The sequence below is a fragment of the Acipenser ruthenus genome, chromosome 12 (assembly GCF_902713425.1).
Source record: "Acipenser ruthenus chromosome 12, fAciRut3.2 maternal haplotype, whole genome shotgun sequence".
Lineage (NCBI taxonomy): Eukaryota > Metazoa > Chordata > Actinopteri > Acipenseriformes > Acipenseridae > Acipenser > Acipenser ruthenus.
In genome coordinates this window covers 8,538,089-8,642,447 of record NC_081200.1, presented here as the reverse complement: position 1 = coordinate 8,642,447, position 104,359 = coordinate 8,538,089, and the positions used below count along the sequence as shown (strand labels likewise).

At 36.9% G+C, this 104,359-nt stretch overlaps 4 protein-coding genes across 10 annotated transcripts in view; 3 read left to right on the top strand and 1 right to left on the bottom strand.

The window, feature by feature from the left end:
* Positions 1–8,065: 8,065 nt before the first annotated feature.
* LOC117417100 (zinc finger and BTB domain-containing protein 38-like) lies at positions 8,066–29,199 on the top strand. Of its 4 annotated transcripts, XM_034028871.3 has the most exons (3): positions 8,066–8,161; positions 11,127–11,219; positions 24,301–29,199. In XM_034028871.3, the coding sequence occupies exon 3, from the start codon at positions 24,301–24,303 to the stop codon at positions 28,336–28,338; it is 4,038 nt and encodes a 1,345-aa protein (XP_033884762.2). In that variant the 5' UTR covers positions 8,066–8,161; positions 11,127–11,219; the 3' UTR covers positions 28,339–29,199. The 4 variants fall into 4 exon arrangements, with proteins under 4 accessions (XP_033884762.2, XP_033884763.2, XP_033884764.2 ...); XM_034028872.3 differs by lacking the exons at positions 8,066–8,161; positions 11,127–11,219 and adding an exon at positions 16,050–16,329; XM_034028873.3 differs by lacking the exons at positions 8,066–8,161; positions 11,127–11,219 and adding an exon at positions 16,707–16,846.
* A 3,072-nt stretch (positions 29,200–32,271) lies between these two features.
* Positions 32,272–83,850, top strand: LOC117417435 (ras GTPase-activating protein 2-like). 3 transcript variants are annotated; one of them, XM_034029586.3, is made up of 24 exons: positions 32,272–32,403; positions 37,488–37,605; positions 41,109–41,212; positions 41,351–41,445; positions 42,100–42,176; positions 47,205–47,288; positions 47,849–47,921; positions 48,843–48,919; positions 50,619–50,720; positions 52,434–52,590; positions 53,239–53,387; positions 55,547–55,661; positions 56,105–56,179; positions 58,037–58,160; positions 59,585–59,691; positions 61,322–61,408; positions 61,696–61,773; positions 64,605–64,678; positions 66,045–66,151; positions 78,396–78,478; positions 79,570–79,778; positions 79,961–80,064; positions 80,426–80,615; positions 81,011–83,849. In XM_034029586.3, the coding sequence occupies exons 1-24, from the start codon at positions 32,346–32,348 to the stop codon at positions 81,048–81,050; spliced, it is 2,487 nt and encodes an 828-aa protein (XP_033885477.1). In that variant the 5' UTR covers positions 32,272–32,345; the 3' UTR covers positions 81,051–83,849. The 3 variants fall into 3 exon arrangements, with proteins under 3 accessions (XP_033885477.1, XP_058890456.1, XP_033885478.1); XM_059034473.1 differs by lacking the exon at positions 32,272–32,403 and adding an exon at positions 32,556–32,666; XM_034029587.3 differs by lacking the exons at positions 32,272–32,403; positions 37,488–37,605; positions 41,109–41,212; ... (5 more) ...; positions 50,619–50,720; positions 52,434–52,590 and adding an exon at positions 52,938–53,072 and having other exon boundaries at positions 81,011–83,850.
* Positions 83,851–94,388: 10,538 nt separating this feature from the next.
* LOC117416427 (vitamin K-dependent protein S-like) lies at positions 94,389–100,979 on the top strand. Its single transcript, XM_034027481.3, has 8 exons — positions 94,389–94,625; positions 95,764–95,879; positions 96,168–96,357; positions 96,520–96,678; positions 97,082–97,247; positions 97,654–97,808; positions 98,323–98,545; positions 99,292–100,979. Exons 1-8 carry the CDS (start codon positions 94,518–94,520, stop codon positions 99,444–99,446), a joined length of 1,272 nt encoding a protein of 423 aa, XP_033883372.3. The 5' UTR covers positions 94,389–94,517; the 3' UTR covers positions 99,447–100,979.
* LOC117416433 (transmembrane protein 255B-like) overlaps positions 99,644–104,359 on the bottom strand; it is a 20,415-nt gene continuing 15,699 nt past the window's right edge. Inside the window, exons 8-9 of one of the 2 annotated variants that reach the window (XM_034027488.3) lie at positions 104,190–104,339; positions 99,644–103,557 (exon numbers count right to left, since the gene is read on the bottom strand). In XM_034027488.3, the coding sequence (XP_033883379.1) occupies positions 103,420–103,557; positions 104,190–104,339 (288 nt within the window). In that variant the 3' untranslated portion in view covers positions 99,644–103,419. Of the gene's footprint in view, positions 103,558–104,189; positions 104,343–104,359 lie in introns of both variants that reach the window. The other variant, XM_034027487.3, reaches the window with a different exon arrangement.

Below are 104,359 nucleotides of genomic sequence, written 5' to 3'. Positions count from 1 at the left end.
TGACCTACTGTTCATAGAGCTTTGGGTTCTTGTCAAAGGAAGAAGTGAGTAATCCTCACTGGTGTCTGAGATAAAATGGATCCTTCTTGCTTTGAAACACCATATAGCTGCCTGTTGTCGATTCATCTTTTATTACTGGGTGTGCTGGTAATTTGGGTAGTTTCAAAATTTAAAATAATTGCCTAAAGCACCTGGTCTTTTCTTTTGCTGTTTACTTGTTTTGAAGTTGCTGTGAATCTGTAGGTTTTGTCATAAATTAGAGATGTCAAGCAATATGTGAAGAGCCTGGAATCATGCCCTCTATGATTAGCAATACCTAGTTACTGTTCTTCCAAGACCAGCTAATACAGCAATTTATAGAATGTAACACACAACCTGTGAATAACACCCCTGGTTATAATACTTATATAATGGGCATTTATTGTATAATACACACCTCTTGTATATTACCCAATCAAAGACTGGGTGTCACTTATCCACGTACACAAGAGAAAAGTCATAATTACTACATGGATATTAGCCATTCTAAACCCAGCTTGGTCAACCATTCAAGAATGCTCTGAAACTTCCATAGGATATTTAACTCAAAGGGATTCAAAGGGATTCCCACTGCACTGAATGGGATAGCCGCCAGGACTGCAGGCTTGGTGTTCATTTGTATTCTTGTGCTGCTAATGTCAAAGGTAGAAGAACCATCCTTATACATGGTCTGCAAATAGGCTTACAGGTTGTACCTACATTTATTATCATTGCTGTTACAGTGAATTTAATATTTTTTTGTAATTTTTCTGTTGCTCAGTCCTTTAGCGCAATAATGTACGGTTTGAGAAGCAAAGAGCTTCGAAACAAAGAAGTGAAGTTTCAAATCGGTGCCTTCATAAAAAAAATTAACTTTTAGAGCTAGATTTGGGCTTTGGCCAGCGTGAACCTTAAATGATATTCAGTTTAGCACTGTAAAGCAGTGATGATATGAAATTATTTGGAATGATGATAGCCTCCATAAATGTAGAGTGAGGAAACTGTGTCTCTCTTAACAGTCTACTGTATATGGACTTTTCTTTTCATGAACATCAATCGATCAGATATCTACCAACTTTTCAAAACTCACAGTGAAATACAAACTACTACTGCTTTCCAAATTCAGGATACACATTCTTTCATTTTGATGTAAGGTTGAAAAAATGTTACTTTCTACTGAGAAGCACCCCAAAGGCACACAACAAAGGGTTTTCAAAATTGGACTTAAGTGATTTTTGATTTGCAGTACTACCCATATGTTAATGCTAACATGTAACCATTTTTTTTTTAAACTTTGATTTTAGTGGTATAAATATTCAATCTAAAACAAGGCAAAGTAATGAATGTCCTATAATGTGTCCACATTAACTTATTTTGAAAGACCATGACATGTACTATAAACTCTGGAATGTTGCTCTTTTCTTGTTGTGCAACAATGTTGGGTTGTTTTAAATAACAAACAAATATTAAAAGCATGTTTGAAATCAGACAATTAATTTGTTGTAGTACTATTACAAAACAGATGGTGGCACTAGCACACTACAAAAACCTACCTAGAGCACTGTAAGCAAGTGCAGCTATAATTCACCAACATCTAAACGTTTTGCTGCTGTTTTGCAAAACCAGACAACCTGCAGGATGTTTAACTTATTTGGTTAAAGTGTTTCTAATTCTGAAGTATGTTATTTACTATGCAATAAATGGTGACATTTATTTTATTTCATTAGTGGAGTTTCGTGAGAGCATGGTCTGATACCCGGCTTAGGTGAACAGAAAGCACTTCATTCAAGATGAACCTACCTGGCTCTATGTACCACTATCTGGATATAGTGCTTAGGGTTTAACTTGCACAGTGCAACAACACAGGAATTTAGCATCAATAGGCTGACTGAATTACTGGTGTAATGTCAGTATATGCAGGCTGTCAGATTTTGATACGGGTATCAAAACTTGGTTTTGATTGTTACACTGTGATGGGCATTTGTAACCATATCCAAAACATTCATATTGTATTCCTTTTGGTGCTTGAATCAAATTCTGGCAAGTAAATTGTAATATCAGAATATGGCAACATCATATTAACTGCATGTAAACTGGACTTTCCTAGTGCAGCAATGTACCAAATTCTGATGAGTACCAGAAAATGACATGACACTGTTACATATACAAATTAACAAATGTGACAGACTTGAATTGTGTTGTACTGATTTGTCTGTGATTAGAGGTGTTTATGTTTTTAACATTTGTAGTCATTTCTGAAGTTTCAGCTGGACCATGAAAGGAGGATGCTTTTTCACAACATTGTCAAGCACAGGAACATTTTACCCAACTGAAAACAAAACCCTGCGAGTCTATTTTGAAGAGGCCAATTAGAGTCCCAGCACAGAAAATGCATTTTTATTACCACACAACCTGCATATATAATGCCTAGTTTGTGAGCAGTTAAAGTTATTTAGTACAGATACAACCTAAATTTAAACTTTATCGGTGAGTGTCCTTCTTATCAAACACACTTCTTTTTTATTCCTCCACTTTACTTAGAAGTTCCTGAATATATCGTTCTGGGTCACCTAACCCCCCAATGGCAATACAGTTACAGTATATATTTTTAAATATGTATTTGAATGTATTTGTATGTTGTCATACATGATGAAGTCAAGAACAGCTTTCGAAACTTAAGGCACCTTACGCCTGCCACTGATGGATCCACTCTTTGGAGGTGAGGAGCAGTTCAGTCTTCATATCTCGATTCCAGGCCTCTATTTAACTTCTCAAATTGTCCCCTGTGCCAATTGCAGGGTTGTGTCATGTTTTTAGGTGACTTTCGTTTCACTGAGGGCCAAGTGAGACCAACAACTCCGGTAAAACTCCCCCTTTTTTATGTATTTATTTTATTTTTAATATTACAAGTTTATTGTCAACATATTGAACAGCGCGTACTGCACCGTGAGAGGAAGTGGGGCATATTGTGGTTTGTGGGCCAGTTTAACCCCTGATCCTGATACAGTAGATGAGGAGGTTTCTGCAGAGTATTACACCAGGTACCATATCCATTACATATGATGATCATGTGCCAACTTCACTGGAATTAAGATAGAGCTGTCTGTACAGTAAGTGGCCTGCAGTTATCTGCATAGCACAACACTGCATATTGGTTTTTATTACTTGGCAAAATCAGTTCTTTTCAGTTGTTAAAAATAAAGACCACTCAGAGCACATCCATTTTAAGTTTCTTGTAATACACTGAATGTACTTTTCACTAATAGGCCTACATGCCCATTACTGCCCGCATATCTACCACACTACAAACGGCCCTTATGTAAATATCCTGTGGTATTACTACAGGAAAAATACAACAGATTACCATGTTCAGTTTCCTGTGGTATTCTGGGACATTTTACCACAGGCATTACCACAGGCCATTCCTGTGGTACTATTCAGTTCTGTTTTAAGCCATTCCTGTTGTACCATTCCTGTGGTACTATTCCTGTCTTACCATGCTATTTCTGTAGGTGTTGTCCTGTGGTACTTTTCATGTGTTTAATCTCTTATGCTACTGAACCTGTGGTACATATTGCTGTATTCATGAGGTACTTATTCTGATGTACCTTTGTGGTACATCAATCCTATCATATTTGTATGTGGTTATATAACCTGGTCCTGTAATTGCTGCCCTGCAGCATTACATTGAACCATTTCTATTGTCAGAACAGGTACAAAACACAAGTTATGCCTCAATCATATAACATGTATCAATTATTATTGCCACAAATACAAGTTTAACATCTGTATGTTTAATAATAAGTACATAAATCATTAAATCATATTTGTAGAGTAAATCTCAAAAAAGTGTAAAAGCAATCTCAAAAACAAACACTAAAATATGTAAAAAAAAAAAAAAAACAGAACAAATATTTTTTTTGTATTAATTAGATTTATTAAAAACACCAAAAAACAGAACAAAAAAAATATTTTTGGTATTAATGAGATTATTAAAACAACCAAACTTTTTTTCTTCCTCAATTATGACCATTGTTTTTCCTGTGCCCAGTTCTGCAGCTTCCTCTCATTACACATTTTATTTTTTGCTGCTTCCTTTAATTGCTTCATTTCTACACCCGGAAATGCAGCTTGAACCCTGGCTGTAAAACAAAAACAAAAATTACATTAAGAAATGTCCAATGTCCGATTTAATGCAGTTTAATGGGGAGTTTGAATGGTGTGAATGGTATTTACATCCTGGGGAAATGGTAGAAAAGGGGCCAGGAAGGGTCCGTGTATACCCATACAATGAACCAGAATCAGAACTCAGATTCAGTGGGAAGATGACTCCCTTGCAGCCAATCAAGGAGACCCAGTCAATGGTGTAAAAGGCCTCTGTCAAATCTTATTTCTCCCACTTTAATACAGTAAAAGGATTTGTACCCGACTACATGTATTGTGTACTATTGGGCGTTGTAAGGCAATTCGTCACACTCTGGCTTGATTCTTGCTACTATCAAAGTGAGTGGTACCTAGGTACAAACATTGCAGCCCTGGACAATCGGTTACTTAACATTACGCCTCCAAGAGATAAGTCGTGCCCCTCATTCTCTTGCTGAACGCAGATTTTGGAAGGCTACAGAATGGAAGTCTTTTCTTCGTTATTATTCCCCATTCATTTTGTCTGGTTTGCTGCCCAACCAACACAATCAACATTGGTGTCTTCTTATTTTTGCTTTGCATATGCTGTTGCAACCTCAGGTTACTAGGGGTATGATATATAAATCTGTGATCAAAACTGAAACACTGTACGGTAAAGCACACGTCTCCTTCAATGTTCACCAGCTTACACATTTGGCTCAAAATGTGTCTGACTGGTGGCCTCTTTGGGCAGCATCAGTATTTTCATTTGAGGCAAACAACAGAAAGCTAATTAATTTTTTTCATGGACCGCAACATGTACCAATTCAAATATCAAAAGCATTTCTTCTGTGGAGGTGTATATCAAAACTTGCCAAAAACCTTAATGAAGCACCTTCATCTGTGCAAAATTATATACTACATTTGTGGCATTGTAGCAGTGTCCTGCCAAAAAAGGCTTCAAAAATTGGACTCTTCACCTTTTTTGGATGTGGTAAGGACAGAGATATACCAATTTGACATAGAATAGCTTTGAATCAACTTTTGGGTCACACTCTTCAGTCTGTACAGACTCACTATTATGACCGTGTTTTGATAGGCCAGTCTGTGTACTGCTGTGAGTCTTACACACATTCCAAACGTAGGCTTAACTGTGCTGTGCAATTCACAAACAGAACATTTGGAATAATTACCAATGTAATTGTTTTACATAATGACTGTGCATGTGTGGTAGAAACTGTTTGTCACTGTTCAAGATCCTTAGCCATTTTGTACACAAGCCTAAAGGAGGAAACTAAACACCTTTTTAAAAGACCGACAGCTAGGTATAAATTCTGCTGGTCTGGTACATGGTGAGTTTGGAATTTGGGACCAAGACAATATATGCAAATAATCTGAAACAAAAATGTGGATTAGTTCCTCAAGGAAGAAAAACATATAGTCCCACTAGTAAATACTGTGGAATCTGACTAACTTTCTCATTAATCCATTATTGTTTGCATTGTTTTCTCTCGGTTTCTTTATTTTTACTTAAGTTTATTTCATTTAAATTTAATTTAACAATATGTTTTTTCATTCTTTTTTGTACACTTTTGATGTATGAAATATGCTGTACAGTATGTTATTACTATTTTTTAAATCAGATTTAAATAAAATAAATGTTTCTCTGTGCCTCATCGGTTGCCTGTTTTACTCAATCTTTTACTAATTTTAGTTTCAATTTACTAAACACTTATAAAGCTTATAAAATGGTACTCATCATAGCCAATTCTAGCGAGTGAGCTGTGAAACGCAGTGCATTATTAAAAATGTGGTGCAATAAATATACAGCATTGAGTAGCAACAGTAAATAAAAGACAAAATAGTAACTGCTGCTTTTTTATGTAATTCCTGTTATCTGTTGTAAAAATCCTGTGGTAATTCCTGTTGCATTTAAGATTACTACAGGAGTATCACAGGAATACCACAGATTTACCACAGCACATTTTCATAGGGGAGTTCCTTTTTTTTTTTCTTCTGCCCACCCACAGCACAAAGGAAAAGCCACAAGAAATTTAATGGTTAGCTTTAGGGTTAGATATTGGGTTAGGGTTAGGTTTTAGGGCTGGGGTTGCTTAAAGTTAGGGTTGGGTTGATTTCGTAGAGTTGCCGAGCTCTGGAAGTATAAGGTGGGAGTGCTTGGCAAATGCCCAGAATCATCTGATGCCCTCAGGACACTTTCTAGCAGATATTCCTTTAACCTGCTGCCCACCCCATCGTATGACTATAGCTTAATTTACTGCAGTAATTCATCACAGCATAAAATAAGTTATTTACATTTTTTCAATTAAACAACAATTAAACATTCATCATGGTGTTCTGATTAAGATTTGATATTTATGTATCAATAATAATAATAATAATAATAATAATAATAATAATAATAATAATAATAATAATTAGGCAGTTGTTGTACACAAGAAATGCATTAATATGCATTAGTATAAGCATAACTGGACAGCAGTTTTATATTTATAGTAACTTTTCGGTTCATCACTGAATAAAACCGTAATACCAAAAAATGAACTGGCGATGCCATGTTGCTGGTTTGTTTGGGTGGGTTTGTGGTCTCTAAGCCCGTTGCTAAGCAAATAACACATGTGCTGCACAAAATTGATGATTGGTCGTCATCTGAAAGCCGTTTTCTTTATGTAGGAAGAGTAGTGCATGACTGACATTATTTAAAATATGTTACCATACCCACGTTTATCAGTTTAAAAAAATAAAAAGCAAATCTTCTAAATAGGTCTTCGGTGGTGTTTTTTTTTCGGTTATTATCGGTTTAAAACCGAAAACTTTACAGAATTTATTTTCAACATACTGCACATTAATAAGCTTTGTTCTTTATTTGATCGCTTATGTTTTTCCAAATGGTAGCTTGTGGTCACCTTGAGTTTTTTTCTTAATATTAGAACAGACTAATTGCTCTTTAACGACCACAACAGGAGTCATTTTTCAGGCGTGGTACCTTATTAATGGATGTGCTGGTTTTATGTAATATAACAGGGCAGCAGTGTGGAGTAGTGGTTAGGGCTCTGGACTCTTGACCGGAGGGTTGTGGGTTCAATCCCCAGTGGGGGACACTGCTGTTGTACCCTTGAGCAAGGTACTTTACCTAGATTGCTCCAGTAAAAACCCAACTGTAAAAATGGGTAATTGTATGTGAAATAATGTATAATGTGATATCTTGTAACAATTGTAAGTCGCCCTGGATAAGGGCGTCTGCTAAGAAATAACTAATAATAATAAAAAAAAAAATAATAATAATAACATGTGTTATTGTGTTTTGAAACTTTCCTCTGAATGTAATTATTGTAATATTGATAGATACTATAAATCACCTTAGTATAGCAAAGAACTGCAGTATAATACATTCTACTACCATTCCTGAATTTTGCAGCAAAGTACTACAGAATATTGCAGTAAATGCAAAAAGGTTAGGGTTCACAAAACATGTATCACCTTCTCTGAATACAGGCATTTGAACTACTTACCATGCAACATATTGCTGTGGATTAAAACACTAAAAAAAACACTTAACCAGTTATACAGTACCATAAATAGCAAAATAATATGTAATTGTGTGAACTAATTACAGTAGTCCTTGAAAACAGACCCGTTCCTTTTAAATTTCAATGAACATTGGTAACATTGTACAATGTATTCTCCCAGTCTTCATGACTATACAAAGCAAATATATTTCACCATACTCCCACATCCACTCCAGCATGTTGGGAATGGATATCGAAGTGAAGAGGTTTTTTTTTTCTGTTTGTTTGTTCCTGCTCTGTGTCACAGCTTCTGCAGGTCACTTGATGTTGTTGGCAGATACCATGCTCAGTGTTCCAGGCAAATCCTGTGACGCAACGATAACAGCAGACATTGTGTGGGTTCCAGGCCCTGTCAGACTGGCTAAGGAACAAGGAAGAGAAAGAGAGCCTCACACACTGCAGAAGAGGCCAAACCACAGGAACCGAAGAAGGTAAATCACTTAATCAAGGTTAATGTACGAATGCTGTGTACAAGTGTAGGCTATATCAATTAAAATACAGTATGCAGGAATGTTTACATATTATTATGTAGCGATATATAAACTCTACTGTGTCACGTTTTGTTTGCCATTTATTTTATTTCACCTCCCCTTGACTCAAAGCTTTAACTTAAAAAGGTACAGTTTTTAACAGGTGGCAACCTAAAGACGGACTAACATTAAGAAACAATTCTGTTGCATCCGAATTCAAACCTTTCTGCATATTGTTATTAATAGTGCAGTCCTTTTAGAGCTGGATGTCATTCCTCTGGAATCCTTAAGGAGGCAGTCCACTTTTAAAATGGCAGCTTTCCAGAAGCTTTTTACCTCATGCAGTCGCAGCCAGCAATAAACCTCTTTTGACATATGTTTTTAGTAGTGCCTAAGCTACAATATGGTACAAAATTATAAAGCCACCTGCAGCAGTCTAATAAACAGCCACTTGCAAAAATGGACGCTCAGCTGCACAAGAGTAAAAGCAGCAGAGGCAGAACTAGAAATGGAACCACCAATCCAAAAAAAGGGTTTGGGTGTTTCCAGCGGAGCAGTCCGGAGCCATTGATTTGATTGTTGTTGTATTAACTTGAAACTTAGAAGATGTACAGAAATAACCACCATTGAGGAATTTGTTTAATGACCATGACTTTGACCTATCCAATTTCACTACCTGGAAATCCATTTTTTCTCAATTCAAAGACCTTTCTAAAAACAGCTAATTGAATTTCTTTTCAAATGTATTTGAACGATGTGCCAATTAGATTTTGGGACTAACTGGGCTATTCATTTGGGAGGTGGGTTTATCACATTGCAGTCCTCAGTGTGATGCATCATGAACACAGCTAAGTAGCTGTATGTGGGTGCTGTGGTTTAGTTATGCAGACCGTTGCAGTAATACGCATGCATGAGATCATTGTAAAAAGGCAGCAGCAGAAGTGAGGACTCTACTATCATGGTTTCTGTGTTAAAATAAAAAAGGTTATATTTTATATTAGATTTATTTGTGACTGTATATACTTCTAGGATCTGGCCTCTTAAATGGTCTGTCCACACAGTCTTGAAATAAAATGGAAGTTAAGGTTTCAAGAAGGGCCCAAAATCATTTAATATCTTTGGTTTTGTTATTGTATTCATGACAATAAACTGTGTCCATGTCATTGCAAGCTTGGGGTAATACCAATTTTCTAAAAAAAATATTTTAAAATTAAAGTATTAGCTTGAAACAACACCTGCTTAGAAAAGCAATATAGCTTCTGCCACTTCACACATAGCTTCAACAGTTCTGAACCCCTAATCTACCACCATGTGAAAACAAAGTGACAGCTACTGGTAAACAAGCCATTTAAAAATAGATATTTGCCCCTTTCTTCCGTGAAGAGAACTGCATTTAAGTGCCAAGACCATTAGACATATTTGATGTGCACAAACTGCAAAATCTGTGACATGATTGAGTGTTGGGCAGTGTGTGATGAGATGGTCTAAAATAAAAATCTGGCATTTAGAAATCTTGTGCTCTTGGATTTACAGGATTCAGCCTGTTCTATCTAAAGTCCTCATCATATAATATACAATACAGCATTAAAAGCAAATCTCAGTGTACCATTTTAATTACAAATTATATTTCTTGGGTCTATTTGCACTGCCATGTCAAAATATCAACCAATGAGCTACAAGCATTCTGAACCCCCTTACCAGGGGTCTCCAATCCTGGTCCTGGAGGGCCGGTGGCCCTCATGGTTTTTGTTCCAACTGTACCCTATTAATGCTTATTAGAAGCTTAATTGGTCCAATTCATTAATGTAGAGTACAGTTGGAACAAAAACCAGGAGGGACACCAGCCCTCCAGGACCAGGATTGGAGGCCCTTGCCCTTAACCGTCCCAGCTACGACAGAATTTCTTTTTTTTTTTTAAATATCAGAACCCTGTCTGAAACAATCACTGTCATTATTAATAAACAACAGCAATAGTATAAATACTTTTAAAAAAGATAATAAAAAAAAATGTAGTTCACAATTTCAAGTACCTTTTTTCTTTTTCTTTTTTTTTTTTTTACCTTGGGATGGATTACAATATTTGTATTTCCCTATAGAAAATGTATGGTGTTATGAAGGTATTGCATTGTAATAACCAATATAAAGACTCACACCAGTTTAGCAGCATTTGGAAAAGGAAATCACAGGTACCACATGTATGAGCACCAGTCATTCTGCTGAGCCGCTTAGGGATTAAAACCTAGACTAATACAGCAGTTTGCAATATAATACTAATCACAAAAGTGAGTACAAATAAAATATATTGTAAGTAGCTAAAATTAAAAATAAAATAAATATGGGATGTGGAGCTTTATGCCTACAGTGTAGTATGTCAATTGACACTGGCCTAGTTACTGATCTTACTTTTTAAAAAAATAAAAGGCTTCCAGCTGTCCAGTCTGGACATACACACAAATTCTATGAAACCTGATCCCTTTGAGGTACAAGCAGCTGTAAGGACAAGGTGTCTATCCAGCCTATAGATCTTACTGACGCATTGTGTAGGAGTAAAACCAGTAGGGTCAGTCAGTTTAGAGGTAAGGATTAATAAAAAAGAAAGCTAAGAACAAAATTAGCAACTCCTCCGGATTTGTAGAAACATGTACAGTAATAGCTACCAGCATCAGAAAGGAATTAAGATGCGGTGTGTTTTTCTGTCTGCAAATGCCCTCAACGTTCATGAGGACATCCTGGTAAACTGCATATGCTTTCACCCGAGGAGAATATTGGGGACTACATTTAGAAAAATGTTTTTTTAAAACCAATAACCTTTTATTAATGAGTTTGATCTATTTGTAGTGATCTGTTTGGGAGTGGCCTCCACTTCAAGTTCAGGATGCCAAAACCACTGCTTGCCTTTACCGTGTCGGTGCTTTCCTCTCCACAGCTAGACAGCGCATAGCGTGGCTGAAGAACAGCTCTTGGTTGATGGACAGCACAGACGTCTGGCCTCACATTCTCAACGCAGGGCAGGACAACCGTAAGCAACATCTCTCAAGTTGTTAGGGACAGTATATGCTACTATATAATACATGTTACTATATACAGCATTATGAAACAAATTAGTTTCAAAATCCTTCCAGATGTTTACAGAATATCCATTTTTGGATATATAAACATTGATTCATGTAGCTACAGTGCATTATATTTAAGAATATTTAGATGACTGAACTATATCTTTATATGGGACACTTGGAGAGCAGGTGTATCAAGTGGGATTATTTAGTTGGCACAGCTTCAGTCTGATTTTGCGTGCAAGGCATTGAAATTGGCATAAACGGTGGTGCCACTGGGATATACAAACCGTGATGTAACAAGCTCAGCTATAAACAGGTTAGTTGCATCCCTGCTCCTTAATCCAGATTAAAGGGATTCGGATGACCTCATCATACATCCGTACATCCTCAAGATATTATATATTTCAAAATGCTTGAGTGTAGCAGCATTTGCTGCTGTCCCCAGAAGGCTAGGCATAGAAAGAGTAAGGCCGCTGATTTACTTGGGCTCCAATTTAAAACGCGCACATTTTTTTCTAAAAGAAAAAAACAAAATACTATTAATGTTTTAAAATGAGGACAAAACAATTTCCAAATCTGTCACCAGCTCTGCTAAATTAGCATCACTTCATTTCTTAAAAAGAAAGGTGCATATACTGTGGGGACTAGTAAAGCACTAGTATTGCATGGCTACAATAATTTTAGAAGTTGAGTAAATCTCTAAAACCCAAGGTAAATTGTATTAACATGGTTAGCTGACTGACTGTTTTGTCACTGCTATGCACACTTAAGATGTAGTTTAGTCTTGTCGTTCAAGAAACATGTTTTCATTTTAAGTTGTCATGTTTTGAAATTATGTTGAACATTTGTCTAGTCATAACTTGACTACAAAGTTCTATTTGGTCTGTTTATAAATAAAATTAAATAAAAATAAATGTCTTGTGAACAGATGGGCTCAGATGTGATCCTGTCTGCAACACAAGCATGAAGTGTATTAGCTAACATTGTTTTCCTTTTTTCTAATTTAGTGAAGCTTGGGCTGTATGAATGAAATGCCAAACTTTTGCTAATAAGCTTGGTTAGTCTCCTACTTCTTTCACTGGTTCATAAAAGACACACCTACTCATTTGGTTTCTAATTCTTTTTCAAGTTAAATATTCAGTTAATGCACACATTTAGGGTAAGAATATAAATATATATATTATATATATATATATATATATATATATATATATATATATATATTAGCTCAAAGAGCCAGCTGCCCAACGTTTCGATATGTTGTACATATCTTTCTCAAGGGAGCCTGTGTTTGAATCAAAACATTGGAGGTATTTATAGGTTTTTGACGGCATGACAACTACCTGTTATTGTTTACATTCAAATCCATGATTTATTCTTACATGATGTAATGGTGTTCTATATATTGTGACATCATTTTTACTTCTATCTTTGAATCTGTATTAATTCTAATTAACACTACTTTACATAAACTTATATTTTTATTATATCATGCAATGCTGGCTCTGAGGATCAGTCTAGATTTGGCCTCCTCAGCGCATCAGTATGCACAACTTTTGTCACATATATATATATATATATGAAGATGCTTATTGATAGCTATATATATTGTGGTAACGTGTTGAAATAGCAACCAAACACAGAAACTGTAGTTTAGCGCTTTCTGCGCACTTTTAATAAACACACAACATAGGAACAAAATAACAGTTTGAACAAAAATACTCCTAAACACACACAGCACAAGTACAACACCCACCCAAGCACTGCTATCCCAGTGATCTACACTTACAGCACACTCCTTCCTGTCCTACACAACCCTCACCAAACATTCATTCCTTTTTCCTTTTATAGGGTGTGACCAGCGGGAATTGACAACCACACCTCAATCACTCAGATAAACAATTAAACACAATTTCCATCACCACACATCCAAACACACATGCACCCATGGCTCTGCACACATCCTCCCCTAATTTGTCACATATATATCGATGTTATGAGCATCAAGAATTTACTCAAAGTCTCCACTAGTGTTTTCCACTATTCTAACAACTTTGACTGTTATTAATACAGCTTAGTTTGGGTTAGAAGAAACCAAGCTTGTCATTTAGCAATCTTTAATTCACATTGATCAGAACCTTCAAAAACTTGTGATCACAACAACTCTAAGTAAACTATACATGAGCAGTTAATATGAAGTGTTGTAGTAGTGAATCCATCACATTTACCCAGTGATTCTCAACAGGGGGGGCGCGAAGCAATCCAAGAGGGGGCACGAAAAGAGACCAAATAAATAAATAAATAAATAAATAAATAAATAAAAACTTTTTTTTATATATATTATTTAAAATGTATACGTGACATGATAGTCTGTAGATGGCGCGGGTTGATTCTATGGTAGTATTAAAGCAGGATGATTATATGGTAATATAACCCTCCCCAAAATGTGCAAAATGTCTAAGACTTTTGCACAGCAGTGTATGTATATATATATATATATATATATATATATATATATATTATACACAGTACACACTCATTTAGAAAGCCAGGTTTTACAGTGTGAACTGCAGGCAAGGCTGATCAGATAAAAAGTGATTACCCCTATACATCACTCTGCACTCTGAATTTGAATGCACTGTAAACGGCATACTAAATATAACAGTCACAAGACCACAATAAAAGAGGGGCTCTATTTTACAAAGTGTGCAGAGTTTTTTTTTTTTTTTGCATTGTGTAATTCCCTGCATGGTTGCATTTTACTAGTTTAACCTAAAGTGCTGAGTGGTTTAAATGAGTATTAGTACTAAGGGCAAATGTATAAGTAATGACTCAGCATAAGCCCAAACGCTCCGGGGTACAGATAATCATGCCTACTTTAAAAGCTGGAATGCAAGCTGAAGGTTAGAACACGATCGCTGGTATCACAGTTTAGCGCTAATCTTGAAACACCTAATGTTACCTTACGTACGATAGTTCAAGATTAGTACTAATTGAGGCCTGTGAAATATAGGTTGCACATAATGTTTTTGATTAGCAAAAGATTAGTAAAATGCTGTATCCACAAGACAATATTTTAATAGTTTTTGCAATGTAGTTATCCCCAAATTCAGGGAGACATTTATGAATTGATGTATCTTATGCCTATTATGCTGCTGGTGTTGTACACAGTTGTATATGGTAGATTACAATTGTTGATAATGATAGCATTATGTATTTTCAATACTGGAATGTCTACCTCGATATATCAGCTACGTCTTTCAATAGCTGCTTATATGGTGTTGTGTCTTGTTATTGTTGTGAAAATTACTTGGTATTAATATTAATTGTACCTATTTTTGCTGGGCTCACAATTCAGATATAGTCTAGACTTACAACATTACAATATGTACATATTCACCATTAGCTGTGTGAAACTGGGGTGTTTGAATTGAATTTTAGTTTGCTTAAGGATATAAATGTTTCAGTAATTACCCAACCATTAATCTCCCTATATAAAATATACAGCAGAATGTATCTACTTAGAATCCAAACATACAGTATACAGACTAATATGTATCATTTACTTCTTTATAATTTTAACATAAATAAAAGCCCAAGTTGAGGATGAAATATCCAGATAGAAAATCACCTTCCTTAAACTGCTTAGGTTTTTCTCAAGCCACCATGTAGTAAATTGGTTTCATTTCCACAGATTAATACAAATCCTAAAATCCTTTGTAGGGTGCATACTATATATAACAAGAAACCGGCATCCCTCAAAATAAATTAATTAATAAATAAACGTCTGTTCAATCACTGATGAACAGGCAGAGCGTCTTAATTTGAAGTAATTTACTGTACATTAAAATGTGGCCTTTATAACCAGTATTTGTAGTTTCACTTCCAGAAAGTCCATATTTACCCTCGGTTATCAGCCTAATCCTAAATTACATTTTTTTTTTATTTTTTCTATTGTCATTTTTTTTTTTTTTTTTTGTCATTTGCTGACATACAAGAAAAAAATACAACAAGAATATAAGAAAACATTTACAAATATATAGCAATAATACAAAATTATAATACACAACAGTAAATTCAAGGATTGAAAGGACAATTTATTAGAAAAGAAAACGATGGTTCAGAGCTGTTACTGTTAGTTTCTATTAAGCGTTAGAAGCTACATAGCCTACTCTAACATAGTCTTGCATGAACAGTGAACATTCAATCAGCATAGCAAATTTATATTTGCTGTTTCTATTCAGTGCAAGAAATAGCCTTAAACATTTTCCCTAATATTGATCATCTCTGCGGATACCAGGAAGCAGCCAACCTACAAATGAACCTACGATTCAGAGAATGGATTCTGCTGGTATCTTGATGTTGTAATATCAGTCTAGACTGTTCTTTTTTGAGGAAGATACGTCTACTGTATTCACAGTATTTTTTCTAGAAACATAAAAGGGGTTACTGCAAAATACAATACAGCAAATAAAATAAAAAAATGTGACTGTTGGGGTATCTTAATTAATCATTATCTTGGTTTAAAATGATCAATGTCTGATATTATTTTATGCTAAAAAGGGGTCCAGTATATGATGTTACGCAAGACACTGCATCAGACACAAACTGAACAAAAAGAGCCAGTTCCCTGACAATCAGTACATGTTTTCATCAAGAGATTAAAATAGACAGATGTTACATAACAACACAGCACAACCTAGTCCGCTGAAGCCAGAGAATACGAGCTGGCTGCATGTTAGCTGCAAAAATGTGTGTATGCGTTTTAAGATGGCTGTAGGCTGGCAGTTCTGTCTGTGGCTGTAAAAGCAGAAAAAAAAAGCTGGACCTGATGATGTCAGAGAGACAAGGCATGTACCGCTAGGAAAATGGCAATACAGTATGAAGCTAACCTGCGTTACAACTTGTCTTTGTTACAGCGAGCAGCATTGCGGGAGTTTTATTTTTTTATTATATTCTACTAATACAACACCTCTTGGCTCAGCTTTGGTGTTCTTTCGCTTACAAATGTTAGTTTCCTGGCTGCGGTCCTGAGCATGACATTTGAAATCTGCTGCTTGCTTCCTTATTTAGGTCAGTATAATTTCAAAATGTTTTGTTTTTTTATATACTTTTTATTTTATTGTTTTGCATCCACTGTCTGGCACCTGTATATGAAAGTGAGCATTGGCAAATGGGGCCTTGTTTACTTTCTATTGCTTTAATAGAATCTGGGATACGCTGAGGTAACTAGAGGCTTATTAAAATGCAATGAATTGCCATCCTCCAGAAATAGTTTTAGTAGCTGCGTTTGTGGTTAATGGGTTTCAGCTCAAGCACAAACAGGCGCTCATGTGACGAGGCTGTCTGTGTGCAGAGTGTTTGCTTGAGCTAAAAGATACTTTAGGTGATGCAGAATGGAAAATAACAGATGCTTGCTGCTACTTTGTGCAGGTCAGCATTCACATTTTCATGACTAAGAATGCCGCTGCTTACCTACTAATGCAGCTGTCAAGGGTATGAAGATCTGCGACGCAAAAAAAAATAAAAAAGGTTGTTTATACTGCAAATAGGATTCCTTGTCGGCGTGCAAATACAAGTGTGTGCCACGGTAAGTTAGTGCTGTTCAGCAAGCGTTTGCAAGGGATGTGCCAGCTACTCTATCTCAGAGTTGAATTTGGGTTAGTTCTCCTCCTTTCAGCCACTGGGCTCATTTTGCATCACTAGTTGATAATGACCGTGTTCCCTGTTGTCTTCTACCCCGTTCATCAAGTGCTCAGTAGCCATTAATGAAATGCCACTGTTTACATTAATCAGCAACTGCACTTAAGGTGAGCTGTCCCTTACCTTCTCCCTCGGCAGCGCTCTCTGCTGCAGTGTGGTTCTTTCTGAGCTGTACTCCCGCAAGCTTAAAATGGCAGGCAGGCAGGATTTACACTGCTTCTCGTCTCTGCATGCTCTGTATTGATTTTACTTTGCCACTTCTGGTGTTGTGGATGTGAGTATGTAAATGCTGTGAGCATGCCAGGTCTTGCTGTACAGTAGCTCCTCGACTGGCTAATGCTTTGCTGTACTGGAAGATATGCAAGGAGCTGAAATATAGTATTTGATGGGCTTTGTAGTCAGATTTCTGCTATCTATTCATCCAAGGCATGACGTGAAGCCCAATTTTACATACATTTTAAGCCAGGTCCTGAGGTGCTCAGAAATGCATTTATATGTTACTTAGTCTGCACATGCTAAATAAAGTTGATGTTTCCTCTACGGCTTTAAACTGCTTTAGGTTTGTAAAGCAGGTTGCATTAATGCGGTGCTTGCTCTGCAGCAGGCTTTGGAACTTGGGACTAATATTTTTGGCACTGATATCAATAGGTTGATTTTCAACAAGTGTGACAAGTGCCCTTTGCAGTGGTCAGCTTTAGGCTTTTAAGCCAGTGAAGAAAAGAAAAAAAGCTTTGCAAAGGAGACGTCTGCAAGCTTTGGAGATGGGAAATGTTGACTGTGCCTCCGTGCTTCTGATGTGCTGAATTCTCTGGAACGCAGTATCTTATATTAAAAAAAAAAAAATAACAAAAAGCAAACCAAAAACACATTGCTGCTTTCGCCCTCTATTCCTCAGTTTTTTTGCGCTTCCGAATTGTATAGATTACAAATAACAGAAGAGTGCTACAGCATGATGTCGTTTTACGCTAATGTCCTGCGCCATCATTTTCACTGATGTTTCCCAGGTATGTTATGCATGTTATACAGCTTTACAAAAATATGTAGAAAAAAAATCTGTGATTTAACCTTTTGCACTTTAATATATGTGTACAAAATAAAAAAGGAACCAACATTAAAAGCCAACACAGAATGATTTTTAGTTTTTCTATATTTGTTTAAAAATATCCATGCTTATTCAAAATGATCTGATGAAACTGTAGTGGCATTAAATAGGTTGGTTTAGGAAAGGAGATTTTTGTACGTGATCAGACGGCAATATGTATTTTGGGTGTGGCAGGTTGTATACTTTTAAATGACGAATAATTAAAATTTGCAATAAACCACCTTTTATTTTACACTTTAAGTGGCACGTTGAGGGGAGGGGAGGTTGGGGGGCAAAAAGACAGTTTAAACTGCAAAAAAGGTAAAAGGTTCGAATTTTTTTTTTTTTTTTTTTTTTGCTGTATGATAAACTATAAAAGGAGGATATTGAGATGACAGCATACCAGAATTGTGTCAAACTGTAGGTGCTTTCACTGCCAGTAATAATTTCCAATGTACTTTCCCCAGTTGTAAGTTCTGTACCATATTAGAAATATGATTACTGATGAAGCAATACATATACTAAAGAATTTAAAAACAAACATTGTCAACTGCATTTCCCATATTATCATGGGTATAGATTTTGAAATAGATAAAATGGATATTATTTATAATGCATTTGCATAAATCCCTAGACAATTAATGCAGTTGCTTAGAATCCAGTTGGATCCCAATAAATACTGCGCCACAGCATGTTTCCTTGGCAACCACATCCTGTTTGAACCCAAAGGGATAAAGCAGCTGAGTTATTTTCTCCACAGTGAGAAACTACCGTATGCACATACATTTGGTTTCATTATCACCGTTTCAGAAACAAAACAAAACAAAACAAAAAACCCTCAATAAAACAACAAAGACGGATCTAAATGAAAAGTACAAAGCCGTTTACATTTCTGCGGTTCTACCTGCTATGTACAATTCGGTTTGCACATAACATATGGCAGAAGCAAATGAAGGATTCTGTCCTTGTGTTACAGGCCTCGGGGTGAACCTGCCACCTCTGTAAACTGAATTGCATGGAAAGTGTGGATGAATGGTTTTGCATATTAGATTTATATTACAGCTCACATTCCTGTTTGGTTGATTTAATAACAAAATGTCAAAACCCTTGAAATTCATGAACACAAAATACATTTTAAAAAACGACACAGTGAAGATAAGGTTTAGTTTAAAACTAAATAACTGCCTGCTTTCTGTATTTAATCTTGGTTCAAATAGTGCACAGCAACATTTCTTTTTTTAATCAAATGCTCTATACCTATAACTTTTTTGTATTTCTGCTTTATCTCCTTTTAACATAAAATGAATAACAGTATTATAGCAATGTACAGTATAACGATACAGAATGTTAAGCATATAGTTTGACAGCAGCCATTTTACCTTTGCAGCAACTGGTGCAGTTGCCTTTAAAATGGCTGCTGTACGTGCGAGAAATGGCACGGTCACAGCCACAGAACAGTTGTTGAAAATTAGTCATCATTGCCAATGCAAAACCATTATACGATCACTTGAGCATGCTCTTTTTTTAATTATTATTTTTGTAATACATGTATATTAAAGGTTATTGATTTGATTGCAGTATACTTAAAAATAAACAGGTGCAAATCAATTTGCATGCTTTATAAACAGCATTGAAGGTGGCGTAAGTTTTCTCATAAAAACTGTCAAGCACAGTAAATTCAAAGGATATTCTGTGTAGGCAGGAACCTAGTGTAGAGTCATTTCCTAAATCAGTAACATTAAAATCACTAAAACATGGTGATGAAAGAGAACTTTTGTTTTAACAAGCAGATACAAAATCTTTCCCAAGAATGGTTCAGTGGCTCAGCAGAATTAGTTTCATATTGCAGAACACAGTGATTACAAGCAGGAGCCACCAACTAATACACTGAATAAATGGTTAATAGAAAACAAAAAAAGAATATGGCATGATAGAACAATTATCAGCTGTAGTAACACCATACTACAGCCGACATGTTTGGGGAAATATAAAAGGAACAGGTAGAGAGGAGAGACTTTAAGTCTTTGTTGTTTTATTTGTGCCAATTGTATTTTACTCTGCAATTATTTTAATTACTGTCTGTCCTAGGGATAACTTGAGGACAAGCATTAAAGTGCTTTATGTGATAAATAATCTGGAAAACAAAAATGGGACAGATCTCTGCAGGCCCTTGAGATAGTTTCTGAAGAGCTGGGCACTTCTGAAGCTGCAGTGGCGTGCTGTATATGTACGCAATATGTTTTTCGAGCAGTTTTGCAGTACTGACAACCATTATAAAGCTGATTAGATTGCGCATTGAAGGACAGATGACTGAGCCATTCTGTGCAGAAGAACACTAAGTGGAATAGAAGAATTTTTGAATTGCTGTGTTGACGTGGGATGGAAACAGTGGTGCTTTTTTTAGTTTTGATGCATCACAAGGAAATGCAAAGTCATCCTCCGAGGCAGATGCTGTTGAACCACTGCTTTAGCTTGTGAGACACATAACGATAAGAGTGGTGAGTTACTTAATGACTTGACTTGATCAAAGGATGCAGGGAATAGAAATTGAAATGAAAGGCTGAACAAACATTGCTGTTGATTTTAGAGGAAATAGGTCATTTGTATTGCAGTTTTCTGCTTGGCAGGAATACACTTGGAACGCAGAAGGATTCCAGCATCTTTTTCACCCAAAGCTGCTACGACAGCTTAAACAAGCCGCACTCGCTTATCAAGACATCACTTAATTTGTACTCATTTTAAGCAATTCACTCCCTGACTAATGAGTTAGGAGTAGTTGGTTATCATATTAGGCGGCTGTCTTAATTATTGCTTTATATGTTTACAGGATGATGGTAGATATATAAGCCAATTTAAAAACGAGTCTTTGTTTTTTACCGATGTACATTAAAATGTATAAACTTACAGTAAGACATCTGTAGGGCTGTTGCTTAATATTTTCAATTGGCAATTGCTTGTAATGATTATAAGGGTGTGGCTTTCCCACTTTCTACAGGAAAGAGTGCAAAACAAATTTCCTGTGAATCCATTTTACATTTAAAAAAAACCAAAAAAACAAAAAAACTACAAAATGTTTTGGCTGAATAATTTAAGCTTCTATTCTAAAATGTTTATTTTGTGATTACAATAAAAAAAAGATACTGGTAAAACCTCGTGAATATACTTTTATGACTGTATATATTTTCCTCTTGTATTATTCAATTTAGTTTTGAGTTCTGTGTTAAGCAGGTATGCATTAAACGCCTATATACATTTGCTGTGATAGTTAAACTCTGGGGTGAGACATTTTAGCATTTGGCCTCTTTTTTTGTTTGGGGGGGGGGGAGTACGTCCTGGGTCAGGCACCCCCAGAACTTACACAATGGAGCGAGGTAACCAGTGGTGTACCACAGGGATCAGTATTAGGTCCTCTGCTATTCCTAATCTACATTAATGATTTAGATTCTGGTATAGTAAGCAAACTTGTTAAATTTGCAGACGACACAAAAACAGCAGGAGTGGCAAACACTGTTGCACCAACAAAGGTCATTCAAAACGATCTAGACAGCATTCAGCACTGGGCAGACACATGGCAAATTACATTTAATAGAGAAAAGTGTAAAGTATTGCACGCAGGCAATACAAATGTGCATTATAAAGATCATATGGGAGATACTGAAATTGAAGAAGGGATCTATGAAAAAGACCTAGGAGTTTATGTTGACTCAGAAATGTCTTCATCTAGACAATGTGGGGAAGCTATAAAAAAAGGCCAACAAGATGCTCGGATATATTGTGAGAAGTGTTGAATTTAAATCAAGGGAAGTAATGTTAAAACTTTGCATTACAATGCATTAGTAAGACCTCACCTAGTATATCGTGTTCAGTTCTGGTCACCTCGTTACAAAAAGGATATTGCTGCTCTAGAAAGAGTGCAAAGAAGAGCAACCAGAATTATCCTGGGTTTAAAAGGCATGTTGTATGCAGACAGGCTACAATAATTGAATCTATTCAGTCTTGAACAAAGAAGACTACGCGGTGATCTGATTCAAGCATTCAAAATCCTAAAAGGTATAGACAATGTCGACCCAGGGGACTTTTTTGACCTGAAAAAAGAAAGATGGACCAGGGGTCACAAAGGGATATTAGAGAAAGGGTCATTCCGAACAGAAAATAGGAGGCACTTTTTACACAGAGAATTGTGAGGGTATGGAACCAACTCCCCAGTAATGTTGTTGAAGCGGACACCCTGGGATCCTTCAAGAAGCTGCTTGATGAGATTCTGGGATCAATAAGCTACTAACAACCAAACGAGCAAGATGGGCTGAATGGCCTCCTCTCGTTTGTAAACTTTCTTATGTTCTTATGTTCTTAATTCATCTCTAAGTAGTTTCATTTTAATTTATTTTATTTTTTTCAGTCTGTTCGATGTCAGGCAGTAAGTATTCTCCAGGTACGCTCAAAGCAAGCTCGGATGGAGGGAAATGTGACACATTGATTAAAATGGCATTTGAAGCTCCTCACTCTTTGATTGTTTTGTTGCTTGATGTGCACAGAATAATCATCATAGAATGTGTAGGGCCAAGTAGTAAGAAAACGTTGGTTCTAAGGTGCAAGATTTGATCCGCTTCAATTGAACAGAAAAAAATATAATGCCTGCCCAGCATCCCCTCCAGACACCACCCATGGTTAATCCATTAGCCATCTGATAACTCTACACTCCTGTACCAGGCAGAAACACTCCTCTATATACTGTTGTATTTTCACTTCAACACATAATCTATCAGACTGTACATTATTAATTCAGGTCATAAATATATTCCCTTATAAGCCAATTCAATATAACCCAGTCAATCTAACTTGACACTGTGTTTTTCTCTGTAAGATGGAGGAATGAGCCTTGTGGCTGGTCATACTGTGGAAGATTCTAGTTGCTCTGTTGTGACCATGGCTTCTAAACTCTGTGGTGAATTGTGTTGCTAGGTATCTTTCGACCAGTTTTCAGTTGGCTGGGTTGGATGTTTTGTTTGGGATGTATTTAAATCACTCGTATCTCATAGACTTTTCTTTTCAAACTGGATGATACACAAAGAAATATTCATTAAGTTTCTTTATAACTTGCATTTCTGAACGATTTCACCTTCTTCTAATATTTCACTGATAGCCCTCTATTCTGCCTGCTTGTTTTTTTTTCATTATTACCAAACATGCAGTGGTCTTTCTCCATTAGACAAATTACTGCAAGCCCACAAACAAAATGGACTGATTAAAATGGCTTTCAACCCAGTCCAAGTGACACTAATGAGATTTACCATCAACATATTGCAGATTGTTACAATTCTTACTTTACAAAATTAAAACAGACAAGGAACCATTTATTCATTAGACTTTAGAAAATGTGTCTTCAAGATGCTTTTAAAATGACATCACAAATAACATCATAACAAAGTTCCATAGACATTACATTTCCCACAGTCTCAAATATACACTTCTGTTGTGCTGTGCTGCGTTCTGTTCTCTAGTGTAGTCTTCTGCTTAGCTGACATCAGTGAATTGCATTAGTGAGCACATCTCTTAAATAATTCACTGCGAGTGAATGGGTAGCATGACAGACCCTGAAGTGTGCATTCTGAGGTGATGAGGGATGAGACTGTAATGTTTTTGTTTTATTCCAGTCCAGGCCTTTTCAGAACTGTAAGCATCTGACTCACTGCAGAATGCAATCAAATAAATCAAACATGTCTCTAAAATCAATGACAAGAAATAGTACCGAGAATCAGGCACATTGTTTTTTTACATTGAAACATTGATATTAAAGCACTGCTACCACCCAGTGGACAACAGGAAAATGACACAAGGAAATGTAATACTGTAGTAAATATGTACGGGTGTATGATACATACATGCATCTCCAACCACACAGGAAAAGCACGGGTTAAAAGTAAAAGCATGATGTGCAGTACCAGGGCTACCAATTATCAATGATCTTATTTGCTACTGATTGATCTTATTTGTTACTGATTTTATTTTATTTATAACTGTGCTTATCTGTAATATGATACTCTATAATGTGATATTCTGTAATGTGATATTTTGTACTTTGATACTTTGTAATGTGATACTTTGTAACAACTGTAAGTCGCCCTGGATAAGGGTGGCTGCTATTAAATAAATAAATAAATAAATAAATAAATAAATAATTATACATCATAGCTTCTCTAAACAAGACTGCACTGAAACCATACTGAGTTAATGAATCTACCCTCTTTTTGTTCTTCTAGATGACAGTCATGTCTCCAGGTACAGAAGATCTTGTGGACAGCACTCATTCCCAGGCTATTCTGCGCTGCTTAAATGATCAACGCACTCAGGGCCTGTTCTGCGATGTCACCATTGTTGTGGAAGACATCAAGTTCAAGGCCCACAAGAATGTGTTAGCAGCATCTAGCCTTTACTTCAAGGATGCGTTTTCCACCCAAGAGGTGTGGGTTTCAGGTCAAGTCTTGGAGCTGCCAGACTTTGGGTCTGATGTATTTGCAGGGATACTTCACTTTATTTACAGTGCTAAATTGGAGATCACAGGAACTGAAAATGTAAAAGCTCTTATAGCTGCAGGTAAAAAATTAGGAATTCCCTTTCTGGAAAACCTAAGGGACTTGAGCCATCAGGGGAAACGATCCTTTGATGCAGCACATGGACGTGGCTCGTCTGATTCAGTCCCGCCTGCAGCCGCTGATTGCTCTGTGCAGGCAGTTAGGTCTCCCTTGTTGAAAAATGAAACCAACAGTGGCATCAGTGACCAAAGACCTGAAGAGTCTGTCTGTTTGGATGGTCCAAGAATCACCAATGCATTTTCCATTTTTGAGGCAGGATCCAACAATGACCTGTTTTCTCCACTTGACTTGAGAGCCAGTGCTAAAAGGACCCAGGAAACTGAACAATTCCAAATGACATGCCCCACTCTCAATGCAGCAGCAGCAAATGGCGAGCCGACCCACGCTTTATCAGAACATTCTTATGCTGTGTCTTCCGCTGCAGATCAGGTCCTTAAAACAACAGAGCATTGTGAGACACCTATTAACGAGGTCAGAAAAGAGAGTCCCCCCACTGAAGTACCTACTAATCAACTGATGAACCAGAGATGCAATCCACTGAAGAAACGTCATATTCTGGGCAGTAGTCTGGGTCAAGTTGCAGGGGTACAGTACACCAATAAAGCACATGCCACACTGAACCTTACAACCATTCCAATAAGTCATCACAAGAAGACATTTGAAGTCACTAGTAATGGAAATGTCCCACAGATGATAACACACAATAGCGCTGGATCAGAATCAGACATTTCTGCTGTGGCCGCAGACCCACCTGTAGCCAATGATAGATGTGAATACTGCTCTGAGACCTTCAGCAACAAAGCATTGCTGAACATCCATACGCAGGTGCACAAAAAACATTTTGTCAGTCATTTGGCATGCAAATTTTGCCATAAGAAATTCACGCACCTTAAAAGGCTACGTAATCATGAACAAACATGCTGTAAGGCACAGCTTGACGCAACTGAGAATGAAAGCTGTGAACCTCAACTCAGTATCTCTACTGTAGACAAGACTTCCAGTACAGATGGCAGTGTGCAGCATGCATGTCCAGAAGATAAATCAGACAGCTACTCTGGTAATCACGTAGAAGAAGACAGTTCACCAGAGTTTACCAGTTTACCAGATAATGGTGAGAAAGCGGTTGACGGACAAAGAATGCATGTGTGCAGCGTGTGTAAACGTTCTTATGTCACTCTATCAAGCCTTAGGAGACATGCAAATGTCCATTCATGGCAGAGGGCCTACCCGTGCCATTACTGCAATAAAGTTTTTGCTTTGGCTGAATATCGTACCAAGCATGAGATCTGGCACACGGGAGAAAGGAGATACCAGTGCATTTTCTGTTTAGAGACTTTCATGACATACTACATTTTGAAAAACCACCAGAAATCCTTTCACGGCATCGACCCGAGGCTGGCTGTGAACAAAAAGTCAGCTCACGGTGGTTTTAAAAGCAACCTGTATCCTTTTCAACTCTACAGACTTCTGCCCACGACATTTAGAAAAAAACAATACAAAACATACAGCCAGACCCTCACTGAAAATGCAGAGTCCAATGATCCGCCTTTTCAAGTTCCTTCAGCACCAAGGCCTCAGAACTCATTAACCACCCCATCAGTCAACTTTGAAAATAACATTATCAGTGCTCAAAATAGTCCAGATGCAGTTTGTATGGGGCAGCCATTATTTTCTATGCCATTGACCTTCATGGCCACTCCAAACATTGTTGCATCAGTAGCACCTTGTGTTAACTTCAACCAACCAAGTAATCCAAGTCATACGCTATCTTCTGAAGCTGGAGGGTGCCCACGGACAGCACTGAGCACAACAACTCAGAACACCAACACCCTTTTAACCCCATATCCAGCTAACATCAGCAGCACTGGTTCATCTGCAAGCTATGGATACCCTGGACCCTCTGTTATAATGCAGACCAACAGAGTCTCGTCTGTAATAGTGCATGGGAATGAAATGGGAGTTAACAATGATGACAAAGACCGCAGCGATGTGCCATTCTTAGAAATGACTGGTAGCAGCTTTTCAGAACCGGATAACGATGACAAAGGTCATATGAGGACACATTTCAAGCAAGAGGAACTGTCAGGTATGCAAATAACAGAGACAATAGCAGATGAGATGGTCCAGCCAGAAGGATTTGGTGATGCACCTAATAGAATTACAAATATCATCTACCCAGGCAGCAAAACAGAAACTTACATTGCCAAGCCAGCATGCCCAGGTCCTTCTTTTGATAGTCAAGTTCCACCTCTTTGCCAGATAACAGTAAAAATTGGTGATGAGGCTATGGTGAGAAGGCGTATTAAAGGATCAAAACTCTTCCAAAGGAAAAGAAAGTGGGGTTGTTTGGCAGATGAGAACCAGAGCAGTGTGACAGGAACAGAAGAAGAGAACGACAGAAATGCTAGCTTACGTGCAAGAACAGATACAACTCCAGTCATAGAGAATGAAACGTATGATGAAGTGACCGATCGCGACACAGCTGACAAACTGTGGCGCCCTTATTACTCTTACAAACCTAAAAAGAAAACCAGAGGGGCAAAGAAACTGAGGACCAAACACAAGAGAAAATGCAAAAATATTGAAATCCCTGCTAGACATCTGAGATCAAATGCAAAAGATCAAGACTGCCTTGAAGGCTACATTAACACAAGTTACAGTTTGCATGACACAGACATTTCTGACCCAGCCAAAATGGGAAAACACCTTAAAAAGGGTGCGTACAAAGAGCCTTATTACTGCGTCATGTGCCTAGATGTGTTTTCAAGCTTATCTGTATTAGAGGTACACAAGATGAGCTGCCATGCTAAAGAGAAGTCTTACCTCTGTAAAACTTGTGGAAAGCAATTTTCTCCCCACGAAATTCCTTATGAAAACCACGCCTTCCCTTTAGACAAAAAAGAATTTGTCTGTAAGAACTGTGTTGAAGATGGCTCCTGTTTCAACAACAGTTTAAGGAGTCATAACACAGAGAAACGCTACCGATGCTCTTTCTGCCCGCAGCGCTTCTTGTACCTGGCTACCAAGAAGAGCCATGAGAAAAAACATCTAGAAAAGCACGGTAAAGGATACAGCTGCTCCTACTGTCCTAAAGTTTGCAAATCCTCAGCAGCCCTTGGAATGCACCAGAAGAAGCATTTCGTTAAAAGCGAAGAGGAGGAACAAGAGCCAGCAGGAAGCCACTGTGGCATTGCAGCAAATGAATTAAAACTTACTGCACCACAAAACAGTGACGCAGACACAGTCAGAGCACCCAAACTGGAACATGAAAGTGAGATTAGCAGCAACAGGGGTTTTCAAGAATGCAAAACACCAGATGTTAAGACACTGACATTATCTCTAGAGGAAGGCTTGCCTCAGACGCAAGTACCCTTAGAAAGGGTATGGAACACCTGCCCGGCTACCTTAAATGATCAACTTAGTGGTCAATTTGCTGAGCCTTGGGACCAGCTGGACCAAACAAATAATGACATGACTAGAAAAGCATATGATGAGTATAGCGTCCAATCGGTCAAAGACTACCAGAACCCTCATGTTTACTCAGAGCAGTTTGCCCCGTTAAACATGATGAGTAAGATGCAGACATGTAGCACACATGTAGACTCTCCAAAGACAGAATACAGGTATCCATGTAAAAAGGAACCCCTCCTCAAACCAGACTACTGGTCCTCTGAACATAAAGCAACAGGAGACAATGCAAACTGAGTACTGACCAAAGGTGTACTAACATGGAAGAACAGTAAACAGACTGAAGGTACTGAATGTGCCTGAGCACACGTGTGTAAATAAAATAGCTAAAAATACAAGTATACATGCGTAATAAACATATTTTCCTGTTTCTTAGCAATAGTGAAGCAAGTGTAGAAAACAAACCTGAAGCTCTTAAATGTCCTGTACAACATCTTTAGGAAAAAAATATATATATTTTTCTCACACTGCAAATAAACATTTGGTAGTTTTTCATATATTTTTTTAAATGTTGGTTTTATTTTTGTAATGTTTTATTTGGCTTTGTGGGGATTCTGGTAACTGTATCCTGCTTTTTAGATGTTTTCTATTGTATTTCTTTTTCTGTAATCTAGGACTTATACTGGGTATTGTTAGCTCCACATTATTGGGAATAATGGTTGTCAACTGTCAACATCTTCTGTATGGGGCCTTTCTTTAAAGTGTGGCTTAAGGGGCATTTTTTTATATACAGAAAAGGGTATTAATGACTTAAGATATTTAGGTATGTTACACCAGCCAGTTTTTCAACATCTATCTTTTATTTATTTATTTTCAAACTGCAAGGGACTCCATGGTCACTTGTTATATTGTCCAACAACTTGCTCAGCAAGCTACACAGAAATATAGCAAGCTGCCAAAATATATATCCAAGTCATTGCTACAAACACACAGTTTTAGGAATACAGCCCCAGTGATGTTAACTGGTCAGAGCTAAACGTCATTTACAAAATGATTTGTTATCAAACTCTTTATGGTGTGATGAAACCTCTTAATATTCATGAAAATGAATTCAACCTAACATGTGTTTGGGGTAAATAAAAGCTTGCATGTACTTTAGCATTATGCTGTTGTTGCTTATTACCTTCATTTCATTGGTGGTTCTTAAGTTTCAAAATATCTGTACACGTGTTTAAAGATACAGCATATGCTGCCAATTTTACATCTCAGCTTTATGGTTAGGTCCCTTACACCTCATGATGGATTGTTTGTGTTATACTGGTACAGTCGATTATGGAAAAGTTCAGTGAAAAGCCATTTCAGTAATGTTAACTAATGTCTCACAGTCGTTCTGCAATGGTAGTAAATGAATTGTAGGACAGGACATTGCTCGTTATTTTTTGCATGAATTTGAAGATGGGCCGATTATGTATTATACATAGTACAGAGATATTTAGGAAGAAAGGGATCCAAGTATGGTTAAAGGTGCAATATCGTACCTCTACACTACAATTTCAACTGGCAACTAATGTTATCATAGAAAGATCAACGTTTATGGGTGTAGTGATTTTTTGTTCAGCTCTCTGTAAAGGTGTGCTGGCTGTACTCTGTCAATCTACCAAAACCAGGGGTCACCATTTGGTAAAGTATGAAAGCAGCAATAACGGAAGCAAAAGCCTGCATCATCACAAAGCCTGGCTCATCCCAGCATGATATACAAAATTGGATTAGTGGGTATAGAGAATGTTTGTTGATAAATTAAAAAAAAATAATACTGCAATGGATTATATCACTCTTCAAAATCCTATTGGAACACAATTATTGGTTAACAGTGCTCGCACTATTTATATCAAGAAATATTTATATATTCTTTAAATTAAAAAAAAACATTTCATTTTAAATATTAAATATAATGTAATAATAATAATAATAATAATAATAATAATAATAATAATAATAATAATAAGATGAGGAAGAAAAAGTGTCTTTAAATTAATAAAGCTTACTTATTTCAGGGGTAACAACACAGCTCTAATAGCAAACACATTGGGTAATATGTAACAAAATATAGCAGTAATACAGTGGTTAAAGAAAAGGACTTGTAACCAGGAGGTCCCCGGTTCAAATCCCACCTCAGCCACTGACTCATTGTGTGACCCTGATCAAGTCACTTAACCTCCTTGTGCTCTGTCTTTCGGGTGAGACGTAATTGTAAGTGACTCTGCAGCTGATGCATAGTTCACACACCCTAGTCTCTGTAAGTTGCCTTGGATAAAGGTGTCTGCTAAATAAACAAATAATAATACTGTAAAGAGCTTCCTAGTTATAAGACGGACATTTATACAGCAGTACATGTGCTATGATGTCTGCAGGTCCAAAAACACTGCCTGGGTGAAACCACACTTTGTGTTTTATGCCGATTCTCTTTAGAAATGAAAGTAAATAAATAAATTCAGCTACAATTCAATAAGTACCCTTTCATCCAAACTCTTGTGCCCCAACAGTAGGCATAACATTGAACTGTACGCCTGTTGATTCAGATTTTCTTCCCTGGAAGCACAATTAATGTTTGCTGGTTATTAGCAATTTGACCGCAATGAACTCCACAATCTCTGGCTTTGTTTAACTTGTAAAACGTCAACTTAGTATGTCTTGCACATTTTAAGCCGATATTTTGCATGAGTGCTGAAATTACATTATCCTAATCATATTTAATCTGAACAAAATCTGGGATTGTCAGATTTACCCTGTGACCCTTTAATGCCCTGAGACATGGAGTAATGAAACTTGCGATTCCCTTGTAAATTGTCTGCTAATGTGCTCTGTCTAAGGATCTGTGTGAAGCCAAGATAATTCTATTATATCCAATAGTTACACAGTCCATTGTTGTTTCACAAGACTATACAGATATCCAGCACTAGTTTCTCTGGATGAATTTGAGTTCGTATTAGTTGAGGAATGGTCATCTATACCTCATAACAGTACATACCCCTATTAGACAAAGCATGTCTAATTAGTGCAGTCCTGGCTGCCAATAGTGGCCCTACACCCTACTGACAGTGGTATTGTAGGTGTTTCTGTGTGTTTTGTCCTGCACCCTACATACTGTGCTTTCATAACATAGTCCCTTTGTGTATCACATATACACACAGCCTGGAAACAGGTGACCGCTTCTGATGTGGTTTCTTCCTTCAATTGCCACTGTCGCAGTTGCACGTAGCTTCCACAACCTTGAGATTTCTTTCTGAACCACATTTCTTTCAGACCTTGTTATCGGTAAACACAAAACACATGACATACTTTTAAAATGATAACCTTTGTATATGTCCTCAGAGATAATTAACAAAGACCGACCTGTCCCAGTTCCTGGTGGTTAAAGAAATAGATTGTTATTTATTATTACTCTTTTTGTATGCTATCCTGATATTTAAAGTTTAAAAAAATAATAAAAAGCTTCATCAGGACAAAGTGCAAATAGTTGACAAAATATACACATATGTTGAATTAATCAATTAAAAAAATATGAGCCAATAGCATTAACTATTATTTCCACACACTTCAAAACTTGATTTCTTCTTTTACAAAGGGGGTAATATATGAGGAATTGTTAACACACTCAGTATGCCCTTGTAGTTGTGTGGCTAGCTGAATGGAGCCGCCCAGCTAGAACAGCACTGTGTAACACGTTTAAATAGAGAGGGCACACTAACTAGTCCACCAAAAACGACTTACAACAGGGAGATGCAGCTTATATATATTACAGAATACTAATCAGGGGTTCCCATTAATCATTAGTCCTACATGTGACAGGCGCTTCCAATTCCTGCCTTTGATTAACGATATCTTCAGTTTTCTGCTTCCTCAGCTACATTTTTACACCACACGTGTGAAACTCTGGAATGATGAATATTAATAAATAACCCCGTTTTAGCTTACCTTTAAAATGCATTCCAACCTTAGATTCAGACAGCCTTAAACTCTACTCCATGTTCAATTCTTCAGTTTAATTCACCTAGTATTATTGGTCAGTCGATATCATCCACATCATTTTACCAAACGTTGCCCTTGTTTTGCGTAAACTCTCTATTCTACCACTTTCTGCGTAAACTCTTAAGACACTCGTTCTGCGGACTGCGCTTATGCTGCGTGCAACCAATAGCGTCTCAGTGACGTCCGGTAGGGAGGAGCTTATCGTCTTGCATTCATAAACGGATATTAAAGTCGCCCTACTGAATGTACAGTAAAGCACACCGTTTAGTTTCACCATGGCGGAAGAAGATGATCCGGCGCTTCGGACTCTACAGAGCCTCAGGGGGAAAATTTGTAAGTACTGTATAACTACAGCTTTTTTTTTTTTTTTTTTTTTTTTTAAATACTCCAAGTACATTTTAAACGGAAAGCTAGAAAGACGGGCGTGGCATGAGCAAAGTTGCCCCGCATTGTGCATTGCTGGGGGAGAACTAGGGAAAACACACCACCAAGCCCGATAGAGAGAAGCCACAACCGGGCCTGGCCAACTTAATAAGAACAGTTAACTGTAGTTTTGTGATTCATTAATTAATATCCAGTGGCTTCGGAATATTAAGGTTTGCATGATGTACTGTTTTTGATTTAAAAACAAAACCAAAAAAAGGTCAGGTCTTGCTGGCTGGCAGTGACATGTTCAGAGTATCTTAGCGTTTCAACTGCAGTACCGGTAGCACTAGTAGTAGCAGCTAATTTGAGTGTCTGTGTTTCTCAGTCAGTTAGGCATATGTAATGATAGCATATTTTTTATTATAATTAATGTTCATTTCTGTGTATCTAATATTGTTTTCCTCTCAAACATATTATTCAGATTTTGTTGAACGAATCTTGCGAAACTTGTCAGGAAATTGGCTCATTTGTACTAGATACTGAAACTAGTTGCGGTAAAGACATTTCTGTTTGTTAAACTGAAGATTGAAGAATGAATTAACCAGGCACCTTAGCAAGCCCTGGTAGATAAGACTAGTATCTGAATTTATCGTTTCATGCTTGCAGTTGCAATATTTGTGCACCTACTGTACTTTTTATACTGAGGCAGGATGTTGTGGCTTCCTGGTAGCTCTCAATATTCAATAACACAATGTCAAACAACAACAAAAAAGGCATTCTCTTTACAGGTAAGGAAGCATGCAAAACGATGTTTACCATACAAGATAATAATTACGGTCTTCAGTTTTTGTGTCCCTGTAATTCAGAAAAGCAGTTGATTGTTGGTTTAAAGTACAGTACAAAGTACTTTAATAAATACTATCGGCAACGTGTTAAATTATAATGACATTTTCAGTAATCGATTATTGGCCAAAATGTTCAAGACAATCACTAAAATTTTATTCTAAACCCCATAAATTCTGACTTCATCCCAAGTTACTGTACTGTAGTTGTCCCTTTCTCGCACACATCGTTTATTTTGTTTGGTTTTTTGTGTGCTGTCTATTTTAAGTAAAACCAGAGGAGAGAGTAAATTTCTTGTGTTTTAACTGCTTGTCAAAAACACTGTATCGTGTATAAAACTACTATAGGTAATCATTTTCCTGTAAATAATGGAGACACAAATGATGATGATATTGCAATAATAAAATGTTCCAACCATAGCCAGATAGATATGTATTAGAATTAGGCCCAGTGTTGTGTGTATTCAGGGATAAAGGGCCTGGAATATGGAAAGTGGCATACCAGGAGCACCATGGCTAATGCAGTTGTGTGCAGATTTGGTTATTGTTTACTGATGGGATGGATTTCTGTCTTATAGAAAAACATTTGGATAAACTTGACTTTTCAAGACAATCTGCATCTGGCTTTGAGAACCCATTCAGTGTAGATCATTTTAACCCTAATCAGAGTGCAAAGTGCAAACCATTTGATTTCTTCTGGCTAGATAGTTTTTTTTATATATATATACATTGCCAGTTGCCACATAGGACTCTTTCAGCAAGCACAGTTTGAGATTTAAACGGTATGCAGTGGTGGCAATCATACAGAGATGTTCTTAAATGACAGTGATGGGTATCAGAATTTAGTTGAACATTTCCTTTAGTAAATCTGAGCGGGTGAATTTATGAAATTAAACATAAGCATACTGCAGCCTAGCTTTAGCCAAGAATTAGAAATGAAAAACGGAGTGGAGATACTGTATAGGGAGAGATTCACTCAGCAGAAGTGCAACTTTTTCTAAACAGAAAAACAAACTGGTAATGTCACAAATGAAACCAGAAATAGCAAGGCTGTACTGTGCAGTGCATAGTGGACCTTTAATTAACAAAAAAAATAGTGATTTAAAGCTTGCAACATAACCAGTTGTTTTTTTCATTTAGAAAATAATGGATTATGTGAAACTGAGAAATATTTTTGTTGTAAAGTGACCCTTTGGTAGTAGATCTGTATTTACAGTACTTAGCTGATCCATATTTGTAACTTGGTTCTTGTATCTTTGCACTTGGCTTTTTTTGTACATGTGCAATGTTTTGTTCTAATGATGATTCACTGGATGCATGTCAAGACGTAAAGGGATCCAAATGTAATGGAAAGAAAACAGTTCATAATTCATTTAACCCTCCTATGCGTATTTCAACCTCCTGTGTTTACTTTATTTCTTTTTTTTTTTTTTTTCAAAAGAAATTGTAAAGAAAATAAAACAGCAAACATTTTAGCTTTTTTTCCTGAGAAGACTTAAGTTAATGGTAAAAAAAAAAAAAAAAAAATCACTTTAACCTTTCTCGTCATTAACACAGTAGAGTAGCTCGTTGCAAAAGAGAAGTGACCATGTCATTCTTCCTGCTTGTTTCTGATGTGCCTGAACTGCAGTGGGTGACTATACTGTAACGTGACAGTTCAGTTCATTAAAACTAAACATGAGTTAATGAAACACTGGTAGTAAGTGATAAGATGTGAAAAAATCCAGAGTGAAATATATCAACTTTAAAGAGAGCATGCAAGTTTATAACACAGTATTGAATTTAAATGAGGACTTGAATTAAGAGAAAGATATGATAGAAAAAAAGGTAATTGTGTCAAAGGGAATAGACTTTCAAAGCAATTAACCACACAGGTTTTATTTTTCAGAAAACACATCTAAAGTCTAAAAAGAATATAATATATATATATATATATATATATATATATATATATATATATATATATATATATATATATATATATATAAATGAAAGTGTAGGGTTAATATTTACATTTGAACCTGTATTGGTGAGCGTTTCCCAATAAACAGTTATGTTTTGATTCTGTGAGCTACAGCAGGGCTTCCAGGTCACTTTTGAATCCACCTGCAAGGGTAGGAATGTGTCTCCTTACTGTAGCTCACAATGTGACACTGACAAAGAGTTCACGAGAGGAGGCTGAGTGAACATAAAGGCATTTCAAGTTCTGTTTTGAAGCTATTTTAAGGAAATGTACACAAACATGGTCTGGTTCCCAATCGATTAAGTGTGGCTGAATGTTGTGAACAGTCACCTATGAGTCCTACTTTATCATTACATTGAAAATGGTTGTGGTTGCTCTCCCTATGGTTTTCCATCAATGAGTAAGATAAGGTTTTATTACCCAAGAGCCAATAACAACTACGGTCAGCTACACAGATAGATAGTTATAAGGGCTGGGAAATAGCCTGAGTAAACAGATAGTGAGAATCAATCAGCAAACTATCACTGTTTCACCAGCTCTTGTATTCTAGCACCTTAAGGCAATTGATGATCCCATACTGTGGTAAAAGAGATGTCACACTGCCGATACAAATGGATGCAATGCTTGCTTCTGATCATTTATTTGTTCTCCACTTTTATTTAGTTTGTATTAATCAACCAAGCTGTTACCACATTGGCAGCATAGCAGGACTAAGCTCCTGTGCAGTATATCTTATTAGTATGGAGGTACTGTAGGTTAAATTGGCTTCTTCTGAGTAAAAGTGAAAATAAAGTTACAGTAAATTATATGCAGAAAAATGATAACGAACTTGGGAGAATGTTTAGCTAAAGAGAATTATTTTGGTTATGTTACTGCTTAGAGATTAAAATCACAAAAACACATCTGTACAACTTTCACAGTAGGTTAAAGCTAGTTGTAAAATGCTTTTATGAGAAAGCTCAAACATTATTTTATGTAGCTATTGATTTTCAATGATAGCAGTGTACAACATGTTAACAATATGTGTTCTGTGTGCAGTGAGCAATTTAAATAACATAAATGCCTATCACAAAACACTGGCACTCGTATTCAGAAACAGTGTTTCTTCCTGGTGGTCCTTAATATTGAACTAATATTGTATCTATATGCAGTGATTCACAAAGTAACCAAATCAATGCACATCATCTGCCTGATTAAAGCTTTATTGAATTACTTTGGCAGTGCATGCAGCAATACAGTGTTGACCCACATTTAGCAAATAATTGATAAATACCTATGCTTTTATCAAACAAAAGCAAACGGCTGTACAGTATCGCTGTAGTTAGAAAGACATTGTAACTGCTTTAAAATTATATCATAAATAAAAATCCCTACAAATTGATTCCCCAACGGGCCCTCGCTAGGATCAGGGGACGTGGCTGAACACTGGCACACAGATACTGTAGTTGGCTTCACGCTCAGCTTGCATATTATCAGAACAGAAGACGCTCCTGTTTACAAAGGGAAGGGTGTCATCGGCAGATGCCCAGAGCTGGCCAGAGCTGTTGTCAGTCTGGGGGACATTCTGGCTCTGTTTAGCACTGATGATGAGCTAGATTATTATCCAAGGTGTCCAGTGGTCTGCAATTTTATTCAGTCTGTACTGCGTGACATGATTCTGATAGTTTCTGTGAACTGTGAGCAAATATTTAGGGAAATAGAGTTCATTTAGTTCTCCGATGAAATGCATTTTTGTGCAGTGTTCATTATAGTAAATAAAATATGCTTACATGCAGTTACAAAATCTGGCCAAATCAAATGGCTAACTTATGTTATACTGTAGCCACCGTAGTTTATGAAATGTTCATGCCATACAACAAGCAGAGATTGAATTTGGACACGGTTACAATTCTTTATAACTTTGAACGCAAACTGCTGCAAACTAAAACTAGCGGAAAGACCTTTAGTGCATGTACTCCACCCCCCCCCCCCCCCCCCTCCCTTTTTTCTTTTTTAAAAACCAAGAAACAGCATTTCAAATTTATGATGGTCTGTGATTGTGTTTGGGGTTCTTGCTCTGACTTTGTATCCTAGTTTGGAGGAAGTTGATACTTTTGACACGTCAGATTTGTAATACAGTACATGTGCACTAGATGTATATTTGCAGTTAATTTGTATTAAGTAAATACCTGGACTTTTGTATTTGGATTTGTGGATTTGAAGATAATATAACACAGTTGAATAAACCTTCACTTTTTTTTTAACAGGTGAAGCAAAGAACTTGCTTCCATACCCTGGACCCAACAAGATGAGAGGTTGCTTCTGTACAGTAAGCCTGGACCAAGAGGAGGTCTTCCGCACCAAGGTTTTTGAAAAAAGTTTAAGGTAATGTTTTATACAAAAGTTATTTAGCTTTGTCTCTGTCACCCAGCATTTAAATCAGTCAGGACAACCATTAACCAAATATATTCTTGATAATGTATTCAATATGGAGTGCTTTCACTGTGCTTCTGTATATTTATTCTTAAATGTGTCTTGCAAATTAATGAGCAGTACAGGCATCATGACGCACATTGTAGATTTGGGATTATACTCTGAGTTAACATTTCTTAACTTCACCCAAATTAAGTTTCTATATAGCTGTTCCCACAATTGAATCTGTGAGTATCTTTATCTATCACAGACAGACCTTAGTACTGTGGGCTTTAACTTGACAGTGGGGTTTTACACTGCTGGCTGGGTTGCATCAGACAAAACTAATAAATCCAAGTCTGATATTTGTTTAAAAAAAAAACATTCAAGACACTTGTTGGGTGGGTGCTACTGCTCTATGTTCGTATTCTGTGTTGCTTATAGTGACCATCTACCATTAAAAAGTGTTATGTACTTAAATGAATGTTCTTAAACATGCATGCAATCCAGACAAAGGACTAGGCAGCTCTAAAGATCTTCAAAGAAATTGAAACAAAAAGGGATGCATGAGTTTAACTGTAAAAAAAAAATATGCAAGGTATACCCATATATAGTGCAGGTGGTATTGTTGCGTATGGGGGCTGCTGGTTGTCTGCATGACAGTTACATTTTTACTTCTAAACAGAGAACCAAACTTCCATTTATGATGAAACTTGCTAAGTGCAGTATTAAGCACATGTTATTGAGGGCATGGAAACACAGTACTATTGAGCTGTCCGTCTGCAAGTCTGTATGTCACACATTCCTTAATGATGGTAATATACAGTACAACGGTAAGCAAAGAATTCAGTTTCTTGAATTGAGTGGATTCCCATTCAAAATATTTCCTGTTCCTTGTTCTGTTATTTCTCTTGTTTTAATGGTCTCCCACTCTAACTTTTATATTACTCTACAAACCTCATTTAGCAGGTAAAGCTCTTAAGTTGAAAAAAAAAACATGATGATAGTGGTTAACATCACTTCCTATTAAACCGTTTGCTGCAGCCTCACCTATATTTAATAATTATGCAAGTACCTGTAACATTGTTATTTTATTTCCATGCTACAGTATGTAGATAAGCATCATTTTAAATGTAAAATTTCAATACAATACTTTTTTGTATGTTCTGTTTCTTGCCCTTCACTGTCTTACCAGGCGGTTTCACCCTTGCTGGTACAGTAAATGTAACCGCTTATATCTCGGCCAGCAAAATACAAGACCGCCACACAATAAACGAATTAACAAATAGTGATGTATTCCAGGGATTTTCCTTTTAGGTAACTGCTTTTTTAGAGAAAATCAAAACTCTGAAAACCACACATTGACAAGTACTGTACAAGACATCCTGTGCTAGGATTACAGGAAGTATTTTTTTTGAGTGCAGTTACTGAAATTCAGCACTATTATTTTAACCTTGTCAGCAAAATAATTTACAATATATACTTTTGAAATAATTGGCAATAAAATCTGATTTTTAACTTTAAATATTCTGTGGTTTCTTTATGAATTGCTGATTTGTGGAGTGGTTTAGCAGCTACATTACGAGGGGTGTTTACAAACTTCATTTAACACTTGTACTGTACAGTATATTCACACATTCATGTCTACAGGCCTCACATTGTATGTAGTAGTATACATTCCATCACATTTAATTAGGTGGTGTTTTGAAGTGTTTGCCTTTTAAAAAGCTAATAGTATAGATTTCACAGTGGCTTAGAGGAAGCATATCCACCCACGCAGTTGATGCTTTCCCCATTTCCAGTCAGTGTGCTCGTCTGACTGGTGTAATAGACCTATGACATGGCTTCTTGGAATTTTAAAGAGTATTTAGAGATTAGAATGTGTAAGCTCAAACAGTTAAAAGCTGTAAAAATGAACTCCTTCCACCTAATGTTTCGGCAGATGTTGTTTTTGATAAGAACGGCAAACATTTTTCTGCTCTTAAGTAGGCTATGGTTTGGTGACAAATAGCTGGCTAATTGTGGTATTACTAAAATCTGTTGTAGACTACAAACCCTGACCTTCAGTATATGTTAACCTGTTTTGTTATTTTCATACTTGTTAAAGTCTCTTAAAATTAGAAGGGTTTCATGTTTTCGCACATAATTTTGCACTGTACTGATCCCCAATTCTATGTAATTTACGTTCTGATAACCAAAGACTTGTATAGGCATGCTTTTGTTGTGTTTTTTTTTTCATACAGAGAACACATTTGGTAGATGTTTTGTCTTCATGCTGCTGCTGAGTCATTAAACTGAACTTGTACTGTATGGCTATGGCCAAAGTACAGTACTGTTTCACCTTTACTACTGTAAATCAAATCTATGGCCAAAGGTTTTGCATCACCATATAGAATTAACAAATTTTGCTTCATAAAGTCAAATGAAACCTGCTGAATAATGTTATGTTAACATATTGAATTACATACCGCTTTGTAGTTTTCCGTATACAGGTACTTAACTTCCTGTATACTTTTGCGATATCATTTTGTAGATTATTTGATTACGTGATGTTAAATAAAATATTTAAATTATGTTCATATTATTTATTTACATTTTTTTTATGTCTCAATCATAGAATTCTAGGTGATGCAAAACTTTTAGCCATAGCTGTGCATGGCATAAGTTTAAAAATTACGTTTTAATCCTATAGACTTTATCCTGCAAGATTGCGATTCAAATTATTGAGTTATTGAACATTATTTGAACAGGTGTTTTATGAGATGTATTGATCTTGACAAATGGCTTCATAGAATGGAAATTGCATATCTTAAATTATTATTATTGGTAAACTAAAATGTCCTAACGTGTGTTTCCAGTCTAACCCTGAAGACCAGTGAACAAGTACAGGCGTTGTCTTAAAAAAAAAACCTGTTCGATATACAGTATTTTGTCATTTCTTGTGTTATACACTGTAGGGTTGTTTTTATTTGTAATTTAGGGGTCAATGTATTACCCCTGCTGGGGATGCATACCCATGTTACACTTCAGAGATTTAGATATGCAGTACAGTATGTAGGGAACCAGTAGAAATGCAGCATGATTAGGGCACTCTTGTGCAGAGTTTTGAGATTATGGATTAGCGACACACTTTTAAGACCACCACAGCACAGGTCATAGAGGATGCTACAGTTGAAGCTGTAATATACAGTACTATACAGTAATTACTGAGTTTGTAATTGACCTCTTAGTGTCTGTAAAGGGTAGCTTGAAAGTACTGTAGACTAGAGAGCCGCTAGAGAGCCTGGTTGGTTCTGTTACAAGTACAATGTGATTTGCACTGTACACGATCCTGTATATCTGTTGTAATGTTGGCATCCCAGTCTCTTATAATCTAACCATTTATTGTTTTTTTAAATCTACATGAAGGAGTTCCATTCCTTGTTCATTACACATTGGCTGAAAGACAAAATAACAGGTCACTTTTTTTTTTTTAGCCCCTTCTATGGAGAAGACTTCTACTTTGAGATCCCAAGGACTTTTCAGTATTTATCCTTTTACGTTTATGCTAAGGGATTTATGCAAAGGGATTTGCCAGTAGGTAAGTGATCCATTTACCCCTAGCTTGCTTCTCCTTGATTACTGCATTTGTAATTTGTACATACTGTACGTAACTACATATCCCTCAGGGGTCACACTGTTTTTTTGGTTTGTTTACTAGTTTGTTTTATACTTTTAGGTAAAGTTGCAATTAGAAAGGAAGATCTCAGTAAATACAGCGGGAAAGAACACTGGTTTAGTTTGCAATCTGTGGATCCAAACTCTGAAGTACAGGTATCGTATGCTTCTATGATCATAATAGGGGAAGGGGGAGGGGAGTGATGTGGTTTCCTTTTTAAGGTAAGTGTCGGAGATGCGTTTGGTTAAAGCAATGACTCTGTTTTTTAAGATCCACATTTAAAAAGTGTGTCACATTGTATGCTTTATTTTGTTATTCTTTAATGTGCAGTACTACAGTACATTTTAAACAAATGCTTAACTCTTTTCAGCAAAACTAAATAGCATTGTTACCTTTTTTTGTAACGTTTGAAAAGCGCTGTCCCCACATCCTGTTTTTGTTTTTTTTTTGTATTCTTTAAAAGAAAATCTAGTTTTGCCTGGCCACAGATAAGGTTTTACAAGTACCGTGCCATTTTGACTAATAGAAGAAATAATAATAAAATGTGATAGATTGCTTATAACATTTTATTGATCCTTTTTATTACTGTGTAGCATACATACAGTAGTACATAGGCAATACTATATGTTCATTTTAATGAACTAACTGTATATAACAGATGACACCTCATATTGCATCTCATATGTGCATATGATACTCAAGCGAGTACAGTACATTTAAGTAAAAAGTCATCATAGGACATAATGGTTAAAGTCAATTTGCAAACTTAAATTTGGCTAGGTATTTAAATGGCACATTTATCATTGCAGGGCAAGGTTCACATTGAGATGAAACTCAACGAACTTATTACGGATAATGGATCTGTGTGTCAGCAGCTTTTAGTGCGGTAAGTCAAGTAGTTTTACGTGCTTTCAATGGAAAATAAATATAAAACCTCACCTTGTTCATGTATTGTCAGGAGCGAAATTTTTTAAGAAGGAATGCCTGTATTTCAACTTTTCCTAACAAAAGAAAATATACATTCCAGGATTTCAAAACGAGCAAATCAACATGTCTTAATCAAGGTCCTAATTTACTTATTATTGACTTATTGTTGTCGCCATTTCTCTCTTCACTAGTTATTTGAGAATTAAATTTACCCCATCTACCGAAGTCGTTAAATATGTTATTCAAACTGCACATGTGGAAACGTGGATTCTAAGAAATATCTAAATATGCTTAGATTGCAAATTAAACTAGGAAGTGGTTAGGTCTGTAGAGTTAGAAGTTGGTTATGTTGCTGTATTTGTTTCCATTGTGACATTTCATTCTCAAGTGATCATTGTAAAGTTTGCCCAGATTTGTCCAGGTCTATAAGTGCAAATTTTCATGTGGACTTTCCTTTCTCAGTTAATAAGGAACTATGTAAAGATTCATCAGAGTCTTTACACCAAAATAATAATAAAAATCCACAGAACCTGAATAGCACTAATCTTGGACTACCATTATTATTATTATTATTATTATTATTATTTATTTCTTAGCAGACGCCCTTACCAGGATGACTTACAGTCGTAAACAGAAATGCATTTCAAGAATCACATTACAAGTATTAATACAATTAAGAGCAAGATAAAATACAATGACTTTGGTTCGAGCAAGTACAAGTATATGACAAAATACAATTCAATAACAGAGCAGAAAACAGTGTCGGTGATAGTTACATCAGGATGTCATTAGGTAGTCCATGATTGCTGCTAGTCAATGTCTGTGAAACCAACCATCCATGTTACATGTGCATTAATTATTTTTAGTAGTTTTATTTTACTTAAAGAAAAAATAGACCAAATTGCATTACAGTGAAAAGGCCTTCATAAATCGCTGGCCATACCTTAAATTATCTTGACATTTTTGTAACTTGCCTAAATGAGTTAATGTGGTTTTAAAATCGATTTAGCATGAGCAGAATTAGAGCTGCCTCCCCTTTTTTAATGGTACCTCCTGGTACACAATCACTGCAGCTTGGTTTCACTTCAGTGTAGGGTTGCCAACAGGCTCCAGAATCTCAGAACACTTTAAGGCAGGTCAGGTTTTTTAACTCCTGTCTCTAAACTGCAATGTATTCAACATGTAAAGTGGGTGTGAATAAGCTTGAGCAGTTTAGTAAATGTATTTAATTGTGGTGGCGATTCTATCCGGAGAGTCTCGTAACAACGATTAATCGTATTGCTTGAATTTCTTTATACAGCAAACAATATCTATCAAAACAGCGCAACACCATTATTATAGATAACTTTGCACTCACCTGCACTCTTTCATTTAACCTTGTGGCAGCAGGTAAAGTTTCTATTTGTTTAAAATACCAAGCATCAAAAATAAATTCACTATTAAAACACATTTACTTTTGAAAAAAAATAAGGCATATAAATGATGGACTTTGATGAAATGTTTTTGGTTTCTTTTTAATCACTCGATCATTCATCCTTGACCATGACTCACTTGAGTGACTATGACTGAAGCATATGCACTTAATCACCTAATTAGTGAGACAGTTGACAGTTGGACACTGGATATGGAGTGATTTCAGCTGTTGAATTGCAAGCATGAATAAAAGCGATAAAGGAAATCACAGACAAAAAAAAACAATATTCCACATCTGTCAAGACCGCAGCACCTTCGTGCAATCAGCATGTTGGAGGCTGGATTGGGCAGCGTACTGTGGCTCGCTGTCTTGGGTGTTCACAGCCAGCAATTTCAAACATGGCGAGACGGTATAACTAGACACACTCTGTCAATGACAGTCCACGAACTGGGAGACCAAGAGTCGCAACACCTACCCAAGATCGACAGATCATTTTGCAGCATCTTCGTGATGTCAGTTGTTAATCGGCACAATAAAAAGTCACTGCACCTGCTCTACAACAGAGATTGTCATTTATTGATCACATGTAGTGAATTTTATCCAAATATAAGTGATCAGTTTCTTTTGATGCTCAAATATAAGTGATCTGTTTCTTTTGATGCTCAGTATATTTCTTGCTTCGCACAGTCCTGTCCAGTCAGACTCAGAAAGCCAATCAGCCGTTGTATAGGTCTGATTGATGGAAACAATCCTCGCAGGCAGGTGTGTGCTTTTGGTAACAATTAAGTAAAACAATTCAATTAATTTAGCGACAGTTCGCACAATTTACACTCACTTTACTGAATACATTGCAGTTTAGAGAGGTGAGTTACAAAACCTGTCCTGCCTTAGTATCCTGAGATTCTGGAGCCTTTTGGCTACCCTACTTCAGTGGTGTAACTACAATGTGACCGACCACACTAATAGTGAATAAATACCAAGCAAAAACTTGAAAAATCAGTATATCCTGAATTTAAAGTGTAAAATAACAAGAACCAAACCTTGGTTGGCAGCACTCCTTTAATAGTGCAACTGAGCTATTATTTATTGGACGTTTTAAAGCGGTGGTTTAAAATGTTGTAATTCTCCAGCCGTTGTCCCTGCTGCTACATGCCTGTCCCGGGTCTCAGCCCACCTCAAAATAATCTGTTTGGAAAGACGCCATTCTTTTTAAGAAGCTTTAAGTAAAGGGCTTAACTTTGGTTTATTTGTGAAACTAATGAAAGGCTTTAAAGTAAGACCATCTTTTCTAATTAAGCTTTTTACTTCTGAATCGCATAAAACATATCATAATTAAGGTCCTGTGTAAATCACGATTTCACGGCCTGTGCGGAAATTGTGAAATTAGCCCAATACCGCGAAATTTACAATATTCATAAGAAATAAAAATACATTTTCATAATTTATTTGTATTTCATACAAAAAAAATAACACATTAATGAAACTGTACAGCTGTGTTGTGTGCCTGCGTGTACTATGCGCCATGCACATAGTGCTGTGCAGTGACTATGCAATCTAGGCGTGAAATTAAATATAATTATTGGTCTCTAAAAAAGCTAAAAATGTGTCTGCAGCAGATCACGTAAAATAGTATCCAGCAGGAGTTTTACACAGTGATGGAGGTAAGCTGTTCTGTACGTCCTACAACATTACTGTAGATCACTACCGAGAATCGGCTGTTGACCGGCATTTAGATTCAAGTATTCAATGAAAGAGAAAGGCAGAAATCCAGAGCAGTACTGCGACTGCTTTACTTGCAAAGAAACAAAAAACGGTGACTTCCATGTTCCAGAAGTCCACTGGAAACCGTGAAGCACGAAACACATAACATTTTGACCTGACAGAGGCATGTGTTTGCGCAAATATCCCTCTTGAGAAATTGGACAACCAAAAGTTTACATAAATTCTTCAGACTGAGTGTAGCAAATGGTGGAGTGATTCCTTCATCAGCCCAGCTGAGACGTGAATACTAACCTAAAGTTGCCGAGTTTCACAAGCAGGAGATTATGGAATTGGTAAAACAGTCTGGTTGCTTGTCAGTGGTCACTGATGAGTCGATTAATAATTACACATTGTATTTGTTTTGCAAGACCTAAATGGTGAACATGCATCTGACGTACTAGAACTGAAAGCTGTCCTTGCAGATACACTTTACATACAGGCTATAAAGTGCTTGAATAACTTTTATGTTGATTTTGATGAAATTGCATTTATCACTATATTTTATGTTTAAAAAAATAACCTGTAAACATGATTTATAAAATAGTTCTGTGCACATTCCATGAAATACGATACTTTACCTGTGACACTGCCGTGAATTTTTAAAGAAAATTTCTGCAATTTTCACAGGGCCTTAATCATAATATAAAGCATGATGTTTAATCTGTGAAAATATTGTATTGTGCATAAATAAAACAAACTGGGATCTTTTCAGCAGGTATAAATGACAGTGGATCTATCAAACAGCTATCGTTTACATCATAAATATAGTAGGATCTGTCTTATTTTTACAGACAGGAATACACTGAGGAGACTTGTTGGATGTTAATTTTTTTTTCTCAGCTTGGTCCTCAAGTCCTGATATTTTATCTCCACCTCCGTCTGGTTCAGTTGGGTAGAACTCATGTTTCAAGTACAGTTATAAACAAATCTCCTACAGTTAATGTTTTTTCGTGTTGTTACTGCATCTTGTAAAACGCTGGTGGTGGTCCACTATGAAAAACACTGTATAAAATAAAGATTGATTGATTGATTGATTGATTGATTGAAAATATCAGTCATAAAATGATTGTATATATTGGACAGTATAGCTGTTAATATGTTAACATCAGACTGAAATTCTGTACATAGGCGGCCCTTTTATGAATCAAAATATTCTTTCTTTTTTTTTAAACAACTTGTGGATCTGTTGTTTCCTTTTTCATTCACACTCATCTTGTTGGTCAAGTCAAAAGGAAATGATACCATCTGCACATCTAATGTGCAAACAGGAAGACGTACCTCCCCAGCCTGCAGACCGCAGTGGTTTTGGTTTGTCGTCATTCTGTCATCCTGCAATCTCAAGAGTGATCGCAAACCCTCGCAGCTTATTTAATGCAGTACATACACGTAAATGAGTGTGTTAGACTATAAACCAAAGTCTCTTTTACAAAGACAGAAAACAAAAAGACTCTTGATTGACTCAGCTGCCAGCGTAACGATGCTTGCCATGCGTAAACTTCCTGTTTGTAACTTCTCCTTTCCTTACTTCTTCAAACAGTGTTTTTCTTTTGGGTTTTTGTTTTTTGTTCATCTCATGATTTTACTCTTCTTAATCACAAATATGGAACATATAATTCCAGTTTTTACAGTAATATATATATATACACACACACCATACAAGAGACACCTGATATCCAACTTTCTGTTTTTGTTTTAAAGCACTTGATGCAGTCTTTCCTTATTCCATTCTGTGTCTCCACCTCATATTAGATAGATGTATATTATACAGTATGGGTGCAGATTAACTAACTGTTTAATTTGTCTTTATTGCAGAATAATTGAGTGCCAAGGCTTGCCACTGATAAATGGCCAAAGCTGTGACCCGTACGCAACTGTGTCTCTTGTTGGACCTTCTAGGTAAAATCTTGTTTAATAATTCAAATCTGTTTAAAATGTAGGTGTCTAAATCTAGATTTCTTGAATGATTCTCTCGTCTGCAGGGGAAAGCAAGTTTGTTTACATAGACTCCACAAATGTGGGGCACTTTATTGGCATAACAAATAGAGGTTGGTCATTATTTATTTATGCAGGGACAGGTAAAGCATGAATGCAAAGCTTCGCAGAACTCCACAGCTACTCTGTTTTGTAAGCAATTTTTTTCTGAAAATGTCAATGTCTTTATTGATATTGCAGAATGTCTCAAACATTTATTCTGTGACCAGGAATCGATGTGTTAGTTAAGCAACATGAACATTTTTGAGAGAGACAATGCATAATGGTCCTTTTAATGGAAACTAAATACACATTGAATGTAGTATGTTTTAATTTAAACAATTTATCAGCCAGTATCTTGTGTAGTTTCTGTTGTGTTTTAACAAACATTTATGAGCTTGTATGCCTCATCTAGTAAGTTACTGAGCAGGAATGAAACAGACTTCATTTTTAAAAATAAAACAAAATTAAATCCATTGCAATAGGTCGGATCAGAAGAAGACCAAGGTGAAAAAGAAAACCAGTAGCCCGCAGTTTGATGAAACGTTTTATTTTGAGGTAAACACTTTTTTCTTTTGTCTGTATAAATGATAAAGGATTGTTATCATTACTAACTGTAATTGCATGTCTAGCTTTTCAGGAGAGGTCTTTTATCACAATATTACTGTGTGTCTCGGGACACTGACCTCTTCTGAGAGATAATCTACAGCTGTGAACAAAAGTTTTGCATCACCTACAATTTTAGGAATGAGACATTAAATTTAACATCATATAATAAAATAAACTACAAAAGTCTACCGGAAGCCATAATAGTAGTACAGTATCTCATGTTAAGTAAGTAATTCAATATGTTAGCGTAACATTATTCAGCAGGTTTCATTTGACTTTATGAAGCAAGATTAGTTAATTATATAGGGTAATGCACAACTTTTGTCCGTAGCTGCTTTCCCTGAGTTAAATCTGCAGTAGTCATTTAATATCACCTGTCCTGCTTTTGAACTAGCTGGCACTGAATGGGTTGTTTCAATATCACCCACCGACATGAGTTGTCTGAGCTGCTTGGTATGGGATATTAAAAGTAGTCTTTGGCTGTACTCTGTACAGTCTGCCACAGCTTACCTTGCATGTGTTTTTCCTATGTCCTCTGCGTTATTTATAGTAAAAAACTGTGCTACAAAAATGTATAGAACAATGAGTCACTGTGGAAATAATACTGCTTTTCTGCGCTATAGAAACAGTTTATCTGAAAGACTTGTCATTCCGATATTGAGTGGTTGATCAATTCCGATTTTAAAATGAATAATTGGTGCATTTCTGTTAGGTACTGAATTCTGTATATACTGGCAGTAAATGTTGGTCATTGTAGAACCTGTAAGCGTGGCTCAGAATATATTCACATTTGTAATTCCTTTTAATAGACATGCACTACTATACATAATGAAAAGTGAATGTATTTTAAAGTTATTCTTGTTCCTATAGGTGACAAGATCCAGCAGCTACACAAAAAAGTCACAGTTCCAGGTTGAAGAAGAGGACATTGAAAAGCTTGAAATTAAGTGAGTTTACTTGACAAACGAAGTGTGTGGTTTTTAGCTCCTAGGAAAAGACGTGACGTTGGTTGCTATTCAGCTTACTTCCATGGATTTTATTTGTACGTTTTAATCCATCAGTTCAGTACAACATCTGTACATAATTCCTGCAGTATTTGCAATATACACTATGAAAGGAAATTATGTGCTTGCCTTGCATCCTTCTGTATATAGGCAAGGTTGGTAACACATCGCTTCATGTATGATTCTAAGAGATTCAGCACAACTTTTCTAAAGCTGGATTATAAATTACATGCCTGTGACAATATTCAGTAGTTTTATATTACTTTTTTTTTCTAGCAGTGTCCTTAAGTCTTTTTCCTTACTTTTGCATCAGCAGGACTTCGCTGGTATTGCATTTCACATGATTGATAAAAAAAAGAAAAAAGGGAGTTTTTTTTATTTTTATAATAATAAAATCAGCCTATTGTTTTTATAGTATATTATAGGTTCCAACAGGACTGGCACTAATTGTTATATTCTTCTAACTGTCTCAGTTTGCAAACTGATATTTAAGTGAGGTAAGAGGTAGGTTATTTAGTGGGAAGAATATGCATGTGTGTGTGTGTGTGTGTGCGTGTGTTCATTTATGTGTTTAATGTTTTTGGGTTTAATTTCATTAAAAAATATTGGCTAATAAATGCAAGTGAGATGCATGTGTGTTTTGAAATAAAATCAAAACAAAATGTCAAAATGATACAGTAGCATATGTACAGATGCATTTTAACATTATTTTGCATTTATCTAAAATATGCAAAAAAGATACTTGTATGAGGTTGCTATTAAATCCAGGTTACAGCATAGTGAGCAGGCTGAGAGATTAAACAAAATAATATTTTCTCTGTATAAACAGCTGTGCTTGTGTGTTTGCAACCATGACATTTCCACTGAAGTTTACCTTAATGGGGGAAAAAAAAAGACAGTTGCACCTGACTGCAGTTTACACGTGGTTATCAGTTTAAATGTAGGCCTTAAAAATGGTACGGCTGTGAATTAAAGACCATGTTGGTATGAGATACAAAGAAATTGCTCATTAATTATTTATTTAATTTGTATTTATTTGTGTATTTGCAAGTTGGAATAAAGGTCTACCAAACATTGTTGGTTCAAAAAGAAAGAACGTATTTACCTAATATGGGTTTCAGAACTGGCATTTACATTGTGTAATAGTATATTCAATGAACACACTATTCTTAAATTTACACCTTGAGTATGTAAGTAGGCCATTTACATTGTTATAAAGTTTTAGTCAAAATAATTATCAGTTATACTATAACTATTGTATTAATATTGGCCATTTTTTATTAGTTAGGTACTGTTCTTGGATTTACGAGTGACTGACTTTTTTTTTTTTACAGAATTAAACCTTACTGTAATATAGAGAACTACGGTGATTGACATTTATAGTAACTGCCTGAATATTTTTTGGTGCCACTGTACGCGTGGGTTTGGGTGTTTTTTTTTATTAGTTTTTCTTTTATTTACAATCACAAACCCATTTTAAAAGATGGGTGTTGTGTTTAATGTATTGTGTTTTTAGCATTAATAATTCTTTGACAATGTTTTTTTTATGAATGATACATTATTACTAATATTACTAAATTTTTGGTGGGTTGCCTTGGTGTGGTATATTATTTCTGTCAATGAGTTGCTGTTTTCTTTCTAGGGTGGACCTGTGGAACAATGGGAACCTTGCACAGGATGTTTTTCTGGGTGAGACCAAGGTATCGGTGAAGGTTTTAAGAAATGATTCGTCTCACCAGGCTTGGTAAGGGGTACAACAGTCAAACAGTCCCTACAATTAAACTAAGACGGTTGAATTAAAATAAATAAATAAAAAATCAGTAGCACAGTCTCTTATTTGCTTATTTATAGTTTTGTAAGATTATCAAAGGCTACAAAAATCAGCCATTTGGGCAGCTTAGCAAAACTACAAAATTACAACAGAAAAGAGAACTGCCAAGACAGCCCTCTACTGGACAGTTTGAATAATTAACAGATGTTGGTCCAGATTTATTGAGTATTCGGGTTAAATTCAGGGGACGGGACTAGTAATAAACTTGTTCTGATAACATTACAAATACCTTTTTTTTTTTTTTTTTTTTTAGGGCTTTTATCATTTTACAATTAAGTATTGCCTGTTTTATTTAGTGTCATCCCCCCTTTTTTCATATATGTAAATTACAGTAATTTATAAAACCTATAAATCAGTATGCTGCCTGGCCATATGTATGTAGACAAATGGCATGTCACATAATCCAGTAGACCTTTATAAGCAGTATTATCAACAATCATGGAAAAACTTCACAAGGGGCATGATTCTGAGTGCCCAAGCAACCAGCTCAACCCTCAACACAATTGCTGCATTATCCAACACATCCATCAAGAATCTCTGGTGTTCCTTAAATAGCAATGTTTGCAGAAAATCAACACCACAATGCACAGCTCTGGTTGCAGTTTATGACTGACCGAGCCCACATGCTAAAGTGTCCCACATTACTGGGCGATACACACTTATTTTAAAAATGCACCAAGACAGATGCATTATAGGCTGGTCAGGTCATTCTCATTTTTTTTTGTTTTGTACCAGTCAGTGTCTAAGAAAGGGATTTAAAAGAATGTGACCAGCTGTAATGCAGACAAAAAAAAGTGTGTTGAAACTGCTGATTGATGTAACCTGTGATAACTGTCTTGTCAGATTGTTTGTTAGCTTTATGGTGCACAGACTTCATCTCCTTTATAGCATTATATGCTGGTGAATTCCATGAATTATCTGGCATCAAGTTTTGCTGTGCTGACGTCAGTGGCTGCTTCAGCTCTGTTTTCTGAATAGTTAGAACATGTTGAGATAGACACAAAGATAATGGGTTTTGCTATTTGACACTTCCTGTGAAACAGAACACATTATGATAAAGACAAATTATAGACAAAAATAAATAAGAAAATAGGTTCCAAGTCCACTTCAAGGGAATTCAGAGCTGTTGTGGTACTGGCAGGTGCAAAACAATAAAAATGACCAGGTATTTTTTGCATTTTAAAAGGTGGCTGGCCAGTATATTAAAGCTATTGTCAGTTGTATACCGCAGGAGAAAAAGGTTAGAAAATAAATCCCTTTTTTATGCTTGCAGTTAAGAATATACAGGAAATACCAACAGCTTTTACACAGTATAAATGTAAGAGTATACTTTGAATAAAAGTCATGTGGTTTAATGTGTAGGCGTGCATATACAAAATACAGTACAGTTAAACTGCACTGTAGTTTACAGTTTAGTAGAGTACAAATTTTGAATTTGTTTTGGGGGGGCAAAAAAAGGCAAACTCTCACATTAACATGCATTGATATTATTAAAAAAAAAAAAAATAAATGCTGTAAACTTCTGTCTCGTACAGAATGTTTGAGACTGGCCTTAAGGATTTGCTGCCCTTTATGTAGATTTGATTTGACATTATTTAAACTTTTGTTTTTATTCATGTTGCTTAGGTATTTGTTACAGCCGAAAGACAATGGCAACAAGACCTCAAAAACCGATGACTTGGGCTCCCTGCGAGTAAATCTAACCTACACAGAAGACCACGTCCTTCCGTCGAACTACTACATTTCTCTGAGAGATCTGCTGCTCAAATCACCAGATGTTAAGGTACTTTTAACTGGTTATCACTTAAAGATATTACATTCTTGAAAAAGTAGTGCCTTTTGATGCAAAAATGAGTCTGTTGCTTTGTATCCCTGTTCTCTGCTATACAGGTACATATTTACATACTGGTGAATTTATGCACCCACGTGTGTAGAAAGATAGGATTAAAACAAAGTTGCGTGCAGGTAGATGTACAGTGCAAAAAGGCATTTTAACACACCCCCTGTCCTCACATACTGTGGTCAGAGTATGCTTCGTACAAATTTGTAGATAATCCCATTTATTTAGCTTATTGTTTTCCCATTTATATCCCTAATCTCCTGGATGGTTCTGCTTTTTTGTGTAGGGCTGGTAGGAGAGATAAGCTGCAAACTATTGCAGCCGTTTCTCCTGCTGTCACCTAGCAAGTTATTCCAATAATAAGCCAAGCAGCCCACCTGCCTACCTCCCTGCCCAGGAGGCGCCCCCTCCCCTTTTCTACACAGGTGAGATTAATAACAACATGTCGCATCTGTTCAGTCCATCTGTTCCACATTACCACCTCCACCACCAGAACCATTCAGAACTCGCAGCCCACTTGAGCGTACTCAGAAACCCTGTGTTTTGAAAAGTCTGTCTTCATAACCTCGCTTTTCTTTTGTCTTTGTTCAGCCTATCTCTGCCTCCGCTGCTCACGTTCTGTGCGACATCTGCCGAGAGCGATACGAGGCGGTGCTGCCTGTTGTACGGCTGTTATTGCATTACAATAAACTGGTTCCTTTTGTAACTGCCGTAGCTGAGCTGGAGCTTGAGCAGACACAGTAAGTGACTTTGCATTTGTAGAGTGTGGGAACTTCATTATTTTGTAGGAGAAGGGTCTGTGACAATTTTGTAAGAATTACCAACAATTATTTTCACCAAAAGTCAGTTAAATCTTGATGTTACTAAGCAGATCTAACACACCTACGACAAGCCCTGATACTGTTTATTTACTCCTGGGCAACCCTCTTACTGTGATCAATGCCAACCTACATGTATGACACTGGCATTATTTACACACCTTGGGCCACTGCTTTAGAGTTATGCTGTGTAATGGAGAGCTGCACTGGAACACTAAAAGCAGGTTTAGGGAAGTTGCATCTTCTACCTACTATTATACCTTAAGCATTATTTAAGCATAGTTTAAAACAAAATCTTCTTTAAAAAAATAAAAAATCGTTTTATAGGTCGCACTGGCGTAAAAGTCGCTCCCTCCTTTTTGAGACTTCAATTTTAAGAAAACTTTTTTAGTGTTTTTAAAATACTTTTTTTCGAATTAATTTTTTTTCCTACATGTTCAACACAGATAAATAAGGCAAGATACACAGGTTTTGTTTCAAAATAACACTTATTTGCAACATTTTACTCCATTTAATAATTTGTTGTTTTTTGTTAAACTGCTAGAAACTATTCAATTTTTCAAAATTTTAAAAATAATAATAAACAGAGCGTAAAACCAAGTTAAACATCCCACATCACATCTGTATTAACCTATTTTATTTTAGCTTATCAAGTACCCAAACAAGTTCAAGAACATATCACCTTTGCTTTACTGAACATTTCTTTCTAAAACCATACTTGGACAATAGTTCCAGCTGCATTGGGTTTTACAAATGCGTTGTATTAATTCAAATTTAAAATAAAAGTATTAAACAGTGCTGCTTGCATCAATTAAAGCAAAAAAACAATAAACTAAACAGTGCACCACCAGTAAACAAAGCATTTCAGTGTTGCATACGGTGCAGTACAATTGCATTCAGTTTCTAGCTCTACAGATACATTCATTTTGTTTTGTTAATCAGAACCATAACCATACACATACTTTACAAGTGTACCACTGCGTTGCGCTGACATGTAGAACAAGTTACAGTATGTATTAAAGTCTTTCAAAGTACTCCATTCAAACAAAATGTTTTCTACATCGGGCCATAAACACTTTCCTCCTATTGGCTCATTTTCTTTGGCCATTTCAAGTTTGTCTTTGTTTCGTCTCCAGTCACATACTGTTTTTTCAGCATTGCGATTACCATGTATTTCGGCAAATTCAACAACGCACAATTTCAAACCTATTGTGTAGCATTTTTCTTTTTTGTCTGACTGTCCTACTTTATCCAGTTTCAAAGTCACCTGCATTATTACAGCATTGCAGTTACAACGAACAGAAGACTTGATAAGTTTACTCGGCTTTCCAACCAGTAGCTGTGTGCTATGGATCCTAGGGACAGGTTCAGTCTCAATGTTGACAAATCAATGGCTCGGGAGGGTAGGAATAGGGAAATTCAAAGAGACTGACAGCTATTTGTGTTATCAGTGAAGCAGTATAGCTGTGACATTTTCATATTCCGAAGATTGATAACTTTAACCAGTGTTTTGGGTTTTTTTTTTTTCTCTCCATGTACACACGCATTTGGTTGTTGACAGTTAAGTTTGTGTGAGCCATAATTGTGACTGTAGTAATCCCATTGTGACATTGGTACAGTGATGTAATATTACACACACCGGCGCATACGTCACTCCCCCCTTTTTAAGGGCCCCACAAAAATGCCTAGAAAATCGACTTTTACAATGTTTTTGTGGTACATGGATCTTAATACTCCGCAGATTCCAACTCGGTTTCATTCCAGATGACTTATTTCCCCTGTTGTTGGTTTCTGTAACTTGGCAAGGATACATCCTATAATTCACATCAGGCTTGCATTGTCACGATGCCAGTATCAGTTTTCCGTGTTAATGTGTCCTCTTTTAATGTAATCTATTTAACTTAATACTTGTAGCCAATTCATTCATAATAATCTATAGCAAATTACAACATTTTGTATAAGAATTTCAGAGCTGAGTTTTATTAGAAACCACATTTCTACAATATGTATTCTGGATTCACCTGAAAAAAAAGTTTTACAAGTAAATAACTCTGCTTTACCATATTATTTTTGTTTTCCAGAGAGGCCAATACAATTTTCAGAGGAAACTCCCTGGCGACTCGTTGCCTGGATGACATGATGAAGATTGTTGGGAAACGATACTTGACCGTAACTTTGAAGCCTGTTTTAGATGAGGTGAAGTTCCCATATAATTTTTATAGTAAATCCTTTAAAAATCGGCCAGTTATAAACTTATTTTATGTGGCATGCTATAGTACAATTCAGTCTCATCACATAAAACCATGGTTAAAATCCACTTGACTGTGCTTGGGAATGTATTCAGTAGACACAGTCGAAATCTGTGTTGACTTTAACATATTTGTATTTTATTTTAAAGATACTGGAGTGAAACTTTTCTTCCTTAAAAATCCTTGTGTATAGCGATCACCCTATTTTAGAAACAAATATTTCATGTGCCAATTGAACACAGCATGAGTGGCTCTTATTTTTGTTTGACAGTTTTAAAATGCTTTCCATGAGCATTCATTAATGATCATGCGTGTCTTGGAAATCGTTTTAAGATTGTAACATAGTGTCATCGTCTTATTTTTTATGATTATTCATTTTCTTGATTTCAGATCTGTGAATCCAACAAACCATGTGAAATCGATCCCATAAAACTGAAAGAAGGGGACAATGTAGAAGTAAATAAGGTAAACTGTACCGCCATTACCAAAAAAACACAACTGCCGATGAGGCAGTGGGCTGCATTCACTAAGCTTTAACAGAGTGTTGACTGTTTGCGAATGATTAAACATTTTCTGGACTGTTATATATATACAGTTGTTTGCAGAAGTATTCACCCCTGGCAAAGTTTTCACATTTTGTTGAATTACAAATAGTTTTTCAAACAAACTTTTTTTATTCAAAGCTGTAGTGGTTAAACTGAACACTGTTATATGAGGAGGATGTTAAATGTCAGCAAAACTTGCAAAGAAAATGTACAAAATGAAAATGTACTGGTTGCATAAGTATTCAGCCCCTTAAATCAGTACTTGGTAGAAGCACCTTTTGCAGCAATTACTGCTATGAGTCTTTTTGGATAGGTCTCTATTAGCTTTGCACAGTAGGATGGTGAAATCTTTGCCCGTTCTTCACAGGAAAATTGCTCCAGTTCTGATAAGTTTGTTGGGGATGGTCGATGGACTGCAGTCTTCAAGTCTCGCCATAAATTTTCTATTGGATTCAAGTCAGGACTTTGACTGGGCCACTCAAGAACATTAATTCTCTTCTTGTTCAACCATTCCAGTGTGGCTTTGGCTTTGTGCTCCGGGTCATTGCCCTGCTGAAATGTGAATTTCCTCCCCAGTTTCAGAGTCTTGGCTGACTCAATCAGGTTTTCCTCAAGGATTTGCCTGTACTTTGCACAATCCATTCTCCCCTCTACCCTGACAAGCTTCCCAGTCCCTGCTGAAGAGAAGCATCCCCATAACATGATGCTGCCACCACCATGCTTGACAGTTGGGATGGTGTTGACTGGGTGATGTGCAGTGTTGGGCTTGCGCCAGACGCTTGGAATTTAGACCGAAAAGTTCAATTTTTGTCTCGTCTGACCACAAAACCTTTTTCCACATGTCTGCGGTGTCATCTACATGCTTTTTCGCAAACTCCTTACGTGCTTTAAGATGAGGCTTTTTGAGTAATGGCTTCTTTGTTGCCACCCGTCCATACAGGCCAGCTTTGTGTAGGGACCGGCTTATTGTTGATGTGTGAACACTGACTCCCATCTCAGACACAGAACTCGGCAGATCTCTCAAGGTCATTGTTGGTTTCAGAGTGACATCCCAAATCAGTTTCCTGCTTGCCCGGCTGTTCAGTTTGGGAGGGCCTGATCTGGGTAGTGTCTGGGTGGTATGATGCATCTTCCACTTCTTAATGATGGACTTCACTGTGCTAAGAGGGAAAATCAGCGCCTTTGAAATTTTCTTGTACCCTTCTCCTGCTCTGTGCCTCTCTACCACTTTTTCCCTGACGCCTCGGGCCTTATCACCACCGCAGGCGTGGTATATATCATGGGAACTGCACGGCCCATCATGGTTTATACCTTGCATATCGTATTCCCACGGAATTTAAGACCCGCTTTTTTAAACCATTTCACTAATTTTGTGACCTTTCAAACAAATAATTTGCACCTGAGCTGATTTAGGGCTCCAGTAGCAAAGGGGTTGAATACTTATGCAACTGAGATCAGTTTTTCTCTGTAAATCTTGCTTTATTTATATTCTAGATGCATTTTTTTTAACTTTATCAATGTGGAGTAGTTTGTGTAGATCCTACATATAAAGTCTAATTTGAAAGCATTGTGGAGTACGCTCAGGCGCCAACAAAATGTGAAAACTTTGCAGGGGGGTGAATACTTCTGCAAACCACTGTGTGTGTGTGTGTGTGTGTGTGTGTCTATATATATAATATAATATAATATAATGAAAGATTTCTAAAGAATGGCCAAAAAAATCCTGCACCTTAAAGGGTTAGAATTAGATAAATTACAGCATTGTTTAAAATTACAGGAGAATCTGCATCAGTACGTGCAGAAAGTCTTCAATTCCATTGTGCATTCAAGTATGAGCTGCCCTACCCTGATGTGTGACGTGTTTAATGCTTTACGACAAATGGCAACAAAACGCTTTCCTGGTAAGTTGGCTTATTATAAGAAACTAGGTCAAGTAGACAAACCCTTCCACAAGCACCTTCATGAGTTTACCTGGCTCGTTAGGCTGGTTCACCTTGAGGAGTTTTGTAATCCGGATGCTGCTACTTAAACAGCTTATATTTCATAAACCACGTCAAATGGCAACATCATATTTTCAGTGTTATGGAAACTCCATAAGCAGCAGTTGCCAGGGCTGAATGTCACTAACATTATTATTAAAGTGTGCCTGGGGGAAGGGGGGGCGGGGGTTGAATTACATTTGTGTATTTTTATTGAAAAAGAAATGTTTAAACATGGGTGTTCCAACAGATATTAAACCAATTAAACGATTTACCAAAAAAAAAAATAATAATAATAATTCTCTTCAAAATATCCTAAAAGGAACTCAAATGGTCTGAAAAACAGTGACAGTGTGGAATCTCCCTTAAGATAGTGTTCCCCCATCAGCTTCTACATCAAGTTTTTTTAAAGCAATGACACATAAGTGGACGAGAGCTTTGTTTTTAACTGTGTTCTTTTTCAATAGTAAAGAAAGGAAATTTGATGTTACACCTCCGTTTTCATAAATTGTGATCGATGTTGGGATATTTGGGAAACTGATACCGGAGGTAGCAACCAGTAATGGAAACAATAGCTACGTGGTCTGGACTTTACTAAATTATAGATCCTGAAATTTCACCACATGGTGGTGTCAAAGTCATTTATTATATATAATACATTACAATTATTCCTTTCCGGTTCAATGTCGGCCCCTGTCCGACATCATCAAAAAGACATCAAGCACAGGTCTCTAGTCGTTTTTTCTCCAGAAAAAGCCAAGAAAACCTTTCAATGACCGAGTGTGACCAGTAGAAGCCGAAAAAAAAAAAGGAGGCGGATCTGAGCAATACACATAGTCCCTTCACCACAGACATAACACGGACATAAACAAACAAGATAGCTGCTTCCGCATCCAGCGCTCAAAGAATATCACTGACATTAGCCAAGCTTTTTAAGATTTTGTAGTAATAAAATAATGACTTGGATAGCATTATTGAGTTTGGTGATGAAACGAGTGATCAGGAGATGATTTATCAGTATGCACTACTAATGAAGAGATATGTGAAAAATACAGCGAACAAGGAGTGGGGTGGGGCTGGAGATGTAGTACTGAGTGTCCTGTTGATATGCAGTGCCTTTTAAACCCATTTTACTATGAATAAAATTACGTTTAAACAGCGCATGTAAAATAAACCGCGCGTGTGAAAATAAATTGGACCCGACGTGCCTGGCAGGCGCTGGAATAAATGGACCGCAAAGGGTTAATATGCACAACGATTTACATAATGTACCAGGTTGCACACTGTGAACTGAAAAGTGTTTTTGTTTTGTATGAAATGCATTAATGGATATTTTTTATGTACAGATGACCCCCATGTGAAGTACTCTGCAGTGAGCAGCTTTGTGTTTCTGAGGTTCTACGCAGTGGCTGTGTTATCTCCTCACAGTTTCCATCTCCGATCTCATCATCCAGTAAGTAGAGAGAATAAACAGTTTAATCTTGTTTCAGGTTTGTTTCGTTGTGTTACTGGGCATACATCAATCAATGAATATACAACAGTATAGTAGTAGTAGTAGTAGTAGTAGTAGTAGTATTTTTGTATTTATTTGATGGACGCCTTTACCAAAGGTGACTTGCAGGGCAGTATCGTACTCCGCCACAGGTTTAAATCAATATTATAAGCCCAATATCAATTAGAAGGTCATGCACATTTCTTATAACCCTGTTTTAACATGACCCAGCTAAATCCCTCTGTTTTTCTGCAAATACTACTTTGGTACTTTCCCCTCCCGTCAAACAGGAGCTCTTTGGATATGTAAATGTGCATTTGAATCAAAAGATGCACGTTACAATTTTACTAAGCGTGCATATATTTTAACAATGGAAAACATAATAAAAATGAGTGTTTGGCACACCATATTTGCCTTCTAACAATCCATCTGTCTTAAAATACTGAAATTGTAACTAATAATACAATTATGATGGTGTGCTGTATGAGGAAGAGCAGCAAGGTGCTGAACAGGTGAAACATGAGGAGGCACTGTTCCAAGAGAAGAGGGGACTGCAAGAGGTGATGCAGCCTAAAACAGCCTGGAAATCTCAGGAACTGACTGTGAAAGAGGACACTGTTTACACAAGTCTAAGAATACCCTTGGCAACCCCAATTGTACGCTTAAATCCACAGTCCACCTTCACCAATTCAGAGACATTACCATCTGCGTCACAGGTTAAAGAACCAAAACAGCCCATGTTTCAGGAGGGTGAGGACATTGAAAACTATTTTGTCTGTTTTGAATGCATGACCCGGATCTGGCAATGGCCCAAAACGGACTGGGCCAAATGCCTTGTACCCCTTCTTATGGGGAAAGCACTCAAAACACTAGCTTGGACAACCATTTGAATCATGTGAGGTCAGTGCTCCAGATAGTCTGCAGGGCAGGTTAACTATCAATCCCTCCAAATGTACCAGGGTGAGAGACAAAGCATCTGGGCTATCTCATTGGGGGTGGAGTGATTCATCCCCAAACGCATCAGGAGTAAGCTTGGGAAGCAGTACTGGCTTAAGGTGAATCAGGACAAGAACGTAAGCTTTTTCCACGAGAAACGAGACATTCTACAATTTGAGAAGGAATGCCTTGCCATTAGCTGAGGGTCCAGAACATGGTGCTTAGGTCAGGCAAGTCCAGTACATAGTAGGAGAGGTAGATCAAGAGATCTACACGGGCAGTCTAAACAGGTGGTTCTGGCATGTCATCCCCGTCTGCTTAGTCGTTAATATGTAACGTATATTGAAAAAACAAGAAATAGCTGCAGTTCTCTAGTGAAGACTTCCCCATTTGACTTGGAGGCTGATTTAAGCTGATTCTGACAAGGTTTGTGGTTTACCAATTTTATTGAAAGCGAAACTAAAAAAAAATTGGTTTGCTTACTTGCTTCTCTACTCATGTTAGAAAAAACAATACAGTAATAAAAAAAAACAGAATGTATTGAAATACAGACACGTTTGTCTGCTTCCATCCTGTGGGTTGTCAGAAAGCATTACATGTTTTGAAATTTACAGTATGAGAATGCCAAGGCTAATTGCATCTTCATGTTTTTCAGGATGCACAGATGTCTCGAACATTAACGCTCATTTCCAAAACTATTCAAACATTAGGAAGTTGGGGCAGTTTATCCAAAAACAAACTGGTATGTCTATGATTTATCTAGTTTTCTGTTATTGCTGTGTTGTCGGCAGTCTTAGGCGGTGTTTTTTTTTTTTTTTTCCATTTCTGATTATGTTTGCTATGTTTCTGATATTATATGGTATGTAATTTTTCATGCTGTCCTGGGGCCTTACATAAAAACTTGTACACTTCAACAGGCATAAAAAGACTTGTATTTTTATTTAAAAACAAGCCATTTATAAGATATTTCATCTTTAGATAAAGGAGACCAGATGCAAGCAATAACAGCCATTTTTCCCTACTTTTCAGTCAAGTTTTAAGGAGACCTATATGTATGATTTCTTCAAATCCTTCCAAGAAGAAAAATGTATAGAAGAAGTTAAAAGGGTATGTTCATACTAATTTCTGTCAATATATTATTCTTGATACTCTTAATTCGTACTAAGTGATACCATTCTGAGGAATAGCAAATTATTTTTTTCAAAGATGACCAAATCCATTTTTTCCCACTTTTTATCAATTTATTGATAATTAAGCATGGCATTTGAACATAAATCTAATGTTGATAGTTAAAATAAGTAAATTAATAAATATGACTCTTGTTGCTGTAATAGTAAGTAAAGCACCTGAAGACACTTCAAACGTGTAAATGTTTATAAACATCACTTGGCTCATTGCTGACATGTATAATAAGCAGGGAAACTTAATTATATCACAACTGTTCAGAAAACAAATGTCCAGCACAGTTGTGAGGATCATATGTACAGTCATCCACTAACACAGTAGTTCAGCCTACAAATAAAGGTGTTTTGAAAAGACTTGTTTAGCTTATTGCTGGCATTACAATAACAATACAAAATATTAACAGTTTAGTAACAGTCCAGTAATGTCCTGTGAGTGTAATCCTATTTGCAGTACTACAAAAATGAAGTTTAGCATTTTACTGGCATTACAATAACCAGGATAAAATATGAAACGCTGATTAAAAAAAGAAAGACACAGGTTCATGGCTGTGTATCACTCAAATGTAATTTTAAATAGCGCCCCTTTTAATGTAAACGCATAATTAATCCTCCCAATTTTGTTTCTTTGCTAATTCTGCCTTGTTATTTGCAAAATTTAACAAGAGATATGTCTTCGAATGGAATGCCTTTATGAAACAAATGATGTGTAGCAGGGTTACAAACTCCCGCTCGCCCGAGGTGAATTAAATCTGATGAGGACTAGTTGATGTCTGTGTCTCAGTAGTCCTCTGGGCGAGTACTTAAAACAAATGTAAACATGTATTCTTGCGTTCAGTCTTGCGTTAAAAAAAAATGCAGGGAAGTCCATTATCTAACGGGGTGGAGCAGTGGTGAATAAGCATTCACAAATAATGCTTAGAAAACAGTCACTCGGAACTGAAACCTCCCTTCATCTCCGCTGCAATGCCAACCCCGTTTAATGACGTTTTACGTTTGTGTTCTCCCTCTGCGCGGGATGCGAAGTTTACCGTTTGAATTTACTGAAACACGTTGCATCTTTTGAAGTAAGTGTAGTTATTTTACAAAAATGTGGAGATTTGGGTTACGACCCTGACTGAAGATGTCATTAGCAAAAGGGTCCGGTTGTACTAACGAGGTCAAACAATAGGCCACGTTTTACTAAACATGTTAAAACTAATAAACACACAATTACCATAATGAACATTATCGTAGTATGTTGCTTAAAACATAATAACACAATATATTTATAATAAAGTTGAGTTCTTATCTATAAACAGTAACATGTTTAAAGCTTGGGATTCGCTGTCTGTAGCTTGGTGTTTACATTATCGTCAGCATATTTTAAGTGATTGGAAGCTGAAATTTACTTTTTTAAAGCACACTTTTCTTGTTTTAGTTTTTTTAATCAATGATAATACTAGGTGCACAGGAGGTGATTCTGTGAGCGCTCCGGGGCTCAAGCACCAATGGGGGAATATAAGGTTCTGCATAGTGCAAATAAATCGCCTGTTCTGTCAATATATAGTGTGGATGCTTCACAAGCACAACTATTATTGCAGCATTTACAAATATAAAATCCATTTATACAAAGTCTCCTAGCTTTCCCTCGTTTTTCTTTTATATTTGTTATGCTCTCATTAGTATCTATAGTAGATTCAGCGGCAGTCAGTTCTGGCAGATTCTGCTGTACTTGCTGAAGCGGTTTTCTCCCACTGCTAATTAAAAAAAAAAAAAAAAAGCCACCTAACAGTGCTAAATTCCATCCACAATACCTAATTAATCGCAGAAAATCAGTAGCCCTACTTGATATATTCAGTTTAATTAGCACACACTTTGGATTTCTGCCTTACAGAGAAGTTCCTTTTTAAGGTTTATTTAAACATTTTTATTGAGAGTTATGAATGACTTTAAAAACTATTCCTAGAATATGTCAGGTTGTCATTAAAGATACATGAATGAATAGATATTTTAACAAATCCAGTTTGTCAGATTAATTTGTTTTGTGCTGGTATTTTTGACAATGCTGTATTACTTTGAATTACTGCCGCTCTTGAATAAGCACCACACTCGGATTTGTAATAGACGCCGCCCTCGAATAAACTGCCCTCTCAATAATGAAACGTGTACATTAGCTCCTCTTCAATGTTGGGATGAGCAGGGCGACACCCGCCATCACTAAACCTTTTCTTTTTACCCTGTGAAGATGTCGCCTCTTCTTGTAACTGATGTACTTGCTTTCGCCATTCCCTAATGCGACGCTCACCAACTCCCAAGTTCTTGAGCAGCAGGTCGATTGCCTTTCTGAACTGAGAGCTCAAAAGCTTTCAAAAGCTGTTATAGGACTTCTTCGCTGTCCTGATCAAGTTGTATCCGCAAAAATAAATTTCAATGTACGGCTCCCTCAAATACCATAAAAAAACGAATGAAAAATGGCACCTTTTGAAAACCGTAGTATTTGAATAAGAGGTATCCTTGAATAAGCGCTGCAGCTGTTTTAGCAATTTTAAATAAATGCTGTGGTGTTAATTCAAAGTAATACGGTATTTCAAATCATGGCATCTAATCCATTTTGATAAAAATCATAACTTCAAGGCAGTGTATCTTCCTCAAAGAGTTAGCATAGGTACACACTCAATTTTTTTAATACCGCAGATTAGCACATTATATTGTAATCTACAGTAGACTGGCCATTGTTTATGTTTTAATTCAATTGTTTTCAATTGTTTTCCTTAGTTTTTAGATGAAATTTCCTCAACAGGAAGTAAAGAGTCCAGTGGAGTAGAAGAGTCTTTGATTCTTAAAGAAGGGTATGTTTGTTTATTTTTTATTCATATTTTTTTATTATGATCCATTAATATTCCAGTATCCAATGTTTATATCTGTATGTCAGTCTAATTTAATGATTTAAACAGTTGCATTTCTAAATACTGCCAGGCAGTCTGTCCTTGCTCCCACTGCCACTACTGCTACTTCAAATGCAAGAAACTTACCGGGCAAATTCTAATGGTGCCTTTCACTATGACCTGTGACCTTATATGGCTTCCATATTGAGGACTTGTAATGTTTTTAGACCAAACACGTTGTTATTGTGTTAATATTTGCTATACAGCTGTATTCAATTATTATCTCAATTAAGTTCCATTACCAATGTTGGCCAGTGAAAGTGAACCGTTACACGGTGACCTTGTTTTAACCTCTTGCAATATTAACATATGCATAATTATTCCAACATAGTTACTATGGTAACGCTTTATATTGCATGGCATAAATTAATATTAAATAGATATGCAATTGCATATTAAATGATTATTTAATCAATATGCAATAGCTGGTTTCTTGCTAAATGTTAACCAAATATCGATTGAAAATGTAATCGGATATAGCGTCCATTTATGTTATGTTTTGTTACCTTTAAATATGTAATAATTTCCTATTGTTTACATGTTTCTAATTGAAAATTCAGTTAATCTGACTTAAATGTTAATGGAATGTAACAAGGATAATTGAACGTAAATTTTAATATGGAATTGCATATCTATTTAATATTAATTTAACCTTAATTTAACATGAAATTGCATATCTATTTAATATAAATGTATGCCACGCAATATAAAGTGTTACCATTACTATTCCCTGTACTGTACATTTCTCTAAAACTTACAAAGTTGTCAGTAATAGAGTCGGTTTTCCAGTTTTTGTGCAGCAGTATAAAGACATGCCACTGTCCAGATTTATTTTAATAGACTCCAACTTCTCTGCAGAAGCATAAAACTCTTCTCTTGTGTACTGGTATTTCACAAATTAATTATTGCCCCCTGGTGGGTTCAAATAGGAAAGCTTGACTGCATTATTGGTCTGTTCACAGTCTCCCTCAAACTTGGCAATGTAAATCTGATTTAAAAGCCAATATTTTATAAAGAAGGCTATTTCTGTTACAAAATAGGCAAATGTTTGGTTTAAATAGATTTCCTGTGACGATAATAAATTATGAATCCCTTTTATTATCAGTCCATTTTCAATAACAGTTGCTAGTTTTTAAACTATAAATTATTTTTTATGCTTTTAAGAGAAACAATATTTCTTCTAGCGAACAGGAATAAAAATATCTGAACCACCTGGGACAAAGAAAATGAAAAGTAACACACTTTTTTTTTTTTTTAAATATATAAACAGTGAAGTACAGAAAAGAGCTCAGGGAAGGAAGCGACTTGGCAAAAAAAACTTCAAGAAGCGTTGGCTCCGTTTGACCACCAGAGAGCTCTCCTATCACAAGCAACCAGGTATGTCATGGGATTAAAGGCTTCTGGACACAATGTATGAAACTTGTTTTTCAGTTATTGTAAAGCCATAAATATTTGCAAGCCTTTTATTATGTGTTTTTCGCATATGGGGGAGAAAAAACACAAACATTTTTGGCATGAATATCAAATTCCGCTAACAATACATACTTTGTATATTACAACAGGTCACCAACATTTCTGGAGCAAAATAGGTTTTAAGGGGTGATTCGCCAAATATTTTGGTCACAAATATTTATGGCTTTACAGTATTTGTATGTCACAAGCAATAGAGAGTAGTTTGAAACAGTACCAAGAGAAACCATTGTTTCTGAAAATGATTTTTTTCAGATTGATGGATTTGAACTCAGTAATGCTGATGATGTTCATAACAAACTGCTTGACATAAATTTTTTGGAAATGCAATCCCACAAGTAAATGGTGCATGTAATTTTAATTATGTCAGGTATTCTTTCTGTGAACTTTCATTACAATAATGTAAATTAATCATTTAATAGTTAAAGAAACAGCAGATACAGTATAGTTTTGCATTATTAGTCATGTTTAATAATAACTACAGCCACATGGGGGTGCCTGTAGATACACATACCTGTACATAATGCATACACACTTACAGTTGTGTGTATATATAGCTAGAGACCCCTAGAGAGCTGCTCATCTGTGAAATTTGGTTTAGACATTCCATACCACAAGTGACCAATTTATTCTGAATGGGCCTGGTTGGTCTAATCCTTAAAACTCCTTTGCTAAGGACTCTCTATTGATTCTCATAATGTCGGGGTATAAGGAGGCTCAAGTTATTGATTTATATAAAAAAAAAACTGCCAGGGTTTAATGGTGATTTACAAAATGGATTGGAGATTTTCATTAACTTGATTTATAATGTCTGGTAAATGACCTTGAATTTTATCTTTCTAACTATATCACTGTTACAAATCAATCTGCCAGAAAATATGTAAACGCAGTATTTGCATATTTTACCTTTTTTTCTGCTTGATGAAAGAAAATCTCAGTTCTTGTACACTAATGGAGACTAAGTCTGCTCCTCGCTGTCCTATACCTTCAATCTATCTATTTAAATGTAGTATAGCAAATAAAGTTTTAAAAAAATAAATAAATCATCAAGAATAGTGTTTGCTGTCAACGGCAATACAGAAACCACAATAGCAACTAGTCTCCGGTTTGAAAGACAATTTGAGGAAATCAAACAACTGGATGCTGTCTGATTACTTTCAGCAACTTTATTTCAGCATATCACAGTAACAGCACAGGACGGTGCTCTCTTCTCTAACAAAGCCAGGAAGGAGGCTTTAAATAAACTTTGTTCATTAAGTTGTTCATAAACAGCACAATCAGTATTAACACACAGACTACTAGCTATTTTTAATTACTACAACTTAATTTATTTTTCTTTTGCTAATACATTTTAGGACCTAACTGAAACTTACACAAATACACGAACCTGCACTTAAAAAAACCTAATTAAAAAATAAAGTTAGCTGTACATTTATTCTTTTTACATGTTTTTTCAAACAGTTCACAAACTATGTTCACTTTTCTGTAACAGGTACCTGAATTGAAGAACAGCTCTGTATAAGTAGACAATATTTTTTAGTAATGAGGTATTATTTCGGCTATTGGAAATACCCACAACACGACATAGTCCATCGCTAGGATAATGAAGCCTGAGTGAAGGCTACCAGACCACAGACGGAATTCTGAACAAACCGCATTACTTATGGAATAATGACAAAAAAGTTTGTATTCATTAGCGACAAAAGTAGTGCTGCTTAAAATCATGAAAAAAACAAACAGAAAAATGTTGTGTTTTTTTTTTTTACATATCCATTTAGTAATAGCAATAGAACCCTCATAAGAGGTCTGTACCGTCTGGTAAGGCACTTCTCGTTATGTTAAATGCCCTCGCCTTTGGTTTGAGGCGTTTAACGACATGAGGCGGGACTTACCAGGCGGTAAAGCCCTCTTATGAGGGTTCTTTTGCTTAATTCTCTGTTTGCCCAATCGTATGCCACACTTCAGTTTTACATGTGCATATTATGGCTGTAGGTCATGCTGGTCTGCTTTTTCATGTTGCTCTAATTTTATGTTTTACACGTGTGGTGGAGGATGAATGTCACTGACATGCATGTTGCTTTTATTTACTCATTCACGCCATGAAAACATGACTACAGCATGTGCTGTATAATCATTATTGGACCAAACTATACACTCTCAACAACATAGGGCTTGAGTCATGGCAGGAACACGTCTATGATTTTCAAACCAATTTATCACTTATACGCTAATGTTTTATGTAAAACAATATTTAATATATTTTAATTGGAGAAACTATACCTACAACTCTCTTCATTACAATATGTAAAAATGAAGCTTTTAACAAGTTTGTTTTATGAGAGTTGTACTGTTGGAAACCCTGTTTAGCTATTCTTTATGGACAGCACAAAACCTGGTTCTCATGAGCCCCACGAGATTATCATTCCTATGAAGGCAGTGAAAGCACAACTTTGAACATTGTTTTGGGCTATTACTTCAGAGATAATGACACAGTGCTACACCATTGCTTCATCTACAGTGTAATTTGTACCGCTTGGAAAGGGAAAATAAGACAGACGTTAAAGTTACAAACCTAGAAAGAAGCTGCTGTACTGGAATTCTAATGCTGAATTACTGTCAAATAGTGCAAGAAATATCAACATTTTTAAAGCAACTATTATGGGCCAGAATCTTACAGGGTAAATTATTCTAGACTGAGCACAAGTCTGTTTTGAACAACAAAAAAAGTTAGTAGTTGCCTAATGTCATTATTCACTTTGTAGGGCCTGTATTTTCCTAAACGCATGTATTATGGCAAACAAGTACCGGATTCTGCCCCGGTTTGAACGATCACCCCACGTCAACTTTTAGCTGAAAGTCAAATTTTCAGTATTCATTTTCGTTTTTTAATAACCATGCACAAATAATGCCCGGAGGGAAATATCGCAGCTCACGTGAATAGAATAAAACTGTCTATAGTTACTCTGTGCATTGACTGATTCAGGCAATTGCTTGCATCATCAGTGACGAAGGTTCAGATGATGAAGACGTGGAGTTCGGAGGTTTTGGATCAGGTGATATAGACTCTGCGTTCTGATTGATTACACTTTCCTTTACACTACAAACCATATTTTGGATATATTTTATTTTTTTATTTTTTTTTAGACACGGCAAGATCTTGTTAATGTATTCTTACTTGCAGAGATTATGTAAAACCCTTTATTTTAGAGGACCGAAAATTTCACATGTTTATATATTATTTGAATGTAGCAACTTTTATTTGAGTGTTTTTCACCTACAAATGTGTTTTTCATGATGTGTGTTTGCACTGGACACTGCATGCACGTTTTTTCAGCATTTATAAATTATATCTAAAGGTACAAATTTCAAAGCTTTTAAGTATGTGTTTAACATTTATGTATTTAGCTAAATCTGGATTTTTAGTGGTTAAATCTAGGAAAAAATATGTGATTTACATTAAATCCAGAAAAAAATATAAAGTTCTAGCATTTTAATATGTGTGTCAGCGGGAGGGAGGGAGTGCAACAAAATGTATGCTAAGAAAAGGGGGTGGCATATAAAAAGTTTGTGCACTACTGCACTGCAAAAGCTGAAGTCCACCTCTATGTTATCCACCCTCTGGTAATTTATGATCTAGCAGTAGTTAAATAACAGGTTATGCATTTTTAATGAAGTTAGTATCCCTCACTGGGGATATGCATGTAGGTTTAGTCAATATTGCCTCAAATGAGTGGATTTTCATTCAGAATTATAAATAATGAAAGTGTAGTTTTGATATCTAGCTAAAAGAAAAACAAAACATACCCCTTTTCAAATGTGTAACAAACCTATAATTACTGTAACATCAGTTTATTATCTGGAAGATGTGCCAGAGTGTAAACCTTGGGTTTTGTACTTGACCAGGATAGTTTCGTATAATATTTAAAGTATAAGCACAACTAGTAAAACAAGTCAAAGAATGTGAATACATTTATCAAAAGTGTTGGTTTCAGAGTTGGTCAAGAAGGGAGGCTAGATAGTTGATGCTCTGTTTGGAAAAGATTCTGAATGAATTGAAAGATGTGTGGTTATTTTAATTCAGTACACTGCATTCTGCTGTATTCTGCCAAAGCCTCTTGGATATAAACAGTATGTTAGCATAAAAAACCTTCACAAATAGAACAAATGCCCACACCTTAAATTACTGTATAACCTTCATATGCAGCAGAAATGTTCTGATAAAGAAATGCAAAGTCATTGTTTTCTTAAAAGAAATTCATATTTTGATTCGTGTATATAAAATTACAACTGCAGTCTGTTCATAACTGTACAATTATGCCCTTAATATGACCCTTGGGGGAGGAAGCTATGCATTTAGCAAAAAGTCATAGGGTACGTAATGACTCCTCACATTCTGTGCAGAGGGGTAGCATTTCAACCTTGATCTGTTATGAATAATCTGTTTTGATTTTATATAAATGATACATAAAAATATATAAATGTTCCATTTCTGAATAGGTGGACAGGCCCTTTCCATGGCCATTATTCATTTTATTTTGACTAAATTCCTCCATTTGTCTGCGTTGTCAGTAATTTCATTTACAATTACCTTAATCACAGGGTGATGGCCTAAATACACCCATATTTTATAAGACATACGAAATCTGTGGAAAAGGTGACTGAACAAAACCAAACCACGGCTGCTTTAGTGTTAGTGTAGTGTAAAGGTCTTTCATTCATATTTGGTCCTCCTCTCAGCATTGGTCAGCAATCTCTTAAGCATGATTCGCACAGGACTAAAAAACAGGTTTCCTCAGAGTTGGTCAAAAACAGAGAACGTCTATTAACCTCTCAGATGGGGATTCGTTTTCATCAATGAAAGTCGATGTTGTGCATGATTGGTAAACCATGAACCAAATTTAAATAACTCATTTTGTTGTACCACCTTTTCCAAAGGCTGAATAACTTTTGTCCTTTGACCATTAAAAAGCATTATTTTTTTAGGAGTTGCCAGTTATGTTTTGTATTTTTACCCGTCCCCAATTTGGTTATGCTTAATCATTGTGTTTTACTGAACTGTAGAATCTCATGGCAGATTTGTACCAATTTTAATATTATATTATGGTTTATTGCGATGGCTGGTATTGCTTTGAGGCGAATACCCTGGAAATGCTATAACAATTGTAACATAACACTGACATGGTCGATTCGCACAGGAGTAAAAAGACACAGGGCGCCTGAGTTTAAAATTTTAGAGAAGGTCCCGATGTCTCGTAAAATAATCGGAGGACCTCTGAGAAAATTATGTGACATAAAAAGAAATGGACGGTTCGCACAGGACCAAATTTCTATTCCCGTGTGAATTGGACTTTAGAAAAGTGTTTATATGCTGTATTCAACCATACAGTGTTTTTGTTTTTCTGTGTTCCTTTTTTTTTTGTTTTTCTCGATTGGTCAGGCATTAGTGTCCAAGGATGAACAATGTGGATAGATTATTTATATACATATATATATATATATATATATATTGTGAAATGGATTGCACTCACTTGGGTTCGTTGCCCCTTTAAAAATACGACCCAGGACACTCAAATGGATTTTTCAGCGCGGTTGCACTATTTTTTTTAATAAACACAAAAGTAAAACAAAGCACACAAAATAAACACCTAGCTCTTCTGAGCACTAACTACACACGCAGGAACCTAACTACCACAGGACGGCTAAGCCGTTTCCCTGTTCCACAAAACTTAACCACACAGGTTTGCACTATACCTTTTTCCTCGGGACTGCCAGGAAGCAGAGCACTCCTTTCTGCCTCCTTCTCCTTAGCAGCCCCGAGCAGACTGCCTGCTCTCCTTTTAAACCCCGCACCTGGGCCTAATTTCCAATAGCGCCCAGGTGCGGATGATAATTAACAATAAAACAATTAAACAATTAAACAAAACAATAATACAATTAAGAAAATAAAATGAAACAATAAAGCAACACAAATCAAAACGGTGCGTCTCTCTCGCAGGGAGGTTTTAACCCCCTCCCTGCTGTCTCTCACAACCCTCTATCTCACAATATATATATATATATATATATATATATATATATATATGACACACACATCTGACTCTTGTATCAGTATTTATTGCATATCAACCATATGCTTCTTCACCAGTCAAACCAAAGAATAGAAATTGCTTATCATGTGTATTCACTTTTTGTACCTGCTGGATTAGATTACATGGTTGTCAAGATTACTTCCGTTGTGCCTCCACACACTGCAAGCCGTCGGCACCAGATAGGGATGCTCTGATTCAGAAACATTTAATAGAACAATGTTACTGTGTTACATTTTGAATTAATAAACTGGAATCTTTTGTCATTCCAATAAAATGAACCACTCCTCTAGACATGCAGTACTGTAGTACTGCTCTCCAGGACTGGTGACTCTGATCCTGAAGGGTCATTCCACCCCAGGTTTATTTGATTGTTTAAACAGTTTTTTAAACCTGGTTAGAGGTTGACTTGATTAAAAAATTAGAAACATGAATTGAAACAGCCAAAGTGAACGTATTCTAAAGACTCCTAGACATGATTCCATATATGAAGGTCATTGGGGCATGGCTAATTTGACAGCTCTACTGTAAAAATTCCAGTGGTTTAATATGGAGAGGCTTTTACATGTGCCTAATTTATGGAGCAGGGGAAAAGACCTCAATGTAGTTTGGTTTTGCAAAGCCATACATTACCATTCTGTTTTCATAGTTCTTTGTTTTACAAGACTTATAAACCCCTTGACAGAGATGCCAAGGTCAGAACATCCAAAGGAGTTGGATCTTACTAGGCATGTCTGCCTTCTGCTGTCACATTAGTTACAAAGTAATATGAATACAATGGTAGTATATAGTTATCCAGCTTAAATAAAAAACAAAAGATAAAATATTATGTTAGATAAAAAATATTGAATTAATTTGGATAAACATTGTATTGCACCCAGACAGTAACTCCTCCTCCCTGTCTTAGAGGCACGTCCGACAAACTGCTAAATAGGACACCCCATCCCTCCACATATTTGCACTAACAGGAATGCAGAGGCTGACATGCAAGGTTAAATTATTTTCTTATCCTGGTTCACAACTTAATGAACTCAGTGGTCAAGTTCCATTATCAACTGTCCCACTGCCATGTTGTTTTAACCACTGGTCATCAATGGCCATTTTTCATGTTTACAAATGATGCCGTCATATATGTAATTCCCTTACATTATGCCCTGGGAACATGTGTGTTTTTTTTTTTGTTTTTTTTTATCTTACCACAGTGATTTAAGACTCGGCAACATTCAACCACTTGTGTGGTTTATCTTTGGCTAGACTTAAGTCAGAAAATCTTTCCATATATACAGACGTGCTCAAATTTGTTGGTACCCTTACAGCTCATTGAAATAATGCTTCATTCCTCCTGAAAAGTGATGAAATTAAAAGCTATTTTATCATGTACACTTGCATGCCTTTGGTATGTCATAGAATAAAGCAAAGAAGCTGTGAAAAGAGATGAATTATTGCTTATTCTACAAAGATATTCTAAAATGGCCTGGACACATTTGTTGGTACCCCTTAGAAAAGATAATAAATAATTGGATTATAGTGATATTTCAAACTAATTAGTTTCTTTAATTAGTATCACACATGTCTCCAATCTTGTAATCAGTCATTCAGCCTATTTAAACGGAGAAAAGTAGTCACTGTGCTGTGTGGTATCATTGTGTGCACCACACTGAACATGGACCAGAGAAAGCAAAGGAGAGAGTTGTCTGAGAAGATCAGAAAGAAAATAATAGACAAGCATGGTAAAGGTAAAGGCTACAAGACCATCTCCAAGCAGCTTGATGTTCCTGTAACAACAGTTGCAAATATTATTAAGAAGTTTAAGGTCCATGGAACTGTAGCCAACCTCCCTGGGCGCGGCCGCAAGAGGAAAATTGACCCCAGAGTGAACAGAAGGATAGTGTGAATGGTAGAAAAAGAACCAAGGATAACTGCCAAAGAGATACAAGCTGAACTCCAAGGTGAAGGTACGTCAGTTTCTCATCGCACCATCCGTCGCTTTTTGAGTGAAAGTGGGCTCCATGCTCTGTCTCAGTCGCAGGTCATGGGTCCTCCAACAGGATAATGACCCAAAACACACAGCTAAAAGCACCCAAGAATGGATAAGAACAAAACATTGGACTATTCTGAAGAGGCCTTCTATGAGTCCTGATCTGAATCCTATCGAACATCTATGGAAAGAGCTGAAACTTGCAGTCTGGAGAAGGCACCCATCAAACCTGAGACAGCTGGAGCAGTTTGCTCAGGAAGAGTGGGCCAAACTACCTGTTAACAGGTGCAGAAGTCTCATTGAGAGCTACAGAAAACGTTTGATTGCAGTGATTGCCTCTAAAGGTTGTGCAACAAAATATTAGGTTAGCGGTCCCATCATTTTTGTCCATGCCATTTTCTTTTGTTTTCTTATTTACAATATTATGTTGAAAAAAAATCAAAAGCAAAGTCTGATTTCTATTAAATATGGAATAAACAATGGTGGATGCCAATTACCTTTGTCAGTTTCAAGTTATTTCAGAGAAAATTGTGCATTCTTCGTTTTTTGTGGAGGGGTACCAACAAATTTGAGCACGTCTGTAATGTTAAAGTGACATGCTTTAAATAAATGCCATATCTCAGTAAGCGTGAGGAAATGAGTCAATTGTTAAAACAGGGTTGCTCATTAGTATTACAGTAAACCATTTACCAAATTTGCAAAATCAGACCCCTGCTGCTGCAGGCTCAGTGTGACGTGATAGAAGGCAGTTTATCTGTTTCAGGAAGTTCTGTGGGGGTGGCAACTCCTGAATAAACTCCTTATACACATTAAACCTTATTATTTAGTATATTTTAATGTTGTTGTTGTTGTTGTTGTTTTTAAGAGTACTTGAATTATATTTGTTTTGAAGAACAGTACATTTAGAAATAGAATCAATTGCAGACCACACACTGGTAAAGGCATTAGCTGAACGCTTGTCAAATTGATTATATGACTTGCAGCACTATTTTAACACTAATAAAAACATTTCTTCTTGACTAAACAGTTTATAAAATGTGGCTGGCAACATGATATAAATTAATAACTGCATTTTGAAGAAAGCAGACATGAAGAATACAAATGACAGCAACTCAACTCCTTGGTCTCTATAATTTTCTTCAAAATCATTTCCATTTGGCCTACTGAGATATGGGATTTATTTAAACCATGTAATTAGTGTGCAGAGTGCCAATAAAACTGGTGCAAATATGCCTAGTATAGTGCTATGGGGATCAAAAACTGATCAAAGGGGAAGCCTATTCAATTGTATAGTTCGTACTGTTTATTTCACTTTGAGCGGATAGGGACATTACAACATGTGAGCTTTAGACCTGGAGCATTATTTATCTACTAGATATTCTAGAACTTTTGAAACCTGCGTACTACCTCCTGTTTCATGTCTAGAAGCTAACCAGCCGCATTACATTGTCGCGGAGACTCTGCATCTGTATTTCATGTGCAAGTCAAAATGGATACTACATTCAGTGGACAAAGAAGATAATATGTCCCTGTGTGTTGCATGTAGTCTTTACACATTTGGAAATTGAATGACTTACCTTAGTTAAGACATCACTATAGAAGTTGCTTTACATACCAAGTTCTTACAGACGGTTTTAAACATGGAGGTTTTATTTAAAGCACTGCCTTTCCTGTATACCTGGATTGCTTCACTGCTTTAGAAAAAAACAATGATGTGGAACTCTGACTGTGTGTGTGTGTGTGTGTGTGTGTGTGTGTGTACATATATATATGTATATAAAATATATTATAGTGTATATACAGTGGTTTGCAGAAGTATTCACCCCCTACCAATAATGTCACATTTTGTTGAATTACAAATAATTATTGCACAGTTTTTCAAACAAACTTTTTTATTCAAAGCTGTAGTGGTTAAACTGAACACTGTTATATGAGGAGGAGGTCAAATGTCAGCAAAACTTGCAAAGAAAATGTACAAAATGAAATTTACTGGTTGCATAAGTATTCAGCCCCTTAAGTCAGTACTTGGTAGAAACACCTTTTGCAGCAATTACTGCTATGAGTCTTTTTGGATAGGTCTCTACTAGCTTTGCACAGTAGGATGGTGACATTTCTTGCCCATTCTTCACGGGAAAATTGCTCCAGTTCTGATAAGTTTGTTGGGGATGGTCGATGGACTACAGTCTTCAAGTCTCGCCATAAATTTTCGATTGGATTCAAGTCAGGACTTTGACTGGGCCACTCAAGAACATTAATTCTATTCTTGTTCAACCACTCCAGTGTGGCTTTGGCTTTGTGCTTCGGGTCATTGCCATCCTGAAATGTGAATTTCCTCCCCAGTTTCAGAGTCTTGGCTGACTCAAACTGGTTTTCCTCAAGGATTCGCCTGTACTTTACACCATCCGTTCTCCCCTCTATCCTTACATGCTTCCCAGTCCCTGCTGAAGAGAAGCATCCCCATAACATGATGCTGCCACCACCATGCTTGACAGTTGGGATGGTGTTGACTGGGTGATGTGCAGTGTTGGGCTTGCGCCAGACGTAACACTTGGAATTTAGACCGAAAAGTTAAATTTTTGTCTCATCTGACCACAAAACCTTTTTCCACATGTCTGCGGTATCATCTACATACTTTTTTGTAAACTCCATACGTGCTTTAAGATGAGGCTTTTTGAGTAATGGCTTCTTTGTTGCCACCCGTCCATACAGGCCAGCTTTGTGTAGGGACCGACTTATTGTTGTTGGGTGAACCCTGGCTTCTATGTCAGACAAAGAACTCTGCAGATCTCTCAAGGTCAGTGTGACATCCCGAACCAGTGTCCTGCTTGCCCGGCTGCTCAGTTTGGGAGGGCGACCTGATCTGGGTAGTGTCTGGGTGGTATGATGCATCTTCCACTTCTTAATGATGGACTTCACTGTGCTGAGAGGGATTTAAATTTTCTTGTACCCTTCTCCTGCTCTGTGCCTCTCTACCACTTTATCCCTGACGCCTCGGGCCTTATCACCACCCCAGGCATGGTATATATCATGGGAACCGCACGGCCCGCCATGGTTTATACCTTGCATATCATATTCCTATGGAATTTAAGACACGCTTTTTTAAACCTTTTTTTGCTTCTCAAAAATACATAGTTGTATAGTGATGCGTATATTAAAATCACCAACAAAAGACGGGACTATCCGAGTACACAAACAGCAACGTGACTGACTGCTGAGAAAAGACAAACAAAATTGTCACTGCCCTAATACACAAGCAGCAACGTTAAAAGACAAACAAAGCTTCCCGAGTAATTCCAAGAGAAATGCTTACAATTTCAGAATTTCTAACAAACCGTACCAGCTTGGACAGATCGGAAATACTGATCAGACCCCTGTATTTTTCGACATGCCAAGCAATACCACAGTTCAGTTCTGTTGTGGTTGCATGTTGCCTGATGCCACGAAGTGTTGTGTCGTGCTTGCTGTTGCCAGAATGTTGGATACCGTAAGTGAGTGGTGGTATGTGTACGACAGAGACGCCATCTTTTATTATAGTAGTATTATACAGTATGCCGCACAATAAGCAAGCTCCGTGGTTAATCTACAACAACACTGTTTCATGTCAGTTTTGTACGATACAACAGCCTGATTTAGGTTGTATCTTTGTAAATGCATATTTATTTGATGTTTTATTTTTTCTCAAATTGAGGGTGGTAAATTTGGGCTACATCTTTAATTTGAGGACGTCTTAAATTCAAAGGAATACGGTATGAATATAACAATATACGAGTAGGGAAGTGATTCAAATTATCTATGGAATGCACAGCCAAAGTCCAAAACCCAGATCTCTCAGGTTTACAGTATGATGAATTCCCTTTGTCCTGAATTAAAGCCTGTAGCTCTCTTTCTGGCCTTTAAAGAGTAACATAAAACCTTGTTGTTCTAACTTCTCTCCTCATAAGTCATTTTTATACGGTTGCCAGGTTTGATTGTATTATTGTAACCCTTCCTGCTGAACCCCTGTGAAAGAGATCTATAAGGAATGAATATAGTAAATTATAAACTACAGAAATATCGTTGGTGTTTTTTTTTTTTTTTCTAATAACAGGCAAAGAAGCATTGTGCATAATTCCCATCAGAAACATTCTGGCAGTGGAAAAACTTGACGAGAGTGCATTTAATCGAAAAAATGTAAGTAAAAAGCCCAGGTTCACTGGTTGTTTTTCAGCGTGAATGCGGTGCTGTCATCAGCAGGGGTTCTGAAAAGGAAAAATATTACATTCCCAGAACATTATGCTTGGTTGCCTGCTTACCTTTAGATCTACACATGCACATATCAGCATGTACTGTAGGTTTTCATTAAGGTATTGCAGAGTCCACCTTGTTGAGGGATATTGCGCTGGTTGTCTGCTTTTCATCATTTAGCCCCGCACTAGGGTTAAATGTTAAGCTTTGTTTTTACTTTGGGAGCAGTGATAACAATTCTGGGCCAAACCCCTGCTGTACTTGAAAGGAAAAAGAATGCACAATACAGACTGAACATGTTGACGTTTTTCATTCCTGGCCAAAGACGTTTGGCTTTCCCTTTCATTCCTTGTTGCCAATTTGGCGTCCTGGTGTTAACTGGGTTTATGTTTTCAACATACACTTCTGTTGGAAGCTAGGTTCCAAACTAAAAAAAAAAAAAAAGCTATTCATTTACATCCTAGCTGATTGGAGGATCCCTTTGGGATGGTTATTTGTAAGTAGGCTAATTTATATACTAGTGCATTCGAACTTTCATCTGAAACCGTACATCTGCCTGGTCAGCATTCTTCAACTGCCTATACATCAGAAAACCCCTCTGCAAAATCTAACCATATGCTGTTCACTTTGATCTTATATGGCGGCCCTATTGTGGTGACATGCATTTTTGGTTTTCTATATGATAAAGACCAAGGCTTTGATATTGGCTTTTTACTGTATTCTACAATTATCTAGATGTATACAATAGCATTTAACCATTTTACGAAGTTGACATTTCTCAGATAATATATAATTAAATAAAGATGGCTGAACTATGACAGAAATTCCTACAAAGTAAATACAAGACAATGAGTTAAAGGGAGGACCCAGCAATACTGTTCAATATGGTTCATCTTCATTTTTACAGTTGAAATGTCAAGTGTGCTGTATTGTACTGAAAGAATACCGTTTTACAGTTCATTTATATTTTGAGGTGATGGTGCAGTATTCACATCCCCAACCATATTAACGTTTGCCATGCACTTTATCACTTTCAGATGTTCCAGGTAATTTATACTGAGAAACTGCTTTACGTTCAAGCAAATAACTGTGTGGAGGCCAGCGAGTGGGTGGAGATTCTCAGCCGGGTCAGTCGCTGTAATCAGGACAGACTGAGTTCTTACCATACCTCAGCCTATCTCTCTGGAAACTGGCTCTGCTGCAAGGCCACTTCTGAGACACAGGCTGGCTGCAAGCCATGTACCGCGTGAGTACAGTACTCCTTCAAATCATTTTTCATTGCATTTATGTTTATATTCTACACTGATTATGAAGCTTTGACTATTTAAGTCCAGCGCAGATAAAGGGTAGTGTAAACGCTGTGCCAGATCAAGGCAGTTTTAATTTGAAACGACTCCTGTTAAATTCTTATTTCTGTTGTATTTTCAGGACCATGCCAGCAAATATCCAGCTCGATATTGATTGTGACCGAGAAACTGAGAGGATCTATTCATTATTCACATCAAACAGTTTAAAACTACTGAAGTTAGAAGGCAAGCATGAATAAAAAAAAAATGCATAAAAAAAAAAAAAAAAGTGTTCAGTATCACTATATCATCCATAGGAATTTCAGATTATGTGGATATTTTCATGTACTTGACTATTGAAACTGGTAATCGAAGGCATAGATTTTACTGTTAATATGGGGGCCTAATTAATCATTAGCAATCATTGCCAGTTCTGAATCAAAATGTGAAGTAAATATTGACATGCTTATATTTATAGCTTGTTTGGTACAGTGTATGTTTTTGTTATCACAGCTATTATAAATTATCTTGTATCATCATGTTTTTTGTGTGAAATAAGTGGTATCATCACACAAAATGTCTTAAAGCATAACTTTCCCGTTTGCAGAGGCCTGTGCAAGTATGGCGGTGTACCAAGGCCCTCAAAAGGAGCAAGATGATTATTCCCATTTTACAATCGAGGATTCAAGGGAAACCTTCAATACGATCAAACACATCCGCGAAGTTACGGAAAAGCTTCTAGAACATCATGAGACTTTCCAAAAGAAAAGATCAACCAGCACTAAATATGGCAGCGAGTAAGTATGCAGGCAGAGTCGCTATCTGTACCTTAACCCTGTGTTGAATGCCGCAAAACCGAAACAGTAAAAATGATCACAATTTGTCAAAAACTTTTTCTGAAACAAAACTCTAAATAAAATACACCATCTGAACCACTTAATTGATTTGTCCAGTATATTAGACACAATGCAACAAAAAGGGCATATATCTGCAACACTTCTCGTTCCTATTTGGGTCGAGATGGGTCTTACAAATCATGTAAAGTATGTAGAGTCAACAGACTAATTCAGTGGCTTTTGTAACTGTTGTCCTTTTTTAAATTTGAAAATACATGTATAATATGAATAATAACTTATTTTATAATGCTTTTTTAAGCCACTAATGCTACGTGTATTACATGTGTTTACTTTAGGGACAATCCAATTGTAGGAAAGGCATCACAACACCAATGAAGACAGCATGGAAAAGCTTTTAGAGAACTGGAATTCTACAGTTTGTAATCGTCATGTATTGCTTCATTGAGATACTAAACACTGGAATTGCACTGAAACTGCAGGTACCATTCAGAAGAACACACATCCATTTGTGTTAATGCAATACAAATATCTGGAACAAGTAGAATTAGTGATTTTTTACTTTATTCCATTTAAGAGTTGTGTGTCCCTTTTTTTATTTTATAGACTTGTATATAAAAAAAAAAAACATAATTTTGTACAGAATGCCAGAGAATAACTTAAACCATTTTGAAATACAAATAAGCAACTTTTCAAATGCTGCTAATATAATTTATCTGTTTTCATTTCTTATTATAATTTAAATATGCCAGTAATTCTAAAATTATGAAGCCACTTTTTTATTTTACTTTTTTAATGGTAATATCTCATTAAAATGTTCAAAAAGGGAATATTTTAACTTTGAATGAACAGCAGGTGTGGTGTTGAAACTCCAGTGTGTATGCATGCTTTTAACACCATACAGTTTTGATGGAAAGTAAAACTAATCTGCCTTATTTGTGTTGTATTAATGTATATAAATGTTTTAATTTGTCTTGCATGTAAATTTATATCCAGAAAGAAAAATCACATACAAGCACTTTAGACATTTGGAATATTCCAGATACAATTATTTAGATACATTTAGTATCCATTTATTACATTCTGATCAGTTTAAATGATCAATATTTTGTAACATTTTTAAACTATATATACAAATGTACAAGCATATTTGTATCCTGTTGATTTTTGTTCTAACAAATTTCTAACACCAAAGAGATTTTTCACCTAATAAACTTGAAATAAAAAATAATAATAATAAAAATAAACATTTTGAAAAGGAAGGTCATTTTAGTTTTTCATACAAGTCTTTTTTTCTTTAAAAACCCACATTAGCTTGGTCTCTATTGGAGCCCTTATGTTAAGAAGGCATTGCTGTTTGCAAAGGTTGCCACCATTCGAAGGGGTAAAAAAAACCTAGACGGATGGTAAGCAGTTAAAGTTCAAAGCACATTTTAGCAGTCCAAGGTCTGGAGCCATTCCAGGTCCCCATGAATTTAGCCTTCCTCTGTCCAGACTGGGTACCGTATTGACGTTCCACCTATTGTACTGCAAGTAGTTTTCAGGCTTGGGATTTTGTATACATAGACTGTGTTCATTTTATTTCAGATTTTGACCAATGCATATTGTTTTTTTGGTTTGTTTGTGTTTAATTTGTGGCAGAAGTGTTGGTCACACAAGTATTAATTAGCATTTAAGAAAGAAATGTTACACTAATCTTTTACCTTTTAAATTGGGTACACCTGTGAGCAACAAAAGCATGCAGTAGAATCCAGTAATCCGGAAAATCCTATTGGGTTTCTTACTGGCAGCAGTATGCCTCGCCCACAACTACAACATTGATGATTGTTTTCCAATGCCTTTCAGTTGTACTGCTGTAAATATTATTTGTAAAATACTGTTTTTTTTTTTTTTTTCTCTCTCATTTAGCAATATTATGCTTGAAAGGCAAGTTTAGAATATGGTACATACACAAGACCAGCAGTGTGGAGCAATGGTGCTTGTATGCTCTGAAATGTTAGGAACAATCCTACAATTAAACCGTTTTAAGCGACGTAAATCAGCTGACACAGAAACAGAAACCGCCATCCTGTATCTCTTAAGCAATGCAAAGTAGCATTCTGGTACACCCATGTTGATTTTATGCTTAGAAATGTTACACCAAATACACCAAGCAGATAAGGTTTAGGTCATGATTCAGAAGTATTAAAAAGACAATATCGAGTCTTTGTGATGTGTAAAAACTGTAGATACACATTTCTACTCCATTTCTCTTTACTTGGCTAAGCATAGTTGCACTGTTTATTTTTTTGGGACCTTTTTTTTTTTATAAAAATCAGTATGAAAATTCAATGTGATCATCATGCTGACAATTTACACCTTGAGTGTGAAACTGTGACATTTTTGGTACTGCTGTTGGTAAACTGATTCTAACATTTTATGAGTGTGACCTTGAATGAGATTGTGCAGAATAACAGCTCTCTGGTGCAATAGACAAGTGGCATGTTTCATACTGTATCTATTATTTTGACTGCAGAAGCAACTTTAGTGTCACCTCACTGTTTCTGAAAGCCTTATTGGTGAGCTGTGGGATTGTGAAATATCTGAAAAGAATGAGTTGTAACTTGCAACATTTTGCAACTTATGTAATTTGCCACACAGATGATAAAAAGTGTGTGAAGTCTACACAGTACATTGAACTAGTACATTAAAACACAGTACATTAAAAAAGAAACAAATTCCTGACACAAACCACAAACTTCTGTGCCATGTTTTCAAATATATTGGATGTGTAACAAGATCAGTTTTCTCAGACAAACATGTGCGTGATGAATGGTTTAGAGAAAACTGGTTCTGTATTAAAGGAACCGTAATGCTAGAAAATACAGGTTTCCAGAACAAATCTCTGTGTTCTGTTTAGAAACAGTTCAATGAACAATGATTTTACTATGCTCTACTGTCAAATGTAATTGGTACGAGTACTTTTAAACATTTCAATAAGTATGCAAATTAATGTACAGTGAATCCTGTCAATGTAGTTGATTTCTATAACTACATATTTTATCTAAGTGTATCTTTTTTGTTATTTAAAATGTGTTTTTGAAAACTAAAAAAACCTAAAATGAAATATTGCCTTTTTATGTCTGCAATTCAGAAATAATTAGTAATAAAATATTTCCAGCAGAATGCATTTGTCTCTTAATTCTCTTTTAGTTGAGTTTAGATGCTTTAAAACAAATGACTGGTTTTTATGATTAAATGTTAATAAAAGAAACAAAGTTCAGAGTTAATGGAATAATCATCTCTGCCCCATCAAAACCAATCAAATATTCAGGGATGAGGAACTGCGATCCAAATTAATGAAAACATCAGGGCTGGGAATAACATCTTAAGTATCCAAGTCTGGAATCTCAGTCCAAAAAATATTTATCGTTAAGCAAGTTAGTGTTTACTTCCTAAATTCTAAATTGCTGAAGGTAGACAACTTAATGTTGAGCTGGATAGTGTGATAAACAACATGACTGGATTACACAAATACAATAGCAGCTTGGTCAGTTTTACTGGATGGAAGATGTCATCCTCACTCTGCACTAAGTCTGTTCAAGACAGTAAGAGGCAATAGCACTGGCTGCATTTGGGCACTGACCTGACCTGGAAACTCTCTGCAATTCAGTCTTGATCCTCTGTGTTGAATTGTTTTATGCCTTTATGATGTGAAGTAATGTTCACTGAGGGCCTGGCAAATGACTTCCCCTTGCCTGTTATCCAGACAGATTTTGGATGATTTCATCATCCATTGCTTTTGTACAGTACATCATTATACCATTTAAATAAAGATTGCTCTGTGATACCCAAATAAATGACATTTGAACCTGTTGCAACTCCTACCCAATTGCTGTCTTCTGTCATAGTCCACATGGTTGCTATAGTGATGGAATATTGATGGTGTTTGTTCAGATTGGCCCCAATAATGTATATAAACTACAAACTCCAAAAACAGGGCCTTGTTCAACTACACATACGATTGCAAATGTTCCTGAACATTAGTGTTCTTTTGTTGGCCTTAGCGAACACATTTGTCAAAAGTTTGCATAGTCCACAGCCCTTAAATATATGTTGACCTGATAGTGGGTAGCATTGTGGAGTAGTGGTTAGGGCTCTGGACTGTTGACCAGAGGGTTGTGGGTTTAATCCCTGGTGGGGTACACTACTGCTGTACCCTTGAGCAAGGTACTTTACTTAGATTGCTTCAGTAAAAACCCAACTGTATAAATGGGTAATTGTATGTAAAAATAATGCGATATCTTGTAACAATTGTAAGTTGCCCTAGATAAGGGTGTCTGCAACAGAGCATTCTGATTGGCTAGAAATAATGTGTTTTAGTAGTGTGTACATGCCCGTCCCACTTCCCTGTGAGACTACTTTAAACATGACAGGATGAGCTTGACAGACACCATTGGAACTCATGCCTGTTTCCAGATCCATTTATCCCAGCATTACACCGTGTAACAAATATTTTTTTTTTTTGGTTCCTGGGTAGTAAGTGTTATTTCCTAATTGCTTATGCCTCAAAAGTATAGAAAATGGCTATTATTCCCCAAAAAATTTGCTTTTGTGACCAGGACAGTGATATTTTGAAATTTAACTATTTTCCAGAACATTCCAGATAGATTCAGTGCTGAGTAAACTTGGAGTAACTTCTAGAACTTTCGAGAACTTTCCAGTAATATAAATAGTAGTATAAATACAGGGGCCTTAAGCCCACCAGTTCAGTTTAGTTCCAGCTGCCTAAGTGGATACATATCTGCATTTTTCTGAGATGGCATCAAGGTCATAGGAGACTTCAAAATGGTGGCATTCCTGATGGGTCTCCAAGGCGGTTTTACCAAGTTTCCCTGCTATCTTTGCCTTTGGGACAGCAGGGATACCAAGGCGCACTACCACAGGCGGGACTGGCCACAGCGGACCGAGTTCTCTGTGGGGAGGAACAACGTCAAGTGGGAGCCACTGGTGGACCCCCGGAAGGTGCTGATGCCACCACTGCACATCAAATTGGGCCTTATGAAACAATTTGTCAGAGCTCTAGATAAGGAGTCGGCAGCCTTCAAGTACCTTCAAGACTTCTTCCCTAAGCTGTCTGAGGCAAAGGTCAAAGCCGGTGTCTTCGTCGGACCACAGATAAAGAAGATCCTGGAGTGCAATGAATTCCCCAAGAAGCTCACTAGTAAGGAGAAAGCGGCTTGGAACAGCTTTGTCGCAGTGGTTCGGGGCTTCCTGGGCAATCACAAGGCCAAAAACTATGTGGAGCTGGTTGAGACTCTGGTGAAGAACTACGGCACAATGGGCTGTAGGATGTCCCTCAAAGTCCATATCCTTGATGCTCATCTTGATAAATGCAAGGAGAACATGGGAGCGTACTCGGCGGAGCATGGCGAGTGCTTCCACCAGGATATACTGGACTTTGAACGCCGCTACCAAGGACAGTATAACGAGAACATGATGGGAGACTACATTTGGGGGCTGATTCGTGAAAGTGATTTACAGTATAATCGTAAATCTCGAAAAGCTACTCACTTCTAAATCTTTTGTAGTCATTTTTGTATTACTTTAGTATAAATACATGTTAATTTGGATTCATATGTTGTTTTTTTCTGACTTTATGTGAACGAAAAGACACAAATTCGCCCGTTTTCTCATTGGAAATAGGTAAATTTCAAAATATCACTGTCCTGGTCACAAAAGCAAAGTTTGTGTGGAATAATAGCCATTTTCTATACTTTTGAGTCATAAGCAATTAGGAAATAACACTTACTACCCAGGAACAAAAATTGTGTTACATAGTGATTAGAACAGCTGTAGATATGGGAGATGTGGAGTTTGTAAATGTATTGCATTTACAAATCACATCATGATTCTCATATCTCTTGGACTGCCTAACCAATGGATCTAAACACAATGTGTGCTTTAATAATTTTAATTTTTATGCACCACCCACACTAGTCAGAAGTCTACTGCAAGAACAGCAAAAGGCTTGTGAGGATTGCAGTCAGAAAAATAACTGGTACACAATGCTTGAGAGATGCAGTAAGGTGAAACTGGGGCAGCAGCTGGTACTTTGCTTTTGGTGTCTGGATGTGAACGGAAAGGATAGCTGCTTAATCAGAGGCAAAGATCTGGGAAGTGTGTCTCATGAGAAGGATAGACCCTCACTGGGATAAGTGCATTTAACTTCTTAAGAGCGGTAATCAGGGTTTACAGAGAATAGATCCTACAATTAACACTGGATACTTCACATTCACATTTTTCATTACCTGAATTTAATATTTTCCCCAAACAACTATGTTGTAGTGAGTGTGAGTGCCCAGATTCATGTGTAAACATCAACATGCTATGAAGGCAAACAGATGTTAACAATATCTTGTTTTACAAAGTAGTGTTCTGAGCAAATAATCTCCATGTAGATTTGTATCTTTTTTTGTGTGTTTTTTCTTCAAGAAAATAGTTGTGAGTGGTTTATTTCTTAACTAGATGCCTTACGTAGCTAGAAAGAACAACTGGTTTCACACAGCCTTAAAAGCGAATTAATGAGAGGCTTCAGTTTTATGATCCAACAAAGCATCAAAGACTCACAGAAAACAAACATACACAAAGGGGGAATGGCAATATATGCAAGATGTTTAAAAAAGTTTATTTGATTTTTTTATTTCCTTTTTAGCACTGTGGTAAATGCATTTTTTAATATGGCTCTGACTGTTTACAGGGTAAAGAGGTTTGCAGGCTTGTCTTTGTCTGCATAACTTTTGTATTCGAGACACCTTCTGATAATAAATGACCACAAATGTAAGAAGAACATAAGAAAGTTTACAAACGAGAGGAGGCCATTCAGCCCATCTTGCTCGTTTGGTTGTTAATAGCTTATTGATCCAAGAATCTCATTAAGCAGCTTCTTGAAGGATCCCAGGGTGTCAGCTTCAACAACATTACTGGGGAGTTGGTTCCAGACCCTCACAATTCTCTGTGTAAAAAAGTGCCTCCTATTTTCTGTTCTGAATGCCCCTTTATATAATCTCCATTTGTGACCCCTGGTCCTTGTTTCTTTTTTCAGGTCAAAAAAGCCCCCTGGGTCGACATTGTCTATACCTTTTAGGATTTTGAATGCTTGAATCGGATCACCGCGTAGTCTTCTTTGTTCAAGACTGAATAGATTCAATGAAATGGTAAAAGCTATCAAACAGTTTGAAATTCCTGTGTGAAGAATCAAAGAACTCCGGTTTGCAGAGTGCAAAGGAGACATCCAAAAATCTCCAGCTGCTTTCTGACACCTCTCTGAACACTCCTTCACCCAAGGTTGGATCTTTCCACAAGGCATCTGATCCTGGATTAATTGTAAATTTAGATATTTAATTAAGGATTTGTTAGGTTAGGTATCGTACCTTACTGGTAACCATGAACAACTCTAACATTTTAGAATAATGTGCATGTATCTTGTTCAAATTACTTATATACACTTATTTGATCACAAAATATAGGGTCAGAAAGATGCTTCTTAGATGCTTCTTTGTAACTAAGAAGTTGTACAGTAAAATAAAACAAATTAAAAAAAAATGTAAAAAATCTAAACAAAGAGTCAAAATTGAAATGTTTTAATCAATAGAATTATTGTTTATTGTTTTTTGTTTTTTTTTTAATATAATTTATGGGGCGTGAGCTGGGACTAGAGGATAGAGCAGAGGAAGCAGAAATGAGCTGTTAGTGGGACAGTAGCGGGCAGAGAGAGCCCAGACTTAGGATAGAGGAGCAAGCTGCTAGCCCAGATTTAGATGCGGGCTGAGAGGGCCCAGACTTGGAAATTAGGATAGGAAGAGATCCCCGACCGGGGAGCCGTCCTGCTCGGAGGAGAGAGAGCGGTTTCGAAGGGTGCTAGCCCGAGGATCTGAAAACACATAAAAGGGCTCTGGCTTGGCAGAGGTGCCTCTCGGGGTGATAGGAACAGTCCTACTGCAGTTAGGACCCGAAAGGAAATGACAGTAAAGGGTTCCCTGACTCCTCTGGTGCTGCCCTCGGATGAGGTGAGGCACAGGCCTCCGAAGCCAGGAGCAGAGAGGCGTCCCACAGGGAATCTGTAAAACAGAGCAGATGGGTTAGTCTGGGAGTCGAGCACAGAGAGCATAAAACGGGCCACGTCCCGAAAGTAAATAGACAGGGCCTCACGTGGTGAGGTAAGATAAGCGCGTGAGCTGTAAAAGGATAGTATTGCCGGCGGTCCCCTCTGACTGTGCGCCAATGCATAACATAAAAGCAAGAAGGACATACAAGACAAACAAGAAGAGTAAGTTAGACAAGGTTAGTGTGAAATGGTTATGTGTGTTCGTGTCGCTCAGTCGAGAGGAAAAAAACCCTTTGACTAATAAGGGGAAAACCTCTGGTGGCCCCAGCGGTTATATAGCCCCCACTCCGGGTATACTAGCTATTTTCTGGTGGGCTGCGGCAATGGTGGTAGATGATGAGCGGATATATGTATGAACTGCTGAGGAAGTCCAGCGCCCCATATTTTTAATTAGATGAAGATTAATGTTAGCCTTGGCTGCAGAAGTGGCTGCCCCGATTCTAAATGAGTGAGGGGTATAGAATTGAGGCAGAAGGCCTGCTGTAGAGACAAGGGTGGTTAGATGAGATGAGAACCAGTGGCGAGATATGATTGTGCAGGACGAATCAGGGAAATGTACTTTGTCATGGAGGAGTAGGGGCATACTGAAGAGTCTTTTTTTTAATTATAAATTTAGTCGTTATTTTTATTATTTTCTCCCAATTTGATATGTCCAATTATTTTTTAGGCTCAGCTCACTGCTACCACCCCCGACTCGGGAGGGCGAAGACGAATACACGCTGTCCTCCAAAACGTGTGCCAACTGCTTTTTTTCACACTGCGGACTCACCATGCAGCCACCCAAGAGCTACAGCGTCGGAGGACAACGCAGCTCTCGGCCAGCTTACAGGCAAGCCCGCAGGCGCCCGGCCAGACTACAGGGATCGCTGGTGCGCTGTGAGCCAAGAACACCCTGGCCGACCTAAATCCTCCCCCCCGGGCGATGCTTGGCTAATTGTGCGCAGCCCCCTGGGAGCTCCCGTCCACAGTCGGCAGTGGAATAGCTTGAACTTGAACCAGCGACGTCCAGACTATAGGGCTCCACGCGGAGCCCCTTTACTGGATGCGCCACTCGGGAGCTCCGGAGAGTCAATTTTTGACAGCTGAATAAAGTGTCCTTGATGAAGTTGGTCGGTTTTGGAGATGCAGAGCCAGATGAGGAAGTGCCAGTCCAGAAACAGGGAGAGGCCACAGGAACACATGCCTGATGCTGGAAAGCTGGAAGCTGACGTGATGGTGAACTCTGAGCATCTGAGAAAGCCAGGGAATGCTGTTAAGCACATGACTCCATAACCAGGTCCTCGAAGGGGGAGAAGCAGCATTTCCGGAGAGTCGGGCAGATTGCAGGAGGTTGGAGAGTGTTGAGTTTAGTCGACCAGCAGATGTGGGAGATATGGAGTTTGAAGAGGGGATGGGGGCGCTGAAGGGACCAGCTGATGAAATCGGGATATCTGTAAACGAGAAGCAGCAGCGTTATTGTGGGTACCAGGAAGGTGACGGGCTTCCGCAGAATCCAATAAGTGAAGCATCGGCAAAGACAGCAAGATCGTGGGAAGCTGAGATGTAGTCTTCATAAAATAGAGGGCGTTCCAGTAGGTGATTAGTGTGGCCCACTTTATATCCTTCCTGGCTTCAGAAGATATATTGATGTTGGGGGGCTCCCGAGTGGAGCATCTGGTAAAGGCACTCTGCATGGAGTGCAGGATGCGCCCCATGCCTGGAGGTCGTCGGTTCGAGTCCAGGCTATGCCACTGCCGACCGTGGATGGGAGTTCCCAAGGGGCAGCGCACAATTAGGCTTATGTCGGCCATGGTGTCCTTGGCTCACCGCGCACCAGCGACCCCTGTAGACTGGCCGGGCACCTGCAGGCCTATCTGTAAGATGCCCGGAGCTGCGTCCGACGCTGTAGCTCTGAGGTGACTGCATGGTGGGCCTGCAGAGTGAAAAGAAGCGGACGGCTGATGGCACACGTTTCGGAGGACACGTGTGTCCGTCTTTGTCTCTCCCAAGTCAGCGTAGGGGTGGCAGCAGTGAGCCGGGTTGAAATAAAATAAATGGGCTTTCCAAATTAGGGAGAAAATGTGAAAAAATAATTGGGGTTCCAAATCTTGAAAAAAAAATATTGATGTAGGAGTTTAGGTTCTTGGTTATAGTGGAGAGTGCCAGAAGACGAGAAATGAATGTCTTACCCTGGGGGATAATGCGTAAAGCAAAGTTCAGATGGCCAAGGAGACAATAGATTGTGTTTCTTGATGGAAGTGGAAACCTGGAAGCTATTGATGAGGAAGTGAATGCGTTCTAGTTTAGCAGGAGGGAGGCTGGCTTCAAATTTTACTGTATCAAGTGTTATTCCGAGAAATTCCAGTGAATTGACTGGGCCAATGGTTTTGTCTTCGGAGAGTAGAATGCAGAGTGAAGAAAACATGGTTTTCAAATGATGATTGCTTGAGCTGGAGGGTCTGAAGGAGGGGATATGAGAAGGAAATCATCCACCAAGTGGAGGAGAAATGGAAAGTGGTAGGAGTTGAGGAGGATCCAGCAGTGTTTCGGAGAGAGATTCAAATATTTTCAGGCTGTTGCGGCAGCTGAAAGTGAGCCGAGTAGCGAAATCATATTTTTCGTCCCAGGAGATTCCAAACAGGTGACAGATGGGCATGACTTTGAAAGCATCTGAGATATCGGCTTTAGCCAGCCAAGAACCACAACCTGCTGTTTTAATGGATTTAATGGTGTCTGATATCTTAATGTAATGTAAGGAGACTTGATTGTGTGGATTAAGATCATTTATACTGCTTGTAAGGCTACCTCGAGGTGCTGACATGTCGATGATGAGGCACTTCTTTCCTGAATATTTGCAAGTGGCGATGCCTATGGGATTGATGCGATAAATGGGAAATGAAGGAGCTGAAAGTGGTCCGACCATAAAACCTTATCAATTTCAGCTTGGATGAGAGAACTGACAATTTGAGGTTTGATTACGGTGGAATGAAGATTTTTGCATATGTAGGAGGATAATGGGATTTCGGAAAGGCCGGTGGAGAATCCGTATGACAAGCCGTCAATGAGGTAAGAAGTAAATCATTTGTCTGGATGAAGATGAATCGCTTTTGCTAAGGCTGGAACGTTTATGGGTGTGGATACTAACAGTAAATTTGATTGTCATTTTGGGGAGAAATGGGCAGAGGGATTTGGAATGAGCGTCTACATCATCGGATGGAAGGAAACACAGATGGATCACATTAGTTTACAGTAAAAGAAGCTATGTCTTAGTTGGTGCTTATCTTGGCGAGAGCTGAGTCCAATATCAGCATGAAGTTTTAACACCTACTCTCATGTAATGGAAATCATTATCTATATATATATACTGTATATACCAATGTACAATGAAAATGCAACAGTCTAAGTTTTACATCAATAGCTCACTGGGCACATACAGTACATAATGTTATTTACATTTTAAATAGTGAGCACATAGGTTTGTTGATTATTTGGGCAGCAGTGTGGAGTAGTGGTTAGGGCTCTGAACTCTTGACCGGAGGGTCGTGGGTTCAATCCCCGGTGGGGACACTGCTGCTGTACCCTTGAGCAAGGTACTTTACCTAGATTGCTCCAGTAAAAAAAAAAAACTGTATAAATGGGTAATTGTATGTAAAAATAATGTGATGTCTTGTAACAATTGTAAGTCACCCTGGATAAGGGCGTCAGCTAAGAAATAAATAACAATAATTGTTCCCTGGGATAACACAATACTGAGCTCAAGTGATTTCATAAAAACGGCAAGTGCTCAGTGTTTGGTATTTGAGTCGAGTTAAAATTGCCAAAATGAGTTGATTAAGAATCTGTATAAATAGCCTTTCGAAAAGACATAATTTTAATTAACGCAAGAAGAGCGAAAGATATGACCATGCTCCGCTTGAGTAATGAAGATCGCCTGGTTGCTATCGGCATGATTGAAGGTGGCCTGTCTATGAGAGAAGTTGCCTGGAGAATGAGGTGTTCTGCTCCAATAATCAGCAGACTAGTCCAGAGAAACCAGGAAACCAGCTTTTTCTCCTGACCTGAGTCCAATAGAACATCTGTGGGACCAAATCTTCTGTGCCATCCACAGGAGACAACCGCAACCAGCCAATCTTCGCCAGCTGGCTGCAGCTGCACAGGAAGAGTGGCGCAACATCCCACAGCAGTCTATCCAGAGGCTGATCAGGTCCATGCGTCAACGCTTCCAGGATTGTGTTAATGCTCAGGGAGGTCATACCTTTGTAATGTTTTCATTTTGACAGTGTGTTACATTTCATACTGAAAAACTTAATATGATTCTTTGATCTTTATTTTTGTTCACATTTTCTGTGATTTTGTTTGATATCAATGTTTAAAATATTTGATTAAATCCATTAGACCTGAGTGTTGCTTTTCTTTTGTGTATCAGTATATATATATATATATATATATATATATATATATATATATATATATATATATACAGGTAGTGGACAAAAAAAGGAAACACCTGGGTAAATGAGGGACACCAAGTATATTGAACACAAGGGCTTCCACACAGGTGTAGCTTATGCGTTAATTAAGCAAATAACATCCCAGCATGCTTAGGGTCATGTATAAAAATGCTGGACAGGCCTGGTTGCCTATAATTATGGTTAGCATGGCTGCAAGAGGAGACCTCAGTGACTTTGAAAGAGGGGTGATTGTTGGGGCGCGTTTGGCAGGAGCTTCAGTGACCAAGACAGCTCAACTTGCTGATGTTTCAAGAGCAACGGTGTCTAAGGTGATGTCGGCATGGAACTCCGAGGGAAAGACATCATAAGCAAAGGGCAACAGTGGGCGGAATCGCATACTCCAAGATGCAATCTGTGCATTAATTCGAAGTGCAAGGCAAAACAGGTGAGCAACTACAGATCAACTGACTGCAAATTTCAACCTGGGACACGAGCAGCCAGTTTCATCAAAAACGGTCCGCCGAGAACTCCACAGAGCGGGATACCATAATGGCCCAACGCCCTATTGAGTGACTTTACATTGGTGTTTCCATTTTTCTGTCCACTACCTGTATATATATATTTACTTATTATATAATTATTTACTTTATACACAAGTAAATAATTCGTTTTCTTCTTGCTGTTGTTGTTATTGTTGTAGGAATAACTTTATCAAAATTATATCACAATTTAGTCTTCCAGTGTCATTGTAAAATGGAGTTAGGTATCCAGCATAATTTTAAATCCAGCTAAATTAGAATTTATTTTACTCCACATTGATATGTGTAGCTCTTTTTTGCCAACCAGCCCTCAAGTGATCCATTTAATTTTTTTTTCTCAGTGTTTTGTTGCCAAAATATTTTTTCCTTCACAAAAATGTTCAGATTAGCAAATTGAAGTAAGCTTCATGATATCTTTTCTGCTTATTGTTCAGAAATTGACCAAGGACAGGTTACACAATGTAACTAAGATACACATGTCAAATGACAATTATTATCTTTCTACTGTACATATTTAGTCTAATGCTATGAGAAATAAATTATCTCAAACTGTTGCAGACACCATATGGAGCATGCCAGGGTCAGTGTGTTTAAAAGATAAGATTAGAGTGTTTGGAGGTATTTATTAGCACCAGTGGCAACTTCAGCATTGCCCATCTCTGGTAGCAGTAAAACAGTTCATTTGAGGAGGGAACTGAAATCACAAGTCTGTGAACACGGAGAAAAGAATATGAAGGTTTTATTCAGAGCTGGTTTTCTGTTAATTCTTTTGGTGCACCGTGAACAGGTAACAGAAGCTGTGTCTTTGGAAACAAACAAAGAAACAGATACTGTGAAGGTAAATCACTTCAAATTGTTGTATAGCATTAGGTTATATTTCCACAATATGAATTATTTTCTTCTTTATGCTTTCCTTCTGTATTATCATTTAAAGCCTATGTTGCATACTGTACTTTAAAACTAAAACAGCAAAATATTCAAGCACATCTTACTAACAACACTTTGAATATGTGTCCTGAAATAAAACTCTCGAAAAGCTTGGGAATATCTGAATGTTCAGCGGTCATCTACCGTGTGGTAGTGTCCTCAAATGAAGCTTCCTGCCCGGAGGATACAAACTCAGAGGTTTCTAATATAGATTTGGAATTCGTTTTGTAGATTTGGAATAATGCAGTTAATATGTTGAGATACTTCAGATTCATACAATAAAATAGCTTTAATAAACCCAGTCATACATTTATCCCTTATTCTTATAACCAACCCTGTGTTTGTTTATGATTACTTTGTCTAGGTTCATTAATTCTTGTTTTTTGATGAATATGTGTTGCAGGGATCATTGTGTTTACTTTCTATGCATGTATTGTAATGATACAGTAGTTTGTAATGTAATGTAATGTTTGTAATGTAATATAATTGTTAATGGATCTTTTACCAAATATTCTTTTTGGTTTCTTGAGTGAACTGAATTCCCTTCTAATATTGGAAATAAATCAACAGGAAATCCAAGCCACATTTTTAGTACTGGAAAGTGCTGCCAATTGCAATTAATTTCTTGACTGCTCATTGAAACTTCGGCTAATTGAAACCTTGACTACAGTATTTATTAATTTGAACAATCTGGTAACTGTCGTTTTTATTTTTGTTTGCTGTAAATTTTATGTACCTTGATATCTTAGAAGTCTGGAATAACATCATGGTACGCTGTGCCTAGTATCTGGCTGTGACCTCAATGTGGAAACATGTGTTTTAGTTACCACACTATGCACCTAGATTGTCAAACTCGATTCCTACAGTCATTTGCCATGTCCGCTTAGTTACACAGTTCACATCACAGTGCATGTCTATCGTGACCATCTTCTTTGTCCAATCTGTGGAAGGCATGTTTATGCTTTAAACTGCATATGGCATTCTGTTGAATATGACTTAATTCATGTTTTCCAAAATGATTGATGTTTTTTTTTTTTTTTTTTATATAGGCTGAGGATGTATGTGTAGCAGTCGATGACTCTAAACCATCCAATTTTCTGTACATTGGAAATGGCTCCTCAGGAGCAATCCCAGTCTTGCAGTTTAAGCTTTCTGAAATAATTAGGTATTGTTTTCTGTTTTCTTTTAATTATGTTTCTAAAGATGACGTCTTGATAATGCAGTTTTATAAGAATATCTATATAGCATACATCATTTATTATATATATATATATATATATATATATATATATATATATATATATATATATATATATATATATATATATATATAGGCAGGATTTGCCAGCCCCATCTCATGCAATACACTGCTCTGCACAACATGGGGCTGGCACTTATTCATATTAAGAGACTCTGAAATAATGAACCTTTGTATTGTTTTTAAAATCTACAGTTTTAAATCCCAGTTTGAGTTACGCACATTCGACCCGGAGGGAATCATATTTTTTGGAGATATAGGAGGAGAACACAACTGGTTTATTTTGGCCCTTCGGAAACATTATCTGGAGATACAGTTCCCGAATTATCTTTCTCAGACTGCTGTCACTGGGGGGCCATTCATCAGTGATGGAGAATGGAAGCAGGTATCCAAAAACTGACCTCAATGCAAAGCAAGACTAGCAACATCTTTAAAAATGCATGGATTTTAAAAGCAGTAACAGCAGATTACGTTGATGCTTCATGTGTGTAACCTTGCAGACACACTCTCATCACAAAAATAAAACACATTTCTCATTTTCTTCTAGATCTCCATTGCAAATCTAAATTCTACTATAATTGTGACGGTTAACAAAGAGGAAGTTATTAGAAATCATCAACCAATGAAAAACGAAGATGTTGAGGGCAAAGGGGTCTTGAGGATTGGGATTGGGGCTATGTTTCCAAACAGCAGTCTAAAACTCACTGTAAGTTACAGCAACAGCAAGCAAAGTCTACTTTGTTTTTACTAACGATATAATCGCTGGCACTGTATACAGTAAGCAGCAGGGATTAGCAAATACATGCGTACTTACACATAATTACAGTGTTATTATGCATAGTTTACAATGTACTTCATGTGTAAATATTTTTGCACAATATAACCCTAACCTTATCTCTAACCCTTTACTGATACATATATTGTACTTACATATATCGTGCAATTACACATTAAGTACATTGCATAATAACATTGTAATTATGTGTAAGTCCACATGTATTTACTAAGTAACTGCTATGTAAATACACAGTAATTAGAGACTTAACGTAAAGTGTTAGCGAATGCATATTTGTGTGGGTTACAGTCAGCTCTTTGTTGTCCTGTTCCAGCTGAACCCTCCTCTGGATGGCTGTCTCCGTAACTGGGACTGGGTCAGACAGGAGACCCCCATTCTAAACCGGCTCATCGAATCTTCTGAAAGCCAAAGGTGCTGGAAGAGTGTTGTACCAGGATCCTATTTCCCTGGATATGGAGCAGCTCAGTTCGAATCACATTGTAAGGCTCATGTCCTTTTTATAAATTACAGAGGCCAACATTCCTATTGCTCAACGATCTTAAAATCTGAAGTCCTTTACACAATAGGCCTCAAACGCATCCTGAGATACTGTAAAAGCATTCATCTTGTTGGTTGACTTCCTGGATATCTCACCCTATGATTGCCACTGATAAGGACGAGCAGGTTTCTCATTCGACTACCTACAGTTGCTATATTATTTATCCTCTTATATTTTTTTCTGCTGTTGTGATTAAAGTCAATCAAGTTCCGCAGTCATTGCAGGTGTCGTTCAGTAAAAAAAGACACAAACCAAAACATTTGTCTACTCAGTCAACCAAAGAGCAGTATTTTGTATGGCTATTTTACTGTATGTACCAAGCTGTTTATATATTATTCTGTTTGCAGTGTTCATTGATAATTTAAGCATGAAGGAAACTGAAAACTGGAGTCTGACCGTGGAACTGTCTTTGAGACCTGTTGTTGCCAATGGAATTTTGTTTGCCATTTTGGATTTAAAAAACAACTTGTCATTTTCTATTGCATTGAATGATACACAGCAGGTAATGTCAATCCCTACACCCCAGTTCATTTTGGTGTAAATACAGTACTACCAGAGGAAAATTAGACCTTTATATACCTTTGTCCTGTCGCTAAACTGACCTCCTGGTATAATGTTATTGACCTTGAGGAAGCATTGCGTTAATGTACACCCTTTTAAAATGAAACATAATGAACAGGCTGCTGATTAAAGAAACTTGTAAAACTGTGTGGATTATATGTTAAGTTTTAGTAAGCAGGGCAGGTGTTGAATTATGTTAAGGTACTACTTTGAAAATGAAACGTGTTGATGTTTAGAAAGCGGTCTTCAATCTCAGCTGTTTTAAGAAATGAGTAAATTCTCAAGATCTATTACTGTAAATGATTAAAGTCCACCAGAGCACAAAGAACAGTAAGTAATTACACCAATCTGACAAGCAATCTTCTCAATCCACAACGGGGCATGTTCTATATCAAGTGTAGACTTTTTTAAAAAAAAATTGCAGCTATTAAAAAAAGAAAAATGTATTTTTTCAGGCATTCACTCTGACTTTCGCTGGCAAGGACCTGGGTTCTCTGAGATTCCCTCCAGAGCTTTGTTCTGGTGAGTTCCAGGTTCAGCAGCTGATCCTAGCAAACAAACAGCTAGTGTTCAAATCACTGGAAGATGAAGTCATTTGGAACGTTGCTGACGACTTTGAAGCTCTGCAGGCTGTGTGGGACCAACCAGGCACCACAGTCTACCTTGGGGGATTACCAGGTAACTGAAAGCAGTAGGGCTCTCCATACACGAGGAAATCTTGTGGATAAGGTGGCATTATAGAAGAGAAGTAAGCTTCTTCAGAATGAATCAAACCTGGGAAGTGAAATCCCATAGATGAAGCCATCTATCTGCTGGCAGTCACCAGGCTGACCCTGGGACAGCATGTTGCCCTAGCCTAGTGGAACATTTCTTTCTTTCTTTTTTTTTTTACCCTGGTTTTCTCCCCAATTTGCAATGTCCAATTATTATTTTTATCCTGGTTCACCGCTGCAATCCCCCAGCAAATTGCTCCACTGCAGACCCGCAGACGCCCTATCAGCCACAGGGGTCGCTGGTGTGTTGAACGGTAGATTCCCCTGCCAACCTAATCCCTCCCTACCCGGGCGGCACTCGGCCAATTGTGCGCCGCCCCCTAGGAACCCATGGTAACGGTCAGCAATGACATAGCCTGGATTCGAACCTGTGATCTCCAGGCTATAGGGTGCATCCTGCACTCCACGTGGAGCGCCTTTACTGGATGTGCCACTCGGGAGCCCCCTTCCTAGTGGAACATTTCTAGGAAAATGGTGGTGTCCCTGTTGGCCATATGTGCCATTGCCATTGAGACTGCAGACCCAGCAGCCTGTGGTTTCAGTTTAGCTTTATGACTGGTGATTACATTTTTTTGTAAAACCTCTGTTAAGTATGGTACCGGTAACGGAAAACAGTGAAACGGATTAACTAAATGTTTTGATTTCTTATAGATTGGGATCCTGCTGCAGTGAACTCATATTATCATGGCTGCATGCGAGTAAAGATACAAGGCAATCGTGTGGATGTTGACACAGCAAAGAACAAATACGGTGGCATTCGGTCCCATAGCTGTCCCGCTGATCAGCAACTCGGAGTTGGAAAGTGAAAGCACTATTTATTACACATTAGGACATTAGACATGCTGGGGATTCAATATTAAACTGCAGTTGATCCAACTAACACAGCCTTTTAGCCCTGAGATCATCATTGAATTTCCGTTAACATCACTTACTATTCTAAAAATAAAATGGGAAGAGATGAAACCAGGTCCACTTAGTAAAATCACAACATACTACATTTTCCTTTTTTGAAATTGCTCACTTTAATATGATCATGTACACACTGCAGCTATAGTTGCTACTTCATACTGACACTACTAATTTACCCAGACCACACAAGTAACTAAATTACTGCTTAAAAATGTACTTTGCATGAAGAAAGTTAAGATGCACTACTATACAGAATATTTCAACTTTGAGTAGTTTACCATCTATAGTAACTCCTACCTCAAAAGGTATTGGAAGAACTATTGAAGCTTAAAATTATACTGTGATGAGATGTTTGGCTTTACTTTAAGTGAATGCTAAAACAAATGTTTTTTTTTATTATTATTTTTCGTAAAACACATTTTTTAGCATGACAGACAACACTTTTGGTAATGATTTATTTGAAAAGAACACTACATTATGGCTATAATACACAGTAATGCTACACCGTTATGTAGCCTCACTGAAGGTGTCAGGAATACTGCACAGTGTTAACTTATAAAGCATTACTAAAGTGTATTTAGATTTAAATTGTGTTATCAAGCATTTAATTAAGCTATGGATATATAGGGTTATATTATATTTGTATAATAACATAACCAACAGAAACAGAAACATGCATTATAGTCCTATACAAAAATAGAAATGTCCACTGGTTATGATATTGGCACAAAGATCTTCAGGAAAGCCATTTAAAAATGAAAACCATTTTTGTTTGTGCACATTTCTAACAGATTCAAAAATATATAAAATATAACTTCTTTATTATAAATATATTGGAATGTATTCAACTTTTTTAAATCTTAATATATAAAGAAAAAAGTTTGTCTGTCTGTTCCTTTATGCATTCGGACCCCGCAGGAGCCAGTGCAACCAAACTTTGCATGGCCTCCTCTTTCATCCAGGGGAAGGTCGAGGGCTATGTTTAGATCCAAAATTTTGACCCCCGGGGTACTTTATTTAGTAACACCATTGCTGGATCACTACAGTAGCCATATATCTCAAATTAAAGAAACCAAAAAAAGTAAAAAAAAATAAATGTAAAAATGGCAAAACCCCCCAAAAAATTAAGTTAAAAAAGGGAAAGGGGTCCGAGCGCATTGTGCGACACCCAAGATCGGTAACTTAAAGCAAACCATAAGGCTACCGTTCCCCAATTTGTCATGCATGAAATATTGAAATATTGAATTTCCCCGGGCAATGCTGGGTACTTCAGCTAGTATCTAATAAATCTGAATTACAAAAAGGCATTTTGTATTTATTGTACATACAAACTCTTCCTTCAGAAATGCTGCAAATTTGATCAGAATTCAGTATGTGCTGTAATATGTAGAACATAAAAGAGATTAAAGACCAGATGGAATTGAAAGTAACACTTTGCTTCGTTGTTGCTTTAGTTTGCTACATTGTTGCTTATTATAGCGTAGGTAGTGGTGACGTTTTGGAAGCTGCGCACGCAAGGCCTCCCACAGAGACACTGCCGGCCTGCAGTTATACCCAATTATCATTAAAGAAGCTCCATAAAAATGGAAACGCTAGCCAGGTTAGACATGGAGAATGCTGGGCCTGTCGTCTTGTCTTCCAGGGTCATTTTCAAATACAAACTGCAAACCAATATAGGGTGAACTGTGTGAGACTTCTTCAACTTGTACGCATATTAACAGCTTGTAGGGCAATCTGTGGGGTGCTGTATGGTTTATGAACACAGCAGTCTGCCCAAGAACGTGAGGGCCGAATACTGTTTATTACCGATTTACTGTTTACTGTTGTTTAGTTACTGTCTATTTGCTTCTTTATGCTTACCAATCCTCTTTTTATTGACTATTTATTTGGTTATTATTTATTTATGATTACTGACCTTCCTCTTTATTTCAATCAATTTATTTCTGGAATATCATTTCTCTTTCCTTTTATTATTTTATACACCTTGTGTTTTGGTTAGCGTTATTAATTATTGAATGTGCCTTTTGCACTGTAATTTAATAACAAAGTGCAACCCCACCACAGCGTGTGTAGACGCAAGAATTAGTCACGTCGTTTGATTTGATTTGGGGATTTGATATTTGTTTGCACATTTTATTTTGTGCATTTATTTATTTTCCACTTGGTGTTTTTTGTTGTTTCATATTCGTTTCCCTTTTAGTTTCAAATTTCTTTGTGTAGTTATCACATTTCCTATGTGTCCTTTTCCATGCTCTCCATGGCGTGGTTATCTTTGTATAGTTTTTAACTTCTCTACAGACCCTGAATACTTGGTGTTTCTTTTTGAATTTCAACCTCACCTGTTAAACTAACCTGACACTTCTCTTTAATTCTAAATTAGAGTCCTGTGGTGCTCCAACCTCTATATAAACAAGGGGTGGCGTAGTTTTTCAGGTGTATTTGACTACATTTGAAATAAGGTTATTCAACTTTAAATTCCCCCTGCTCTACCCATGGCAGACGCCACACTAGCTTGGGATTTAGCCTTGTGAAAGCAACCAGCAAGGGTATTGTAAGAGTGTAAGACATAGTTAGTATATCTAATACTAACAGGAAGTTAACTGTGGGATTTGGCAGCAACATCAGTTGAAATGAAAATCATCTGCCAACCATGGCTATTTAAGTTTTAGTACTTTGGAGACTGCAGCTGTGCCAAAAGTTGGTCATCATAGAATTAACTATTTTTGCTTCATAAAGTCGAATTAAATCTGCTTAATAATGTTACATTAACATGTTGAATTACATACAGCTTTGTAGTTTTCCATATACTTAACAAAAAACTGATTGAATTAAAATATGTGACATTTTGAAATGTGATACTGTACTCTTATTCTGGATTTCGGTAGACTTTTGCGATATCATTTAGTAGTTTCTTTGATTACATGATGTTAAATAAAATATCTAAATTATGTTCATATAGTTTTTTTTTTGTTTTTTTTTGGTCTCAATCCTAATATTCTAGGTGACGCAAAACTTTTGGCCATATGTATTTATTTTGAAATACAAAAATATTTGGCATGATCTGCAATACTTTTTTTCTTTTTCCTTGATAGAAAGGGTCTGCTGTAAGTCCTGAGTTAAAAACTGAGCTTCTAGCTCCAACTAACTACAGACACAGTTACATTCAGCACAAGGAGCTCAATGGTGTATCGTCACCGACTGCCCCTCTTCTGCAACATAACCCAATTTGTAGTTTCTTTGATTACATAAAATATTAAAATGATGTCATTTTTGCAAAAAATAGAGCACAATTCTAAAACATGCTGGCATTTATGAATACAGCACACAAAAGCACATTTTAAAATCTACTTAGATATTTACAAACTTTTTTTTTTTACACACATTGCTTTATCCTTTCTTAGGTGCTGTGATTCACAACTGAATACATGCATCTAAATACATGTTTTATAACAAGCAAGTGCTTAATAGAATGAGCCATATCATGATGCTACATAGAAATTTAGAACAGCAGGTCTCAACAGCAGTCCTATCGTCATTGGCAAGAGTATATTTTGAAACAGTTTCTATAGAACATGTTCAAATCTCCTAGCAGGTATGAGTGGTCTTGAATACAATTTGTATTAAATGGGAAGTATTTTGGTTTTGCACAGCACTGCGAATGGATGAGTCCACTGGAACACCAAGTCCCCTACAAATTATATAACTTTCACTACTAAACTAGAAAAAAAAATCACATACAGGTAATCCTATGTATTAATCTTACTGCTTGCATGATACATAATGCACTTTTCTGATTTATGTGAAAAAAGCAATTTAACATTCTGACTTACAAAATCATTATTAAAAAAGCTGTTTGCGGTAATGACGACCTCACACTGAATATCCTGCTGCTGTTTTGTGAGGCAGAAGATTATAAAGGGGTGCAAACGGAGGGGGGTTCCGGGTATCTGGATGACTGGCAGGTGTCAGCTCTGAGAGGGCTGGCGGTGTGAAATGGACTGATGGGTTCTGAAGAAAAACAAAAAACAAAACAATAACAAATCACACCAAATAATCACTAGTTATAAATAACGTTACTTGCAATTATCACTTTCTATATTCTTGTCCAAAAAAAACAAACCACTGAACTCTTAATAAATATACCATACAGTATATCTATGCAGAGCTTGACAATTGGAAGGCTTATGACTATCTTGACAAATGTCCTAATTTATGTGCAGATCATTCATGAGGCAATAAAACTAGTCATTATATCACCATAAGATGACTTTGGAGATGTTTAAGTGGTAAAGACTGTGCAAGTCAGATAAGTCAAAACTAGCACAGAAGACCAAGCGCAAGGCTAAATAGAAATCGCAGGTATAGCAAATGAATACAAATTGTGTTGCAAAGCTCATTTGAGAGAAGAGGACATACCATTAAAATGCAACGCACAATATTGGAAACAGTTAGCAAGACAAGGCAAACTTTTAAAAATCAATATGCCTCGCAGAAATGATTGCATAAGCACTGCTCTTTGGCAAGGCTTTCAAAGTGTTTTCTATCCTGTCATTAGTGTAACAATAGTGCTTTGCTGATGAGCATTTCATTTTTCCAAACTTTATCATCACTCTGAAGGATTACTGTGTGAAACAACTAACCAGATACAATGAACTGGCTCCTGGGTCCTGTTGCAGAAGAGGGGCAGTCGGTGACAATGCACCATTGAGCTCCTTGTGCTGAATGTAACTGTGTCTGTAATTCGTTGGAGCTAGAAGCTGAGTGTTTAACTCAGGACTTACAGCAGACCCCTTCTATCAAAGAAACAGAA

Bases quoted from the DNA above. Each gene is read 5' to 3' on its own strand.
- LOC117417435 (XM_034029586.3), top strand. From the start codon at position 32,346: ATGGCGGAAGAAGATGATCCGGCGCTTCGGACTCTACAGAGCCTCAGG. The intron at 37,606-41,108 runs GTAATGTTTTAT...TTTTTTTTTTAG, and splicing joins GTTTTTGAAAAAAGTTTAAG to CCCCTTCTATGGAGAAGACT. The intron at 58,161-59,584 runs GTAAGTTGGCTT...TTTTATGTACAG, and splicing joins GGCAACAAAACGCTTTCCTG to ATGACCCCCATGTGAAGTAC.
- LOC117417100 (XM_034028870.3), top strand. From the start codon at position 17,928: ATGTCCTGCGCCATCATTTTCACTGATGTTTCCCAG. The intron at 17,964-24,300 runs GTATGTTATGCA...TTGTTCTTCTAG, and splicing joins TTTTCACTGATGTTTCCCAG to ATGACAGTCATGTCTCCAGG.
- LOC117416427 (XM_034027481.3), top strand. From the start codon at position 94,518: ATGAAGGTTTTATTCAGAGCTGGTTTTCTGTTAATTCTTTTGGTGCAC. The intron at 94,626-95,763 runs GTAAATCACTTC...TTTTTTATATAG, and splicing joins AAGAAACAGATACTGTGAAG to GCTGAGGATGTATGTGTAGC. The intron at 97,809-98,322 runs GTAATGTCAATC...GTATTTTTTCAG, and splicing joins CATTGAATGATACACAGCAG to GCATTCACTCTGACTTTCGC.